The following is a 144,179-nucleotide window of genomic DNA, read 5'->3' as shown; positions in this document are numbered from 1 at the left end:
CACCTCAAGGCGCACATTCTCACTGCCATGTCCTCGTGCATCCTCCCTCTTAGCTAAACGATGTCCAAAATTTTTATTTCCTCGGATATACAATAGTGTCAACAAACATTGTAACATAACACTACTATCGAACTACACATGCAAGAAAGTCATAAAGAAATGGTTACAAACACTATCTTTTGAAGAAACCGAACAATTACTTAAAGGACCACTGAGCTGACACACATGCCTTCACTCACAAACAATGACACATACTCACACACACACACACTCACACACACACGCAAACACACACACACACTCTATCACGAACACGCGTGCTGCAAACCGCAAAATAATGTACTTTGTGTTTTTCTTTTATTTATTTTTTTATTAATTGTATTAACTTCCATTACATTAGATTATTTACCTACTTGTTAACTCTCTACTGTCCATAACATATGTATATAACGCAAGAAGCGCAACTCAGGGTCCCAAGACACAAGTATTTCACTTAGTTTGGGATCCACTGTCGTACTTAAATTGTAAAACATAAAATGGACAAATAAATTTATTTCATTTCATTTCATTTCATTAATAACGCTGAACTGAGCCAAATGGCTGCAATAAACTTGTTTAACTCTATCCTTTATATAACGTTACCTTAACAGCCTTACTTATGACCGTTTTATTATTTCTTCATGAACAACTTCGTAACTGTAATTCCTATCAAAGAACTTCTTTATGGCGTAATAATAGTTGTAACTCGTAAAAAGGAATGAGCCCGTAAAGCCAATCGGGCGAATCTATGATTTTCTACAAAAGTTCTCTATTAAATCACTATTATTTTGTTTTTGTTATATAGGAGACAAAGGAGCCGACGGGTCGCTTCATGTTAGCCGTTACTTGTCGCCAAACAGTATCCGTATTTAGTTCTGGATGTGTTACTATGTACTTCAAAGCGAGAAAGAAGAAATATAGGCCAGAAAAATAAGGGGCCGAATGTAGTTAATCTCGGCTAGTCTTCATCGTCATTCGATTTACAATAACACGAATAAAAAATAAAAAATAGATTCACGTGGATTCACTGTCCACTATGACATCAAGTCTGTCAGGATGTGGTGATTTCCCCATGCGTATGTGACCCCATTCGTCGTGAAGCATGATTGGTTCTCACATTTACTTCATGGAGTTAGTAAACGAAAGCAAGACTGGAAACATATCTCTTTTACAAATGAATTTTAAACATTTAGAAATAAAATTAATACCTAACATTAGAAAATTTAATTGTAACACATAATAACCTACACAAGAAAAATATGTGACCAGCTCTTTCTTTTATCAGAATTTAAACCTGATAAGTCTGTACTGAAACATGTAGGCGTTAAACCATTGTAGCAAGAGGCAGTCAATAGATAACAGCAGCGGACGTCAATAAACCACATTTCTTTTGTACAAGAACAAAACAATTCCACACAAAGGAAATAATATCCATTGAACATGATAAACATCATTTTATAATTGTTCTTTATTCCAAAGGTTTTTGTTAGAAATCTTGAGCAAATACAAAACCATTCGTGTGTACTTTAACATCACGATGTCTAAAATACTTAACAACTTCGTGACCACAGATTGTACCGGTTTATGTTTTTACTAAGCGATAGTCAATATTACATGGTTGTGTGACCAAAATGTATTGGCAAAATCATCGGAAAACTGTTGGATTTGTAATAATAATACAACGTTCATCAAACTCAAGGACCATTGTTCTGAAAGTACAGTAATATATTCCCAAGTTATTTATTTTAACAAACTTAACCGTGTACTACTTAGCATACGTCTTAGTTTGGTACCCAAAAATTCAATATAGTAATTCTGGTATTTGTGCACGAACTCACTCCTCTTCCTTTATTGTATAAAGATTAAATGTTCCCTAGAGGGGCATGGGAATGGATGCATTTAGCCTCTAGCTCACTCATGCATTTTCTTTAGAGACAAATATGAGACAAATACCCACAGGACCTACCTAGCTTTTATCTTTTATTTGGTACGATAAGGAACCCATCTCAAAATGTCTCCATGTCTCAGTCAGACTATGATTCTTACAGATACTTAAGTTTACCTTTCTCATGGCTGTAAACTCATTATACCAAACAAATATACACTATGCCTATATACTCGTACAAAAACTCGTAATGTTTTCGTATTTTTATTCAAGTCTAAAATAAGCTTTCTCGGCGAAACCGCAGCATTCTATAACCGCTCATAAAAACACAAAGGCCGCGCTGAAACGAGCAACAATAAATGAAAAGTAATAAAATATAGCTTAACCTGCAAACGCAACAATATTTTATGTTATTACGTATTAAAGCACATGTCATTATTTCCGCAAATTCCCATTAAAATGTCAGGCGGAGGATGGTCGTAGCGTGTGTTTAACCAGGCGGGAAATTAACAGAATTTTCGAGCAAAAATTACAACGGAGTCGATAATTTGGTTGCGGCTACCTGGCCGATATCACGGCTATTATTGCATAGTAAATAACCTGAATTATAACGTCAATTATTCAAGCTTAACTGAACTTTATTCGGTGCCTTTAATATATACCAACAAATATAAATGAAAGTATAAAATATATTGTATTCATAAATTATTCTGGTATAGCCATCAAACAATTATACAGTTTATAATAAAATAACAATGGATTTATACAACAAGAAGCAACTCGCGTTACCTATATTTCAGAACAATATATCTATTACTGGGTAATAATCTCACACAACGTGGAGGTTTCCGCCATTCTCTGATAAAAGGGGGGAGATTGTATGTTATGTGACGATTATGTCTAACCATTCAAACAGCATCCCTTTTGAATTATCTCCGTCGATCTCGTATTCGCCAGAGCTCTTAAGATCTGAACATTTATCATCACACACGATCCCTGCTGCAGGCTATTTCATAAGCGCCGTTCAATCTTTATCAACGTCCAGTCTGTGACAATGGAGTATATTACGGGTAAACTTGATAACAGTAAACTTAGGTTTGCCCGGCTTATGTTTATATATTGCGGGATATGTCATCATAAAACACGAAAAGTTATTTTATTTGCTTTTCCCCTTACCAGGTTTAATTATTGATAGTTAATACGTTAGGCAAACTTACCTATATAATGCCTATTAAAGCGTAAATAATATTATAAACCGGTAATTTTCAACAAACATATACCTATATACGCTAAATTATAGTCTCGTCATATCATTGTCTAACATAAATACTGTTTTAAAGCTATCTCCGAAAAATTATCTTCATTGCGTATAATTAAGGGAACACGGGGACAATTATATTAAATAAAATTACAAAGATTAAACTTTATTATAAGGTAGTACAGCCTAAAGTCCCTTAAAAGTTCGGAGGACGACCCCTTTACAAGTGTTTAGAAATGTTTTATGTTAATTGTAGGTGTTTAAATAAAGTGCTGCCCTAGTGTTATACGTACGTGGAATTCGAATCGTCTGAATATGAACTCTAATCCGTTGCATTAAGGTTGAGGAAAATGTAGAGTGTGTTTTCGTAACTTGAAATAGGTATCGTTAAACGTTAGGTTACAGTGTAGCTCATGTCTTTGGAAGCTCACCCTACTTGTGACGAACACAACGGTACATTTCACCACAACCTTTTATTTAGAATGTAATATGTACATAGATTTGTATATACCATATTGGACATATTGTATGTCTAACCAAACTTTACGATGGTTACATTACTCCTTCCGAACTTCTTCCATAATTGCTATCCATTCCATTTCCTTAAATATGCAAAACATCGCTAACAAATAAAACAAGCTAAAAAATAAAAATCTAAAGAATACGTTTCTTTTAACTATTAGATAACAAATAGTCCAATATATATATATATGTATAAGGTAAAAATTATCACCCATTCAGCAATTACATATAATAAAACACTTCCAAGAGATGTTCAAAGGAACGTTTCAAGAAACCAAATAACTGAGATGAAAGCTCTCAAATACAGACAAAAGGCGATGTTTTCTGAGTCTGGTGTCTGGACCGAGATATTGGATAAATCTGTAAGTGAATTTGCTGCGTCACTCACCACTTTTGAAGTGTTTACTTTGTGGGAACTGATTTAGTAAAATAGTTTTAGAAATTTACCAAAGAAGCTGTATAAATATAATCAAAAATTGTAGTTACCACTATAGGTAATATTATGGTAATCAATCTATAGAGTGGAAAGTTTAACATAATCCATATATTTTTTACAATGATAATAAAGAATCTATTGAAAAGTGAATACATAAAGGAATCGAATACAATGTGTATCTATAGGTAGGTCATGAATTATTTACTCTCCTAGAATTACATCATAAAATCACCCTTGAAACTTCATAATGTCGAATTTTGTGCAAAATAAATAAGTAGGTATTTTATTAACAAAAAAGACCCTGCGCGAAATTTTTTTGCATAACGATTGTATAAAAAAACATTGTTATTCAAAATAATAATCCGAATTCAGAGCACCCTTTGCCTTTTACTTTCGGCATTATCATAGCAGCTTTTAAAAGTTCTTTTTTTATTGCAGTACAAAGTTTCGTTTTATAAAGAGCTGAAAAGAAGTGCTTGGAAGTAATTTATGTGTACTCGAAGCTATTAATAGAAATTCTTAACGATGCCCTTTCCGGTATACTGCTTTTCAATTTAAAAATCTTTGTGGAAAAACTCAAAGCTTTTACAAAATTCTCGAACCCCATTGCAACCCAAAACCCATTATTGAACCCACAACTTTATTATGGCGAAAACAATCTCCTCGGTAGGAGATTCAATTCCTCAGAGCTTTTCCCGTAAACCTTGCTGGAGGCAATCGATCACAAATCACAATATACTAGCATTTAATTACAATTATATAGAGATATAGAGTCAGTTTAGTTTGTGTATTTTTAGCAATAACTACCTAGATAAAATATGAAATTGTTTGTTTAACGATATTATTCGTTAAGCATGACCAAAGATATTATGAAATTCCTAAAGTACTAATATTTAAATGCTATTATAGTACACATTTTATATACGCCTGTCGTAAAATAAAAGCAATTATGTAAAATGACTCGCGACTAATTATGCATTCAAAAACTATATGTAAAAAAAATCTCTAATTGGAGATTTAGATTATAGAGGTATGTTAGATTATTATTTTTGTGTCTTTGTCCTTTATACACACTATGCTTTATTACATATAGTAAGTATATACATAGAATATACATAGTTTTATTTGTCTGACATGATTTTAAAAGTAAAATTGTATTATATAACTCAGTATATTAATTAAAAGTTTATCTGCTATCCCCGTGTAGCGCGGAGGTGTAGCGGGTAGCGGGTAATAACCCCCATTACTGTAATCACACGTTATCTATATAATTAGACGGTTAAATTACTCGTACTTTTTCGTAATAACAGTCTTGTTAGCTTCAACAATATGTTACAGCAATTGAACGTTGGATTCGATAATAAAGACTCATGTTATGAGGACTGGTTGATTTATTAATATTAGAATAAAAAATGTTGTAATTGTTTTTTTTCGTATTAAACCTAAAAGCTGTTGGGCCTGTGGGAAACTAAATGTACAAAAATTATGTTTTAAAAATTTAAAGTATGTAGTAATTTTGTATAATGATATCATGAATAAACGACATTTTTCCTGTAACCTTTCCAGAAGTAGAGCAATTAATAAAATACACCAAATACCACAGGTAGAATGTTAGCTATGATTATATTTTGCCCTTTAACATTTTCAAAAAATATGGAGTATAAAGGCTAGGGGAAAGAGGACCGTGTTACGGAAACCTGATATAACAAAACTAACATTGTTACAGATATCCCTTTGCTACCTTTTCAAAGGATATAAACCTTTTTATATTATATTATTATATTATCATTTATACGAAAACAAAGTTGATACTGCTGCAATTTCTCAATGCGATATAAATAACAGGACCTTGTCTTTTAAAAACAATGCTCAAAACATTACGAATAGTATATCTATTGGTCATAAAAAACTACAAACATACTTTAATGAGATCTTAAAAGGTCGAAACTATATTTATTTTAAATTCAAGTCATGAACTCATGGATATCTAATGAATCATGTACCTAAAGGCTAAATCCATGAATATAATACCTAAATCTAAATATTAAAAAACGGTGTGTTGTGCTATTAAATTCAAAGTTATTGAGAAAAATAAATTGATGAAAAATGTCTTTGAAGTCCCAAAGCACCTTGGGGTGTTTGGTTGCAAGAAGGGCTCTCAACCAAAGGCTTCCGGTGTACGGCGTTTCGTAAATTATTGTAAATTCATCCCTTTTTGTTATTTTTTATTTTATACCTACCGTTAAACTGAATGTTGCATTGAGATTGCGTTGTAGGTATATTTTCAAAATCAATTAAGTAAACTTATCTAATTACTTTGTTAGATAGGTTAGTTATGGCATAAAATATGCCTTGAAAACATTTTAATTCATACTTTAATATTTTTAATTCATTTTAATTCATACAAATAAATTTTCATTTCATTTCATTTCATTACTTTACAACCGATATGTACATAGTACGTTGAAATGAACTCTACTATTGCAAAATAAGTTGAAATCTAATAATAATATGAAATAGGAAAATATAAATTAAAAACAGGTGTGACATCTTACTTGGAGCTTTTGTCACCACTCACCAGTGCCATATAAAATGTGAAAAAAATAAACTCCAAAGGGTCTCGGAAGTGCGATGCATTCTGCTGTAATAAGAAGTTATCTTCGACACACAGACTCCCTCCGACAAACTCTATCCAAATATTACATACCCTTCTCTCCGTTGACCCGTATTGGTAATACAAAGTTATAATTTAACATTCTTATTGTTATTGAATACATTTTGTGTTATATATCTTTTTATATTGAAAATTTTATTATAAAGCCTATGTTTCAATACATTTTAAACAGTTCAATTACAATTTACAGTTACATAACTGTATTCGTTTTTAAAGTAATCATCATTTGTGTTTTTATTACATTGAACATTTATTCCAAAAATAACATTCTCGTCATCTTCATGTAATACAATTAAAACGGCACAGAAACAACACGCTCCCGGCAATTCAATTAATTCGAAGCGAGTGTGACACTCGACGAAAATCAATAACTAATAAAAGGCTCGAGGCCTCTTAAATATATTCAACTTATAGAGAAGTGCTCGAACTTCTCTGCGTCCTTAAAAAAATAGAGGATCCCTCGAATGGAGCCATAAAAGTCGTTTAATATAATTTGGAGTGAATCCCCCGCGTCCCTCTCTCCCCGTGTTCTCGCCCCTCACCCCCGCCCACTCGCAGTGCAGCAACTGTGATATAAAATTTGAAATGCTGAAACGTGCTTCAAAATATAATTGAGTCAGTGCTTTGTCCGCTCTGTCGTTTAGGGCGTCTGCACACGAACGTTTTGCGTGTTAGATTTTTACTGACGTGTAGATTGCATTTTTAATTAGTACTCACGATAGATTTTTTTCTTCAAACATTTATTAAAAAAAATCAAATATGTACCCAAAATTATAATTACTCGTCTATTATAACATTTAATATATACATATTATTAGTATTATTAACAATAACTAAATTGGCTATAAGCAACAACTATGCATAACCACAAGTTTGTACTTTCGTTTATAGCCTATATATTTCAATGCATTACCTTAATTCTGTAACTGTACTTATTTTAAGAAATAACCAGAAACGCTTTTATGAACATCACCTTATCTACAGAGCCCCACGCCCCATGCCCCACGGTCCCAAAAGGGCCGCCAATTATCCACCAGCCGCACCCAAATGTCACAATTGTTAAAAGTGTATGAAAAAATATAAACAAGGGCTATTGTTAGAATGCGGACTTACTAGATTTAACGAGCCGTTAAAATTTTACAATCTATAATTAGATATCGGCGAAACTTTGAAGTTTTTAAGTTTTTTTTTTTTGCTTAAGTTTTTGTCGATGACTCAAAGTGGGTAATTGCTTGAAAGTTTCACATTCACTTTAAAAGATATGTTTCAACTTTCAGTAAATGCAATATCCCGTTCTGATAGATTATAAGTGGTCCTTTATCTTCTACGAAATTTCTAAAATTTATTCAAGATTTTTAAGCTATTGCATAGCTTCTATCGCGGGCCTTGAGCGCGGGGACCGAATCCAGAAATTCCGTAACGAAAAAACCTCACGCTCCCCACTCCGACGGGCACGGAGGTGTGGCTTGAACGCATGCTATGCAATAGCTTTACCGCGGCAGTCAGTCAGTTGCGTAGTTATTGAATTGAATCACACCATAATTAGAAACAATCACGCAATCAAATTTTTCCTATTCATAATACTTATTAGTTTAGATTTAGATAACAAACTTACATCAGCAAGTTCATATCTTACACCAATACGTAGTTATAAATGACATGATCGATATTAAGAGGCTTCACCTCCAGTTGGAACAAGAGCGAGCGTCTGATCATCAATAACCATAGATCCATGTTTCCGACGCGTTACCAAGTGGTTCGGATCCCGATAAGGGCACCATTTATCATCGTCAGCGTCAGCGCCGATATCGCTACACTTCCCTTCAATACCTTTTAGAATTTTAGATGCTTGGCGTTTGTATGACGTGAGTGTAGTTCGTTAAATTTGATGTATGCTCTTCAATTATGCTGTCCTATAAAAATTTTAAATACCAAAATCTTTTGCACTCTTGATAAGATTCAGTCCTAAAATCGTGTTTGTCACGTAGGTAGTAATTACAGGTAATTTTACGTCTCGGTGTGTTACGTGCTAACATTTTCTCTCATATATTTATCTACACTTATAAGGAGGACATTTACCTACCTTTTAAGAGGTACTTTAAACTCACTGGTTAATGGTTTGAAAAACTATTTCTCAGTAACACATGTAACACATCGATACAAATTGAGAGTTCACACAAACTTTGAAATGCTTTTAGTGAGCCACCTTATGATAACTTTTTTTTTATATATTGCACACATAAAAATTCTAACAGAGATGGGATCTGATTTTGACACGCATGTGTCTAAAAGTGTTTTCTGCGTTTAATTAATTATTTATGTGTTTCCTTAGTCTGCCATAACGTTATATTCCCCGAGCAATAATAAATATTCCTGGGATTTGCGAGATAGATAACATGATCCTTGCCAACAAGGATCATATTATAGGATATCATCTACTGTTATAATAGCTACACTTTTTAGGCGGGTGGTGTCTATGAGAAATTTTCTTTTTGTAATATTATTTAAAATCTGACCACTTTTAATTTGCAGAACTTGTTCGCATCCGGCTATTGAGGTTAATTAATGTATTTTTCTTGAAAGTAATTACTTACTATATAAGTAATTATTTTTTGCCGTAAATCTGAAACCTAAATTATAAATAAAAAGTGACATACTGTACCGCTTTTGGTGTTCCAGTTTATCAAAGTAGTAAGTACATCGATTTTCCGTAACATAAGGTCTTCTGGTCTTATGACATTTTTTGCCTTGAGATCTCACAAAAAGTGTAAAATAAATAAAGCAGCATGAGATTAGCGAAAATGTTGTGCTGTGGGAGCAGGAAATAGTTAGACACGGTCGTAATCCGCTCCCAAATATACAGTAACTGCCGCCAACTGGGCCTGACGCCGACGCGCGGCTCCACCAACAGCGAGTTTGATTTCTTTATGATAAACCTTTTATATGTAATTTATTACTTTATAAGTATTACAGTATTCTTGTTATGGTAGAAATAAGACTATATTTTACAGTGGAAAAGGTATTTTGATCAGTAATTTACAAAAAAATGAGTTCTTTCTCAATTCTTAATACCTACCTTTGATGAACATTTTAACCTCCTGAGACCCAGGATTTTTTTCTCTTTCTTTTGTAATAAAAATTAGCTGTATCTGTTCTAATGCAATTATAGATATTCAAAAAAATGGTAAAAAAAATCTTTCGTGGAAAACTTGGATTTTCTTTATGTCATGTATATATTACAGGGGGTCCCAGTTCCAAGTGTAATAAGTTTATGAAAATGAAGAAAAACTACATGTTTTTTTAGTTATTATATATTTTTAAACTTGAATCTAAATAGTTATTATTCTATCCATTGTTCTGTGTCTATTTTTTGTACCTTGGTTCATAGATAGTTATTTTTAAGGGTGAGAAACGACCAGTTCATGTATTTTGCACCGGCGTGGTGGTGTATTTATATTGTCACGTCCACCCCTAGGTCTTATTTCTAATCCATCCTCTCGGTCAGCCTCCCCATAAGCTTGGTCCACGTCATGTGCGTCCCCGAGATGGTCTGCCAACAACTAAAAATGACATACATAGTGACGATTCTGTTCTGAAATGACTCATACTCATTGGACGAATGGAAGAAGAATCATGTTCTGGTATTTGGGCGGCTTCATCGGTATCATTTGGGGTATTATCTTCATCTCAAACATTTATTTATTCAATTAGACTTCTTCTAAAAGCAATTTTGAATCGTCACAACAGTATTAAAATTTACCACTGATTCGGAAAGCAGTATCTATGGAGAAGAACCGGCAAGAAACTCCATAGGTCCATCATATAGGTCAATATTTGACTCATCCAGGTGTTGGTAGATCTCAGTATCTTATAATCCTTGGAAATTATAATAAAATCTGTAACATAAATTAAAGAATGTCATATAGGTAATACATGGGGCTCTAGTAACCAATACCAATTTGGCAAGAATTGAGACCAAATGTCTTACCAGTATGACATAAAAGAAAACATTAATATTTTTCACAAGTTTTAGATTTATCTTACAAAATAACTATTGCAGTTGCAGAAATAATATCTATTATCATTAGATATACAAAGATATACTGCAATATACGAATGGTTCCACTAGAAATATAAGATTACTGACCACGTGTTTGCCGTCGCACAGCCACCGTCAACTTCGAAATGAGAATACTTCAAATCACTGTCACTTATAAAACCAAAAACCGTTTAGTATAGTGGATGACATACCACTACATCGATTTGAGGTATTATTCGCGCATATACGCAAAAGATGGCGTTGAAATATTTTTTTATTGTTTATGTAATATATATATGACCGCAGGCCCCAGGAGGTTAAGTTTTATATTGATAAACTTTAATATTTGCAAAATGTTTATTTTGTGTACTATGAAAATATTAAGTATGCCCGAACGACTCATACAATTAAATATAATATGAAAATCGAGTTAGAAGCTTTTCGTTAAATAATAATATGCATAAATCGTATCAAATACGTTTGAGAATACAGAACCATTCCACAGATTAGCTACTTAATTTTCTGTACCATCCTAAATAAAACTCCCTGTAAAATAAATTAACACACAACACGCCAGCAGTGCGCCCACGCACGTCACTTAGAGCGCAGTGTCCCGCCCTCAGCCCTGAGCCCGCACCATTAATCTGCTGTCGTGCGCACGAACTGTGCTTCAGACCTACAATACTTAGGGCACCCACGCACTAGCGACTTGAAGACCAATGTATGTATTATAGCTCGTTCGTTGGGCGTGAAAATAATTGGGTTGTTAACTTAAATTATGGAATAGAACTTATAATAAAGTGACATTTATTGAATTTTCATTGTCATTGGCCTTAGTCTAGTCGATTAGAAATAGTAAAAAAATAATATACCTATTTATTTATGATTGGAATAATCTATTGCTATAGTTTATTACAAATTATTTAACTTACCTAAGTACCATTTTTAAACTCAATTTAATTAGAATTTATGCACCAATCTAACGATTTATAAAGCAAGAAAATATGGTAAAAATAAATAAAAATCCCAATAATCATCAGTCGCAATGTTGCGGGCGGCCTAACAAATTTGAGTAGAGAGCCTAATCGCTCAAGCGTCTGGTGGTCTATTGAATACACCCGTTTAGACCTTCCCCGTCTATCCTTTGTGGTTTTCATTTCACAGCGGTATCAAATTTAACGTTAACTATTCATTTTATAGACCTCATTATTTTTTCTTACTGTGTTACAAAATATCCTGCTCTTAATAACAAAGTTGATCACGCTACAATTTTTTCTTCTCTTAAAGAGGCAACTCTTTTAGGCACTTAAATAAATTTTCGGTAAAGGCGTATTCAGTCCCTGCCGAAAATAAAATGATGTAGCGGAATAAAAACGATTATAATTATTGATTGCAATGATGTAAGTATTCAGATTAATGTTTCTTCTAAATGAAATAAAAAAAATAACAACTAAACAAAAAATACTACCTATATTGCAAAAATATTCCCTTACTTTAACCGGGTTCATGTTGGTGCCCTGAGGCGGACGCAATTGAATTCAAACGTGAAAGTTACCTCTGACAGTAATAAGAGTTATGTACTTGTAGGATATCTCATTGACTACATAATAATGGGGGATTGAATTGGTATAATTTCTTTATAAAATTGGATTTCTTGATAAATAGAACAAATTATTCTGTCAGCTATTATTAGGTATCTATGATCTATCCCGTATCTAGGTCCTACGATTTCGCAGATTATCTACCTAGTACCTATTCAATACATTATATTATGATTCGCATTTATTTATATCGTTTCGTTTATGTGTTCATGATCATGTTGCAATTGTGCATCTAAACTGAGAGCATGTACCTGTTACAAATTACTACAACAATTACCTACCTAGCTTTATTTCTTTATTAAACTTTAAAAGAGTAAATGTTTCTAAAAGCCCAACAAACAACCCTTATCTATCCAACACACATTCACATCACTATTTGCATATTTAATACCTACCTCAAATCCCACTGAGTTAGCCAGCCAGCCAGCCCCTCAGAGGGTCACTCATCCAGTAACTAATAGCAACGGATAGTCGGATAACCCAATCACTTCGACCTTATCTCTGTGAAGCAGACACGTGTATCTAATGATCTGCACGTGCTGTTTTGTTAAAAAATAGATTATACAAATTATAAAATAGTTAAAAGTAATATTATGCGTACACACGTATATGGATGATGATATACTACATCAAATATATCAAATATATACAAATACTAGCTGTGCTCCGCGGTTTCACCCGCATTGCCTCTCCTGCCGCCTCATTGCCGCTCCTGTTTGTCTTAGCATGATGATATTATATTATTATAAGCCTTTCTCGATAAATGGGCTATCTAACACCAAAATATTTTTTCAAATCGGAGCTCTAGTTCCTAAGTAGCGCGTTGAAACAAACAAACAAACTCTTCAGCTTTATAATATTAGTAGGTAAAGATGTTGTTATACTAATGTATCTAGGTACGTTGTTATCCCTGCAATAATTGATATCGCACCTTCGGTAGAACAAGGGCATAATTGTCATAAATTGCCAAAATGACTTAAATATGCAGAAATGCTTTAAAAAGGCCCTTTCAACTGGAGGGACAAAGACATTCGTTTAATTCCTACAAAAAACAGCCAGATTGAAATAGTGGCATTGTCATTTTGGCGCTATTTTGTTTCTCTCTTGGCGAGACAAAGTCTCATTGGTTAGTTGTGCCATCGGCGGGGACTGAGCTAGCTGTCACTTGGAGCGCTAACGTCGTTTATGTAAATATGCCCTATAATGTTTTTGATTTCTGGAACGACAAGGCCATATCTGTCACACTTATGCCTAGTTTACGATTTAAAAATTGGGAGGACAAAGTCGTTCAGACAATTGTGCCCTTGTCTGTCCAAGATTTGTTATACTCCATGGTCTTAAAAGTAACATTTTATTCCGATAATTGCTGTAGAGAGCAAAAAAACAAGTTAGTTTTTTAGAAATTTAAACGATAGGACTGCCAATCAAAATACAACAAACATACCCTCACACCCACAAATCTATCCTCAAAAACTTTCGAGTTTACATAATAAATAATAATATTAGTAAGATATTTATTCGTAAATAATTATTTTTCTTTTTCAAATTTGTTTTTGGAATGTATTATTTTGCTGTGAACACATTGCCTATAAAATCGATCATACATAAATTAGGGGACCCAGCATAAAGCCGATGCCGTCCATTCTGGAATGTAAAACGTGCAAAGAAAGCTGGCCCAATATCAATATGCACTCCGGCAGAATACATAAGCCTTATAAAAAATGCCACGAAAAAGGAGGAATTATTTAATGTCAATGAATTGAATTATGATTCTTTCTTGTTCTGTTATCTTAATATAATATTATTCCAATTTTTAAAGCGATTCCAAAGAATTTTGCTAGGAAACATAATAGTTTCAGATTGTTGAAGATGTGTAATGGCTGATTAGTAAGTTTTGATCTCTATTTTTGTGATAAAGTACTGCGGCTTTCTAAAGTGTTTAAGAAAATAAAACATTTATACAAAAAAACACGTTATTATCATTCCAAAATTATTAACTTAAAGCTTTAGATATGGCCATATTTACAAATTAATTTTCTTGTTGGTGGAACAAGGGCACAAATGTACACCTACTTAAGAAAAAAATATTATTAAAAAAAAACTAGCAGTTTTTAATATTTGTAAACGATACACCTAAAAGAATATAGTATATAGTTTATGTCATACAAAGCAGAACAACCATAAAAAAATTATTATCATAGCTAGACCACATTAAGTACTACAAATATCTTAAAATGGCTCTCCTGTAAAATTGCAAAAACTGTAATTGTGCCCTTGTTCTACCGAAGGTGCGATATGTTTTATTAATGGTCAATTAACACGTATAATAAAATAAAATTATTGCCATTATTGGGGGAGGTACATACTTAATTTAAATGAAAAGAAAATTACTCAACATAATATTAATATGATAGTTTCATTAATCAGATGGTATTTTAATGTTAAAATCTCATTACAATAATATGTCACACTAATTATCCATTGCAATATATTAAATTATTAAGTTACAAAATGCAAAATATTCAGGGAATTGATAATTATTAAATCAGATTATTTTTATTACAGAGCCATCTATATTATTACGCATAAACGAATGTGATTACAAGTTAGCGTTGATGCACGTTGGATACACAGTTGTAAACAAAATGTAAAGATGGCGCTAATATTAAATCCACAATATAAAATAAATTTAATTAATAGAGCCTACGAAATATTTTTCTTATTTTTTAACACATTTATTAAAAATAATACGGCATCATGTATAAATCACAGCCACAATTCACACACTTAAAATTAAAATAATAACTATGCTCATTTTTTATCACATAGGAATTTTAATTTATGTAGGTATCTTATTTTAGGTGTGTTGTTGTAATCGTACCACATCTCTGGAACGTGGTCAAATAACTGTTGGTATAAAAAAAGCATTTAAATAAAATCACGTACATAGATAAATTCTTAATTGATTCAAAATTGACGCAAAGAAAAACAATTTGCTTTATATTTTATAAAATTAATTATCGCTGTTATATAATATTTAAACTTGATCAATGGTAAGTACCTACCTATATAATAATTATTATTATTTGTTCATTTTATGTAGTTTTAATTAATATCACATCTATAAAACTTTTAAATATAACATAAATCTTACAATTTAATTACAAATGTATATACCTAGGTATCTACTATCTATCTATGAAACCACGACCAAAAATCAAAAGGGCTAAAGTTCTTTAACCTTCTGCTTTCCACTTGCGACCTATAAATATACAATCCTCTATTTGCTGAATTACAATCATATCCTACATCAGCTATATCTCCGCTGCATTTACTGTTCTTCAATTCCTTCCAGTCAAGACATCTCTGGCCAATAAGGGCGGAACTGTTCGTCACAGAAGCTGAATACAGTTTCCAGGCCTGCGCGTGGTCACACTCCAGAGTTATGATCATACCTTTGCACTCCGGCTGGCTAGAAGTCAAGCCATTCGCATAGACGTCGACGTGTCCAATCGGGTCTTCCAATCCAATGACCCCAGAGCTCGTATGCAACACGTACACAAACGCAGCATCCTCCTTCCTAAGCCGGAACCTCGATGGTTCGAGAAAACATGGTCTAGCCGGATCCAAAGCTGTAATCCTCTCTATTACTTGGTTTAATTTCTTCTGCACCAACTTCCCGGTGATGCCTGCGACGTGCGCGCCTAAACTAAAACCTATCAAATGTATTTTCGAGATTGGATATCCCTGGACGTAGAGATTTCTGAAAAATCTGAATACGCGATGCGCTAAACCGTTAACTTGTACAGCTGAAGAGACGTAACCTCGACCGAAAGATGCTCGTGTGTCGAGTATGAGAACTATGGTGTTTTTTGTTAGCAGGGCTTTGACGAGGGCGTCGGAGGACTCGTCTGTCGGTGTGTTCCACCAGCCCGGGATGTAGACGATCAACTGCGAGCCCGAGAAGTCCTGCAGGTGGGCGGTTGTGAGAGGATACCGCCTCTTCCCTTCTGTTGTGTATTCGACGAACTTTAGGTCGGGAATTATTTGAGCTGACGTCAACGCTTGTAGTGGTAACGCTTCACCTGAAAAATTAAATTGCTTATGAAACAACATAAATGTATATTATCTATGAGATAAAGTCACACCTACTTGGATATACATATAAAGTACTAAACATGCAAGCAATAAATATTTTACTACAAGAAAACACCCAAATGTTGCTCTACATAGTTACATGCTTTTCCGTACAAGTGTTTTTCCTTACTATAATCTTCTTTTCTCTATTACTAAAGTATTTAACTAGTTAAGGTACAGTAAAACAAAAAATTTAAAGACCGAAGAAATTAAATTCCGAAACAATTAGAAGTTTGAAAGCAAAAATCGCTCTATATTAGGTTTAGAACCTGTAGTTTGTTAATGTTCTTCAAACTTTTTATTAAACTTATAACATGGGGCAGTTGTGGAAAACAAAATTTTTAGGTTCACAGTTTACACATTTCAGGATTGAGAAAAATTAAAACAAAACAACGTTTATTTACCAACTAGTAATTTAATATCCCACCAAAAACATAAATGTAAAAATTGGAGCCGAGTTCAATCGTTGACTTAATTTGCCAAAAAAAGAAATGAGATCTAAATGTGTGCCAAGTTCTGCAGACAGTCCAGAAATTAATTTACAAAGATGTATTAAGTTCTTAGGTTGACTGAAAACTCAATTGTTTTATTTTCCCTTAGAGAACAATGTTTATTCCAAAATATAACTTTTTTAATTTGAATAATATAATTATTTTCACAAAGCAAACAACTAATGACCTATTGAACCCCATAATTTTATGAGGCTAGTTTTTAGAACCTCACAAAATACAAACAGTATGTAAAACTAGCCTCATCAAATTATGGGGTTCAATAGGTCATTAGTTGTTTGCTTTGTGAAAATAATTATATTATTCAAATTAAAAAAGTTATATTTTGGAATAAACATTGTTCTCTAAGGGAAAATAAAACAATTGAGTTTTCAGTCAACCTAAGAACTTAATACATCTTTGTAAATAAATTTCTGGACTGTCTGCAGAACTTGGCACACATTTAGATCTCATTTCTTTTTTTGGCAAATTAAGTCAACGATTGAACTCGGCTCCAATTTTTACATTTATGTTTTTGGTGGGATATCATTACTTTTTGTACAGAAAATTACTCTGCAAATTTGATTTACTTTATAAATATAATACTTTTTATATACGATTTTTTTTTTCTTGCGGTTTCTCTGTATGGTTTGTTTCGTATTATTTTCTATATTTTCTTGTAGGTATGTTATGAATGTCAGCGCACATTGCCCCGTCATTATCTGCAATTTTTTAAACTCGTTTTCTGTTTAAAAGATTACATGATTTTCTAAACATCCAGCGTGAATTTGTACACACACTATTACCAAGATGCAAAGATCGTTGTAGAAGAATCGTCGCCTTACTCCATGACGTTACGGTATTGCCATGACGCGATCTTGAAATTTTACTCTAAACGCGCCTAAAGATGTTTCACTCATATTAAATTTACGCAAATTAAATCATTTCTGTGCTTCGACGAAGCCTTCTTCCATTACACCATTTATGGTAATTATTTTTGCATGCTTGTATTGGCTAAACATGTTTGTGCTTTATTAATATAATTGTATCACCATTGAATACCATGTTTAAAGCAAAATAAAGATTTTATTTATTTATTTATTTATTTACACTGAAATTAAAACTAAACTAAACACTCATAAATTAAGAATAAACAAATGTGAATATGTAAAATTATATATTATTTTTAACTGTATGAGCAATAAAGGCAATTATTTTTATTACAATTTTCTTTTATTTTACGTTTAATAACAGTTTTGAATAAAGAAATCATGCAATCGAAGTAATCCGCCCTAGCGATACTAGCGCGAGTGAGTGTGATGTCAGAGGCGCTTCGAATCTACAGATGTTTCGTCCTAAAATATGTAAACTTCAATAATCTATATCTCAGTCATTTATTGATGGATTTCAAAATTTTTTTCGGCCACTGATTAGTTTTGATCTATTTTTTAAGACTAGTAAGGTGAATATACTATTTTCTTTTTTTTAAAACTTTTCCATTTTTCCATACAAACAAAATTTATGTCATTGAAAAAAAAATTAAATACAAATAAATTCAGTATTTTCTGATTTTTTCCTTTGTACACTCACTATTACCTAGTTGATTACAAAATTTGAACTTTCTAGGTCATCTGGAAGTGGGTTAGGTTTTGTATATGTCTATAAGTCAGTCAGTCTTAAAAATTGCGATTTTTGGATATTAATATCTACGCAACTGTTTAATCTGTATTTATGAAATTTAAGGTTCTTGTTTATCTTGAGGTCCTCTTGATATGTACCAAATTTGGTTTATATAACTTAAATAGTTTTCGAGTTATAAGGGGGTGAAAAGTGGCTCGAAATGGTTCGTGTAAATATACACACGGCTGCTGCTCGCCAGTTCTCTTCGCTTGAACTCGGCTTGACACGCTGCCGCGTGTCTAGATAAAAAATGAAAATTACGTTAAATTAGTATTTAACACATTTATAACTGAAATCAAAAACAATATGAACACCAGTAGAAACAATGACTTCAGTTTAACTGTAGCAGTTATAGTATTCTTTTATTTTTTCAATTTTTCAGAATCCATTGTGTATCTATGTGTTGATAACATTATTATCTTAGACAATACATAAATCCAGTAACACCATTTATGCTCTATTTAAGTAATGCACTTATTCCGAAATAACTGCCTATTGTTACACTAAGAAATATTCCTTGGTCAGATTTATAAGATCTATAAGGAAGATTGCATTCTGACGTAGTTACATTTAGTTCGTCATTTTCGTGATGTTAGCAATACAGTGGAGTGTAAACCTTCAATGCTGTTGTGCATTTAGCACCAACATGTTAATGAACACTCACTATAACTGGTATGCAAATTAAATTATTTATTTATCTATTTTTAGAATAGAAAATGGTTTACTGAGTTAGATGGATTCCAGAACGAAATTAATTTAATATCCATATCATATTATACATAATTGGGTTTTATGAAAAAAAAACTGTAATAGCCTATGATATATAAAAGAGCTAGATACGTTACCCGCTCTCTATTTTGGCAAGAAAAAACTCAGGTAAGTGCCCGAGTTTCACTTAGTCACGCACCATTCAGCGTCTTGGCTGGACGTTCTTTTTATATTTTAATCGGCAGTTGTTATTACGAAGTACATGAGTGAGACATGTATTATGTCTAGTGCGTGAGAGTGAAAGAGAGAACAACTGTATTGGTGATAATGCGTTAGTCAGTAGGTATGTATTAATTACGCTGTTTTTTAGTGCAATGATGTTGGCGTATGCCGCGTCTACTAGTATAATAAGTCATTGGTAATAGCAGCAACCATCTAGTAACCAAGTTTTTAACAATAAAATATACTTGTTATCTTGTCCGTACTGCCTTAAAAAACTAATTATTTTATGGAAAGCAGTTTATTTGTTATTTGCATAGAAATCAACATTTACGATGCTTCTTCCACCTTCAAATCAAGTACATAAAATTGAATAATAATTTATCGGATGTAGCATGTAGGTACGCAACCAAATTATAATTTACACTGATAAATTAATTCCATATTTGAATGAACAAAGCCTCACCTTCTCACGTTTTATTAAAATTACTGACTATTAAAAAAACAACTGCCTATTCAAAGTCATTCTACTAAAAATATTTGGATTTAAATATGTTTATCTTAATTTATAATCTCTAACCTTTATGGTTTAATTTAAATTTTATTTTTTAGTTATACTTAGATCGTTATAGAGTACTATAGAATGAATAAAGATACTTATAATTGTTTCATATTATAATAACTGTAATTTTTATTATGATTCCTTATTCGTACGTTTCTTTGCATTACGAGTTTTGTTTCTCGGTAAAAAGTAGAATTACCATAGAATGACAATATGCTGTAGCTGCACATAATATTATGCACTATAAAAGATAAGATGGGATGATTTATTCTAATTCTAATTTAAAATAAAGTTATAAATAGGCACATTAAAAAAGTTATTTAATATCTAAAAATAACGTTAAAACGTTAGGTTTAAATTTAACGTTTACGTTAAAATTATGCAGGATTTGAACGATTATATAACAATTTATTCTCATACATATTTGATTCAAGATATATATATTCACTTCACAGTATAATTATTTGGGAACCGCTAAAACTGCCTTCAACGTTAGAATGCATCCATTGTTTATAAAAAATAAGTCAAGTGCGCTCTACTATTTGTTAAATAAGGCTAAATAGAAGTGTTTTTTCTTTAAACATTTGTTTAAGTATATAAAATGGCAATTTATCATACCTAGATACACAACAAATTAACAATATATTATAGCGGTCTGCATTAACATCATGTTACGTGCTACAACCATTCATTTTTTTATTATTTATATTTTAGACACTACCAAAGCCAAAAAATTAATCTTGTCACACGATTTTTCTTATGAACAATTTAGGAAATAATTTCAATATTTAAGAGCACTAAAAAACAAAGTTTTGTAATTTTTTATGATCCTTAAAGCACATTGAATGAATGTTATGAAGAACAGATAACACAAAAACCCACAGGATTCAGTAGCCGCTACCAGCAGGTCGTCTACTGCGGCCGGCAAGGATGCGCCGGCGCTGCCACAGATTATCATCACAAACAATAATGTCCTTCAACACGCAAACATTGTTTTTACACTTTTTCCGTATTTTTAAGGGCATCAATGCAATCGGTTACTAGATCCACTATTATTTTACAATGTTAGAACATGGTTAGAACCATTTCCTATTTTGAATAGAATAATGTAGATTTTACACTTTCAACACAAAAATTTACTAAAATACGTTAACAATTATGTTGATTAATGTAGAATTATTTAAAATTCAAATAAGAACGCACCGCAAAAAATAGAACACGAAAAAATAAACTGCTAATTCCGCGCGCACGTAAAAAGAAACAAATTAAAAAATGAAAATAACGCACACGTCTGTGATGCCGCTCGGAGCAGATAGTCCAGGGTGGTGGAGAGCGGCAGCCACGCGCCGGCCGCTCCAAGCAGCGCGACCGCTACTGCTGCCCCCAACATCGCTGACTGCACGCACGACCACACTACACACAGGCCTTGATCTTCACACGCGAGTATAAGCTATATAGTACCAAGACAACAATACCTAATGTATAATTATTTACGACCACTGAAATTAATTCGCGGTTTCTTAGAATCACGAATGCATTGATAAACAATAGAATGGTAGCAAAAAGGTCTACGAATATGAGATAAAATTAATCGATTCTTAAATGTGTCGTTTAAAATAAATTAATGACGGATGTCTGATAAAGTTTTGGTTTTGGCCACTGTTAGATATCTAGCCTTAGGACAATTATTACTATAAGGTAATTAACCATTATACAAAATGACAAAAATGTCACCAAAAATGAATTGGCTCAGACGATTTGACTACTGCGCACCATTTATCATAATTCAATATAGATTAAATTGTATCAAGTTATATACGAATAAATCTATTAAATAGTTTTAGGTCAGTAAGGAATGGAAACTAGAAGAAAAATATAGCTGGATCCGTAGCTTCACTCACATGGTACCCGAATAAAAACTATTCTGTGTGATATCCCGGACTATAATCAATCTGTAACAAATTTACACCGATCCTAGAAGTTTCTCGTGAAGCAGTAGGTACATTACATCTATGATTTAACTATATAAACTATCACATTAATTAGATGATAATAATTATTATTTATAATTAGGACTAAATCGAAGACTCTACATATTTTGGTAGAGAAAAAATTCTACATACATAGTTATATGCTTACTAAATTCAGTATTTTTTACCAAATAATTATCTACTTCGTTAAGATAATGTGTAACATTGGTGATTACGATTAACCATTGTATCGTTTACTCCATTTAAGGCAGCTCTTGAGCCCCGAGGGTTGATTGATCCACAAACAGCATCTATCCGGTTATTACAATATAGATAAACGTTGTTTTTATTATATCTGCATTTTAAATTATAATAACAGCATGCTGAAAAGAGTGTCTAGTAAAAAATATGAATTATATTCATATTTGCAGAAGCCTTATTAAAAATACTAGTACTTAATGCTATTTGTGCTAGGCGTCATGGAAAATAGTAAAAGTTAAACTGAACATATTATTACAATGCTCGTGTTTGTAACTCAATCAAGCAAAAAAGGTTAATCGTATTTTGGTAAAACTAAGTAATAAGATTAACACATAGGATACTTATAATCCCCGTAAAAGGTATTAAAAGTTCAACTTATAAATGTATTCGATAAACAGGTACAAAGCAGTAATTTAGTTTATAGTTAAATAAATATTAATCTAAAAACTACTGGAGATGACAAAATGAGGAACAAACATATAAATAATGCATGTGAAGCTTCCGCGGAGCAATTAAATGTTAATAGAATGTTACTTTGTATTAATCATGTATAAATCCAAGGATTCTAAACAGATGCACTTCCGGAAATAAAACAAGTTTTACGCTAAATATGCGGGTAACCGGTAAGGTCAGCGATTTGCAATCCTCGTCGATTCATAATCATTAATCATTATCATTTAATATGCAAAACTTGATTTATCTTTTCCAAATCCCCTGTTATAGTAAATTATACATAAGTGAATGAATAATTTGAATTAAGTCATTATAATAATTTTATGTAGCAAAAAATAAACCGTTATTATGATAGTTAACTATACAAAAGTTTTTGTTCCTTCGCTAGTGCGACGAACTCGAAAATGAAATTAACTAAATAATAATTGATATTCTATGTATCTTGAGAGACCTTCTGGAATACGTTTTACTTGATTTAGCTACTTCTAAATGGATTGCCTCCTATTTGTAATGATATGAGTAGGTATAGTATTTCAATTACATATTTAATACCGTCCATTTACCAAAAATAATATAATACCAAAATGCTACTAGTAAAATTTGCTCTTGGCCTCATTAAATACAATAGGAAGATCTTATCGCCATTTTCTTTCTATAAATACCTCATTAAGCGAACTCAAAAACAATAGTTCACAAATATTTTTTTGGTTCGATAAAATCAATAAACTATTTCGATGCTATCAAGGTATTGGCCTCAATTAGATAGTTGATTTTGTTTCACAAGACCCTCAGGGCTCAGACCTTCATGGGCATCATATAATCATCTCATAATTTATGGAGAATCCAGTAAATTACGTAAAAATAGCAGTGACGTGTCCAGAGGCAGGTGAGGTCGTTAGTTCATGTATGACACGCTCTGCATTATGACGAAATGGTGAATATGAAATGGGCATTATCATCTAATGCGTAGAATCTTTTGCTATACTATTTAGGCATGTTGATAATGTTCCTGATGGCCTAATTACCGTACACTGTTTACGTATATATTGTGTGTTTAAGTGACAGATTAGCTAAACAATCATATCATAAGTTTTGAAAAACATCATCAGAAAAAAATACAACAAAATAAAACCAAAAATGTGAATAGTTTATTATAAAATTATTATAATACCTTTGTTTTTGCACCAACTTAATACTCAACCATTATTTTATTCACAAAAACTTGAAGCTTAAGGTGTGGTAGAGTTTTTGTGCAAATTAACTAGGTAAATTACCTGGTGACCGCGCAGCGCTGATTATCAGCGACACAAGTGATAAATTACAGTATTTATTTTATTCATATTATACAAGTACAATATAATTATACGGGTTTTCAATTCTTAAAAAAAAAACTAATTACTTTCAGTCTTTCAGCCTGCAGCTTCGATACATTGTAACGTAAAGTCCATGCATTTTCCATCCCCTATTTACACGCGTCAATATTTACTTACCGTTTAGTGATTTAATAAAATACCTAATACATATTTTTGTAAGCTTAGAAACGTGATTTAAAAATAATAACCAATAACTACCCACTTACTAATAATTCACGACGTATTCGTAGTAAAAGAAAAACAACTGAAATGTTCTTGACCTTAGATAAAGATTTGCATTTACATCTAATGTTACTATTAATGCCGTGTACCGAATGATTGTATCGATTATTATTGAACATTTGAACAACTAAAATGATTGCTAAGCGTAAAGTTCAATGTCGGAGGCGTGTTTTGTGAATCGTTCATACGACGGTTAAGGCCAAATCCTTCGATCGCGCACGCAATTTTACAATACATGTACAAATATTAAATTATACATATTATTTAAAATGGAAATGTCTATAACCTTTATGATCATGAATAATATATCTATTGTTGTGTTATAATAATAAACAAAGTTTTCGTAATAAAAAATGAATTCATTTGTTTTATTATAAGGTATAATAAAGAATATTGTTTTTAGATGATGATAGAGCCAGTTCATAACATCAAGAAAAACTCGAGCGTTTGTCTGTCGTCAACTTGTCACGCATATCAATTTTACTCCACGCGCACGAAATTGCGGCCAACGACTATTTAGCAGTTTATAGTTTATACGATGTAGGTACCTCTGTGTGTTAAATGTTTATCAAGATCCCACTCGACTCGACATTGGAGTGAACTTAGAAGTAAATAACAATAACAGATGCAATCCTGGTGCTCGTGGCGAGGTCGCTCCGATTGGGCAATTTACAAGCGAGCCTTGTGCGATGGACGTACTTCCGAATATAATAAAACGATTATTCTATAATGGCCATATTATGCGGGCAATAAATCTACATATTATAGGGTTTACACAAAGAATATTACGTGTTATGATTTTGTTTGTGATCGTGATTAGCTTCCAAAAAGAGACATCTATTTTTTTACATGCTTTGGGCGCCCGAAGAATAAGTATACCTATTGTAATTTGTATTAGAACCTTTTCCTTTATAACTCTGTTTGATGATTGTAAAAATCAATTGAATATTCTCAATTCTGTTTAGAAGTTTTAAAAGATGCGGTTTTTTTAACCGGAAAATGTAGTTTGGATATTCAGTATAAATCTTAGTATAATCTCTTTAGACTCTATCATAGAGCATATTATTTAAATATGGAAAATCTATAAGTATTAATAATAACCAAAATAAAATATTGAACCAGTGTCACGGGATTTCACATGAACCCCCAATATTTATAGCATTCAGTGATTATTTATGCCAGAGATCTTTTAATAAAATAGAATCTCCGTATCTAGGATGATGAAAATAAAAATGTTATATTTAACTCATAATGTGAATAAACAGAGACGAAAATTCTTAAACTATAACACGGATTCGGAAATTCTTGAAGTGCGATCGATTATCTCGATCCTTGATAAATGTCAGCCACAGATGTCAGCGTATAAGGAAGAATCAAAGGGAGGAAGCTTTGTTTGAGTGTGTATTCTATTAGGATATATAGATTTAAGAATTCTTTATAGAAATGAATGTCAAATGAATCAGCTCCACATGAATATGCGATTACCTTTATAAAAATAAATAATTAATGAACTAATTAATGTGCCAAGGAACACAAGACGCGGTAGTTAGTCTAACTACAGTAAAAATGTATCATAATATCACAATGAATAATATTAAAAATCAAACAAAATCATCAAATTTGGTTTAGATTTTAAAATATAGCCCAAAATATAATTATTGTAGCGTTATGATATCATAAAATTAGGTTGATTTAGTTTTTAATTATTAATGATTTGTGCTATCAATCAAAACGTCTAGATTTATGTACAACTTATACGCGTGTCCCGACGTGTTCTTCGAGGCTACCTACTTAGGTATAATAAAATTGCGGAATCAAATGGATAATCATTGATAACAACAAAATTGGTATCTGCACGTCAGCTGGAGATAACCGAATGAGCTAGTAGCACGCACCGGGGTGCGCTTGATATATTATGGCTTTAGGTGCTTACCGATAACATAATATAACATAATTTGTAAAAAAAAATGAAAATAGTTAATATGTTTGACTGTCTATTATGATGAAGTTATAGCAATTATGTTCTTTTTCTCGATTGAAAAGAGAGCCGCTGTTGTAGTTTAGATCTTTGTAATACATAATTTTGTCATTTAATTCTCTAGTTATAAGATATTCATTTTTATTTTTTATTCAAAAAGAAAATGTTAGGTACCTACGTTTTATTCTTGTTAAAAATATAAGCTTTAAGACATATTTATTTTTATGTATGTAGACAAACCGATCGCATGTATTCTACTGCTGTTATAAAGGTCTTGTTGAAATATTTTTTGCCATTTCTTAGAAGAATGTTAAAGTTTTCCAAATGTTTACTTTTATTTGCATTCATTGTTACGACAGTCCAGACATTTTCTGTAAGTTGTTATGAACCTACGAGAATTTTATGTTTTTATTTTAATTTAATTTAAGGTACCTATTTTCTTAGAATAAATCCAATTTTAAATTTAATAATTTAATTTAATTTAACTTACGTGTTTCTGTTAAAGAAATCAAATTCAGTAAAAGTTGCCTGTTGAAATAACCTAAATTTTAATATAACTCACTAAACACGCATTTTGATGATAATTATATCGTCCAGAGAAACAATATTCCAAATCAGAATCCAGAATAAACCATCTGATTTCTTATTTGATATCTAATATTTACAGTCTATTCTCTAAATTATAATAATATTTTCTAATAATAATCTACTTCTCAGTTGCCCCACGAGTCTGACCGCTTTCCCGGTCTGCCCCGGGCGCATGCTCGACCAGACGCTCCAGAGCGGCTGCTGCCCACGCTGCAGGACCTGGAGGCGCTGAAGAAGGTCGCCCAGGTCCTCGTCATGATCGGAGAACAGGTAGTGGGATAGGTAAATGTTTGTTGAATGTGGAGATAGGTACTGGATGGATTGAAAGAAATAAGTCAAAGAAGATCGAAGATAATTTGTGTTCTGGGTGGTTTTAAATCCGTTTTTTTATGTAGTAGAGGGGAAGATTTTTTTGAAACTTTGTAGAGTCATAAAATTAGGAATACTTTATATTATATGACCTATTAAAATATACTTAGTACAAAAAAATTGTTTGCAACATTATAGCGTAGCATGTGTGTTATCCAAAAATCCACACCACTGCGCTCAATAGCTTGGGTCACTGCGCCATCACGCACACGCGCAATTTAATGTTTTAGATATATATAAATATGTAATACTTAATTTGACTTTACTCCAGGTAATTCCTTCTATAATCGGCGACGGTTCGAAAGGGACCACCACGACCACAACAGAAGTGCCCCAAGACCCCGTGCAGTTCAACTAATGGATAATATTTTGTAATGGGTTAATAATAAGCGACTTTCGTTACTTTGTGAATATGAATAAATAAGGATTTGATATTGTTTTTAGGTGTGATTTATTATTTTGGTACCCTAATTTTATACTTATAGAATATCCTTTTACCTGACCTATTTTAAAATTTCAACAAACATCAAAAATAATGTCACAACAGTTATTCACAGTCAAGATAAACGCTACTTATTGGCGAACTTGCATCATCAGCAATTTTTGCAATATCGTATTTTAACGTGGCCTTAGATCTGTTTAATCTTGTGACAATGGTGACAAACAAACAGCTTTATCCTTAAGAATTAATTAATTTGCTGTTCAAATATGAATTAATTTGACCATTGCATAATTGGCAAACTAAGTTCATTACTCTTGTACGTAAGTTAGATTGTAAAACTTTCTCAAAATGAAAAATATAAGTTTATTTGCAAAAAAAGTGTTATAAAAACAAAATTGGTGGAATGTTTATCGAATTATTCTTCTCGAATTCGAAGAAACTGATATCTTGTGTTATGAGGAGAAATAAAGTTTGCACGCGGAAAGAAAGTATGGGTAAGCCAAGAAAAACAACTTTTTTAGTCTGATATTTTTATTCAATTAAGTTTACAATTTTATTTTTCGATAGCATATAATATATCACAAATAAAATTGAAGATCGACCTTAGATTTTCAAGTACCTACATGTTATACAGGCCCTGACCACATTTGTAATGGTCAAAGTTCGTGATCAATTTATTTCATATAAAACTTATTATTTATTATAAGCAATCACTATGACGTTATTACATTTTATAAACCTTTTATTGGAGATAATGAGGATCATTAAGTTGTTATTTTGAAAGGCAGAAGTAATTAATCCTCTCAATGAGTATACCAAGCCAACAATGCGTTTCAAATAAGAATATACGCGTCAATAACCTTGATCTGTCAAAGTTAGATAACAAAGTATGGACAGCAGCAAAAACATTTTTTTTTTCATTTTTTTGTGAATTGTATAACATTATTAAAACTATTCATAAATATGCATTATTTTAATGAATCATTTACACGTACATAATTTTCATGACAGAAATGACGTCACAACATGGCGCGGGTCCATCATGGCATATTCTAATTTGAAACGCATTTTACAATTTCAAAATTGTGAATCATCTAATAACAGCTAGTTATTTCCGTTACAAATTTTTTTATATATTTTACAAATAATATCTTATATAAAAAGCTATATATTTGAACTGAAATTATAAATGTTTAAAAGTATCAGTCAGCTCCATGGATTCCTTGCGTCGCTGATAGTGGTGGTACCACCGGAATGTGGTGAAGTAGATCACTTCCCAGAAGTTGATTAAACCCATCCCCACTATTGTCATCCAGTGATTGCTGATGTATACTGGAAAATTAAGACACACTAGAAAAATATTTTAAGATTTATTGGTATTTATAATAGCGCTATCTAGTAAGAAGTTGAGGAAAGCTTAATACAAATCGATGAAAATATTCTTTTTAATATTAGTTAATAAAATGTTGTGTGGTTTTATGAAACCACGGTAAAAGTGAAAATTAGGCACAAAATTATCGTATTTGTACGATAATTATCGTACGGTTCGACCGTCACGCGACATGCGCTACACAGAGCAAAAAGTTTGAGACGATGTAATAAAAGTTTCACTTTAAAAATATTTTATACTTGAATTTATAAATAATCTAATTGATTGAAATTTGAAACAATACTATGTACTTATTTATAAGAATATATGAAATTAAACACTATTTTATAAAAATTGTGTGGGTGTAAGTAAGAAGTGAAACTTCTTTATGACCTTATTTTTCAAAAAAAAAAATACTATATGCAACTTTACAGAAATACGTCGAATCACGCGTGGTAAGGATAAGGGATAAAAAAAAGATGGCGCGTAACGGAAAAATGTCACGCGTAACGAAAAAATGTTACACAACATTTTTTTCCAACCCCGATAGAGAAGTTTCACTTCAATTAATCATGTCCTAAGCAATTTAAACATATTTTTGATTATACAAAAGATATTTACTTGCAAAGTCGAACCAGCGGTAAGTAACTCCAACGCTGTAGAACTCCTGTCGGTCTGACGCGAAGTAAATGTGGACCAGTGTCGAGTTGGGATAGTTTACTAGTTTCTTGCTATAAAAAAAGTACTTATATATTAATTATAAGGCATTTCAAAATAGTACATAATTATAATTTACAAATTAGAATGTTAATTTTTGTTTTCAATGAAGTCTACCTTTTGTTTTTACTTTGAATAATTCAATGGTTTTTTACATACTTACTGTATGTTTTCAAAATTGAAAAAATGTCATAATATAGAGAGCGGAGCTCTACAAATTAGTGTTTTAACCATTTTTGTCGGTACATAGTAACTAAGCACTGTTGGAAGTAATCAGATGAACAAGTTTAGGTCTAAAAAAAAAAGAGTGTGTGTACTTATGTACCTAGACGCTACGCTACACGCGTTAGAAGTTATACTTCTTTGGAGTATGGAAAAAAAAACTAGAATATACAACTTGAACATAGTTATCAATTTTCATACCACCTAGAACTAACTTCATGCTGTTAAATTTATGTGTCGGTGTGCGCGCGCATCGTAAAAATTCACTCTCATCATTTTTCTCCATCGCGCCAAAAGAAGTATAACTTCAAAAACTGTATATATGCTAACATACGTGTACTGATCCAAAAAGTATCTCTCCCCTGTGTCCACCCTCTGCCTCGTAAGCCTAGCTTCGTGGTAGGTGTGTGCGCAGTGCGGGCGGCAGTGCCGGCAGTCCACTGAGTCCGACATCTCCTCGGCCGCGCCCTGCGACTGGGAGAAGTCGGGGAAGTATTGGAGGAGTATTTCTGGGAAGGGGAATTTATATGAAATGTCATTAAATTAATTTCTCTTCCTTTAAAGAGGATTTTTTCATGCAATTTAGCAAAGCTATAGAGTATAGACTCTTTTGATATTAGATAAGAAGGCTTAACAATGATTAACATTCGATAAATAAATTTAATTAGATAAATAATTCAATTTAAGAAATGGCGATGTTTAGGGCCCATAATTGTGGGCAAATATGCATATTAACATGATCAATTTATAAATTTTGAAGGTAAGGCTTGTATTCTGTTAACGCTAGTAATACTAGTTAATTAGTTATTATTCTGTGTTTCTGTGCAGCGATATTTTTTTATTAATAATATGTTTGTATACAGTTGTACCCAGTAACAAAACCGTAATAAATTAAAAAAAAAACGACGTGTGGCACTCGGGGACTGCCGCAGTAAAGCTATTGCATGCTATGCCTTCAAGTCACACTTCCGTCCGTCGGAGTGGGGAGCGTGAGGTTTTTTCGTTACGGAATTTCTCGATTCGGTCCCCGCGCTCAAGGCCCGCGATAGAAGCTGTGTAATAGCTTAAAAAATATATCAATGTCATTTAAAGGATTAGTACAGGATTCATCATAATTTGAAACACAGCGCACCCACCTCGATGTCTAACAATGCAGTGCAAGTACTCGGGCGTACAGACCTTGTCCGTGTGTGCGGGCAGCAGCGCGGGCGGCACGCACGAGCACAGCGCAGCGGCCGCGCCGCGCCGGCACCGCGCCAGGCACAGCGGGGCGGGCGGCCCGTGCGCCAGGCAACCGCTCTAGTCGCGGGAGAATTCTGATCAATACCCGCGGCCCCATCATTAAAGCGGCTCGACGGAACACACTGGGGTTTTAGTCGGTAAGAATCCGACATAACCCACGGCTCCTTCCCCGGGGGCCGTGGGTATCTTTGCAAGATTTCCCCACTATAAAAAAAAATAAAAAAGGCACCCACTCTAAGCAAGTCTTTACATTCTACTACGCTTACGTTTACTCATTTTAAAATACTGTATCTTACTTTTATTATACACTAGGTTTCCGCCCGCGGCTTCGCCCGCGCATTCAAAGAAAAACCCTCATAGTTCCCGTAGGATTTCCGGGATTGCGTCATTTTCCCGGAATAAAAAGTAGCCTATGTCCTTTCTCAGATATCAAAATATCTACCAAATATCGTGAAAACTGGTTCAGTAGTTTAGGCGTGATTAAATAACAGACAGACAGATAAAGTTATTTTCGCATTTATAATATTAGATAGTATGGATATGATATCCTTGTTCCCTTACTAATTATAGAAATACGAAAAATGTTCATAAATTTATTTACTTCTCTAATAATCACGTCGCACGAGAATAATTTTCATTTTTAATATCGTGTAACTGTAACGATAACACACGTAAAATTATACACTTTATATAATTATGTATAATTAATAATTATGTACGAACTATTCTCCCTATAGATATTTTTTCTGAATACTTTAACAATTATTAGCCTAATCCCAGCGAAAACAAATTAAAAATAACTAACATGACTTTCACCCAGAAAAATTCTGAAGATGAAAAAGTCCAAACCGAGTGTCAAAATATAAGTTCGAAAATCCCTCAAAAACATTTGTAAGAAGAGTTTCACAAACCAAATTTTCATCAAAAATAACGCCACTTGATACTTCCTGCCTCCGCGTTTTCAGTTTGACGCTGACGAAGTAGTTCTTTGGAGCGGGGAAAGACCGCACGCCACCACTGTCTTGAATCGGGTATTGATTGCCACCAAAAATTATCACCTAATATTACAAAATAGTTATAATTGTTAGAGCAGAATATAAGAAAAAGACGGGTTGCACTCCGGGAGTGCCGGCAGAAGTGAAAACTTGATTATTAACGTTCTATGTTTCATATTTTGGAATGGTATCCGTCTTAGGGCGGCCGTACACGGACCGCTCGAGCAGTTAACAGCTGAGCGACGTACACGGACGGCTCGAGCGGTCGGCGTCAACTGCTCGAGCCGTCGGTTGTTGACCGCTCGAGCCGTCGCTACCAACCGCTCGAGCGGTTGATTTTTTTGACTAGTCAAGTCATTGATTTTCAGAGGGGAAGGGAGCCGTCGACGGCTCTAGCGCAGTCAACGGCTCGAGCAGTCAGTGTATGCCTCACGACCGCTCGCGGGCCGTCAACGGCACGGTGGAATTTCGTCATGCAGTTGACGGCTTGAAGCGGTCGCGACGGCTCGAGCCGTCACGTGTACGGCGGTGAATGAATGCCTATAGTTCACCGCGCGGTCGCGGCTTCAAGCGGTTGGTCTCAACTGCTTGAAGCGGTCCGTGTACGGCCGCCCTTACGCATGGAATGTAAGGGCTAAAAAAAATCCGTCTTACGCTTTTTCGATCAGGCCACGTGTCCTGACGCGAGTTTAAGATTTTATACCCAACGCCGCTAAAGAAGTTTTCACTTCAAAAATATTTACGTTAAGTAAATGTTGAAAAAATTATGTACAATTAATTTCAAAATTAAAAGTAAGAAAACTTATAAAACCATGAACCATGTACCTATGTTTAGTAGAATAAATAAAGATAAACAACCTTTTATTCAAAACCAACAAACAAATCTAATCATTTAACTAATCTTTAGACGAAGAGAACCTTTAAACTTCAGAAGAAGAAAAGGTTATTTTAAACTGAAATAACCTAGCTAAACTTATACCTCAGTATCGGTGCCAAGTCGACGCAGGAACATGAAGTCATCTACATCTTCCTGCACGACCACCAGCAGACCGGTGCCGTAGTTGTGCGAGTGTAAATACATTGGTTTTCTTGACGAATCTTCGGGTCTACAAAAATCAAGATGAATAACGACAGTTAGACTAAGAAACCGTCTATCTAATTAAGCTGTACCCCTGACAAAACGTTAAATAATAAAACCGCATTATACAAAAAAATATTATAGTTATCATTATAATATTTTTTTTGTATAATGCGGATTTATGTGTCTATTTTCTTTTTCTTTTGTCACTTAGCAGCCTACTCGTATTTATTTTTCCAAGATCCATCTTTGTTTTAATTTTACCAAAATTGGATCAGTAGCTTAAACAAGAAAGCGTGACCGACATTTACCTACTTATTTTTTTTAATATTCGTCATAGTATTTATGTTGGGATGAAATAAAAACTGACGCGTATCTAGAGTTCATGAGGCAGCAGAAGCCGTGCGGCGTCATGCGCGTGGCGAACATGTGCCGGCACGGGATGCTCTTGTCCTTCCACTCGCAGTACACCAGCATGTCGCCGCACTCGGGGGATAGCTGGACATGCTTTTGATTAAGAATTGATAATATCGAAAACGAGTATTAGAGAGATTAGTTTTCAGAATGTTGAGATTTATTTAGATAAATTTAAATTTAAGACAATTACGAAAAATATACATTATTATATGTATTTAACACCATCAATTATGTCTGTATTTTTTCGCCACGACCTATTGAAACGAAGTTCCTTATAATTTTTACTGAACATGGCGTGCGGCGTGTGCCTGTTTCTATGTTTGTATAGACTCTGTCTATCTCTCATAGTAAGCAAGCTAGTTATTTTAGTAACTTCATTTCATCGTCCCTTGACACCTTTCATGCTTTTTTATTCAAAGAAAGCATTAAAAAATATAACAAAAATTTCATTTTTCTTTCCTATTAAACTATATAAGGTAGGTATTCAACCTAATATAGTTAACTGTGTAATCCATAGCTCTATTTTCATCTGCGCAATTGTATGGAAAATATAGTAGGTATACCTTTAGCAGAATATTAGTAACGTTAGTCTCCTGGTCGACACTATCCAGGAACTTGATGAAGTTCATGTTGAACTTAGTTTTGGTGCGGCTCACCAGCCCGCCATACGCAAGCAAGTTACTCTCTATTTCTTCTAGTGTAAATGTTTTGTTTTTGTCTCGCCGGTTTCTGCAATATTTAAATAAATTTGTATGAAAGCAAGGAAGTTAAGGCTATTTAACTATCACTTATACGTTTATTTATTGCTTTTACTTAATTTACGTGTTTGTTAAAATTCCGACTCTCGTAGAGGTTTAGATAGTTAGGTACCTATTGTTACAAATTAATAACTATGTAGATCTATTATACAAACACTATAAATCTTATGATATTGTGTCCTGCATGGTGCAGGACATCACTTGGTAAGTTGTAGCTTTCAAATGATATTATAATTATTTAATTGGTCTCTACCAATCTTTTTAAATTAAATCGCTACAAACAATCTTTCCTTTTTATAATATTTTTTTTTAAACCTAGTCAATTCTAGACTTCTTAATATACTAACAGCGCTATGGCCGGGAACTCCAGGAGCGCTGGCTGCTGCCGCTGCTCGTGCGGACTCACTTCGATGTTCGGCGCGCCGACCATGTGACCGACGTCTGTCACGAGTGTGAATATGCCGAAGGATAGTAAAACGATATAGAGGATGGAGTAGATATAACTGAAATGTTAATTAGGCATGTGTATCATTGACGAAACTAAGTTATAATTTTTTTTTAGAATTTAGAAAATAGAAAAAATATTTATTGCAAAAGTTTTAAAATAATACAGTTTATAATATATTTGGGGAAATTAAATTTTATATAAATGTTTAGTGTTATGAGTAATAGGTTCAAAATGGTATTTTAAGTGAAAGTGTAGTCGTCAATATTAGCTATATAATTGATGAAAGTGAAAACGTAGAAAATAGTCGTTTGAAACATGAATATCCTATTTTAATGCAATTTCGCAAAAGCTAGAGCTTTTTGGTAATTTTATATAATATAGGTACCAACGCTTTTTTGCAAGTTTTTTACGATTAGATTCAGAAACATTTCCTATGCATCTCATCGTATAAAAAAATACACAAAGTAAAACAAAGTACCTTACCCGTAACGTCCTGTACTTTGTCTATACAGCAATCGTACACAAGTACTATGACCATAGAATTCCTTCAGAGCATCTATGAAACTCTTTCTAAGCCGCGTCTCTATAGCAGAGGGATGTAAACCAAAGAGGGGCAGATTGCGATGTGATCTTTGGTTTATTTTGTACCAGTTTTTGGGGTCTGTTGTTCTCATTTTTTTGGTAATAATAAACAGATAATTGAACTTTATCTACCGCTTATGTGTGCTGAAAAGTAAATGAAATAAGTCTTTATTTTTGTTTAACTATTAACATGGATGGTGCCATAATAATTTCATTTAACAGGTAAGTAATTAATGAACCTAAAAACTAATCTTTTTTTTCATAAAGGAAACCTAAAACAATGTCCTTTGTCCAAAACAAATGCATTGAATAAAGGGCGTGAGCCTGCGTGTTGAAAAATAATTGTTTTATATTTAAATTGTTTTTCTGTAGGTTAATTATTATTGTAATTATAACGAATCATGCGAGGTATATGAACTTTTCCACGTTCATAGATTTTATCTACGTACATATTATATTAATTTAGTGCCACTAGTTATGTACTGCAGATTCAACTGAAGACAAAACCTCCGCCGGACTGACGGACAGACTTATTAGTTCAATATTTCTTACTAATTTGTTTATCGATCGATTCAGTCCTTTTCTAATTGAACTAGATACTTGTAATTGATACAGTGAAACCTGGTTAAGTGAGACATCAAGGGACCTGCAATGTCGTTTCACTTATAGAGGTATTCCACTTACCCAGTGTCTCAGATATACAGGTATAAATAAATATCTGTCTCATTTACAGAGGGTTCCATTAATAGAGGTGAGAATACAGGTTCATAAACGGATATTAACTTCAGTTTTTCACGTGATGATAAACATTGTAGCTTTCGTTTTGACATTTTTCAAATAAATATCTGTATGATAGTAAAGCGGAACTAAAACTGAAGGTAATTGAAGCTCAAAATTTGTACTTACGTACTTGGAATTACGTGTGGAATTTGTGGGTAGAATAAGAATCAGTAAACAAACAATGTTATCTCAGTTACAGAGGTTTATGCATATAAAATTTACTCGCTGTCTCAGTTATAGAGGTAACTATGACGATAAATCGAAAGAACAAATCCCAGATATAGAGGTTTACCTCGTCCCACTAACAGAGGTAATTCAGTGCCAAAGTGTTGGGACCTCAGCATGAGTTACAGTTATGGAGGTTTCTCACTTATCCAGGTCCCACTTAACCAAGTTTCACTGTATATACATTGATACTAATTAAATTAAAAGGATTGTCAAGGTATATCTAAAGAAATAAAACACATTTTAGTTGGTAACTCGTTTGTCACAATTTATTTCGGAATCTATAGATAATAATGATTTTAATTGAAAGTCAAATACAATAATAGTTCATATTTACAGGAATGTTATAATTTATATTATTAGAAATATAATTCCGTAAAATTGTGCATCAATTTGAACAATTAGTACCTCAATTTGTCTCTGAATTTTCTAATTTCATTTCAGATCACGTTTCAATAAATTTATTTTTTATGCAATGAAAATAGTCCAACTGATACAAAAAAATCTATAAGTTAAATGCATTTAAGGTATCTAATTAAAAATCTTTCGCTGAATTGATGTACGATTTTCCTTTTTCATCCCTATTATTAACTAATACACCTTTGGCGTTCAAATTATAATAAATAGTCAACAAAACTACAACTAAAATAAAAATAAACCAACCTTTAACAAAAATCCCGATCTTTGGAGTTATTTTATATCCACTGCAGCTCTATTATAGATTCTAATTTCAGATATGAAATAATACTGTAGTAAAACAGCAATGGATACCTTTTTTTCGGTTAAGAAAATTACGTATCTTTAAATACATAATTACTTATTCATTCTCTTTCGTGTAAAAACTTTATTTTAAAGTAATATACAAAACTAAGATTTTTGATGACACATAGTTTCTCTTGAATTGGTAAATTATAATAATTAAAATAACTGTACAATTCATTCATATATATACTTAATACAAAAACAAACATGGTAACGTTTAAATAATAATTTGATAGGTCAATTTCTCATCATACAGCAAATAAAATACAAATAAAATTTACTTCAACCGACTACTCACGTACCTGCAGCAGAGGCAATTTTTAAATTGGACCCTTAATTGGCTTGTGATGTGTATATGCAAGCAGGGGCAATTTATAGAACGACCAAAATTGCCCCTGCGGCAGGTACGTGAGTAGCCGGCTTAAGTAATGTTATGTCAATAACAAAAGTGAGAAATGTATGTAAATAACTTAGATGTAAATAATTGTAAGTATTCCAGACATATTATAAAATATTATACACTATTTCTGTCAAATATATAATAAATAATAATGAATTTAGAAGTAAAAAGTAAATATTGCTATTTGATAGCTTTACAAAAATAATACGCATTTTGTACGCTTGTCTCCCATATCACATGAATTTATGTGGTCTTAGTATTTTAATTTTTACCATTAATAAGTAAGCTATTTTATAGAAATAATAATATCAGACTACTATAGAAATTTATATTCACTTTATTACGATGCATTTACATCAAACGAACATAGAGCTATTTAGCTTTAGCTCTATGTACAAGAACATTCTTTCCTGATCTTTCAGTATAAACGAAAACTCGTATTCAGTGTTGTTCAGTATTAGAACATTGCATAGAATGTTTTCGAACGCACTAAGAACAACTAAAGAATGCTGTTTTCACCAAAAGAATTTGACATAGTGGCCGTGGGGTTGGAACGAGCATTCGCTCGTTTGATGCAAATGCACCGTTAGTTTCATTTATTTTAATTGTGTGTATTCTTATTATTAAAAAAAATCCACTTTTCGCATATTCTTCTGATTTTTTTTTAATAAAACCTCGTAAAGTGTTTTCCAACAGGCGCAAAAAAATACATAATTTTATGCGAATTCTTTGGAAAAGCTCTTAACCTATTTACAGAAAGCTCCACTTTTACGTCTTTATACTCGAAATACTAAGATAGTGTTAGATAAATATCTAGATTCTAGAAGAAGTTCTAGGAAAAATTGTGCGGATATTCGATTTTTTTATTTATTAAAAGATTCTACTGATTTTTTACTAGATAATACATAGCAATTCTTTGGAGTTAATACAAATAATTTTTAACCTCATATAAGCTTTTTTTAAGCTATTTCGAATTTAATTGGCTGCAGACCAAGAGAAATGTATTTCTTGTACTACATTTATTCTATCTTGTAGTTTGGATTTAAATTTGAAACTATATTCCAAGATAAATACAATCGTTGTCGTCATATTCGCAAACACATAGTTCCCAAGTTTATGAAACATCATAATATTATCAACCCGAAATGTTCCATTCGTCGAACATTCATTCCTTGCTCGCGTATACAATAAAAGATATTTCGCGATTTAAAGCAGCAATGTAGTTAGATCATCAATCAACATCGAGTCTTCACAAAGTAAGCGTCGCCTTTGTCATTCACATTACTCTTTCGCTAGAATAAAAGACATCATTTAAATCAAACATTATACTGAAAATTTACCATATCAAATCAAATCTAACATTTATATCGCTTCCTTCTAAACCACAGTCCACAACTGCCAGCAATGTATCACAAACATACTCCATATAACGCACATCACATATAGATAGCGTGCATTCTTACATAACCATGCTCATTCATCACACATTGCTCTCCTACCAGCAATATTCTCAATATACATTGCTCTGTCATGTAGAATTCAACATACATTGCTTCCTTTAATACCTGCAATGTATGTGGAACAGCAACACACTCAACAAATATTGCCTTGCCACGTGCACTTCAACATACATTACTCCCTCAGTTATACTATCAGCAAAGCCTGCAATGTACATCAATATCAACGTTCAACCACAGTATTACAATGTGGTACAACACTCAGAAACATTCATCCCTCCCTCCCCGTTGTGATCAATTCCTGCATTATTCCACTACAAGAGTACAATACTCCGCTATTTACATAAATAGCAACGTATCGCAAGCACTCAAACAGCATCCATTGCTTGCTGCGTACCACACAACAGCTCTTCCCCCGTAAACGCGGCGCAACACACACTACAATACCAGCTATCTACACCAACGTACAACCATCACTCACCATCCACTGCTCGCTTTGTACCACACACCGTCCCTGCCCCCGTGCACACGCCGCAGTGTATCACACGTGCACGGGCGCGCGCGCGGGCGGCGGCGCGGGTCACAAGTACGCCACGAACAGCAACATGGACAGGAGGAGTAGGGACACCCCGCCCACGCCTACCCGGCTGGACCGCGATAGGATTGCCTTCCCTGGAATGTACGGGGTAGCGTAAAATGTTAAGAAAAGAAGAAAATGAAAAAAAAAAGCGAGCTGCACACGTGTCGGAAGTGAAACTTCCTTGGCAAGATTCAGAAAGACCAAAATCATATGACCTTGGAAATTTTACTCTCTACGAGCCTAAAGAGCTTTCACTTCAAAAAATCCTACATTTCAATCGTTTTCTGAAAATAATAAAGCCATTTCATAATTCGGAAACGGAACAATATTTAATTCGTCATCAACCTTATTATGTTTATAATATGTATTAGTTAGGTATAAACTTTACTTTCCGAGGGAACTGTATTTATTAGTTTTGATTTTTGTAGAAAATAGAAAACAGTCATTTTTCACTTATAAATTCTACGCTCCTATAAAACATTTACGAGCAAATGTTTTGAGCGTTATAAAGGTACAGTTGAACAAACAGTATGAAATATGTTGTAGAAATAGTGTCAAAGTTAATGCAGCAAGTTACTTTAGAATTTCTTAACATGCAATGTTTTCGATTTTAGTCTTGTGAATTGCACTTATCAAATTTCTTGCAAATTATAAAACTCAATTTTGTGCTGCGTATTGTCACGTGTTGTGTGCCGCGTGTTATTGCGTGTTGCGTTATGTATGCCGCGTGTTATCGAATGTTGTGTATTACGTGTGTTATGGCGTGTTGCGTGTTGTGTGCTACATGTTATGTGTTGTGTGCCGCGTGTTATCGAATGTTGTGTGTTACGTGTGTTATGGCATGTTGCGTGTTGTGTGCTACATGTTATGTGTTGTGTGCCGCGTGTTATCGAATGTTGTGTGTTGCGTGTGTTGCGTATTGTGTGCTACGTGTTATGTGTTGTGTGCCTCGCGTTATCGAATGTTATGTGTTGCGTGTGTTGCGTGTTGTGTGCTACGTGTTATGTGTTGTGTGCCGCGTGTTATCGGCTATCGCGTGTTCAGTGTTGTCTTGTATGTAACTGCGTGTTGCGTGTTGTGTGCTACGTGTTATGTGTTGTGTGCCGCGTGTTATCAAATGTTGTGTGTTGCGTGTGTTGCGTGTTGTGTGCTACGTGTTATGTGTTGAGTGCCGCGTGTTATCGGCTATCGCGTTTTCAGTGTTATGTTTTGTATGTAACTGCGTGTTGCGTGTCGTGTGCTGCGTGCAGTCTTGTTGCCGTAGAGCATGTGTGTGCAGTGCGGTCACTCACATCGGTCAGCCAGGTGCCTGTAGCAGCAGCAGTCCCGCAGCCGCACGTAGCGCACGCAGTCGTGGGCCAGCGGCTTGCAGCGGTGCGGGCCCATGTAGCAGGTGTGCGGCAGCCAGGGGAAGGGCTCGGGCAGGAAGCGCCGCTCGCAGCAGCAGTGGTCGGCCAGCACGCGCGTCTCGCAGTACTCCATCTCGCGCCGCGTGCACTCGCCGCACCCGTCCTGCGTCGCTGGGACTGGAATGGTGGAGAATAGAGATGACTCGAGACATTTAGATGTTTATGGATTTTAGTGCGCCTACAAAAGTACGCCGCGTCCTTATAGACGTACTTGAACATTAATTTACGTTAAAGTTATTTTAAAACACAAGATCCTATACCACAAGGCGAAGGCGAAGTTCCCAAACGAAACGTTTCAGTTTACCAACTTCTCAATGAATGCATTTGAAAGTTTCAATAATATTTCTTAAATAAACAGTTTCTAAAATGTAGTTTAAATGTCTGTATTTTAGCACTTCACCTTTGATTCATGCCATTCGTATTGTTATGCATTGTTCTATTTCCGTTTCCTAAAGGACGTCTAGAATAAAAATGTGATCTCATTGGAAATTCTAATTTGTTGAATTATTACGAAGAGACTACCTACATATTATAAACAAACTATACATATCAAAAACAATCATTTGAAAAATACAATCTAGCATTCTTTTCAATTTACTTTTCAACAGTTTCACAACTAAAGTTTATGCTTTAACGTGAGTACTCGTCAAGTATCAAATGCTGCGTATAAGTCGCAAAGGCGCGTTAAAAAGCCTGCAAATGAAATATTCCATGCACTATTGATTGCAATCTGTTTCGGGCACTACACGCATGTCTACAAGGACCTGCAATACCTATTGATCCTTTTTACCTGTAAACATGCATACTTTTACAAGTCACGTAATTATTAAGCTACGTGTGTCGTTTTGTTACTTCTTTTCTCTTTATTATTTTAGACTCAAATGGAATTGGGATGAAATGACGATGTAACACATGGTAGAGCTTCACATAGATCGATATAAGTGAAGTAAACAGCGCAGAAACCCTTTATTCTTTTTCAAGATTTTAACATAGGAGCTTAACTTTTTTTCAATTTGCTAAAAATTATTGATATGCTCACTGTTTAACTATAGGAAATAAAAAGTAACACGATAGATACTGCTTTCCGAATCGGTGGTAAATGTTAAAAATACTTATGTAATGACGATTCTAAAGTGCTACTAAAAGTAGTCTAATTGAATAAATAAATGTTTGAGTTTGAACAACATAATCAAATTACGTACATTTATTGTAACGATGATTTAGTTGAAATATTACAAAACGTAAGAGACGCCGCAAAAAGGTTATATTTTGAAGAAAAAATGTTAGGTTTCATTCAACCGTGACTACGAGACTACGCTTTTTAAGTCCTTGGAGAATTTTATAAAAAATAGTAACTAAACCGTGACGAATTGTACCAATAATTGATGAAGTAGTAAGTACCTACTTCTGTCTGTCTGCCTTTTTATAGTTGAACTTTGAAACATAATGGGATTTATAGATATCTGATTGATCCTCTAGGAACAAAATTTGTTATAGAAAAATTTATAACACTAAAACTACAATGTTAATAAAAATTTTAACAATATGTACAACTGTATAAATCTATACATATAATAAATCTGTAGAAGGGTCAATTCTGTACATTGCAAATATTGTAAACATAAATAGCAGGGGGTGTTCCTGGATCGATACCAAACCCAAATATTTGATTAAAAAATTTTTTGTCTGTCTGTCTGTCTGTCCGTCTGTCTGTCTATCTGTCTGTCTGTATGTGAAGGCATCACGTGAAAACTAACGGTTCGATTTCGATGAAACTTGGTATAATTATACCTTATTATCCTGGGCATAAAATAGGATACTTTTTATCCCTGAAAAATACGTAGAAAAAAAATTAATCTTAATTTTTCCGCGCGGACGGAGTCGCGGGCGGAAGCTAGTTTTAAATATAAAACATCGCTCGACAAAGTCTTTTTGTAGCAAGACACTAGAAAGCAAAGCTCCGAGGGCTCGCAAAGCTTAATTTCTAGATCTTAAAGCGCGCGTTTCAAAGCTAAGGGGCGCAAGTAACCCTCCTAAATGAAGGTTGAGGTTTAGTGTGGACCGCCCCCACTTGGGCACAGAAATAGTGCAATTACTGGAAGATCCCGAGCGTGCCTAACGGCAACTTTGTGCCAAGGTCTCCAAGTACTAACAACTAACAAGAGTGGACGTTTAGCGTGGGTACACTTGGCACACTTGCGGCTTTATAGCTACCCTTGGGAGAATAAACATTTGTCTCCAGACATACGTCTGCGTATATATTTGCGTGGGTTTATTTGACTTCTATAGTCGTTTATTGGAAATAGACTGAATCGATAGTGTGCTTGCGTTGTTTAGCATACGAAAGTTATGTAAATATGTTTGTGTCTTTACATATTCATAATTTACCACATATAATATAATATCGTATGTATCCTATATTCTTCCACGGGATACTACAAATATTTTGAGATAACTATCATAACGATCAGGCACTTATCCCCGGATTCAAAATTGATAAAACTATGTAAGTTGGTATAACACATTTGAAGTAATTTTCAAAATTAGTAATACTTATAAGTAGTTTAACGGTTTATCCATTAGCATAACATACAGTGATGAAAATTAATTAAACTTATTGAATTTATATGTTACGCAAATCAGATATTTCAATTTCTGAATAACAAGAGAAGCTTTTTATTTAATTAAATATATTGGTACGGTGTTTTTGCGAACTCGCAGTCCCACCCTCGTGCCACGGAAATAAAGTAACCAGAGCCTCAGGAAGTCACAACCAGAAAATATTATATAACCATTTTTAACTGTGTATCTGTGTACCTCCGAAACGTTTGAAAATAAACTTTTCTTGATAATAATACATTATGACTAGCTGTGCCGCGGTTTTACCCGCACTGTTCCGCTGCTGTTGGTCTTAGCGTGATGATAGCCATAAGCCTTCCTCGATATTCGATAAATGGGCTATCTAGCACCGAAATAATTTTTCAAATCGGACCAGCAGTTCATGAGATTAGCGCGTTCAAACAAACAAACAAACTCTTCAGCTTTATAATATACTAATATAGATTAAACGAAATTAATAAATGAAATTCACAGCTAATTTAAAACTCGAGATAAAACCAAAGAGCCAATTTAGATTCGATTTATTTTTTCTCAATTATTTTCTTCATTCCGTAACAAATAACAATTGCAGACCTCACTTCAGCTAATTTATCATTAGGCATTGTAAATGGTAATTTATTGAGAACATTAATTTTCCGGTCTGTCAATGATGAAATATAATTAAGTTCATCACAATTTGCACAGCCCTGGCAGTCGCACCGAAAATTATAAGGTTTCCCTCCTAATTATGGTTTCCAAGGTCGCGGAGGGCGTGTCTGTGCATTTGTCACAACGCATTGTGTCATTTAATAAGTACGTAGCAGGACAATCATTTAACAACGCATATAAGACTCAGATGAAAACATTTTTAATGCAGAAAAGCCATCGTTTTTATTAATAACAGCATAGAGTTTAATTAAATAAACATCGTATCTTACAAACGAACACAGAAAATCACACAATATGTAGGTATAACAATACATACTTCTCTGAGAAGAAATGCTACGTTTCGCAAATTTTCTTCACACAAAATGTTTTAGATTTAAATCTATCGGCGAAAATATTCAACAAATACGTGTAGGTATATTGGAAGGACTGCTTCGAACAAAAAAAAGGTTATGATATTTTCATTTAATTAGTTCTTATCTCTTGTCCGCTTTGACAAACGACGTTACATCTTGTAGATCCTCGACCTTACCACCACGCCTCCAACCTCGCCTTGTGCCTACAGGCCGCGGCCATTCAACATAATTGCTTGTGAATTCATTGAGACACGGGAAGCAGCTTTCTTTTGAAGGTTAATAGATGATAATTATGTACATTTTGTGATTAATTGCGTGATTCAACTGTAACGTTCCTTTTTTTCTTGCCTTTTATAATTATACAAATGGTGATGGAAAAAATGTCAACTGATTAAATAAATATTAAAGAGTTAAAAATATTCTTAACCTTATAATGTGCTTGGAAGTCGCACTGCATACAAAATTTAGTGACCAGCCCAGTTGTATCAACCTAATAAGTTATTGCAATATAATTTAGGTAACTGTATGTATTCCAAAAAACAACCTACGTTTCTTGATGAATAGCTAACTGAAAGAAACTTTAAAATCTGAGTCTTATTTGAATAAAAACATGCATCTGCTTTATGAATAAAGTTTCTCTTAAATCTTATCCTTGGTACGATAATTACATTTTTAGTGCACAAAAATTAACTTCTCGTCAAAGACATACATAATAATATTATGCCTTTTACTTTAGCAAAAATACTTAAATAATTTTATATTTTTTTTTAATTTGTAGTTTGCACGATAAAATAATTTGATATCTTTAAATTGATTCCCATATATGTGTCACATTATCCCTTGGCTATCGCTAGGGTGATGTCATATCATGAAATCACTACCCTCGGAAGCATACACCCTCTGACCCAGATACTTTACAATCATATTTATACATAAAGGCTTGGAACTCTACTTTCTTTTATTGTTTTCAATAAACGGAAAAATGAGACGCTTTTGTCCTATCTATAGGCCAGGCTAAAGAATAATATCAGTTCAGAAAATAATATAATAGTTTAGCCATTTCTTTTGTTTGCGTTACAATGTATGTATAAGGTATATATTTTTCAACATTAAAGTTCTTAATGTTAATCTGCATATTCTACAAGTTATGGTAACAGTTTCTATGAATAAACCATACTCTCAACGGTTTATCTTTTAAAATTCTGAACATATAGGTGTAAATTAATGAATAAAAAATTACCATAGGCTGTAGTCTATTATCATAGCTGTGGATAGTGAACACAATAACAGTGACTCTTCAAACGAGAGGCTCGGCCTTGTGCAACATTACAGGTATATTACAGGCATTATACACACAGGAGAGCTTGGGCGGCAACTAGGGCTGCCAGCTGTGCTATTTACGATAATAAAATAATCTGGGCTGCGGTATTTGTAACTAGCTGTGCTACACGGTTTTACCCGCAGTGTTCCGCTTCTGTTGGTCTTAGCGTCATAATATATAATAGCCTATAGTGTTCCTCGATAAATCGACTATCATACCGAAAGAATATTTCAAATCCGACCAGTAGTTCCCGAGATTAGCGCGTTCAAACAAACTCTTCAGCTTTATAATATTAGTATAGATTTATGTTTTTAATGTTGCCCATCTGCTACTATGAGGCGTGCTCTGAAAATTGTATTATTTAATGTAGAGAAACGTGTAACTCTACAAGTTTTAACTAATCAAATTCTATACCTACCTAAAATACGTGGCTAGGCCGTTCACGTTTTGCGAACTTCAGATAGAGTAATTTTATTTATTTTTAACAATATTTATTGAGATAAAGAACCGGCCGCTTAGCTCTACATTAAACTCAAACTCAAACATTTACCTATTTATTCAATTAGACTTTTTTTAGAAGCACTTTCGAATCATTAAATATTTTTAACATTTACCACCGATTCGGAAAGCAGTAATCTTAGATTAATTAGATCTAATAACTTTAGATTATTGGGCACGTAGTAGTAGAGAGATAATGTAAGAACTACGTGGTTGAACCATAGGGTACAATTGATATAAATTATAACTGATCTTTATTAATAATATAAACTTTTTTTCAAGTAAAAAATACATATACTGTCACAAGAATGCAATCAGAACAGATTCATCATCAATAAGTAAATGTACCCTACATTATTTTGCGTTCTTCATACTAAAAGGTAAACTTTATTATAAGTCCATAAGCTTCATATTGAACTCAAAGGTTTTCTCTTACCTTTGAGTGGTGATTGTGTGAAAATGAATCATACTCAAAGTGAGGGGGACTCGCTAATCTTAATGAAATCTCGCCCTGTAACTTTATTTTATTTTATTTTTTATTTTATTCATAAAAGGTACCTTACAGCTGTTGATAAGATAAATTATACTAATTACATATAAAAACGCCAATTACAAGGCACACCGATAATAGTAAAATTGTGTGACAAAAAACGGCAAATTACAAAGGTACTAGTTATAATTGTTTTCTTTTACTTTAACAAACTTAACTTAACTTTAACAAAAAATTCTTGATGAAACACAAAACATAAATGAATTAAATGTGACTTCTCGTGAACAAGCAATATCAACAATATAAGTATATAACATTAAAGCTGAGAAAAACAGAAATGAAATTGAGCCTGTTAAGGTAGGTGACAATGTGAGAGAATGAGTGGACGTGTAAATGAGTGTGTGTGTTAGGGTCTGCGTGTGTGTGTGTGTGTGTGTGTGTGTGTGTGTGTGTGTGTGTGTGTGTGTGTGAGTGTGTGTGTGTATTACTTATTTAAGTTATTTATAATCTGAAGAATTGCACTTTTAAATCTAGGGCGTGATAAACAAAATATATCAGCTGAGCAAAATTTATTATTATATACTTCAGGGAGTCTGAAATATGGAGAATTTTTAAGATAGTTTGTAGACGTTGACGGCACTAAGAACAAATTTTTTTGTCGAGTGCCTTGACTGGGAACCCGAAAATTTAAAGGATTCAAAATAGAGATACAGTCAAATTTGTTATTTAGAATATCAAACAAGAACATTACGTCGATTAGATCTCTTCTATCCGATAACGCGTTAATATTATAATGTAGACAAGCCTGCTCATAGCTTACAGGGAAATGTTTGGATTTAAAATTTAATTTCTTAAAAAATATTTTTTGTATCTTTTCTAGCCTATTGATATAACATTTGTAGATTGGTCGCCATATTACACATGCAAACTCAAGGATACTCCGAACATATGCAAAGTATAAGACCTTTAAACATCGTATATCGTCAAAAGGTTCAGCTGTGCGCAAAACAAAACCTAAATTAGCAAATGCCTTATTTGTGACGTATTCAATGTGGTCGTTGTACGTGAGTTTCTCGTCCAGTATTACGCCTAAATCTCTTACTGTATTAGTGGATGGAATTTTTTCGTTGCAGATTGAATATTCAAAATTTATAATATTTTTTTTATTCCTAGAGAAAGTTATTTTTTGACATTTATTTATATTAACTGATATCTTATTTATGTTATAGTAATTTGTTAATCTATTAAGGTCGTTTTGAAGTGAAAGACAATCATCTAAACTAGCTATTTGGTAAATATCTTTTTATCGTCCGCATATAAAAGGAATTTAGAACTATGAAAGCATTTATCTATATCATAAAGATAGATATTATACAGCAAAGGTCCCATGTGTGAACCCTGCGGCACACCTGACGGGATATCTACAAAGTTAGACCTATAACCACCAACTACAACGGCTTGACAACGATTTCTTATATAAGAATCTAACCATCTCAGTAGGTTTCCTTTGATATTTACATCTGAAAGCTTGCCTATTAGAACATCATAATTTACTCTGTCAAATGCCTTCTCAAAGTCTGTATAAATTACATCAACTTGTACGTTGTCATTCATATTAGTGTTAAGATAGTGGGTGAAATCCAATAAATTTGTTAAGACATTACGTGATTTTATAAAACCGTGTTGATTATATGGAATGTAATTCAGAGCATGTGTGTAAATACTTTTGTAGACGAGTTTTTCAAGCAATTTTGAGAATATGTTAAGCAATGAAATACCCCTATAGTTTGTTATTTCTAATCTAGAATTCTTTTTATGAATCGGTACAATTAAGGCTTCTTTCCAACGTTTCGGGAAAACTCCTTCGGTGACTGAACGTTTAAATAATATTTTTAAAGGTAAAAGAAGACCGGACTGACATTTCTTTACGAATATAGCTGGTATACCATCTGAACCAGCGCCTTTTTTAACATCTAAATCCTTCAGTAGTTTTTTTATTTCTCCATCATTACAAGGTATAGTGTGTAAGCAGTCAGTTACATCAGAATCATAGGCATTAGGCGTTACGCTGGAGGAGATAGTCCTTTGAAACACGCTATGAAAATATTCGTTGAAAGCATTACAAATATCACTACCGTTTGTGAGAACGCGTCCATTATAATTCATGTTGGATGGTAAATTAGAATTCTTACGTTTGCTGTTAATATACGTCCAAAATTCCTTTGGATCCTTAATGATGTTGTCTTGACAACGTGATAAATAGTTAGAATGACATTCGTCCTGTAAGTTTTTAACTCTTTTTCTTAGTAGAGAAAAGGATGCGTAGTCATTAGGGTTTTTGAAAATTTTCCATCGACTGTGAAATTTAGATTTCTCTTTAATTGCATTAATGAGAGCCGGCGTGTACCACTTAGGGTAATGGCGTCGAGAAGATATCTTTATGCATGGGACAAAATTATCGATTAGGGTATTTATCTTGCTGTAAAATATGTCCACGCATTCGTCCAAAGAACCTGTTGATAAAAGTTCATACCAATTTATTTTGTTCAATTCAGAATTTATGGCATCATAGTCTGCTCTATAAAATTTTCTCAGCTTAGGAAACACAGGCCGCAATTCTTTAAAACATATATCTTTTACACAAATAATCAATGGGCTATGAAATTTATCGATATTTACGAGTGCATCGGAACATGCCGTGCAGTCGACAGAAACATTCGAGAAGACAAGATCAAGAGTATTGCCACAGTGGTTCTGTGTGACGTTAAACTGCTGGGCCCCCAATAAATTTATAGTATCGAGCAGATCTAATGCAGATTCTAGTAAATTTGAATTACAGTATTTGTTAATTTTATACGTGTTGTTAGTCGACCATAAAATAAAAGGTAGATTAAAATCGCCCATAATAAGAAATAGGTCATTCGGATGCCGATCGTAAATATTACGTAAAGCTTGATTAAATATTTTTAAGGTATTATGTGCGTCTGAGTTAGGGGGTAGATAAAGTGCAATAACGTGCAAATTCTTTGCATCCTGTGACCTAAATTTAAAAACATTCCCTGGTATCGTTAACCAAACACTTTCAAGGTCATCAGGAACGTTATGCAAGTTATGACTCAAAAATGTTTTCTTTATACATATCATAACACCCCCGCCTTTCTTTTTGGTTATTCTGTCGCATCTAAATACATCGTAACGCCTATCACAGAGTTCCGTATCCAATATTCCGTTACATAACCAACTTTCAGTAATAATAATTATATCGTAATTATTTTTTTCAACATTTTTATAGAAGATTGGTAATTTTGTGCGTAATCCGCGTGCATTTTGGTAGTAAATATTTAAAGTATTGTATGTTGTCATTATTTAAAAAGAAAGAAATGTATATGTATATTTAACTATAGGTATTATTTAAAAATACAGGATATAATTTCGTCTGAGAAAAAATTATCGAGAAAATATTTTATAACATAATTACTCATATTATAATTGCGATTACGCATCAAATAATATATTCTATTATAGTAGAGCCATTTTAATAGGCAACATTTGACAGTTCAACAAAATTCAACAACGTAACCTAGTAACGACGACATAGAATAACATGATATTTCGTTTTGTTAGAACTGCACATTTGCTTAACTTTTTTCAATTATGATTACATATTTATAATAATAATGACCGATACAAGTAATTTTAAGATTTCATTTTACTGATAAACCATACTAAACATAATAAACAATTTCTGAATTGAAGAACTGACGTCACTACAATTTTGTGTCAATAAACCTTTTTTCTTTTTAAATACCAGAGACGTTACTCTAAAAATCGAAATCTGACATCTAGAATCGAATGCATTGATTACTTGTGAATAAAAATCATCATAAATTAATAAATTCGATTGACAAATGTTTCAAATCCGTATCGATTAATTCACTTTAATCGATGTTTTTCAGCAGGTTACCTCTCTTCGAAGATAAAATTGATAGACGTCAAACGTTGCCTATTAAATTGGCTCGACTATAATGCATGACAAACAAGTAAATTCGTTATACACAAAGAACATTCGACACAAAAAAATATTGTAACTGAGGGTATGTAGAAAAATTTTGTTCGATATCGTTACTGTGCGTTCACTTTTTAAAGAAATCAGGGGTGATAAACATATTATCACAAGAACGTTCATTGAAATTTCTAAGATAATATAAAATGATTTAAAAAGTGCATTCATCTGTAAATAAAGGGTGTATAGTGTATGTGAAAAATATGTAATGAATATGTAGAATGTATATGTAAATAAACTAATGTGATGTGGCTCATAATATAGAAGGCTCTTTAATAAAGACTCGATCCGAGCAATAAGCAAAAGAACTATTTTAAAGTCTCTAAAAAAAGGTTTAGGTCTTCTTCCGATGTTATAGATTTTGCTGGGGACTTTTCACTGGCGCGTAAGTAAATTACGCAATTTTTAACCCACACGAATTTTATATTACGCTCTTTTGCACGTTGTTTACAGGTATTTAACAAGATTTTGTTCGCGATAGTAAGATGTTCATTGATGAAAATCTTTACAGAGTTACCACCAAATCCAAGGTCGTGCGACGTTATTCCTTTGTTCTTGTTGCATTTTTTAAAATTGGCTATTAAAACATCCTTGCTCATTTTATTATTTAATTTCGCCACAATTTTTTTAGAAGCTCCGTGTTTACCCTGTAAAGGTTGAATTCTGGTAATAAAATCTAAGTCCTCTTTTTTTAGATTACAATCTAAGGCAGCTGCTAAGCGTAAAAATTCTTCGACTAGGTTTTCATTGGGTTTTTCCGGTAAGCCAACTATTTCAACATTTAAGAATCGGTTCTTTTGTTGGGTACGTCGTTGCTCGAGTTCCAATGCAGCAATAGCCTTCTGAAGGCGAGCGTAATCCTCTTTTCTGTTAGAAGCTTCGATTTCATAAGCCTTAAATTTGTTCTCCATAGTAAGCACTTGTGATTGAATTTTTTGCATATTCTCTTTAACTTTGTCAGCTATTTTTAACTTGGAATCAATGTCCTCAAGTCTTTTATAAATATCTTCAATAACACTGGTGTTGAAAGTAGAAGTTAGTTCATTTAAATCATAACGAAGCTTTTCAACTTGTTCCGGAAGTGAAGAAAGCGGCGACAACATATCTTCAATTCTCCTTAATGATAATTGATAAGAACTTAAGTCTTCCAAGTTTTTTGTGGTACATCCAGATGACAAGGTATTTTTACAATCCTGACAAAGCCAAGAGGTTTGACGCTCATTCCCAAGTCTCCGCCAACCGATTTCTGAATATCCCGCACATTGAAAGTGGTAAGTACGCCGACAGCTGGAGCAAGCGGTACCGTCAGAAACAGTCTCATTACAACGCTTACACGAGATGACTGAAAATTATTATTTTGACCTTTCTTCTGACCTTGTTTCTAAGGGGTTAATTGCTTCAGCTACTTCGCGCTACATTATAGAATTTCCTGAACAAATTTTATATTTACTAAAATGCTGAATTGTTCAGTATTACGATTCGATTGCCTTACTTTGAGCAGCTTTATTTTCAATACGTTATTTTAGAAAATTGCATGCATGATAGCGATTTTAAAAACGATAGCTAATGTTTAAAATCAAATAATTTTATCTATTGCTTTATAAAAGAGTCAGTTATAATTTTTGAAGTGATGCTTCTTTATCGGGGTTGGAAAAAAATTTAGTGTAACATTTTTTCGTTACGCGTGACATTTTTCCGTTACGCGCCATCATTTTCTTATCCCTACCACGCGTGATTCGACGTTTTCTGTAAAGTTGCATATTGTAAATTATTTTTTGAAAAATAAGGTCAAAAAGAATTTTCACTTCTTACGTGTGTACACTAGTACACGCACACATTTTTTATTTAATAGAATTGCAGATATTATTTAATCGACTTGCACTCCATAATTTTCTGTATTCCTCCTTTATATAAATTTTAGCTTTAAATTCACAATGGACTCTACGCAATACGAGCAGTAGAGATCTAGCGCAGTTGGCATTGTTATATAAATTAGTGTCATAGAAAAATTGTTCAAATGCACGTACATTATATCACAATATAAAATTGAATTAAATTGCATTTAATGACGGACAATAGTCACCAGTCATTTCCTTTGTAAATTCAGCAAAGTTTTATATACAATTTTTTGATGTGTAAAATGATAAAAGAAGATTTTTTTATATTAATTTTTTTTTCAAGTTAGTCCTATTGATAGAAAGGTACCTATTATGTCCTGTCAAATAATTTTTAAAGAAGGTGTTTTTATTTCCCATCGTTGGTATGTATGAGATATCTGGATTAATATATAGATCGGTAATGTCCATACAAAGCCAGCAACAGCAAACACCTTTGAAATTTTTGTCTTTCAATCTATAAAATATCGATATCGATACCCCTTTCTATACGAAATCGTTCAAGTTATGTTTCATCTAGAATTTTCTTAAATTCACATTATAACTCTATAAATATATCACCTTACAAACACTACTTGCGTTAACGACTCGGCTAATTGTCTCGAGCGATGTCAACGCGAATTGACCAATTAGCCGCTTGCTCATACTGTTATTAAAATTTATTTATTTTCAACAGCCCTTTGCTATTTATTTTCCCGGTTCATGGAAATTGCTTAATGGGTAGACTTTGAATTCAGCAATTTGTTCGTATTTTATTTTTATTTGCATTAAATTTTCTGAGATTCGAAGAATGCTCTACTATAGACATAGAGCATAATTTCTGTTTGAATTTTGTAAAACGTATTCGAAAATTTTGTAAAAGTTCAAATGCCTAATATGCCTAATTAAAACGTGATACAATCGATATAAATAAATTTAGATTCTTAACAGTTCTCATGCATATACACCGATATGTCAATGTGTAGAGTCATATGCAATTATCCCTCCCAGACTTACGTCATTAACATTATAATGAAAGAAACCCCCATTCAAATTCACTTTAAATCTCTAATTACAGAGAATACCAGGCAAAATCCTGAATCATCCTTGACATGTAATGAATGCGAGTGCTTGCGAGCTTTAATTAAAACTACAATTACACAACACAAACTGACTCACGCGGGAACATCGCGAAATCTAAAAGAAGTTATTCTAACTGAGTCGATACATATCAAACTCCGGTAAGTCCATTGTAACAGAAATGTGGGAATCGAGGTATTTTTAATAACTTAAAAAAACAATATGTTTGGACCTTTATAATTTATGACGGATATAATATAATACATTAGAATTATTTTTACGAAGAAAAAGAAACGTATTACTTGATGATTATGCCACAAAATTAGATTTAAATCTGGACATACAGGCGTTTGATATGTACCAGCAAGACTTACCGGGTTTTGAAAAACATCGTCTTGGACTTACAGGAATTTGAAAAATCTCTAATGGACTTACAGGGCTTTGATAGAACTTAGTTTTGGGACGTACTGAGGTGGTGGAAATAGGTAGATAGTTCGGCGCGTTGTAAGTATTGGACATTAAAATAAAATATGTAAATTAAAAGATACAAATTATTATTATTATTAACCTTTATCATCCCACTGCTGGTCAAAGAGAGGGCTCAATAAATCAAAACGGTTGAAAAATCTCAGTACGGCCCTGGGCTTTATGGCTGGGAATTTCTACTGTGCGTGTGCTGTGCGTCTAGTTTCATTTATCTTTTAGCTGTTTTCGGAGCCTTGTCTGTTTTAGCTTTTGATATTGTTTTTTTCCTTGCTTTGTCTAGAACCACCACCTCTATAGTAAAACTGTTTTCTTCCATCATTTATCAATTAAAACGATTTAAAAGCATTGGTCACACGTGTTAGCTTCAACAAAATTGAGAGAAATGGCAGCCATTTTAGTGCCATACTGCGCTGTGATTGGTCGAAATGGACTTACCTGAGTTTGATAAACCACTGTCGACGGACATACCGGAGTTTGAAAAAAAACATTTACTTTAGACCTTATTTTAATATAGATACGATTGACTTACCTAACTTTGAAAAGTACAGACTGGTTTAGTTTTACAATTCAAAATTGGCGCCATTGTTATCTCAATTTTGCCGGGGAGTGGACTTACCGGAGTTTGATATGTATCGACTCAACTATGGCAACTGAACAAGTTCATACAATACACTACTCACTTTAGTTTCATAAAAGTAATGAGGATTTTTTGAAGCTTTCATTTTTTATGTATTCATGTGAAAATAATATACGCCGAATGGAGGAGATGTTACGCGTCAGAGATATTTTTTCAATGGCTTATAAAACTGGAGTAGGACGCTTTATATTGTAACAATGAACCAAAAATATGTTGTTAAAATTTTACAAATTTATGAACATTGTTCAATTTACTGTACCCCGTCATACAAAACGGAGTGTAAAAATTCAGAAATCTCAAGCAAGCCTACTCTAGTAAGGAATGTCGTATTGTATTTTCATTTTTAACCGACTTCAAAAAAAAGGAGGATATTTTCAATTCGGCCGCATATTTATTATTTAGATGTGCTATTTACTAAATAAGTTTGAAATCGTTGCCTTGGCACTAAGCACTTAGTAATCAAAACTATTAGATACTAAAAGTTGTACAGTGGTTTGGCACCGACATTAAACCTATTTAGTAAATAGCACATCTAAATAATATGTAGTAGGTAATTAATATTTTTTATTTATTAATTTTCCCTTTTTTGAAGTCAGTTTTTTAACGCAGTTATTTTTATATATCTTGAACACCTCATCTATAACTCTAAAAACATGTTAGCTCAATGCAATAAGACCTAAATGTACTCACTATCATCCAGCCTCAGCGCCGCAGCAGCTCGCTTAGCATCTGCGGTGGACACGTCATGCTCCACGAAGTACTCCTCGTAGCTGACGTCCACCTCCGTCTCGCTCCACGCCTCGCTGTCGTTGGCTCGGCTGCCGTTCGACTCGATACCTACACGTCTGGCTACTGATATGGGATGCACCTGTGGAGCATCATCACTACATTGCACAAAACAAAGTAACCGTTGCTGTCTGTCTATCCCTATATAAATCTTTAAAACTACGTTTGTGATGAGGTTTTTTTAATAGTTATATTAAGTTTTCTGCTTCGCTTCTATGATTCCTGAGTAACGTGTTTTAAGCACTTAAATGTTTTATTTTTTTTAAATAATTCCTTAGAAAGCAAAGCAATGCCTGTAATATATTTAAGGCAGGTACTATTACTTCATGTCGAATATTTTTTGCATTTTTTGCTGCACACTAATTTGAATGCTGGGAAATATTACCACAGTCTGTCTAACATATTGTTGTACGTCAGTTGTATTTTATCTTGGATACGTACAATACAATACAATTATTTTCCTTACTTTTACTGCATAATATAAATTTTGCGACAGATACCTTACTTTCGGGATATAGAAGGATGTCGACCAAGTTAATTTGTACAAAGTAATTAAACTAATCAAGAGAAATGGCGCAAGCTAGTGCCAAGATTCTGTTTGGGAAGCAAAGCTCCAATTAAGTAGGAGTAGAGGAGGATTAATCAGGATCTGCTAGAATACCACGTTCCTTTGTTTCAAAACATTAGATAAAACTAAAACACGCATTTTAACCTATAGGTATAGTCATAAAATTTGCGTGTTGAATATTTATATCTATCTTCATTCTCTGCTTGTCTTTCTAATCAGAAAGGTTATCGAATTCTCTCGCGTAATTTAAAAATTCCTTCAATACCGGAATTCTCTATAAATGCTAGTAATAAAACCAAAACCTACCACAACGGTCGGTACTCGGAAGATGACGTCAGCGCTGGCGCCCACCAGCAGGGCCAGCACGGCCCGGAGCAGCCCCGCGCGCATCCCGCGCATACCATCGCACACCGCTGCTGACGGGCACGGCTCTGTAACAACGATCTCATAAATACACACTCGACAACATTATAAAAACTATTTGATTCTTAAGCCTTTTTTTCTACTATCAATAGTCTCATCGAAAAGTATGTTCCTAAGAAGGAAATAAGAAATGTCCACCAACGTAGTATAATAATGCCCTAGAAATGAAAATAAATGATTATGAATCTAGATCCACTGTGCATCTAATTTAGTAATTTGTCAAGCTATTAGCTTTTGAGTTTGGTAGTCAGGTCCATGTAGTCTACACAGATTATAGCAAAGCCTTTGATATAATTGGCCATAAGATTGCCAAATTATAATGTGTGAATTATAGATGAACTCTTTTAAGTTGGTTTACATCTTACATGAAAAAATAGGTCACAAGCGTGGTCGTAAGAAGCAATTATTTATCTAGTTAGATAATTCAATACCGAGTGGCGTGCCACAGGGTTCTCTTGTTGGACCACTATTGTTCCTTTATTAATTATAAATGTTATTCTGAAAACTTAAAAATTGGTAACTTGAATCGTGTGGAAGAACCTGCGATAAATAGCTTAGTTCAAGTATTCTGCCTATTATTTTTTGTGGTCCGATATCTCCAAAAGTAAGGTAAGGTCACATCGTTGTTTATTGAATAAACAGGTGTTATTTCGTATCAAATTGCATTCAACCTCGAGGAATCTATCAAGTGTAACTCAGTAAACGTAACGCGAACCCACATCGACAATCATCGCTCGTGATTTCTTTTCCAATACACTTATGTCCTTGATAACAAGTACTCTAATAAGAATTTATCTTTATAACAAGAGTATATTTCTAGCTATAAGAGGTACATTTCTGAAAAAGTATTCTGTTGCAAAAAAATGTGAATTAATATATACATTCATATAAATACGTTGAATGCGCATACGCTATAAAACAGCAAAATAAGTACGTTAATTAGACACTTATGAATTAGCAAATCTTTAAATACGCGAAAATAAATACTTTCATGTGCATTCACTCAAAATCTAAAAGGTGACACAATTTCACTAATTTTTTTAATATCCTAATTGAATTTCGAAATTAATCTACGCTTTAAAAATGCGTAAAATATACAGTCAAAATTTAGTTATGAGATCGTGCTAACTCAATCAATGAGCGAATCAATTGTATAGCGTCTAATTCAGTTATTACATTGAATGCTAATAATCTGACTCACCCATTGACCGTCTGCACATTCATTCTTAAACATTTGTGCACCTGATGCGAATCTTCATCAATAGTATTGCATCAAATGTCGTGAGTTTGTTCAATAAATTTTTTCAAAGTTCCATAAATGGAGGACGTGCTTACTCTTAGCTATTTAACTAACAATATTTTCATGTTTATTGTATTCAATTACATTATTTTCCTAAATTCAGATATGGATATTGTACTTTATTCCATTCGTTAAAGATATATTATTCACTCCCATTTCCAAATATTCCAATTAAATTATTGTTCCTGCACATTCCTACAACGTTTGCACTGCTGATCGAAAGGTCACTTTCATGAAAACGAAAGCCGTCAAATTTCAATTTAAAACGTTTTCCAGAATGTTCTTGAAGGAAATCGCATACATAATATATGACCTCTTACGAATTCCAGAGAGCAATGCAACAGTCGTTAGGTTTCCATGTGGACAGTTAAGGGGCATTAGCAATCAGATCACGGTGCACCTGCGCTGCATCGCGACACGTAGTGAATGGATCCGATATCTAAACCTTCGCTGTGTATAATGGTCCATTTTCTTAGCCAAAATAATAGCCAATAGGCAGTTTAATAAGGTACGTGAAGGAAAGCATGGTGACTGGTGAGGGACCATAATATAGAAAATGTATGTATATATCTTATTGATATACCATATAAACAAAGATAATAACAGGCTACAAAGCCTAACATATAAAAGTTATTTACAACTCTGAGGAGCTTTTATGAGGTTGTTTTTTGCGTAATGCTAGTTCTTTTTTTTATAAGGAAAGCAATATAACTTCTCATAACATCAACCTCGTATAAAAACCATCACCAGGCAAACATAGAGTTCCGACCATTTTGTGATAAACAGGGAAAAATAAATGTTTTATATTTTTGTTCCAAGGCGTAACCCATTGAGAAATTATAGCATTAAAGTATTTTACTTAGTTTTACAATTTGAAGTACTTACGAACATTTCTATAGAATTTTATAGATTCCTAGACAGCTGCTATTCTATACAAGCAGTTTCGCATCTAAATAGCTTTTGCGTCCGTTTTGTACGGAACAACAAAAACTAAAGCCATCTAAATAGTTTATTTCGATGGTGGCTATGATGTGTGAGTAATATTTTTGTGGAACCTTGGCCGATAAGTGCGGAAAGCACTTCTCTATGCAGTTAACATCTCGTAAATCTTCACAGAGCCGCTGACAGATCGTAAAAGTTTTACGAATTGAACTAGTCGATATGAGAATAATGGATTCGGGCACTTTCAACGAGGTCAAGTACTCAATATTATGTAGGGAACGTCAACAAAAATTTATGTTTGATTTTATAACGATTTATGTGTGCTTACATGTTGACGCGATTTATTCACAAATACCAAATATTTTACACACGATGTAGATAGGTAAGTAAAGTATCGTCTTTTTCTTTAGAAAGCTCTTTACATCACTGCTCTACAATTATGAATCTTATAAAAGGAATAATTGTTTGTTTTTATGATGAACTCAAAAACTGGTTACTAGGGTTTTAACTTTTAAGATTGTTTTCGCTTAAAAAATACGGTTCTAATCTAATATATAAAAATCAATGCCACTTTTCGTTGTAATTCCATAACTCGAGAACGGCTGAACCGATTTCGATAATTCTTTTTTTATTATATTCCTTGAAGTACGAGGATGGTTCTTATGTAGAGAAAACGTTAATATGTACCACGGGCGAAGCCGGGGCGGACCGCTAGTTTTTTATATTTTTCGATTTTAATTTACACGGATTAACCATATCAGAGCACCACAAACCGTACATTTAAATGTTACCAATTAACATTAGTTAATCCGCTTACCCCAAAACACGAATGCTGACCTCATCCATAAGGGTTAGCATACACTTGGCTAAGCAAAGGGTCACAGTCCCACTGACACCGGCCCTAACGTGACTTTAATTTTAATGGAATCGTTGCTCGTGTATTTATTTTAATTGCATATTTAAGCCCTGTTTTGAACGAGTTTATTCAGTTGCTTTCATAGAAATTATAGCAAAGTATTTAATAAATAAGTTACTGCGCGTCATCATAGTATAATTTGTTTTAAGTATTTCTATTTTATAATTTCAGAGAAATGGAAAAGATAGTATGTGTTTGGCGCGTGCTTGTGTAGCGCGTAATATGCCGAAGTCGGTAGACCCATAATTAATTCTTATACTTTTTTATTAACCTAGACCACGTTTGATAACGTATAGGCCATATTTGTTGGATAGAGATTAAACGGTGTATTTCAAAATCCCAATCTTACTCTGATAAATTCTTATCGCATCTAGTTCCTGTACAAATGTGAATATATTTACACAAACTTCATACCATCGCATCTGTTTTTGACGTTTATTTGTGGGTTAGATGAAAATTGAAATAAAACTATAAAAGTAGTATTTCATAGAGTTAATAAAGCAAATTACAATCAATTATTTTTATCAATCCCTAAATACCCACACACCATACTTAAGTAATAAATAACCAAATCCAGTTAGTATTATTCGCATTAACTTTTTATATTCTTTTTACGCCTTCATAATTCCTTCCACCGCACCGAACTGTTCTGAGTATGGTAGGTATGTTGAACGCATATAATATCGCAAGTATTAGGTCGCAATTTAATAAATCTAGCTCTACCAAGAGCTCTTTTAGATACATAAATAGAAACATCTAAGAGCTGCTTTACAAGCACAGGTCTTACTGCATATAGAGCGGGCTAAGTGAAACGTTTGAGTATTACGTAAAGCTCTCTACTTAATTCGAGTGCTTCGAGTGAGCCAAATGTACCTATAAAATTTGGAGCACTGAAAGAATTGTTAATACTGTGTTTTCAATTGCTCTATTTATGTTGACAAGTGGAATGTTGAATAGAGTTGAAAATATGTGTCTAAAATTTAAGTAAATACATATTTAAAGTAGCTACTATTTATATTATAACAGGATGAATTGTACGACATTAGATATTGCGTTTGATGTTCATTCATAATAGGTTTACAGCGCTGCACAAGACTAGAAATTTCATTTATTTTTGTAAAAACTAATCTTATTTTTGATTAAAAAACGTAATGCATAGCCCATTTTTAAGCCTCTTAATTTTTTATTATCGTGGAACATAATTTTCCCAACTACTTAGTTATAACTTATATCCATCCGTATCGCACGTTAAACTCAGATAAAGCATGTTTGTCAAGCGATAAGCGAACCGCTTCACATCAGCTTTATTGCTGCATTAGCTTATTGCACTTACCTAACTTGCAGCTTATTATGTGCTTAAGTGCATTTCAAACAAGCAACAACCATCTCTTTTATATGATTTTCAACCGACTTCAAAAAAAAGGAGGAGGTTATCAATTCGGCCGGTATGTTTTTTTTAATACTAGATTTTTTACTAGAATACTAGAATTTTAGTATTTGAGAGTAAATGTTTACTAAAAAGTAAAAGTACAAATCTACCACCTACTTACGATCTGAAAAATAACTTCGAGATATATAAACTAAATTAAATTTACATCAAAATATTGGTTACAAACATGAAAAAATATCTATGTAAAGGAAAACGTCATTTTGGGTAACGTTTCCGTTTATGGGCCAAACGCCTGATAGACTGAACGCTTGAAAAAGTCGCGGTACTTACTATTTTCTCACTTGGACATAACACACCCGAAAAAACTAGTGCGAAATGAATTCGCAAATTACACCAAATAATAATCGTGCTTTAATTCGAAGACATCTGTAAAATCGAAATCAAGTTCAACGACCCCTGGCACCCCAACTTTACCAGCAGCAGGGCGGCAGGTGGCACCCTCGGCTGCGAATTGAGGTCAACCGTGAATAACTTATAACTCCACAAGCTATCTTGTATTCAATATTTATTCGTTACCAATGAAAACGAAAAATCATTTGTAAATGTAAATGTTACCGCTAGATATCATTATAAAAATTTTGCTACTGCTCCAATTAATAATGCTAAAACGTTATCAGCGTACCTCCTGGAGATATAAACTTCACTATAAATTATTCTCGTGTTGACCAAGGCTTTCTTCCAAGACCACTTAACATTGTAGATACATTACCACAGACTAGATAACAGTAAACTTACAATATCACTTCTGTCGTAATATTCTATTTCTCTATTCTTTAAGCAAATTTCTCATTTCCTTGATAAAAGACGCAATTCAATTTGGCATTTCTTTGGCACCCAGCAAATTACCCTTTTATTGAGGTTACGTGTAAATCAAGGTATAAATAGTTTCCTGAAAGCACTTGACATCAAATACTTGAAGCTTGAAAAGAAATTGAAGAAATAATTTGAAGTTAACGAGAAGGAAAATTCCATTATTAATTACTGTTTTATTAAGATTAATAAATGTCTTACATAACAAGTTGACCTTATTTTGCTTACTTCTATTAAATTTAAATCATACAGAACTCTATGCGGCTCTATCATATTACGCTTTTTATAAAATTCGACGTAACTTACGACTCTTTGAATAACAAGCAAAGGAGAATTACATATTCAAAGACATTGCTATATAAGCGAGCAGTCCAAGAAGGTTATTGATTATTTCTATTATTAAGAATCCCCACGGCCTGAACAATACAAGCTGGTAGCATCCGGCTGTCCGCGCCGACAATGCTTCATTCATGCCGCACCCACGTGCTTCGCTTTCAATGTTTACACGTACTAGACCAACCCAGTTCTGACTACCTTTTAGCTTTTATCAGTTTTGACCTTTTTAAGTTAAAATAGATTACAGTGCATGTTTGGGATATTACTTTTTTCTAGAAGTGAAATACAGATTGGCGTTGAAACATATCTGATAATAATTATTCATTAATTATTATTAAACATAGCAAGGATTGGTGGCAAGTTAAAAATAATAAATTCTGACACCGATATAAATAGAGTAGTAGTTCTTTTCAGACACTTCTGTGCTCTCAAATGTTAAATGAAAATGTTCAGACACTTAAAACACTATTTCCAATTAGCAGCATATATTGAATAGCAAGAACGGCTAAACTCCAACCCACGCAGTAATTATCCAATCAAGCATCTTTCGCACTTGGGTATATTTTTGTTACAAATATACGAATACTACATAAAATGCTTGAGCTGTACACTTATATGAACAACATAGAGAGTAGAGCAAAATCATATATATTAACATGCTTAAATAATGATAATAAATAATAATTCTATAAACATAATTTATAGCTAAATTGCAGTTTGTTGTAAAATCTACATTACATCTTTCATGTAGATTCGCAAAACATATATTCACGAAGTTCACTAAAATTATAAACAATATAGATCCAGGGCTTCCTTCCCCTTTCCCATCGTATACCTACCTAGAACATAAAACGTTTCATACACCAAAATAAATATTTGCAAGAAATATAACACTTATGTCTGTTTAAGTAAGTGATAAGCGGTTCCTGTTATTAGCACAGAGTGAATTATACGCTTGTATCATTGGATGGAAGCCGGAAGGGCCATACAAAGCGGCACGTTATGCAGCCGGTGCGTCTGCGCATCGCACCGAGTTATTAAGAGTCCGGCGGAGGCCGCTGCCAACTGCAATTCGAAGTGAAGGCAAAATACGCTCGAATATTGTTGTCTCTGTTGCACAATTCCCGCCGAAGCCGCGCGTGAATTTGTGTGAATAGTGTGTAGTTGTGTGAGTGTACCATTCATTCATAATATTGACAAACGCATTTCTTTTTATTTAGGAATATAATGTTTCTTATTTACTTTATTTTTGCAGCAAACTTTGGGCAATCGTAAGTGTATGTGCAGAATAGCAATGCGTTTTAAGGAAATTTCTCTACAACACTTATATCCTACTACATAGTAATATTATAAATGCGAAAGTTTGTATGGATGTATGGATGTTTGTTACTCTTTCACGTAAAAACTACTGAACCGATTACAATGAAATTTAGCACACATATAGAGGGTAACTTAGATTAACACATAGGATTTTTATCCCGAAAATCCCACGGGAACGGGAACTATGCTGGTTTTCCTTTGCAAACGCGGGCGAAGCCGCGAGCGAAAATCTAGTCTTCAATAATATCTCAACATCTAGGCTTTGTAGAAAAAAAATGTAGCTGTAAAAATCAGGGTACATTTTTTTCGCAAATATAATCTATACTCTATACATATATAGATAATAAAAAAATCTGTAGAAGGGTCAATTCTGTACATTGAAAATATCGAAAAAGTAAATAGCAGGGGGTGTTACTGGATCGATACCAAACCCAAATATGTGATTAAAAAAATTTTTGTCTGTCCGTCTGTCTGTCTGTCTGTATGCTGACATCACGTGAAAACTAACAGTTCGATTTCGATGAAACTTGGCATAATAATTATACTTTATTATCCTGGGCATACAATAACTATATACTTTTAGATACTTTTTATCCTGGAATAACACGTGGAAAAAAATAATCTTAATTTTTCAGTTTCATTATCCATATCCATAGACGTTGTTCTGTAGAACCGCGAACACACGTTGCGTTACCCGCAGTGGATTCTTTTTTTTATAAGATGTCATTGTCAGCGTAACTCAAAATGGAGAAATAAACCATCCACGCGAAGACCGACATCCGCGCGGATGGAGACGCGGGTGGAAGCTAGTCAGAAATATTACAATACAATTGGCAAAAAATACGCACGCACAATGCACTATATGTTTTTACTTTTAGGCGCAAAAAAGTGACATCCTTTGACCCTTTTTTATCGGAAATATCTAAGGAGCTTCTCTTTACACGAGTAGAACACCCAGAGTTTTATTTTAAAAACACGATTTTTAAAAAAATATTTAAAATATTGGGATTTTCGCGGCCGACTGAGCTACCTAAATAAATTCGTAGAAAAAAAATTGATACACTAGAAAATTTATTATGTTGCTAATATATGTAGTGATTACAGGCGCAAATTATTTTAATTAAAATAATTATTAAAGTAATTATTTTAAACCAGAATTAACAATACTTGTATTTAGGTATACCTGCTTAATTATATTTAAAACGATAAATTAAATTAAACTAAAAAACACAAAATATGCAAAAATAAATTAAAATTATTATTATACGAGCATAGAACCTCCACCTTTTTGTTTTAGGATGAAAAAGAAAATAGTTCGACAGGCTTGTGCTTGACAAAGTGGTGACGTGGTTTTCACACATCGAAAATATTACCAACACATACAAACTTTTTTCTATACTATGAAGTTTACTGTATGTATCTGTATATTGTGCTTGATGCGACAGCACGACGACCGATGAAAATTTGTGATTAATTTGAACGTGTGCCGTAATACCAAAAACGATGAATGAAAACTCAATGCTTTTCCAATTTTTTTTGCATATTGTGTAACTTAACAATGTAAACCATGTTTCGAATTACATTACATTAAGAATATTGCCGTTTTTATTACAGAATGGATGAGTAGAAAACATATCATTTATACTTTAAAAATGTGAGAAATACAAATCGTTTACAATTCGTTGTATTTAAGTATTTTGCAATAAAAATAATATGGGAACCTAGATAAATACTGTCTTATTCCGAATAACAGCACAATAAAGTGGAAATATGCTCAAACTGAAAATTATTTTGGTATTACGTTTGTATGGAAAAATTGTCGTCCGCCGGCCTCTTAAATATATCTGTCACGCAATTGATTGGATGAATGTACTACGTGACACAGGTGGAGAAATCGCGATTCTTGTTTAAAGTTACTTTTTTTATTATGCATAATATGATAATCAATCATTTTATGAAGTGAGCAAATCTACGATATGGCCACGACACATACATATTGTATTTTATACAAAACCTGAGATGCTTTGGTTAAAATCAAATCATCAAATCATTTATTTATTTCTCCTCACAATTCCCAATCACATAAATTAATCTACATGCATACAAAAAATTATAAACAATTAGCTGGTTAGACCAGCGACTAATTATATGAAGCATTATTAGGGGTATGATAGTATCTTTGAGAATTCATCCTTGAGTTACTTATAACATAGATAACTTTGATAGATAAACAATTAGAATTATATTGTGACTCTACTTTCAATCCATTTACAATACATAGTTCCGACTTCCGAACTGTCAGGAACAACGTGTTCATTATAACCGTTATAGAATTTCAAGACTGATATATTGACGGGAAAAGCGTTATCTATTGTCATCTATAGTTCCTCGTTTCCAAATGGGCTTGTTCTAATAAATTGCATTCGTCACGCTAGGCATTAACATTAGCGGTAATGAGACAATTGCAAAAGCTGCAATCTTCGTGGAAACGAGGATATCCTGCTTACAGGAATCACGAGATGTGCAACACTTACGTTTTCAAACGAACCGGAATGCTTTGATAGTGTGGAAGGTCATTAATCGATTTCTTTGGCAATTTAGTGGCTGCCTATTTAACACTATTTCTATTTTATTTTAGATTTCCCCACGTTATAGGTAGAACGGGTTACCTATATATGATATTATGGCTCTTGATACCGATATTTGTTACAAAAGTGAAGGAAGAGGTTTGCAAAAAGTACTTACCTAGTAAAACAACTAATTTGTGTCATTAATATACATGTAAGAAAGATAGAGATCTACTTTTTTAAACAATTAAGGTCCGACCTTTCTCAAAACAGGATGTCAGGCGTCACTGATATAATCTTACTAATTAATTTTCCCAACCGTTATAATATAATCGGTATTACAAGATAATTTTTAACGTTCCATCCATCATAATCATAGAAGATACCTATAAAGAATCATTTGAATTTGAATTTGAAGAAACAATGACAAAAATAAACGATTCAAAATGACCGTGACACATGAATTTAAAGCCAGTGTCACTAAATACATACAATACAAGTATATGTTATTAATATTCTATGAATAACAATGTATCGGTTACGATAAATAGATGCAGTGCTTGCCAGTCGATTCACTATTGTTTTTATTAAGATAATATAATATATTTTCTAAAAGATTACAATTATTAAATCATGTGAATGTAGAGTAGAGCGCTATCTATCCTTTCCTAGTACCAATTTTTCTTTTAAAACATTTTCCTAGTCGTCTTTACCATTGGACCATCGAATCGAAGGCTATTATTTAATAATTTAGGAAACATAGAGCTCGTAAATTGTTCCAACTACAACGATCTTGGGCTTTTTGAACCAATTTTAAGGTGTAAAAATTATACAATGACGCATGTCCTCTATAATAAAGTAGCCGTAAAAAGTGTATAATAAAAAGGTTCCACGCATATTGTTAAGGCGTGACACTTCATCGTTCCTTTTTTCCTAATGAATTTTCGTCATCAAAAGCCGATTCGTCATAAGCCATGCAACAAGACAGACGTGAGAAAGCGTCCCCAGTGTTGCCGCGTTTTTCTCTATTGTGTGCAAATCAGTATTACATAGGTGTAATGTACACGTACGTAGTGTGGAGTGCAGGTGTAAAATTACCTACTTTGTAAAGGGCTTAGAAGGACTTAAGGAGTCTATACTTAATGTTTCTATGCGCCTAGACGGCTTAGTGTTTAACTGATCACAAACAGGGTAGGTAATAGAATCTTCTTATAAACGAGACTCTAAGCTCAACGAATTCAAGCCTACCTAGTAACTAAAAAATAAATCTGTGCTTTATGTACACTCATACAACGACAACAAACGCATAAGAAAACCTTCTACCAAAGATTATACCGATGAATAGTTAATGTCTTAAATCAATCGATTTAATACTATACCACAATACAAGGTTAAGCGCCATATTGAAGCAGTTAGTGTTAATGCGTGGAGTTATGACGATAATGCGTAATTAATACGCACGTTACGTCTTATCGATACAGTTTGATATCCTAATTATATTCATTTGTTTATGAAGCAATTTATACAATCGATTATCCAATAAGCGATCGTCTAATTTAAACTACGACGTTTAAGCCTGTAGTAGACAAAGGTGTACGAATTAAGAATTCCTCGACTAATATATAGCTTTACAAAATCCGTCTATATTTTGTTACCGTAAATATTATTGTAAGAGCCTACACTGATATTTTTATGAGCTTTCTCACAATGTTTTCCAACCGTTCCGAAATATTATGATCCCTACACAAACAATCGTGATTTAAAGTGCGTTTATTATTAAACAATGATTAAGTAGTTCAAGTATCCAGAAATAAGAAGCGAACAATACTGCGATTATATACTAGAGATTTTGGGATACAGAATGAACTCTGACTTATGTGGGAGTGGAATTTTTATTGGACTTCAAAAATGTAGAGGTGTAACTTAAAATTATGGAATACAAGGCATATCTCGGAGTATTGGATGAAGGAAATGGTTTGATTTATCAATTTTATTTAGACAAACTTGTAGTAAGTAGCCCAGATACTTTTTTGTGCAACTAAATAATCCTTCGTTGATACAATATTAAGTATCTCGAAATTAAAAGTTAGTGAAGTTAAAAATACATTATTATAAATAATGAATGAGTTTATAAAACTATTGCTGACGCTAGGTATTAGTTTTATTAATCACCTCAGTATTGGAACCGATGTGGCTTCGTAAAAATGAATATCACTTCATAGTATAAAACAAAGTCACTTTCTCTGTCCCTATCCCTTTGTATGCTTAAATCTTTAAAACTACGCATCGAATTTTGATGCGGTTTTTTTTAAATAAATAATCACTCTGATTCAAGAGGAAGGCTTTAATATTTAATTTATTAGTTTTTAGATAAAGCGGGCGAAGCCGCGGGCGGAAAGCTAGTATTTTATAAAGTTATTGTTTTATATTCAGCATTAAATATAAAAATAACAAATCAATAAATAATTTAATGGCGCTTGCTGATAATTATTAACTCGGGAAAGAATTGAATTACTCGCGATTAAAAGATTTATTTTTTACATATTTGTATTGTGAGACCTACATTATATAATACAATTATTGAAGCAAATTCTCAGTTTTCATGCTGTTGCCAATTTATAAATGTAGTTATGATGTTTCAATTGATTTGGTGAATTTTTTTGCTTATTTTCTTCAACATATTTTCAATAGGATCATGGAATTAATATTTATAATATGAAACTTGTGTTCTTACAGTGGAAACAAGTTTAGGCTGATGATGATGTTTCTTATTAAAACAGTCGAATATGTAGGTAATAAGGCTTTTTAAGAGTTACGTTTAATAACATTATTGCTTTATCTAAATATGAGGTAGTTAGCTGGTTTTTTATCAATCAGGTATTAGTGTCCTCAGTGACTATCAGAGCGTGACAATGGTAAGCCGAAGCACAGCTACAGTTACCTCCGTCAAACTAAGCAAAGTCTTTTTGTTTGTAAGGAAAACCAGGAAAAAATTACGTTGCATTTACTCACATTTTCTCGGCGAAAACTATGGTTTGTATTTTCCAAATAGATGATAGAGAGATATAAGTATATAACGAAAAATACGAATTTGTAATTTATTAGTAAAGAAAGACTTTAATTCCTCTAACTTTTAAAATAAACGTATCGAAAATTATACTTAGATAAAGTTTCTTCTTTCATTGTGACTTCTCCTGTCCTTCCAAAAGCCTCCGTTAAAAATATTCAAAGTCAGTCTTAATAGATTATTAAGAGCTAGAGAAAAAACGTTTACAATGTTGATTGGCCCTCGAGAAGCTCTCGAGTGGAGGCGAGTGGCTGGATGGTGTTCGGCGGAGAGTCTTTAGCCTTGTGCTAATAACTACTATAATAGTATTGTGTTATATATCTGCTAATAACTCAACTGCTGCTAAATGTGCTAAGCTAGCTGAAACATTGGCTAGAGTCTAGACAGCGACTCTTGTTTGTTCATTTGCGACATTGTCAAGGTTATATCTACTTATTTAAATTCGAAAGTTTTGCGATCTTCATAACATTGCAATGATTTTTTTTATAAGATTGATCGTAATGTTTAAATTCATAAAATTTTGTAGATTATTTCATGAGTAAAAAGCTCTACATTACCATTTTATACTTTAGATTATTTTTCTAGTTTTTATCCTAGATCTACCCGAAAGGAGTGACTTATGTTCATTAATAATGTTAATACTACCAAATGTAACTCTACCTATCTGAAACTTTATCTCGTCTAAACGGACAGCTAGTAAGTTATTTATATTGTACAGGTTAAGTTTTTCGAGTATTATTACGAGTAAATACCTACCTACCAACTAATTACCTATCGTTGAGATATAACGAAAAGCTCAAGTAGATGGGTAGTAAGAATGTGATTAACTAATTCGTAATCACATAAGAGTCACTATGAAATCTATCATGAACGACTTAGAATACTTTTTGCCTCAAAGAGTGCGTGAATGGAAAGGGGATGGAAAATGGGGAAAACTCACGTCGCTAGATAAGGACAAGTGAATTAATTCCTTGCAAAATTGCAGAATGCTACTCTTTAAACATTATAGGTTTTCTCTAACGTTAACTCTAGTTTATATTAAAGAAAATAAACTTTTTACTTAACTTTATCTTTGCAAGATTTCATTAAGAGTCCTTGCAACTTCGTAAATAAATAAATAGTATAAAGTTGCAAGGTACTTACCTACCTAGTTACCTATAAAATTTATTTTAACAAATGCTTCATAAAATTAAAATTAAATATTTTTTAAATACGTGCGACGAAAGATATTCGATCCTTTTAATAAGTCTCATTCAATAAAATCTTTTATGTCAACATCCAACAAGTCGCTCCTTTAGAAAATGTATTTATCCCTTTACTCGTGAAAAGAGAAGTTTAAATTTCAATAATACTTACAGATTTTCATCCAGCAATTCTATCTCCGACAGCAGTAGACTGTAGAACCCACAAAATATATCAATCACATTTATAAAAGCAAGTTTTATGTTATTATTGATACATGTTGTACACGCGACGAGCGAAAAGCATCGAATGTAGGTAAGGAATGTAAACAATTTTATTAGCTGTGTGGTACGCGTGCGCTGCGCCGCGCCGCTACTCGCTGACTGACAACGACTTACGACAGTTACTTGAAAATTGGCGCCAAAACAAACTTATTGGCGGCAATTTGTTAATTGGCTATGGACTTATGCCTTCCTTTTTCTGAACAATTTTTTTTTTCTTTAACAATCTTAGACGAAAACAAGACGGTTTTTTTTTTCTTTAAGTAACTACCTAATGTGTTTTATATTTTTTTAATTAAGTTTATTTTTGAGCAGAGTGCAGCGCTGTTAGGTACGTAAATAACAATGCCTCTAATAAAGGTAACTGTGCGTATTGAAGGTACTTACCTACATCAAAAATCTTTTGATTTTTGTGATCATATCATACAAAATTAATTAATTATTTTTTAATGGATTTAAAATTATTTAATGTTATTCGAAAATCGAAATATGCAGTATAAAGAATGATAATGAAAATGGTATAAATAAAACAATTTCTGGAAATCAATATTTTATTTTATCTTACAAATATTTCACAACATTAGAACAATAAAATAACTCGATACAAAACTAGTTTTTCCTTTACCTTACACTTACATTAAATCAGTCTGACTGAAAATTATCGAATGGTGAGTTTTTTACCGTTCTAGTACAAGTCTTATATTATTTTCTTAATTATTATAGTTAGTGTATGTGTAGTAACAGTTCATCTTTCTTGATAAATTGGCAACAAGTTTCTGGGAGTATACTGATTAAGTTTACAACTTATAAAATAAATGTAAGAAAGTTTGACAGCGAACTGGTTTAAAACTTTATTTTAATAGTCCAGTTACTTACTAGGTAATTTTCTTATTAACCATTTATTTACTTAGTGACATAGCAAAACTTATTCATTATTATATAAAAAAATCATACAAATGATCACCTCGAACACTGAATAATGTTTTAATATGCATTTATTAAATATCTTAAAATGTTATCTATACAGAAGTAGGCAATAAATATAACAGATCAAATCGATATAAGAGTACAAATTAGTTTAATTAAATTCTTGCCTGTTTTACTTAAGTATAATTTTTTTCACATACATGATATTTTTAAATAATTTCGTGTTGGCGTGAAATATGAATTAAAAAAAAGACGTTGCATTCCGGGAGTGCCGGCAGAAGTGAAAACTTGATTATTAACGTTCCGCATGTTTGATATTTTGGAATGGTATCCGTCTTACGCATGGAATATAGAATATAAGGGCTAAAAAAAAATCCGTCTTACGCTTTTTCGATCAGGCCACGTGTCCTGACGCGAGTTTAAGATTTTATACCCAACGCCGCTAAAGAAGTTGTCACTTCAAAAAATACATTCTGACAAACACAGAAACCCCTCATTCTGTTTTTTTGAAAATGGTTAAAAAGTTTAAATTTACGCATGAAAACTTAAAATTACACATAGATAATGAAACAACGAAATCACATTCACCATTCCACCCACTCAATCGTTCATTTAAATTTGTTAATAATTTTTCTTGTTATTCTATGCTCTATGGTCTAACAGCTGGTGGCCAACAATTATCTCCATAGACCATGACACTTCACGTCCATGGTCTACATATCCTGCTCCTGGTCCTGATCCTGGTCGTGCTGGTCGTCCGCGAGGCTCGCGTACGTGTATTTAAGCAGATAGTGCTTGCGGGGGTCGCGGGCGAAGTCCTGCAGCTCCGGGAGGGAAAGCAGCTGCTCTAGCGGTGGGAGGAGCACTTCTATGTCCGAACCTGTTGACAAATTGTTGTTTTTTATTTGGATATCAGTTAAGTATTAGTGCTTATCTGTACGTCTGTATAATTTAAAAGTATTATAAACTAAATAATTATGTCAAAATTTTTCAAAATTGCATGATACGATATCCGTTTGAAAAACATCCTATTTTGAATGTCATGCATAATTCAAGAAGAACTGGAATTCTTGATAATGAACCAATAAAAAATCCAGATGAAATTATATTTTGTGAACCAATAACAACAGTAAAAAAAACGACGTGTGGCACTCGGGGACTGCCGCGGTAAAGCTATTGCACGCTATGCCTTCAAGCCATACCTCGGCCCGTCGGAGTGGGAAGCGTGAGGTTTTTTCGTTACGGAATTTCTCGATTCGGTCCCCGCGCTCAAGGCCCGCGATAGAAGCTATGCAATAGCTCAAAAACGCATATTTTTTTCAAAATGACAAAAGTATAACAATAAACGGACCCATAAGGTTGAGCAGGTCGAGCAGGCGGTAGAACATCGTGGCCTGCACGCAGAGCTGCGGCTCCTCCCCGCCGCCGCTCCACTCCTCGCACAGGATGGACGCGCTCCAGATCTACACATTTCAATTTATTACAACATTTTTATCGCTCGTACTTATTAATTATTTTAAAAGGTTGAAAAATTGATCGTATTATGGTATTTTACTGAACGGTAAAACGCGAAAGTTACGATAATATACGATTTTTTGCAGTATACGCCTACAGCTAAAAATTACTGAAAATAAATTTAGATATCTAGTACACTACAACAATACTATAATAAGAGAGCATTTGAATAATGTTAGTAATTTTATATTTCCCACAAACTTCATTCAACATTATAATCCAAAACCCGATTGAAATCAATTATTTTTTTTTTACAAAACTCGTACCTTGAGTCGCAAATGATCTCTCACTTCAGGATCTTCCACGAAGTCGGTGAGATCGAGCGCCTTCTTGTAGTCGTACTCTGTTAACGCCTTGATGTCACTGTCCAGGTACATCTGTGAATTGTGACACGAATTAATATTGAATTTGATATTTTTGGTTTTATGACATTTAAATGACCGGAAGGAAGTTAGCGCGGAAAGTTTATTTTTTTTAATTATTAATATCTCAAAAAATTGCTCCTTTAATGCTCCATCAGAATCTGTAATTGCTCCACTTCTATAATTATTAGTTTATTTATAATTAATTTAAAAAAAATCCAAATACTGAAAACTTGATTACCCTATAGAATGAAAAATATTCACAAAAAAATTGCTCCCGATTTGCTCTATCAATTACAAAAAAAAATATTTAATTTTGATAATTTTTACAATAATTAATTGAAAAAATATGTTTGCATAATAAACTACTGCGCTGTGACGTCATCAATTATTGTCGTTGCGACGCATAAGGGCCATATTTACATGTATCAGCACTGCAGCGATATCTGTAGACCTTAATGTTTATGTTTTTTTTATTTATATTATTTACTAGATTTCCGCCCGCGGCCTCGCCCGCGTTTTCAAAGGAAAACCCGCATAGTTCCCGTTCCCGTGGGATTTCCGGGATTGCGTCATTTTCTCGAGATAGCCTATGTCCTTTCTCGGGTATCAAAATATCTCCATACCAAATTTCATGAAAATTGGTTCAGTAGTTTAGCGTGATTGAGTAACAGACAGACAGACAGAGTTACTTTCGCATTTATAATATTAGTATGGATAGTGATTGAGTCAACAATAGAATAACAAGTGTAAGTACTATTTTATTCAATTATAATGAACAATTAATAAATATTTCTACTGTCAATCATCATCAAAGTATTAAATTGGTATTAATAATTGAATTTGAATTTCTGTTTACTATAAGAAAAATTAATATGCACTTTTTATTTCAGGGTGTGAAGGGATTCAGTCAAGGAGTTTTATATTATTGAAGAGTGGTAATTATTTAGAAGTAGGGTTCGCGAAAAAAATTGAGCCCTACTTTTATATAATCACCTGAAAATTTTTCACTAGAGTATAAATGATTCTTTATAATTATACAGGGTGTCCCAGAAGTCGACGTCAAGCCGAAATTTTTATTTTTATCTTTCTGATAACTAGTGTGGTGTAGCCTGTCAGAAAATTTCGGCATGACGTCGACTTCTGGGACACCCTGTATAAAGAATTATTTTTGACAATAGGTTTTACATAAAAATTTTACTTATTACATAAATTAATTATTGAGTTTCATCTAGCAAAAGTTGAAAGAAACAGATATTATTATGTATTTAAAATCATTCTTATTATAGGTATGTTTATAAACATTTCCCTACCCATCCCTAAACTCGCATATTACGTTTATTCGTATTATTAAAACTTCAAGTAATTTTTTTAATTAATTTGTGTTTCAGTCGCTTGTTTCAACTTTCGATGTCAAGTTGCTATCGTTTGCGGGAACTATGCGGGTTTTCCTTTGAAAACGCGGGCGAAGCCGCGGGCGGAAATCTAGTAAATAATATAAATAAGAAAACATAAACATTAAGGTCTACAGATATCGCTGCAGTGCTGATACATGTAAATATGGCCCTTATGCGTCGCAACGACAATAATTGATGACGTCACAGCGCAGTAGTTTATTATGCAAACATATTTTTTCAATTAATTATTGTAAAAATTATCAAAATTAAATATTTTTTTTTTTGTAATTGATAGAGCAAATCGGGAGCAATTTTTTTGCAAAAATTTTTTTTAAGAAAAGTGTATATTTTTCATTCTATGTGGAAATCAAGTTTTCAGTATTTGGATTTTTTTTAAATTAATTATAAATAAACTAATAATTATAGAAGTGGAGCAATTACAGATTCTGATGGAGCATTAAAGGAGCAATTTTTTGAGATATTAATAATTAAAAAAAATAAACTTTCCGCGCTAACTTCCTTCCGGTATTTAAATGCTATATAAGAATTAATATTATTCTTTTACAGGGTGGCTCTGAAATACGTTGACAACTTATTTTACGATTTATTTTATTTTTATTTTACACAGTATAATTGTGACTACTAAATAATAAAAATACAGTATTATTTGAATGTAAATATCTATTTATTTTCAAAATAACCACCTTTAGCTTTAATACAAAGGCGTAAACGTTTTCTGAAGTTTTCAACGATTTTCCGTACCTCCTCTTGAGATATTTTGTCCCACTCACAAGTAAGTGTTGCCTTCAGCGCGTCTACACTTCTGTGTGAAGTTGCACAGGCCCTCGCCTCTAGAATTGATCATACGCTGAAATCCATTTGATTAAGATCTGGTGAAAAGGGAGGCCATTCCTTGGAACTTATGAACTCTGGGAAATGGTCCATACATCACTACTGCACATTTGAGGCCCTGTGAGATGGAGCAGAGTCCTGTTGAAAAGTCCACGGTTGGTCACCGAAGTGCTGCTGGCTCCAAGGAAGAACTATACTCTCCAAAATATCGCGTCGGTATATTTCTTGATTCACTTTCACACCTTTTTTTACGAAAACGAGAGGAGTTTTGCCTGTTGAGCAATTGCCACGCCAAACCATGACTGAATCCGGTTTTTGCCGAAGGGGGATAATTGCTGTGGCTCCACAGTGACTAGAAGAGTAAACTATATCATTTTGGCGGTTATGAGACTGCTCAATTTGAAAAAATTTTCATCTCTGAAAAAAATATTTTTCCACGCTTCACCAGCGGAGCGCGCTTTCAGTAAGCGACATCTTTCAAGGCGTATTTTTTATCTTTATCATCCAACCGCTGTGCTTATCGCAGCTTGTATGCTGTTAACTTGAGCTCATTTTTAACAACTCGTTGTAACGTTGAATGACTTGCAACTAAGTCTCGATCCATTTTTCTTACCTCGGCTTGTGAATTGCGGGTCAATCTTTGTTTGACGATATGTCGAAGCCTAGGCGTCCTCACAGTTATTTTTCTGCCTCTTCCCAGACGGTCACCAAGATGGCCAAGCTCATCAAAGCGTTTAATAGCAGAAGAAAATAACTGCCGACTGATACCGAGAAGTCGCACTACCTCGCACTGCCGCTTACCAGCCTCATGTAAGGATATTATTGCACCTCGTTGAGCAGACATAGTAAAAAATGACTAATTTTAAATTTATTCTCTTCACAAATAACGTTAAATTGGTGCCAAAACATGTGAAAATAATAATAAAAAAACAATAGCAACGCAGCATGTCCCATTTTTGAAATTTATTATTTTGAATTTTGTCAACTTAATATAGAACCACCCTGTAAAATCACTCAGAGCGCTTCCCTATCCTACTATAATATTATAAATGCGAAAGTTTGTGAGGATGGATGTGTACGTGTATGTCTGTTACTCTTTCACGCAAATACTACGATTAACACATAGGATAGGTCTCCCGGAAATCTCACGGGAACGGGAACTAAGTTGGGTTTTTCTTTGAAATCGCGGGCAAACCCGCGGGCGTTTAGCTATTTGTACTATAAATAAAAAAAACACACCTGCACAAGGTCCTGCGGCGCGTGTCTCCTCTCAGCCGCGTGCTGCAGCTGTGCGGGCAGCGCGCGGTGGTGTGCGGCCAGCGCCAGTAACTCGTCCGCGCGCTGCCATGCCGGCTTGCTCTCCGCCGGCTCCACCGAGTCGTCCGCGTACAGGCACAGCTTGCTGAGTGACGCCATCGTCTGCACACAAGATATTGGTAATGTAAATAGACAAACAAGTGATAACTGCGTTAAAAACAACCGCCTTCAAACTTGCACTTGCAAAAATGCCCATAAAATAAAAACTACTGGGCCTATCCGAATAAAAATTTTATGGGACCAATTCGACACCATCCCGCATCGAACAAAAAAAGAATCACGTAAATCGGTTCAGAAACCTCGGAATAATCGGTGTACATACATAAAAAAAACACATACCGGCCGAATTGATAACCTCCTCCTTTTTTTGAAGTCGGTTAATAATGTATGTTTAATTTAAAGTTAGATTTAATTTATGGATAATAGAATCTGCGTATTCTTTCAACAACAGCGAATATATTAACTAAATGGAAATTGCGTTTAATCATTTTTAAATTTTAGATAATTTAAAACAAGACCAACTAAAACATTGCAAGCGATTAATATGAATTAAATTATTTTATTACTAGCTGCATTCCGCGGTTTCAACTGCGTTGCTCCGCGTTTGCTGGTTTTAGCGTGATGATATTATATAGCCTATAGCCTTCCTCGATTAATGGGCTATCTGACATCGAAATATTTTTTCAAATCAGACCAGTAGTTCCCGAGATTAGCGCATTCAAAGAAACAAACACTCTTCAGCTTTACAATATAAGTATAGATTTTTTGCGATATACTATGCAATAGCACATGTATACAACAAGAGCACTAACCGCCATCCTATCCACGGATTCCTCGTCGTCCGCCATATCCAGCAGCACGGGCGCGGCGTCCCCGTGCGGCGCGCGAGCTAGTGCGTGCAGCGCGCACAGCTCGCGGCGGGCGGGCGCAGCTCGCAGCCAGCGGCCCAGCGAGCTGGCCCGGCGCGCGCCCAGCGAGCGCAGCAGCAGCGCCCGCCACTCGCCCGGCCCGGACGCGAGCAGACCGAACGCGCTCTCCGATATGCCCTGCGGAAACAATTACTTTTTTTTTTTTAATTTGAAAGAAGTTTTTTTCTTCTCTTTTCAAAGATTGTTTTTTCATTCATAAATGCCGTATTTTTATATAAGATTCTTATTTTTAAAGACTCAAACATTTGAAAGTACGACGTTTCACAAATTTTAGGCCCAGTTTCACCAAGCTCTGTTAGTTAGTTTAACACGTTGTTAACTCTTTTAACGGGACATCAATGTAAGAGAGTGTCCCACCATGACCTAATCGAGGTTTAGTTTCCTTAACACGGCATCATATTTAATTACTGGCATAGAGGCTCTTTAGACCCGATTTCACCAATATTTTCTAAATCAGAGATTTATTAATCGAGCTTCAAAATAAACATGTATTTTAACATCGTTGTCAACTCTTCAGGTCCCAAGAAGGAAATCTAACAGCCGTTTATCAAATCGACCTTTAACTGAGCGACTCACGAATCATTCATTCGTATTTTAAACCGCCCGAAACAAAATGTCATAGTTGACAATGCCATAGTTTCGCACATTAGGGCTATTTGTTCTAGTTGTATAATAACTGTCATGTTTGGTAATTCGACTAAATCGAGATGTTCTGATACAGTATAAAATTTAATAATCATGTAGTAACTTTTACGTTTACTGGTTTATATGTCAAACGATTTGGTCGTTACCATGGTTACAAATGTTTGATGTTATTAATTGGAGATTGTTTTGTTGTGATTTTTCTTGTGTTATTTTAATTTTATTTTGAGTTGAATAAATACAATAATGTTGAAGAAAAATCGCGGTTCAATTTCACTTGGTAGAAGGTAAACTGGATCTGATTGAAATTACGAAAAAAAATTCGGAGTCCGAAGGAAAGTGGAGAGATATCTCATACTAGAAGAGCAATTAACAAGAAAAATAAAGACAAAGATAAAAGAAAGCAGTAAATTAATAGTAAATTCTTGTTCGTAATAACCTAGTATCTAGTTGTTATAACCAATTTATTGAATGATGTTGATAGGTACAATCTAAGGGTACAATAAAAATGTTTTATAAAAACACAAGTTTTATTTATTTAGGTAACTAACATGAAAAATTACATATTTCTATAACAATGTCACATTTAAATTAAATTAGGATCATCATCATCGTCAGCCCATATACCTTCTCACTGCTGGGACATGGGATTGGTAGTGCTAACTTAAACTTAAACACGGTAAGGGATCAGGTCATTATCCACCACGCTATCTTATGATATGTCGGTTTCCTCACAATGTTTTTCACCACTGAGCCATCACTGCACTGCACTACAATAAGCAGTTGGTCTGTAGGTGAAACTGATTGATTCCTAAAACAGAATTTAAAATTAAGATAAGTAGGTAGGTACATTTCATAATCATGAGGAGGCCTGAGCCTTACCTGAGTAGTGGTGAAGTTTACATTTGAAGTACCTATATTGGTAATCAATACTAGATTTGACATGACTCACAGGATTATTATGGTTTAATTGAAAATAATACAGTATGTAGGAAGGAACCTTTTATGCACATAAATATAAATATTACCTCACGAGATAGTTTTACTTACAGATCCGACGGTTATTCGAGTTTATCTTCAATTAATTGCAATACTTCCAAAACCGATTGTTTTGATAAACGAAATCTTGTACTAAAATCAACATCATCATATTCTACGAAACAATGACGACCTCTTTATAAATTCTGGGCCGTCGCGTTCGCACTATATAATCCAAATTATACAAATCATCCAACACATATTCATTTTCAAAAATAAAATAGTATGCAGAGTCCATCTTGACAGCAAGAAAACATCAAATCATTTTTTCTAATCGCTTGTTAAAAATTTAAGGCCCAGTTTCACCAAGCTCTGTTAGTTAGTTTAACACGTTGTTAACTCTTTTAACGGGACCACAGAATACATAATAGTAGCTAAACGCTACAGAACGGACACTCTCCGCCTCCCGCCAAAATTAAACACTTACCTCACCCCGCACGATCAGCCATAAAATGGTCCGTATTTTTCGGCAAGGACGATACGCAACGAAGATTGACAACATTAATCAAATTGACTTATAGTAATTTTATTATTTTGGATTTGTGATTATCGTTTTTCGTAGAAAATGGTTAGATATTGTGCTGTTTACGGATGTATTTCATCAGAAAAACGCGAATTTTTTTACGCTAGTCACAAATGTGCCAACCATAAAGCGTTAACACACACATTTACAGTCTCTACAGTGTGACTGTCAAAACGATAATTTTGTATGGAGTGTCCGGGGTGTGACGGGACATCAATGTAAGAGAGTGTCCCACCATGACCTAATCGAGGTTTAGTTTCCTTAACACGGCATCATATTTAATTACTGGCATAGAGGCTCTTTAAATTTTTAACAAGCGATTAGAAAAAATGATTTGATGTTTTCTTGCTGTCAAGATGGACTCTGCATACTATTTTATTTTTGAAAATGAAGATGTGTTGGATGATTTGTATAATTTGGATTATATAGTGCGAACGCGACGGCCCAGAATTTATAAAGAGGTCGTCATTGTTTCGTAGAATATGATGATGTTGATTTTAGTACAAGATTTCGTTTATCAAAACAATCGGTTTTGGAAGTATTGCAATTAATTGAAGATAAACTCGAACTCGAATAACCGTTGGATCTGTAAGTAAAACTATCTCGTGAGGTAATATTTATATTTATGTGCATAAAAGGTTCCTTCCTGCATACTGTATTATTTTCAATTAAACCATAATAATCCTGTGAGTCATGTCAAATCTAGTATTGAATACCAATACCAATTTTACTTTTTACTTTTACTTTTAGGTACTTCAAATGTAAACTTCACCACTACTCAGGTAAGGCTCAGGCCTCCTCATGATTATGAAATGTACCTACCTACTTATCTTAATTTTAAATTCTGTTTTAGGAATCAATCAGTTTCACCTACAGACCAACTGCTTATTGTAGTGCAGTGCAGTGATGGCTCAGTGGTGAAAAACATTGTGAGGAAACCGACATATCATAAGATAGCGTGGTGGATAATGACCTGATCCCTTACCGTGTTTAAGTTTAAGTTAGCACTACCAATCCCATGTCCCAGCAGTGAGAAGGTATATGGGCTGACGATGATGATGATCCTAATTTAATTTAAATGTGACATTGTTATAGAAATATGTAATTTTTCATGTTAGTTACCTAAATAAATAAAACTTGTGTTTTTATAAAACATTTTTATTGTACCCTTAGATTGTACCTATCAACATCATTCAATAAATTGGTTATAACAACTAGATACTAGGTTATTACGAACAAGAATTTACTATTAATTTACTGCTTTCTTTTATCTTTGTCTTTATTTTTCTTGTTAATTGCTCTTCTAGTATGAGATATCTCTCCACTTTCCTTCGGACTCCGAATTTTTTTTCGTAATTTCAATCAGATCCAGTTTACCTTCTACCAAGTGAAATTGAACCGCGATTTTTCTTCAACATTATTGTATTTATTCAACTCAAAATAAAATTAAAATAACACAAGAAAAATCACAACAAAACAATCTCCAATTAATAACATCAAACATTTGTAACCATGGTAACGACCAAATCGTTTGACATATAAACCAGTAAACGTAAAAGTTACTACATGATTATTAAATTTTATACTGTATCAGAACATCTCGATTTAGTCGAATTACCAAACATGACAGTTATTATACAACTAGAACAAATAGCCCTAATGTGCGAAACTATGGCATTGTCAACTATGACATTTTGTTTCGGGCGGTTTAAAATACGAATGAATGATTCGTGAGTCGCTCAGTTAAAGGTCGATTTGATAAACGGCTGTTAGATTTCCTTCTTGGGACCTGAAGAGTTGACAACGATGTTAAAATACATGTTTATTTTGAAGCTCGATTAATAAATCTCTGATTTAGAAAATATTGGTGAAATCGGGTCTAAATCTACAGCACACCCCGGACACTCCATACAAAATTATAGTTTTGACAGTCACACTGTAGAGACTGCAAATGTGTGTGTAAACTCTTTATGGTTGGCACATTTGTGACTAGCGTAAAAAAAAATTCGCGTTTTTCTGATGAAATACATCCGTAAACAGCACAATATCTAACCATTTTCTACGAAAAACGATAATCACAAATCCAAAATAATAAAATTGCTTTAAGTCAATTTGATTAATGTTGTCAATCTTCGTTGCGTTTCGTCTAAAGACGTCGTTGGTATCGTCCTTGCGGGGAAATGGGTACCATAACATGTCTGATCGTGCGGGGTGAGGTAAGTGTTTAATTTTGGCGGGAGGCGGAGAGTGTCCGTTCTGTAGCGTTTAGCTACTATTATGTATTCTGTGTCTACAGTAAGAAAATAACTGCTAAATGATAATCTGCGTTTTCATCGTTACATCAGCTCGAAGGACCAAAAATAAATATCCAAATTTACCTTTAAGTTACATATTTTTTATTAATTTTTTAGTTATAAAACCCATACCTGCTGCTCGTACTTGTCGAGGTACGCGTGTAACTGATCGAGTCGTCGCGCACGCACACACATGTCCACCAATAGTTCTAACTCTAGGAATTTCTCTGCTAATGCTGCTGCTCGTTCCAACTGGCCTTCAGTAACTGGTGATAAAAATATATTTTATTTTATTTTTATCTATACTCTGTTGGGATACTCAAGAAACATTTCAGTGTTATAAATACAAAATTAATAAAATTAGACAAGAATCATAGAAACTTTATCATAAAGCGAGATAATAATTATATTGGTGTGTCACAAATATGCATATATTATTTACAGTAAAACGTTGTTTTGGTTGGCAAGTACAAAATTGCACACATCACCAAAATACATTTTTATTAATGCACACCATAAGGCTGTATGAGGTCGCGACGCAGCGTCTGATATACACGCGGCGCGTGCGCAGCGAGCGGTTCCGCAGCTGCCAGCAGCAGGTCTGCGAGTGACGCCGCGCCTTCTAGCACTTGCGCGCGTAATGTTGCGTCGCCGCAGTTGTGCGCCACTTGCCTGTTGAGATAGAGATTATTTAGAAAAAAAATTTTTTTTTTGGAAACAACATTAGATCAAAGTAAAGCAATTTTCTAAGATTTTTTCTTTAAAAACGTTCTCGTTTAAGTTATTCATCTGTTTACAAGTGAAAGCAATTACACAAGTCACTGAAAATTTATTTATTTACAGTACTCCCAAACTAATAATGCGCATAGAAAAATTCGTCACTGTTCGGCAACTGTCATATTCCTAATTGTAATATTTGTATGTATATAGAGTGCTTAAATGTATTTTCTTCATGCATAGTTTATTAGAATTATGAGTTTTATTGTGATTTTATGGTAAAAGAGATAAGTAACGAAATTTGTTTCGATAATTCAATGTAAGTTATTAGCGAGGATAAGCCACACGATTGTGAATATATATTTGATGTATTGATTTACTTGGAAAATTCTATACTTAGAACTATTAACGTGTCTTACTAACGCTGGCGTAATGATGGATGTATGGAAGGTTAAAATAAGACAAAGTTTGTATAAAAAAAAAAAACATGATTTTCAAACACTGATTTACATTTAAATTGTGAAATCTAATCATTAAAATCTCAGTCCAAAGGATTTACAGAATCAGGGATTATCTCTATTTCTGATGTCGTAGAATGATCAGAACTTTCATTATGCTCTTATTAATTTTCACTTTCTCCACTGCTATCTGCTACCTATGTAAATAATCATTATACTGGACTAAGAGGGATATGTAACAGCAGCTCTATATAATTCCATTCAGAGATAATACGTGCTGTCACCACCAATATACTATAAAGACGACTGACGGATTTTTGAATTTTTTGACTGACAGGCTACCGTTACCTATCGCCTGAATTATTGTTTTCGATTGTGTATGACTCTGAATTGACTCCAATTTCTTTCAAACAAGGTGCAAGACGCAAGTGCATTGTTTAGGGCACTTACGATTCAATGATTCGGGGTGATTCGGGTGTTTCTGGAAATACGATAATTAGCGAAGATCTGCATGCGCATTATTAATTTTGGAGTACTGTATTTAAATATTGAATGAAAGTTCACTCTATCATATTATAAAAGTGAAATGAGGTAATATTACTATTTTTTCATATCATGTACAGAACTCACGTGACGACGTGCGTGTGGTACTTGGCGAGCGCGGGCAGGTCTGAGCGCGCGCTGAGCAGCAGGCACGGCTCGCCCGACCCCGGCCCCGCACCCCCCGCACCCGAACCCGCGCCCCCCGCACCCCCCGCACCCTCCGCCATCTCCGCCTCGCTCCACGACATCCATTGGGACACGCTCTTCTGCATATCGTTGAGGATCGTCTGCGGAGTGTACGTTGTGTAAATTTTTGGATTTGTTATTAATTTTTCAACATGAAGTTATAATTTTCGTCAAATCGATTTTGATGAAAATTATAACTTCATGTTGAAAATCCTCATGACTTATTGAAGAGATATTCCATATTCTTTATAATTTAGAGTTTTGTTTGTCACGTTTAATTAAAAAATCCACTTTGCCACGGCATCACGTGTCTGTGTGTGTCTGTGTGTGTGTGTGTGTGTGTGTGTGTGTGTGTGTGTGTGTGTCTGTGTGTGTGTGTGTGTGTGTGTGTGTGTGTGTGTGCGTGTGTGTGTGTGCGTGTGTGTGCACGTACGGTGAGCGCGTGCAGCGCGTGGTGCGCGTGTTGCGCGGCGGCGCGCGCGTCGTGCGGCGCGGGCAGCGCGGGCAGCGCGCGGCACACGCGCAGCACGCGCGTCACGCGGCGCAGCACCACGTGTGTGTGTGTGTGTGCACGTACGGTGAGCGCGTGCAGCGCGTGGTGCGCGTGTTGCGCGGCGGCGCGCGCGTCGTGCGGCGCGGGCAGCGCGGGCAGCGCGCGGCACACGCGCAGCACGCGCGTCACGCGGCGCAGCACCACGTCCGCGGCGCTCAGCGAGCCCGCCGCCAGCGCCTCCGACACCTCCGGCTCCTCCTCCTCCGAACGCGTCACCACCTGCGCACATACATACTTCATACTTATTAAAAATATCATTTATCATAATTCAATTTTTAATTCCAAAATTTTTGAATATTAAAACACAAAAACGTACAATCACAAACGATTTCAAACTCACATGCTGCATGGCGGCGTCCACGAGCGGCGCGCCGGCCTGGTGCAGGCGCTGCAGCGCGCGCGCCGCCGCCAGCCGCGCCGCCAGCGAGCCCAGCGCCTGCGCGGTGCTCACGCAGCCCGACCCGCTCTCTGCACACGCATACACATACATTTTACACATGTTTTACTTTTAAGATGTGTTTGCAAATCAAATACAATAAATAATTAAAATATGGTTGTTTTATTATCATGGAAATTGTGATTTATAATCCTACTAATATTATGAGGATGGATGTATGTATGTTTGTTACTCTTTCACGCAAACAATACTGAACCGATTACAATTAAAATTTGGTATGCTGACCTAAAAAAAAGACAAGCTACTTTTATCCCGGAAATCCTACAGGAACGGAAACTATTTTCTTGGGAAACATGAGCGAAGCCGCAAGCGAAAATCTAGTCTATCTATATAATCTGCGCGCACACATACCCTTGCTGACTTGTGCGAGGCGCCGGAAGAGGCCGGCGGCGCGCAGGAAGTGCACGAAGAGCGTGAAGGCGCGCTGCTTGTCGCGCAGCTGCCCCGCCGCGTGCAGCGCGCCCGAGCTGCCCAGCGCCACGCGGCTGCTGCCCGACCGGATGCGCCATCTAACCAAACAAACATAATACTTAACAAAAAAATCACAATAAATCATTTTGAATTTGAATTTTTACTCAAACTATTTTTCATCATTTTGAAGTAAAACTTCTTAAGGCGCGTTGAGGGTAAAATTTCAAGGTCGCGTCATGGCAATACCATCATGTCATGGAGTAAGGCGACGATTTTTGTATCTTTAAAACTTGCCAAAAAAGTTTCACATCTGACCCACACACTTTATATTTAGGTACGTAAGATGCGTGCGCGTATGCACGCAGCCGCACCTGGGATCGCCCGCGGGCACGTCGTCCAGCATCTCCGTGGCCAGCGCCAGCACGGTGCGGTCGAGCGGCGCGTCCACATCCCCGGCGGCTCGGTGCGGGAACAGCTCGGCCAGCACGCGCGCCGCGCCCCCGCCCCCGCCCCCGCCCCCGCCCCCGCGCCGCACGTGCAGTAGGAACGCTAGCTTCAGCTTGCCCACCGCGTCTGTTGTTATGTCGCTTAGCTGGAATTATAGTACACTCTGTGCTATAGTTCTCTGTATTGGCCTTACTCTGTACACTCCTTTGACTGCAGTTATTAAAATTAACGGGTAAACTTTGATATAATAACGTGTTGTTATGTCGCTTAAAAGACCGTTACAAATACCTTGTTCTTTTTGACAGATGTAAATATTTGTGATCAACATATTTTTGTAACATTATTTTTAAGAATTGTTAAAATGAAAAAAATATTATTCTTATTTAAAATTCAAAATAAATATAAACACCTACCTCATTTGGATCTATCTCGTAGAATGTGAGGTTTCCTTCGTACATATCCGAGGGACATGGTGACCCCATCGGACTGCCGCTGAATGATCTGTTGGAATATAAGTTATATTAATTACTAGGTACATAATGTTTTCTGAAATTTAATATTTTACATAACTAAAGTGTATTAGTTTTTAAATTAATATGTTAAATGATCTGACAGGTGCAATCTTAGATACCAATCGGCGCATGAATACGGACAACGATTCTACCTCAATTTTTTTATACGATCCTTTTCAAATGGTCCTATTGATGATATAAATGCATGATATAAAAGCCTTATTTTTTAAACCTTAAATTTTTTTTACAATTGCAAGAATTGTTATTTCCCAACTGGACAATTTTTTATATTCTTTATAAAGTTCTAAATCCGTATCTCGTGTGTAGATGTACATATTGTGTTGAAATAATAGAATGTCGCCCTCACTGCGGCGGGTGGGCGTGGTGCGGCGCGCGCAGGCGCAGCAGGCCGTGCTTGCGCGTGAACAGCGCGGCGCCGCACGCGCCCAGCACGCGGTCGCCCTCCGCGCCCAGCTCCACGTGCTCCACCGCCTCCGCCGACACCGACGCTGCACAAATTAATAAAAAATAAATAAAATAAGCCTTTATTACTGCAAAAACATTACAAACTACTACAAAAATCTTATACTACTATATGCCGTAGACAATATTCCTTATTTATTTCTATATTATATTGTATATTATTTTAAACGTTTCTAAACTATTTTTCTCTGCACAAATTAATAATAAATATTTCAGGACAATTTTCACACACGGCACGATCTGATCCCATAGTAAGCTTTTCGCTTGTGTTATGGAAATCAGATGGCTGATAAACATACATAATACATATATATATTATATATTACTTTAAATAAATACAGTCAGGAAAAAATCCATAAGTCGGGAAAAATACGATAAGTCAGGAAAAATTTATATAAGTCAGGAAAATTTCCATAAGTCAGGAAAATTTCTATACGCCAGGAAAAATTATCTTTGCCGCAAAAATTTCTATAAGTCAGGAAAAATCCATAAGTCGGGAAAATAAATAACTAATAAGTCAGGAAAAATTTATTTACGTCTGGAAAATTTCCATAAGTCGGGAAAATTTCTATAAGCTTGAAAATTTCCATAAGTCCGGAAAATTACCATAAGAAAGGAAAATTTCTATGAACAAGGAAAATTTCTATATGTCAGGAAAATTTCTATACTTTAGGAAAATTTGCATAGATAAAGAAAATTTGTATAAGTCAGGAAAATTTCTATACGCCAGAAAAATTTAAGACAGGAAACATTCCATAAGTCCGGAAAATTTGTATACGTCCGGAAAATTTATATACGTCAGGAAAATTTTTATACGACAGGAAAAATTTTATACGTGAGGAAAATTTCTCTTTGCCGCAAAAATTTATACAAGTCAGGAAAAATCCATAAGTCGGGAAAATTTCTATACGTCAGGAAAAATTCTATAAGCCAGGGAAATTTCTATACGCAAGGAAAATTTCTATACGTCAGGAAAATTTCTATAAGACAGGAAAATTTCCATAAGTCCGGAAAATTTCTATACGCCAGGAAAATTTCTATAAACAAGGAAAATTTCTATAAGTCAGGAAAATTTCTATACATTAGGAAAATGTATATAGTAGATAAGGAAAATTTGTATAAATCAGGAAAATGTTTATAAGCCAGGAAAATTTCTATACGCCAGGAAAAGTACCATAAGAAAGGAAAATTTAAGACAGGAAACTTTCCATAAGTCCGGAAAATTTCTATACGTCAGGAAAATTTCTATGCATCGGGAAAATTTCTATAAGCCAGCAAAATTTCTATAAGCCAGGAAAATTTCTATACGTCAGGAAAATTTGTATAAGTCAGGAAAAATTATATACGCCAGGAAAATTTCTTTACGTCATGAAAAATTCTATAAGCCAGTAAAATTTCTATACGTGAGGAAAATTTAGCACACATACAGAAGGTAACTTGGATTAACTCCTTTCAAAACACGGTCGAAGCCGCGGGCGGAAATCTAGTGTTGTATATAAAATAAGTGAGTCGTTATAGAGTCATTGTGAAGATATTATAAAGTGAAGTCCCATGTCCCCGTAGTGGGGTAAGGGGCAGATGCATTATGCATACATCTGTTTCACTGATCGATTTTTCTTTAGGGACAAGTAGGTGATCAGCCTTCTGTGTCCTACCAGACCGAGACATTTTTTTTTCTTCGTCTCCACCGGGAATCGAACCCAGGACCCCTCGGTTCTACGCTCACGCGTCAACCACTGTACCAAGGAGGCGGTCAGATATTATAGAACACTATAACACCTTGACTCGCTACTTTATTGCCATAACACAATTTCTGGCAATTTGGTGACCCCAACAGAAGAATACTAGCAAAATGGCAATGGCAAACACAGCACAGCAAACGCAATACAGCTTGACAATTTAGAGTTTTCACTTGACATAATATATCTAAATATATGTTTCCATATTTTTTATTGACTGACCGTTGGCTTGGTTGGTAGTGGCCCTGCCTTCCAAGCCAGAGGTCGTAGGTTCGATTCCCACCCGAGGCAAATATTTGTGTGATGAACATTTGCTCTGTGTCTGGGTGTTAATAATCTATATAAGTACCTATTCATATAACATTATATATGTATGTTTATCAGCTATTTAGTTTCTATAACACAAGCGAAAGCTTAGTATTGAATCAGATTGTGCCGTGTGTGAAAATTGTTCTGGAATATATTATATTATATTTCAGTAAGCGCAGGCCCCACTCACGGTCGGCGGGCACGAGCGCCAGCGCGCTGGGCCAGTACAGCAGCGCGCGGGCGGGCGGCAGCGGCGCCAGCGGCACGCAGCGCGGCGGTTCGTCGCCCGCCCGCACCGCCACGCCGCACAGCGCCACCACGCGCGGGCTCTCCGGCTGCTCCACGCTCACTTGGGCTGCAGGGGGAAATGGACTTTATTGTGTGCGACATAAGGCATATTGTGTGATAAACATATTTTTTTTTGTTCACAACTTGAAATTGCCACAAACAGGCTTAAAAACTATTTACTAAACATTTGTGGTATAATTCCTAAATTAGTGAGCACATTGTGCATAGTGAAACTACTTATATTAACAGATAATAAACAAAATACATAATTAACAAATTATTATATTAGGTATGTTAATAAATTAAATAGCATAAAAAACCGAATTTGATAAATTAAAATAGTGAATTTTTCAAAAAAAACTTCTTAAAATATTCATTGAAAAGTGCAATATCTCACCTAATGCATAGCGCATGTCACTGGGTCGACTCTGGTTGAAGGCAGCCACCAGCACCACCAATAGCAACAACATCCGATCGCCGATCGGATGCACATCCAATGCCATAATCTCCATTGTGCTTGGCTCTCCTAGAATTGACAAATACAATTGTGAGTAATAATTATAATTAAGGAGATTAAAAGTTGTTTTTTTTTTTTATGAAATAAATCAATAGTATAGAATTTATTTATTACGATTTTTTAATATATTTATCAGTTGATATGTAAGTATTAGAATTTAATATTCTTTTTCTCACAAAAATGACAACTTATTTTCTTATTCTTGTCTTAAACAACTATGGTTGCCATGGATACCAGTTAGCATGGTCGCCATAGTAACCGCGGTTGTCATGGTTACCCACCGTGCGGCGCGAGGTGCGCGCGCGCGAACGCGTCCACGAGCGGTCTGCGCAGGTGGTGCTCGTGCAGGCCGGCGCCGCCCCACAGCTGCAGCAGCGGCCCGCCAGCCACCATGCACACTAGCTCCGAGTTATCCTCCTCGCTGCTGCCGAGCGGCGGCAGGATCACAACACCTACAAGCTTCTGTGAAGTTTATCACAGATTCAAATCTAGATTACAGAAAATAACCATTAAATGTACTTATTCAAGAAACATTAATGAAAATAATATCATTATTTATTTATTAATTATTGGTAATAATCATATGCACACAGGTTATTTGTCCAATGCAACAGTGATTTAAAATTATTTACTAAAATTTAAAGAAAAAGCAACGGTTTAACAAATTTTATGTCAGTCAATTAACAAAATCTTGCAAACTTACAGTATCAGCATGAGCAGGCATGGAACCAAAGAAAAGCAGTGATACTCGTCGTCCAATACCACCGAGCCAGCCACTTGGTGGCCGTAGCATTTGGCATGTCACTGTGGGTCTGCCCTCTGTGAAAATTATAATATAATTAAGTACACATGATAAAAGCAACATTTTTCAATGGCTGTAATACACTGATTATTTTATTATTGTGATGTAAAAAAAAATTAATGAGTACCTTAATATGAAGAAACATTAATATTATTTTATTATCATAGTTTACATTATTTGATCAATGTCCAGTACTTATTTTTGTTCAACATTCTCAAATAAGATAAAAAATGTAATAAAACAAACATACCTCGGCTAGTATGAATCCTCACAAGCGTACATGTAGTTGTTGCCAGCAACAGAGACCCCACAGTAGCACCACTCTCATCTGTCCTTGCGACCAGTCGATCACACTCCTGCCCCGCCAGCTCACAGGTGATCTCACTGTACGCACCCTCCTGGCCGACAGAGGCCCAGTATCGTACCACACCCTCTGGTGATACTCCGACACATGATGGCATTGCCTGGAAGAAATTATTTTTTGAAAACATTGAATTTTTTAATATTTTTTTGTATAATTTCATAAGATGGTGAATTATTGTGATCAATAAACATCTGAGTGTATGATGTTCATCAAATTATTATTCATGTATATTCAAGATCAGAAAAAAATTAACACAAGTCAGTACTTTTATTACTGTTACATACTGTTAAGAAAATATATAACACACAGCAAGCACCAATAAAAAAAATGGTTCAAATATAATACGAACATGCACTCAGTTTTATCATAAAACAATAATTTTAATTGCATAAATATACAGATATTTGAGCCACTGAGTAATTATAAATATTATGATCTAAAATAACTAAACGTTATACCTGTTCATTATCTTCATAAAATATCATAACAAGATCAGCTTTATGTGCCAGGTCAGTCTGTGGTAAGGTTAATTCCCTTGCTGCAGTGGGACCTGATGATGATCCAGTAGCCTCTTGAGGCCAGGCAAGCACTCTCCGTCCCGTCACCACCCAGCACCAGCCACATGGTGACATCCGAACACTCACATCACCACTCGCTAAACAGAAATATAAAAAGTAGTAAATATTTAGAAGTTTACATTGTATATTTTGTGTATCTACCGCAAATAGTACATAATCATAATTATACTAAAAAATAAAAATACAAAAGTTACCAAATGTGAGCGCCTCTGTGACCATCACGGGTAAAGGCATGCCATACGTTTCAATGGTACTGTGACCAATCTTGTAAATGACATCACCCGATTCCTGCTGCGGAGACTGGGCATATTTGCTAAGATCAGACAGAACCATATTTTAAATAGGTTAACATTTTAAATCTTGCTATGCAACAACAATTTTAAAATATAAATAAGTATGTAATAGAAACCCAAAAGGTTAAGGTACCTTTGATTCTTCTTTGATGATGATAGTCCTATAGGCCTTCTGCCAGAAATAGATTGTCTTACTCTGGGAGAGAAGGGACTTTTCATTCCACCCGTGCTACTATAATCCATATTGTATTTTTAATAAAAACTCTGTATTTATCAAAATTTAATTAACCGCCACCCGCCTTTAAATCGATGATCACTTAATTTGACAGTTGACATTCGGACTCTGACAGCAAAATTGGCGTTTGTTTTTTTTTTTTCACTAAAGCAGCCGTGCAGCAGAGCATTCAGGTTTCCGAACAAGATTTAAAAAAAATTAAAATAAAAAAAGGTTTAATTTTTAAAAAGTTTGAAGTTTCAACATTTAAGGCTAAAAAATAGTATGAATAAATGATTAATAATTTTAAAATAATATCTGTTTATTGTTTGATAATTATTTCCTTCAATAATAAATTATTGCTATGCAGAAAAGGAGAAAAATTACTGCAGTAATATAAAATTATTTATAGCTGAACTTTTATTCTCATAATTCGGATTTGTCTATTCATTTGTGGTAAATAAAAACAACATCTATAATATACTAGCGGTCCGCCCCGGCTTCGCCCGTGGTACATATTAACGTTTTCTCTACATAAGAACCATCCTCGTACTTCAAGGAATATAATAAAAAAAGAATTATCGAAATCGGTTCAGCCGTTCTCGAGTTATGGAATTACAACGAAAAGTGGCATTGATTTTTATATATTAGATTATTTATTAAGCTTAAAACTCCTTTAATTTACAATCATTTACTATAGGCATCAAATAGGCATACGAGAAGTACCTTTTTTTTTACAAATATTTTCTAATGTTTAATATCACTGACTACGGCCGCGGCGCACTGTGTTTCATTACATCAAAAAAATTTCCCTGTGCTGTTTATTGTATTTATCGATCAAGGGATGTATTTAAAATGTAAGAGTAGAACATCCACGTGTTAATTTCTTAAACTTTTTTTTTGAAAAAATGGCAAACTTTAGGTGAATTTTTCATGAAAAATATTGAAATGTATTCTGAAATCGTAACGGTCTTAGATATTTATTTTAAATAAATATAGACTTATAAAGCATCTTTGGGCGCATATAATCCAGTTTTTATTTTTGGAAAACTACTTCCGAATACCGAGAAATATATTTTTTTCAGATTTTCGTTTTTATTTTTTTTCTCCCTAAAAACGCAAAAGTGCGGCTTGTCACTAGCATAGAATTATTGCTCGTAATAAGGCCTATCACTCATAAAAAAACCACGCCGCACTATTGCGGTTTTTAGAAGGAATCCAATTTCTAAACATAGTATAAGGGTTGTCAATAAATTTGACCATCATTCTTTTTATTTTGTTTTATACTATATTTTTTACCATATTACAATAAATGATATATTTAGGCATGAAATCTAATGACCTGCTTGGGAACCCTTTTTTTAATTTTTTAAAAAAATTTTAAATTTAAATAAATAAATAAGTAATATAATATTATATTTATAATTAATATATAAATTCGGGCTTGCGATGTGATAAGTATGTAAGTTATATCTCTTTTTATTCCTTATATATCCACACTTAGAAAAAAAAACTTGTTTGACCTTTTTGCGACAACCCTATGTTGTGTTTTTTGACCTTTTTGAAAATTGCGTATTATTCCCAAAAACCGCAATAGTGTGGCGTAGTTTTTTTATGAGTGATAGGCCTTATTACGAGCAATAATTCTATGCTAGTGACAAGCCGCACTTTTGCGTTTTTAGGGAGAAAAAAAATAAAAACGAAAATCTGAAAAAAATATATTTCTCGGTATTCGGAGGTAGTTTTCCAAAAATAAAAACTGGATAATATGCGCCCAAAGATGCTTTATAAGTCTATATTTATTTAAAATAAATATCTAAGACCGTTACGATTTCAGAATACATTTCAATATTTTTCATGAAAAATTCACCTAAAGTTTGCCATTTTTAAAAAAAAAAAAGTTTAAGAAATTGACACGTGGGTGTTCTACTCTTACATTTTAAATACATCCCTTGATCGATAAATACAATAAACAGCACAGGGAAATTTTTTTGATCTAATGAAACACAGTGCGGCGGTACTTTTTAGGGTTGGGAAAATCTGAAATAAAAAAAATTCAGTACCTATTGTTAGCTAAATCTGTGAACGTAAATGGGCTATCTAACACCGAAATAATTTTTCAAATCGGACCAGTAGTTCCCGAGATTAGCGAGTTCAAACAAACAAACAAACAATCAAACAAACAAACAAACTCTTCAGCTTTATAATATTAGTATAGATTTATCTACATAAAAAAGAAGAGAAGAAAGTTTTATAAGAAAGTTTTATAATAAAGCCCATATTCTTATTATTTATAAACTTTACGTACCCTCTCCAGAAGCTTTTGCCTTGCTTTTGCTAACTTGTGGCTTTTTATTAATAAACTAGCGGTCCGCCCCGGCTTCGCCCGTGGTACATATTAACGTTTTCTCTACTTATGAACCATCCTCGTACTTCAAGGAATATAATAAAAAAAGAATTATCGAAATCGGTTCAGCCGTTCTCGAGTTATGGAATTACAACGAAAAGTGGCATTGATTTTTATATATTACTAGCGGTCCGCCCCGGCTTCGCCCGTGGTACATATTAACGTTTTCTCTACATAAGAACCATCCTCGTACTTCAAGGAATATAATAAAAAAAGAATTATCGAAATCGGTTCAGCCGTTCTCGAGTTATGGAATTACAACGAAAAGTGGCATTGATTTTTATATATTAGACTAGCGGTCCGCCCCGGCTTCGCCCGTGGTACATGTTTACGTTTTCTCTACATAAGAACCATCCTCGTACTTCAAGGAATATAATAAAAAAAGAATTATCGAAATCGGTTCAGCCGTTCTCGAGTTATGGAATTACAACGAAAAGTGGCATTGATTTTTATATATTAGAAGACTAGCGGTCCGCCCCGGCTTCGCCCGTGGTACATATTAACGTTTTCTCTACATAAGAACCATCCTCGTACTTCAAGGAATATAATAAAAAAAGAATTATCGAAATCGGTTCAGCCGTTCTCGAGTTATGGAATTACAACGAAAAGTGGCATTGATTTTTATATATTAGAGAAGATTAATTACTTTTGTTTTAAAATAATGTGCATGTTACTTTTAGAATTTTTATCTGTATTCATAAGTAGCAAAAAATGTAATAAGTTGTCTGTACAATTTGTCAATGTCAAAACTCTGACAAACGCCAAACTTTGAAAACTAACGGATACAAATAAATAATAGTGGGAAATTATTCGGATAAAGTAGTATTCCTATATTACTTGCTCTGTGGTAGTATTATATTTACAAATTTTACACTTTGCATTTTGCGGAATTCAATGTTTTACTGTTATTACATTTGAGTTAAAGGAAAACAACAAAATGCACATCAAAACTATAGTTTTAGATGGTTTTAAGTCCTATGGAAATCGTGTGGAAGTTACCGGCTTTGATCCAGAATTTAATGCTATTACTGGATTAAATGGGACAGGAAAATCAAATATTCTAGATTCTATATGTTTCGTATTGGGTATTACAAATCTATCCAATGTAAGTTAGTCCAAACATTTGAATTTGATTTCCATGTTTAGTATCTTATTCAAAGTTTGCTAAGTTGATTACATGTTTTTTACTTTTCTTACTGCATTCCGAATAGTTTTTGGTTTATTGAGTTATCAAATTGTGTTGATTCCTTTGTAGGTGCGTGCAGGAAGCCTTCAAGAGCTGATTTATAAACATGGGCAAGCCGGTATTACAAAAGCCACTGTGAGCATCACATTTGACAACAGGAATAAGAGGCAAAGTCCTATTGGGTATGAGAACCATGATGAGATCACTGTTACCAGACAGGTAAATGATATTATAGTTTTTAAGACTATTACTCTACCATTACTCTACCATGTTAAAAGCTTAGAAAGGTCTCTTTTTTATGGATAAGTGATGAAAAAATATACTTTTAAGAAATACAATTAGCACTTCTCTGATATAATTTTAGTGTATCAAAATAATAGTAATAAGTTAATTTAAATGCTTTCTTATTTTAGGTTGTAATGGGTGGTAAGAACAAATACTTGATAAATGGCATCAATGTCCAAAACAAGCGAGTGACGGACTTGTTCTGTTCTGTTCAGCTGAATGTGAACAATCCCCATTTCCTCATCATGCAGGGCAGGATCACTAAAGTGCTGAATATGAAACCACCTGAGGTATACTTTATTATTATATCAAAAATTTAAAAGCAGATGTTTATTTAAATCAAAAATAATTCCTGTGTGCTTTTATGTACAAAATTGTAATGGGAATTCCTACTAATGAAAGAAACAAGTAATGTAGTATAATTTAATTTTTTTATTGTTGATTCATTCCAAAGCAAGGTGTCATGTTTCTATTGAGAAGTAGATGCATTGCACTTGTCAATCAATTTTCTATTCTTTTTTTGCCTATTTGCAAAATGTAATGATATTTCAAGGTCCTGCTCAATATTAACTGTTTTATTTGTATTGATTATTTTTAAAACTAAGATATCTTTGTAGTCATTCTCATGTGCCATACTATCCTAAGGTCATGATCACATTAATATAAATTTCTAGCCAAAAATGTTGTTTCCTTTTTAGATATTGTCAATGGTGGAAGAAGCGGCAGGCACGAGGATGTACGAAGCTAAGAAGCAAGCTGCTCAGAAAACTATTGAGAAGAAAGATGCCAAGCTGAGGGAGCTCAATGATGTTTGTATTTTTTATTTTATTTAAGCAAAAGCTTGAGTTATATTTATTCGCGCGGGTACACCCCGGGGCTCCACTCCTGTTGGTTGTAGCGTGATAAAATATAGCCTATAACCTTCCTCACTAAATGGGCCATCTAACACAGAAAGAATTTTTAGAATCGGTCCAATAGTTCCCGAGATTAGCACGTTCAAACAACAACTCTTCAGCTTTATAATATAAGTATAGATAGATGATGGCTATTAATTCTAAATCTCGTTCTTGTGTTTTATTTAGTTTGTAGTTGTGTATGAGTTGTCTTATATTTTTAATTTTTTTTCTTAGCAACTAAACAAACATATATACAAATTGAATTTGAAAGAATTACAATAAAACAAACAATTTTTAATGTTTCAGATAATAAGGGAGGACATAGCTCCAAAACTGCAGAAGCTACAGGATGAGCGAGCCCAGTTCCAAGAGTATCAGAAGGTGGTTAGGGAGTTAGAAAATCTTACAAGACTGCATGTGGCTTGGAAGTAAGAAGACCTATTTTTTTTATCTAAGATACCTCTCTAGATCTTAAATTCTATATGAAACAAGGATTACTTTATATACATTGTTTGTAGTTGAAGTATAGCAATACAAATTCTTTTAAATTTGATTTCAAATAAACAAAATAATAAAATATACCTACCTAAATTACGTAATAATATGAAATAAACTCATGAAGGTGTCATTCCTGACTGATAAATTTGCCTTATTATTTTTGTTGTGATTTTGTCATAAAGGTAGAAAAAAACTGAATATCTTATACTGGAACAAAGTGTAACCCACCATCAATAATACATTAATGTTACAGATATGTAACAGCAGAAAAGAGCGTCGGTGAAGCGAACAGCAAAGTGACGGAAGTGACAAATGAAATCCAAGAGAAGAAAGACAAGATTCAGAGCAACATTCAGGAAGCGCAGGAGCTTGATACACAGGCCACTGACTTGAATAGACGACTGGATGAGGTGTGTGCTGATAGATTTTATTAAGAATAGTGATTTGAATATTAGTATATTTTTTTGAAGATTTGTCATCTACACTAATATTAAACTTGGCTTGGTAGATAAAGCTGAAAAGTTTGTTTTATTTGTTGGAATGCGCTAATCTCAGGAACTACAGGTCCGATTTGAAAAATTCTTTCGGTTTTATATAGAAGGCTAGGTTATATTATATCATCACGCTAAGACCAAGAGGAGCTTGTAGGGTCAATCTTTTCATTGTCTTTCAAGAGGTTTTTGTAAAGGAGTGCGCTTTGTATAAATAAAAGCATTAAAAATATTGTAAAATATGTCTTTATTGCTATTTAATGTGCAAATTAAATGAATAAATAAACATTTCAGAACAATTTTCAGACACGGCACAATTATACTAAGCTTTCGCTTGTGTTGTGGAAACCAGATGGCTGATAAACATACATATACAATTTTAAATAAATACTTGTATAGATAATTAACAATATTATCTTATAAAATGCACAGGAGAGCGGCAGCGTGCTAGCGACACTAGAAAGCGAAGCGGCGAACGCGGAGCGGCGCGAAGCGAGCGCGGGCGCGGCGCAGCGGGCGGCGAAGGACGCGTTAACTGCGCACGAGGCAAAGGCGAGGCTACTGCAGCGGGCGCTCAATGATGATAGAACTGCCTTGGCTGATAAGCAGGCTGTGCTGCAGCAGGTGGGTGATATTTCATAAGAATAACTGATATATTTGCAGGATGTAAATCGGTAAAAACTTGAAATTTTGCAATTTATTTCTTTCGATACAATTCAATTTAGAGTTCCATTTCTTTAAATAAGTAAATGAGAACTAAAAAGCGAATATTAATTCAATTTTTTGTTAAAATTTTATTAAAGTTGAAAAAAAAACCATTAAGGCTTTCACATGTTTTAGTCTCATAATACAGTTAAAACCCTCCAGGCGTCATCAACATTCGATACCCTCCGTACAGCAAGCGCAGACAGCGAACAGCAGCTGGCGGCAGCGCAAGCCAAGTTCCTCGCAGTTAGCTCCGGCAGGGAAGACGCTGCTTCCTCGTTGCAGGATCAGCTTATGGGTAAACCATTCACTCTGTTTAAATCTTTAATTTTTTCTCGTCTTTAAAATCAGTACTGTACATTGGGTACCATGACAGATATAAAATTGGTCTATAATTTTAATAATAATATATTTAATATTATGTTGGTTGAAGAAATATACATTCAGTGTCATCGTACAATATAATACTAATTCAAAATGCAAAAATTAGTATATTCAATTAGTCAGGTGGTAAGAAAGTGATGTAGTCTACTTTTTACTGGGATTTGAGAATTTCCTGTGAAAAACCATTGCTTTCTAAATAATTTTAAAATTTAATGTGATAAAAACTTCCAGAGGCGAAACAGCAAGCTTCCGAAGCTTCCACACGGATATCACAAAGCATGATGGAGAAGCGTCATGCAGAGGAACGGCTCAAGGGCCTGGAACGGGAGTTTAACTCCAGCAGTGCGCAGTACCAACAAGACTTGAATGTTATACAGAAGAACGAGGCGGAGGTGGAGAGGCTACAGGTTTGTATTAGTGAATATTAGTGATAAAAATGGATTTATGTTGCTTGTTTCTCAACATTGAACCGCAAAAAACAGTATCAGGAATAATACACATTAATGAAATCAGAAGATCAAATTTGTGGAATTTATTACTTGTGTTGTGTCAGTAACATGTGCATTAAGAAGAAAGAAAGAAAGAAAGAAAATACGTTTAATTAGTGTCCGGCGGGTCTTATTTTATTTTTTATTTTTCTTTATTGGAAAACATACAGAGACATACATATATATAAAACAAAACAGATCTTATTAACTATACAGATACATGAAGATGTCTCCTTGTGGTGTTTCCACTGTGAACATATATTATTTTTGCCAACACCTAGCAATAAGAGAGACAAGGAAAACATACCTAGTTGATAATAATTAATATTTAACGTGAGTAGTTACATAAAGACGGAGGTAGGTATCATTAACATTCTTATGTGTTCAATAGCAGTTTTTTCACATTTGCTTTGTAAGACGAAGAGGAACAAGAAAACATATCAAGATCATTCATATAAGTATTATAAAAACTAGACATTCTGTGAAGAGGCACACGAAGACCCATATTGGTTCTGGCGGTCGGTATATGAAATAAATCTTTTGAGCGCGTTGATCTGGATGGGATGCGATAATTTATTAAACTAAGAAGTTCTGAGCAGGCTATTTCTCCTACGCATATTTTTCTTAACGTGAGAGAATCGATTAAATTTCGGCGCCGACTTAACGAAAGAAGATTGTAACGACGCAAAAGATCCTCGTAATGTTGCCGACCGCCACTTAGGCGGAAATTTAAAATGCGTAGAAATTTCTTTTGAACCATCTCCAATTTATTTATATAAATATTGTAAAACGGATTCCAGATGGGACAGGCATACTCTAATAGAGATTGCACTAGAGTTTTGTAGAGACATATAAAGGCGTCTCCGTCCTTGAAATCCTTAGTAACGCGTGTAATAAAGCCCAACATGCGGTAAGACTTACTGAGTATGTGGTCTATATGTTGATCAAGTATTAAACATTCGTCAAAGTATACACCGAGATCACGGATGTAGGAAACCGAATCCAGTTGGTGACCTCCCAGATTAAATACTGCTGGAATTTTGTTGTTCTTTTTAGAGAAAGTAATATGTTTACATTTATTATAAGCCAGAAATAATTTATTGCGTTTACAATAATCATCCAATCTATTTAGGTCATCCTGAATATGAAGTATATCCTTAGTATCAACAACATCAGAGTACAACTTTAGGTCGTCTGCATACAGCAAAAATTTACATTTTTCAAAACACTGTGAAATATCATTAATAAATAAGTCAAAAAGCAGGGGTCCGAGGACCGAGCCCTGCGGGACGCCCGAGGAAACAGTAACTTGAGTAGAAGTGTAACCATTAATAACAACTGATTGTACTCGATTGCTTAAATAAGCAGCAAACCAGCGTAGCAGATTTCCCTTGATTCCGTTAAATGATAATTTTTGTAGTAAGAGTAAGTGATCTACCTTGTCGAATGCCTTTTTAAAGTCCGTGTATATCGTTTCTATTTGTTGTTTATGATCCAGTGCATTAAATAAGTAATTGGAAAAGACAAGAAGATTCGATACGGTTGACCTACCAGCGACAAATCCATGCTGTTGGTCTAAGATGAGATGTTTTAAGCTCGAGTAGATGTGTCGGTGTATTAAAGTTTCAAATACTTTAGGAATGGCCGAAAGTATCGAAATGGGGCGGTAATTCTCAACGTCATTTCTCTCACCAGATTTGAAGATAGGTGTTATGTATGCTTGTTTCCATATATTTGGGAAGGAACCAGAACTCAAGCATTTATTAAAGATAATCTCCAAAGGGGTACAGAGTGTTTTACTGGTTTGTTTAAGAAAAACTGGGTTTATTTTATCCGGTCCAGGACCCTTGTTATGATCGATGTTTTGCAAGGCAGTGCGTATATCGGATTTAGTAAAACGAAAGCAATTTATATTTATGTGCGTGTTATCATAATGATCGTCTGTGAGAATATTATCCACATTGTATGCCGCAGTAGATGTTGGCTCGAAAACTGACTTTAAATATTTTGAAAACATCTCAACTATAACATTAGGATCGTCAGATTTAGAATTCACCAGCTTCATGACACGTGGGTACCCCGAGTTAGAATTTTTTTGAGAAGACGTGTATTTCCAGAAGTACTTAATATTTTCTTTAAGAGACTTTTCAATGTTAGCCGTGTAATTATTGTAGCATGTTGTAAGAAGCTGTTTCACTCGCGTTCGTAACAGGGAAAACTCTTGATAATCTCTTAGAGAACCGTAAGTCTTCCATCGCGTCCATACTTTATGCTTACGCCTTAAGGCTTGAATTAGATATTTAGAAAACCAGACTGGGTATTTTGTGGACTTTACTTTAACCAGAGGAATGTGTGAGTTAATAATGTTATAAATATTTGCGTAGAAAATATCAATTGCTTTGTCCGATGGAAGAGGTGTCAGTAGAGAGAACCAGTCTATATTATTTATTTCATAGTTAATTTGGTCATAATTACCTTTAAAAAAGTTCCTTTTAGCTAATGAATTCACAGGCATCACGTTAGAAATAGATATCGAGCATACTATGTCTAAGGCCGGGTGATGAGGGACAATATTCAATAAGGGATCAGCAGAAGATTGAACACAATTGGGTATATTAGATAGTACTAAATCAAGCAGTTTCGCATTTTCGTTATAAATACTATTTGTTTGCTTTAGGTTCATAAATGACATGGTATACATCAGAGATTTTGATGTTTCAGTGTGTACGGTTCCAAGAAAGGCGTCTGAGTTATCAAAAGACCATTTTATATATGGCAGGTTGAAATCACCGATGATTAGAAAATTACTAAAACGTGAACTAGAATATACGTCACAGAGTTTTCGAAAATATGCATCATATGAGATGTTACTTGAAGCCGGTGGAATATAACATACGTTTAATAACAGCCCCGAATTAGACGGAAAGTGTAAAAATACTTCTTCTATTTCAAGTGTTTCGAGTTCAGAAGTTCTCACAGCCTTTAATTCTTTTTTGACAAATACTAAGACTCCCCCTCCCCCTTTCTTACCTGAAATTGTGAGATTTCTATCGCGGCGAAAAATAACATACCCATCTGTTAGAAGCTCCGCGTCCAGAATAGATGATGTCAACCAGGTTTCTACCAATATTATTAAATCGTAATTACTTGAAAGAATATTTAATTTTAGTTCAGTTAGTTTAGTTTTTATGCCTCCACAGTTCTGATAAAATATATTAAAAGTTTTAGAATTCATTGTAAATAAGTATAGGTAAGATAGAAATAAAATATAATTATTATTTTAAAAAATATAACTACTGTAGAGTAAATAGTGTTCGTGTTCCTCTCCGCATCAAATACAAAATTAAAATAAGACAATGAATAGTTAATAATATAATGAAATAAGGAATAAACGTGTTTAAACGACGACAATTTTACATGCTTTATAAAAAAGTTTTTTATAAGTGTAAAGTTAAGAGCTAGTCATATGATTTTATTCAAATCATCAGCACATCGCACATGAATGACCTTGGAATCATCTGTTTTACGCCACAAAATACAGCTATTTTTCACCCAAGTGTATTTATAATTTTTTTCTTTGGCTAGAATACGAGATTTACTAAAAAGAATTTTATTTTTAAGTGTAAGGTGTTCGTTTATAAAGAAGCGCGTGTTTTTTGCTGCATCCGCGGCGTTTGTAGGCGCACCAAAAAGTTGAGCAGTGGTTAGGGAGCGCCGCGCGCGTGCGCCGGCGATCAGGTCGTCGCGTTGCCGCCGAGTTGTGAGTTGCAATATAATATTTTTTGGGCGGTCTGAGGGGATGCCTGGTGCAACACGGTGTACATTCCTGATATCGCTGTCTTTCAAATTGACGCCCACCAGTTTGCAAATCTCCAAGCTAAGATGTATTAAATTTTCCCCCTTGCGTTCGGGTATATTTTGTATTTCGACGTTGCAACTTCGGGAAGCTTGTTCGAGGTCTTCAAACTTAGAGCTTAGCGTTTGCAAGTCCGCGCGGAGTGCATTATTTTCGTGTAACAACGTATTGTCTGACACAGATTGCAAATGATTCCCGTAGCCCTTCTCTAATTGCGTTAACCGCTCCTCCCAACAGTTCATACGTTTCACTAGGTTATTAATATCGTTTTCAAATTTTTTGGAGACTTCTAAGATGGCAGAGTTTAAATCTTCGCGCCATTGCTGCCGTAAACTATCGAGTTTTGTGTCCATATAGCGAGTTAGCGCATCGGTGTCTACATTCAATATCGATGCTGGCGCCAAAGTCGCTTTAGGTGAAGACGAAACTGGAGCAGCTGTATGCTTCTTAGCTTTGCACGTAGGACACTTCCATTTCAATTTATTCATAGGCAAAATTTTTTTAAAGTCTGATTCGGTCATGTCCACGCAATAGAAATGCAAAACCAAATTGCATGACGTACATTTAATGCCTTCCTTATCAGAAACAATCTTCGAGCATAATTTGCAGCAATCCATGTCCATTAATAAAGTTGACTATTATGAATAAAAACTATGTAGTAACACGCCAGCTGATTCCTTAGTTAGTTTGTTTGATTATAGTTGGGTGCATAGAAAAATACACAAGCGGGTAATATTATTTTATTATTGTTCACGATGTATCGCAGTGTAAAAGTGTCCGAGAAGAATGTCGTAAGCGCCGTGCAACGTAAACTGCACTGTTTGTAGATAGTTTTGAAAGAATTAATGTTTTTTAATGTTTATAAAGACTTACGGTGAATGTTTATACACTGAATTTATTCACTGATGTGCCAGTAACGAGAACACACAGATTTTAAGCACTTATATAGACTGTATACCACTCAAACTAATTTAAATTGTCGGATACTAATTCTTGCACTACTACGTGAAGGCGAGTTCGATTACGAATCCGGGTACGAAATACGGGTCATTGATATTATGTGTGTCAGCGTCACTTGTGTTAGTATTCGGCGTGTCGGTGTCATCTGTGTCAGCGTACCTGTCCGTTTCCGGCTCGAGTGTCACATGTGTGACACGTGTGTAAGTGACACGTCGTGTGTAAGTGACACGCGTGCTAGTTACACGTTTGTTAGTGACACGTGTTTAAGTGACACGTGTAAGTGACACGTCTCAGTGACACATGTGTAAGTGACACGTGTTATTTACATATGTTTAAGTGACAGGTCGAAGTGACACGTCTCAGTGATACGTGTGTAATTGACACGTCATGTTTAAGTGACACGTCCAAGTTACACGTCCAACTAACACATGTGTAAATGACACGTCCAAGTTACACGTCCAAGTGACACGTCCAAGCGACACATCAAAGTGACACGTCAAAGTTTCACGTCCAAGTGACACGTGTGTAAACGACACGTCCAATTGAAGTGACACGTCCAATTGACACGTGTAAATGACACGTCCAAATTACACGTGAAAGTGACACGTTCAAGCGACACGTCAAAGTGACACGTCAAAGTGACACGTCAAAGTTACACGTCCAAGTGACACGTGTGTAAACGACACGTCCAATTGATACGTCTAAGTGACACGTCCAATTGACACGTCAATGACACGTCTAAATTACACGTGAAACTGCAGGGTTGCAAAAAAACAGTAAATTATGAGAAAAAACATGTTTTTTTTGTTTTTTTGGTTTTGTTCAATGTTTTATGTTTAATTCAATGTTTTTTTCTTTGTACTTTTACTGTGTTTTATTCATGTTTAAAACATTGATTAATATGTTTTAATCACCCATAGGCTTTATGTTTTCTGGACGCGATTACAGTCAGCGATGACCGCGATTGCAATCACTCATGTCCGTAGGAACGCGCCCAATATTATCGCGCGTGCGATATTATCAAATACAGAGCATATTCTTTCTCGTTTAATGAGTATCTTTTTACGAAGTATGCATTGGAAGTGCACCCACTAACATGGTGGCAATGCTCGGACATGAATTATCTTGCATGCCAACTGCATGCTGCAGTTGCTTCTTCTGCAAGAGTACCTAGAAAGACTTTTTTCTACATTTGGGTTGTTACAGCCCAGATTAAGAAATCGTTTACAAAATGAAAAAACCGCGAAACTTCTTTCAGTTTTTAAAAATATGAATTAAAAAAATACAATCTCCCAGAGTGGCCAAAATTTAGAGCATTTGGAGGAATCCTTATTAGTTGACTAAGTATTAAGTTAAATAATTATAATAATGTTAAAATTAAAGTTTCTTTATTTGAAATGTTTTATTTATCTTATTAGCTGACTGACTAGTTTTATATAATTTATTTAAGTTAATTAAATTAACATTTCGCAATAATAAAATATCGCAATAATAATATAATTTCCCATTTGAAATTGTTTTATTTATCGATCCCACTTGTAAGTTTAAAACCTGTTTAAAACAATGTATAAAACATTGATTTAAAACAGGTGGAAAAAAACATGTTTTTTTTACAATTTGTTTTAAACTTGTTTTAAACATGATGTTTTAAACAACGATGTTTTTTTGTAACAACCCTGCGTGAAAGTGACACGTCTAAGTGACACGTCCAAGTTACACGTCAACTGAAACGTTAAAATAACACGTCCAAGTGACACGTGTGTAAATGACACGTCTAAATGTGTAAATGACACGTCTAAATGACACGTGCAAGTTACAGTCCAACTGACACGTCCAAGTTACGCGTCCTATTGACACGTCTTAGTGACACGTCCAACTGGCACGTGTAAATGACACGTCATAGTTACACGTGAAAGTGACACGTCCAAGTTACACGTCCTATTGACACGTGGAAATGACATGTCCAAGTTACACGTCTAAGTGACACGTCCAAGCGATACGTTTAAGTGACACGTCCAAGTTACACGTCCTATTGAGTATTGACACGTCTAAATGACACGCACAAGTGACACGTCTTAGTTACACGTCCAACTGACACGTGTACATGACACGTCAAAGTGACATGTGTGTAAACGACTCGTCCAATTGACACATGTTTAAGTGACACGTCCAAGTGACTCGTGTGTAAACAACACGTCCAAGTTACACGTGAAAGTGACACGTCCAAGCAACACGTCTCAGTGACACGTCCAAGTGACACGTGTTATTTACACATTTCTAAGGTCTAAGTGACACGTCCAAGTTACACGTCCTAGTGACGATGTGTAAACGACACGTCCAAGTTTCACGTCCAATTGACACGTGTAAATGACACGTCCAAGTTAAACGTCCTAGTGACACGTCTTAGTGATACGTGTGTAATTGACACATGTTTAAGTGACACGTCCACGTGACACGTCCTAGTGACACGTTTAAGTGACACGTCCAAGTTACACGTCAAATGGACACGTCCAAGTGACACGTTCAAGTTACACGTCCAATTGACACGTCCAAGTTACACGTCCAAGTTACACGTCCAATTGACACGTCCAAGTTACTCGTCTTAGTGATACTTGTGTAATTGACACGTCTCAGTGACACATGTGTATGTGACACGTGAGTTATTGACACATGTTTAAGTGACAGGTCCAAGCAACACGTCTAAGTGACACCTCCATGTTACACGTCCAAGTGACACATCTCAGTGACACGTGTGTAAGTGACACGTCTCAGTGACACATGTGTTAGTTACACGTCTGTAAGTGACACGTGTGTAATTGACATGTTTAAGTGACACGTCCAAGTGACACGTCCAAGTGACACGTCCAAGTGACACGTCCAACTGACGTGTAAATGATACGTCCAAGTTAGTCTTAGTGATACGTGTGTAATTGACACATGTTTTAGTGACACGTCCAAGTTAAACGTCAAAGTGACACGTGTGTAAATGACACGTCTAAGTGACACGTCCAAGTGACACATGCGTAAGTGGCACGTGCAATTAACACTTCTAAGTGACACGTGAGTTAGTTACACGTCTTATTGACACGTGTCCACCACCCTTTGATTAATTAGTAAATAATCAAAACCACCACCATTGTCAATACACCAATACACAGACGGCTAAGCTACAGGCCCGCCTCGACCGATCCGCTGACTTCCAAACTCCGCTGTGAGAAATTCACGAACCGCAGCATTATTCGCAGTTTCGCACTACGTCGAGGATCCTCTTCAAAATACGCTAGTATATCGTCGTAAACATTTTGTGACAACGCTGGTCTTTCTCGTCCTGTACTGTGGGACGGTGCGTGAAATGAATCGTAAATCAAGTAAAGGTAAAGCTGGTGAGCATTTACCACGGTTCGTACATTTGGCGAACGAGCGTTCGTGTACTCATATCTGAACATACGTCCTGCTGCACTCGCATTTTCCCCACTTAAAAAGTACGCACGAAGCATATTATATAGGTACACATAATCCTCCATGATGTAAATTGATATGACATCGTACCGGGAAAAATGTAAACAAACGGGACAAAAAAGGAAAGTTTTCACTCCCGCTAATAATTTTGCACGGTTTGTCGCGTTGGTTGGTGTGTGGCGCGGGCGCAGAGGGAAAGGGGCGGGGTGAAGAATAGCGAGCTTCGACGCGAGTTTGCCGGAATTTATCAATGGATCTGTGCCGCGTAGAGTGTAGACCTACCTTCTCGAAATCGTACGCTAGAAAATTACAACACAGTACCTAGTGTGGGTGTGGGTCATTGATTGAATTATACGGTTAACATTTTTTACATATTTATGTGGACAATTTTGGGACATTTCTGTTTGTTAGTGTATTTCATTATTACTTACACAAATATGATTGGTTGAAGATACTTAACGCCCTGTAATTTTTTTTATACTAATTAAAAAATCGTGGTGTATATTGTATGCTCATGTGGCTGCGACCCGCAGGCTCAACTGTCGAGCATGTCGTTCAGCCCGGCGCGCAGCACGCAGCTGCAGCAGCAGCAGCGCACTGCAGCAGCAGAAGTGCGGCGCGCTAGGGACCGCGCCGAGCAGCTCGCGGCGCGGCTGCAGCGCTGCGAGTTCCGCTACGAGCCGCCGGAGCCGCACTTTGATGCGAGGCGCGTTGCGGGTGAGTGTCGTGTGTCAAGTGGTGTGCGGTGGTAAACACTAAACATATCGTGGAAATAATAGTAAAGCAAATATAAACTAAGAACAAAAATAGACCTACAATAGATCCTTGGGGAACACCAATGTTAATACAAGTGCTGCAAGAAATTATTTCCATTGACAACTACGTATTGTATCTTATTTTGAAGGTATGGAGGTAAGGATTTCGTAGCCAAACCTTAAATTCCAGAATAATTGCGTTTCGGCAGTAGAGTGTGAGTTCTACAAAGTCAAATGCTTTGGTGAAGTTGCAAAATATCGCTTAGTCTTTCTAGGGGTGGGATTTCCCTCTTATTTTTATTGTATGTATGTATGTCCAAAGTGTTAACCTCCGCATTCGTGTTCGAGGGCCCTTTTCTGAAATATTTTTTTCAATTTCAGGTACCGTATGCAGGCTGATAGATGTTGTCGATCCTAAATATTGTACGGCGCTAGAGACGGCAGCTGGAGGAAGAGTTAGTTATTTTTATTTTCTAGTTTAAGAGTAGTAGTGGTTTATTGAATAATTTTGTCTTTTCTGTAAATTTTTAACTCGAAGGACTAAAAATGAAAAAATATTTTTATCACATTTAATTTTATTTATTATAGCTGTACAACGTGGTGGTGGACACGGACGTGACGAGCAAGCTGCTGCTGCAGCGCGGGCGGCTGCAGACGCGCACGACCATCATCCCGCTCAACAGGATCGCGCCGCACGCGCTCGACCCGCGCACCGTGCGCACCGCGCAGGACATCGTGAGTGTGCACTGTGTGTGCAGCGTGCTGGCCGCTGGGGGACAGCGAGCTGCTGCTGCAGCGCGGGCGGCTGCAGACGCGCACGACCATCATCCCGCTCAACAGGATCAGTTTCACTTTAAGCGCATTTACTTCGGATCAGTTTCACTTTAAGCAACTTTACTTTAGGTCTTCTCCGTGGTTTATTTTTATTTCGGTCTCCAAAACGTCAATAAATCATCTATTGTGAATAATTTACATCGATACCTAAAATGTTTGCAACATAATATGTCGACAGGGAGGTGGTCCGGACAAAGTGCAGTTAGCACTGGACCTCATTACCTTTGAGCCGCGTGTCCGGGCAGCCATGAGCTGGGTGTTCGGCAACACGCTGGTGTGCTCGGACCTGGACACGGCCAAGCGCGTGACGTTCGACCCGCGCGTGCGGACTCGCTGCGTCACGCTCGACGGGGACGTGTTCGACCCGTCCGGGACACTGTCTGGTGGGGCGCGGGCTAAGGTACGTGCAATTGTCGGCGATGATTAAGTGAAATAAACTGTTTGGCAATAAAAATCTCCTTCTTTCTTTCAAATGGTACTCGAAGGACCGAATTACTATTATTGCTTAAATAAATACGGCTCCCGTATCATTATATTTTTATTTATTTAAGTAGTATTATTTCCAGTGTGTAAAAATAATAGCGTTATATAAGTGGTCTAGCGCCATCATTTTATAATAACCCCCTAGTTCTTTAGTTCTTCACGAATATAGATTTCCAAAAGTTAACCTGTGAGCAAAGAATGTAAAAATTATTCATGTTGCTTTTTTTTGTGTTAAATATATTTTTACTATATTTATACAGGGTGGGTCACTATTGGTGCAACTTGCGGAGTTGAAAGAACTTGAGAAGCAACTAGAGCAGTTGGAGGCCCAATACGCGCAGTGCACGGCTGAGCTCAACTCGATGCAGAGCGCTGGCGAGAAATACGCGGCTATGAAACAGAAGTGAGTTATTAGTTGTAGGTAGAAAAATAATTCAATATATTTCAGAGACCTTAGATCCTGCTTTAGTTTGCCAAGAAATTAAAAAATATGACACAATCTGACAAAAAAACGCTATCTACGCCTACCACCAGGTGTGGTCGCGGTCAAATGCCTGCTCTGTTTAAAAAAAAAACTGTTGTTGACTATAAAATTTTCTGTTCATTGTCTACCATTATTTTCCAGAAATGATTTTCAATATTTTTATAAGCCCAAAAGAGACTAGATCAGTAATTAATCTTTCCTGCCCATACGTTGTGAAAAAATTGAATAGTCATACCATATCTGGTAATCTAGTCCGGAATTAACTTGATGCATTATTTATCTGGTACCATGTTCGAAAATGTGGAATAAATACATCCATGGTTATGTAGGCTGGAGATGTCCGAGCACGCGCTGGGCGTGTCCCGCGCCCGCGTGGCGGCCACCGCGCACGCGCAGCTGCACCAAGAGATACAGACGCTTAGGGAACAGGTGCGTAAATGACTGACTCCTATCTTGTCTTCTGTTCTCTTACCTACTTACTCAAATTTACATTTTATTTCTTCTTATTTCTTTCTTTCTACTTAAAGTTTACTAATGATAAAAAGTTGCTTAAGTAGAAAAAATTGGAAAGTTTAGAAAGGGCATTGAAACTTTCTGGCATATCAAACCCGCCGCCATTTTGATTTTTTTTCAAAATCGCGGCGCACTATTAAAGTGGTATGTATGGATAGAGGATACATAGACAAACAAAAAATGTCTAATAACATAGTACCCTAAAGCGTCACATTACCGAGATATTTGGAGGTAAATAACAGTTTATTGGAAGAAAGTAGGTAGATTCATTACATAAAAACATACATACATTACATAAAAATGTAAGTAATGTAATGAATACCTACTTTCTTCCTGTAATAATAATAATCTACCTGGGAGTGATTAGTTGGAGATAATATTATGCATATAGACACGTAATAAGTCTATTTTTAGTGTTTGTCGTACTCATAAGTGAATATTTACCTCCAAATATCTCGGTAATGTGGCGCTTTAGGGTACTATGTTATTAGACATTTTTTGTTCGTCTATGTGTCCTCTATCCATACATACCACTTTAATCGTGCGCCGCGATTTTGAAAAAAAATCAAAATGGCGGCGGGTCGATATGCCAGCGTCCATACAAAAAGTTTCAAACCCCTTTTTTTGATAAATGAAAATTTTATTAAGTAATAAATCATCACCATTACATGATGGATTATTTAATTTTATAATTACGTTAATACAGGTAACACAGCTAAGTAGTGCGTTGGAAGAAGACAAGAAAACGCAAACTGAAGCCGCGGCACGCGCTAAGGAATTAGAGGCTAAAGTGAAAGATATTAAGGGACATAGAGAGAGGTAAGCTATATTATAAGACCATTTTAAACTTCGTGCTAAATTTTAAACTGCCCTACAGTTAAGAACCATTTTTAGGTAATTTATTACTGGTTAAATTCATAAATGTGTAATAATTTTTGTTTATTTGTATTTTTTTATCTCATTCATTTTGCAATTTGTACTTTATTGCCCTATATTTCAAGTGCCATATCAGTTTTATGTTTTCAAATCTCCAGAGAGTTTAAAAAAGCGGAACTAGCGCTAAAGAAAGCGAAAGAAGAAGCAGAACATCACAGCAGCACCTGGAAGCAGCGGGAGCAGGAGTTCGAGACGCTCCGCCTGGAGGTGCAGGAGCTGGAGGCGGCTGTGACCGGCTCGGAGAGACAGCTGCAGGACACTGAGGAGGCGGCTGGTGGACTGGCTGCTGCTTTGGAGACGGCGCAGATGGAGCACAAGGAAGCTCTCGTGAGTTCAGGGGGAATTTATAGGGGGAAACTATTTTATATTGTGTCATTGGAGTTGCAGAAGTTAGCACTTGATGAGATGAAGTACATATATTATGTGAAAGTAAGGCCCATATCCAAAATTTTTATTTTATTCTTCCCCATTCTTAATTCTTATAAACCTAGCATTTCTCACTTTCATTGTTAAGAAGTGTTCAATAAATTATTGTCTTTAGATTTAACAACTATTCAAAAAACCATTTAATTTCAAAACCCAGCATCACACAATTTTATATAAACACTATTTAATTTTGGTAAAATGTCATTTTTCGGACAACAATTCACTTTGTTCCCCTCCCAGGATGCAGTCAAAGAACTGCAAAGCCGCATAAAGAAGCAGAAAGCAGCAATCGCCAGCCGAAACACGGAGGTGGCTAAGCTGCTGCAGAAGAAGGACAAGCTGCTGAAGAGCAATAACGAGCTGGAGCTGAAGATAAAGGAACTGGAGTATAAGATAAAGGAACTGCAGACGGAGGCTACGGACTGCGAGAAACGGGTAAGATAACTAGAACAATAATGATTGTATTTAAAGATATTATGTCAATGAAAAGTTTGTGGCCATTAAAATTGTTTGCCATTAAATCTCAAAAAAAAAAAAAAAAAAAATAATAATTATAAAGTTAAAAGTTAATACAGTTGTTTAAGGCATGTTCACGTATTAAAACTATAAACATCAGCATAAATATCACCATTAATCGTCAACAAATAAAATTATTTTATCAACTAAACCATTAATGGTCAAATCAACTAAATCATTAATATACATTTTAAACAATAGTGGCTCCAGTACACTGCCTTGAGGTACACTGAATATGTTAACTATAATAATATTGTTAGACTGCTGCGATTGGTTTTCATGAAATCTGTTTTTTGTGATAGTGTTTTGAAGATACGTACGAAACCAATGTAATAGAATGGCACCTACGCCAATATTTTCTAATTTATATGCAAGAGATTCGTGAGTAACATAGTCAAATGCTTTAGATAAGGCAAAAAAATTTTTTTGGGTTTTATTGTTTGTTTTCTATTCTGTGTTTTTGTATTGTGTGTTTTCGATGTTTTTAAATTATTTTAACTTAATTTTCAATTTGGCCAGTTGATTTTAAGGCAGTTAATTTTTTTCTGGCACTAGATTAAAGCGTTAGAGAACGAGCACCCGTGGATAGCGTCGGAGCGGCAGTACTTCGGAGCAGCGGGCGGGCTGTACGACTGGGGCGCGCGGCCGCATGACGTCACCGCGCAGCGCGTGGCGCAGCTGCGCGAGCGCCGCGACCGCCTCGCGCGCGGCCTCAACGCGCGCGCGCACACGCTGCTCGGCAGCGAGGAGCAGCAGGTACTGTTCGACTGTACGACTGAGTGGAACCAGAAAACTGCAAAAATAGGGATTTAATAAGGAAAGCGTGAATATTTAAATTTGCGTGGATTGCTTGCATTAAGTTTTCAGTTCATCCGTTTCCATCTGCGCAGCACCTCAACACTGTTTTCCACTATCACCACTAAAATAAATAAATAATAAAATCGTTTTTATTTGGTTCTCACAACAAAGGTTACAAAAACTTAGTGATACTACACAATCAGTATTCTGCTAGTGACTTTACAAATAGTAAAAACTAGTTTTGTTGTCGTGTGCGCAGTACCAGGACGTGCTGCGCAAGAAGCAGATCGTGGAGGCGGACCGCGCCAAGCTGGTGGAGGTGATGGGCGAGCTGGACGAGAAGAAGCGGCGCACGCTGGTGGCGGCGTGCGCGCAGGTCAACCGCGACTTCGCCTCCATCTTCAGCACGCTGCTGCCCGGCGCGCAGGCGCAGCTGCGGCCCCCGCCCGGCCTCTCCGTGCTCGACGGGCTTGAGGTGATGCGGTGGTCCTTCGAGCCGGATCTTTTCAGTCGATATTATTTTTAACGTTTTTCACGAACGTACGAAGCTTTAATTCATTTGTTTAACTCAATATGTGTGTATGTAGGTACGCGTGGGGTTCAACGGCACGTGGAAGGAGTCGCTGAGCGAGCTGAGCGGCGGGCAGCGCTCGCTGGTGGCGCTGTCGCTGGTGCTGGCCATGCTGCTGTTCCACCCGGCGCCGCTCTACATCCTGGACGAGGTGGACGCGGCGCTGGACCTGTCGCACACGCAGAACATCGGCGCCATGCTCAAGGACCACTTCCGACACTCGCAGGTGCTGTGAACACCACTGTTTACGACCTACCGCCATTTTATGTTATTTTTTTGTTCACCCGAATTGTAGTATGCTTTGTGATTGTGTCATCTTAGCGTTTGAGTATTGGACACATCTAATACGATCTAAATTTTAAGTTGTAATTATTACAAACCTGTGTTATTGCTGCTGCATGCTGATATTCTGCTGTAACAGTGTAACAGTGCCCACTGTACTGCGTCCAATTTTTACTGAATTATAGCACGGAGAAAACGGATAAACAACAATGTTTCATCCAATTATTACCCAGCATCTTTAAACGTTAAAAGATTATTCAGTAATCTTCAACGTATTCCCAAAAAACCATTAACATCCGACTCGAAGGACCATTTCATACAACTATTCTACACTTACGTACACTTTTTATACTCCTTCCTAGGAAATACGTATACGAAAATCTCCTACAAATTGTATTTATAACAACAATCACATAATTTATTTCCTAGAATTCACATAATTCCCCAAAATTAAACGTGTCCTTCGAGCCGGATTCTCAAACTACCCGCACTTATTTTACATTTTCTTTTCAGTTCATCATAGTATCACTAAAGGACGGCATGTTCAACAACGCCAACGTGCTGTTCCGCACGCGCTTCGTGGACGGCATGTCGGCTGTACAACGTACTGTTAATACCAGAAGATAAATAATTACAAATTTGAATTAACTTACAAAATATATAAAATGTTTTGAAGTGTTAATGAACTTAAATGAGAAAATGTGCTTAAATTAAGGTTACAAACGTGTAAATATAGTTGTTATGTTAAGGTATTATATAAGTCTCGTTTTAAAGCTTACGTAAAGCTTATGGAAACTTTTTGCCTAAAAAAATTATTCTTTCAAACTGTAATAGATATTGTATTGTTATGTTAATTTCTAACTCTAATTGGAGCTATGTTTAGAATTATGAATTTAAGTTTTTGTCATAAAAGTGATGTGATTTGTGTTGAATAAAAGGTTATTAAATTATGTTTTTGGTTTTATTTCTCTTTTGACTCCTGCTTTAAGAACTCCTGGGTTATGATTTACTTGATCTATAACTTAAATATGAAATCATCTAAGTTTTAACGTAATCAATTTTCCTTATAAAGAAAAGAGCTATATTTCTTCCCTACCAGTTTTTTTAACAAATCTGAAAGTTAAATATAATATATAGATAAGATTTCTGAATTGACTGAACAAGATGGAGTTTTCCAAGAAGTGAAATTTGCAATTCAATTTTTTATTCAATTTAAAGCAATATCATATGCATTGCATTTATAAATCTCATGCATTCAATAAACTCGCGACATGAAAAGCGCATATTATATCGGTTGGCTCGTAGCATTCATCGCCGTTAAAAATTCTATTACGCCCGCAGTAAACAGGGCTGTAAGTCGCTCACCTTGCCTTGGGAAATAAAACTTTTATTGGAAACTTTAATATCTAGCTATGTTTTATTGGCACTAGTAAAACGGGGTTTCATAATCGTGCTTTTAAGTTCTATGCGAATGGCTGCCAATCTAGAACTTCATAGTCGCTTCGAGTTATTGTTACGAATTACGAGATATTACTCTCTTGGTTATGACTTCATTGTGTGGAAAAGTTATACATAAAAGATGTATAAGGTGTTGTTATTTCTTGATGGAAGTTCATTTGACTGTAAGAAATTATAAAAATACACTCCATTTTCCTCTCCACACATCCTCCACACATCCTTTTAGTTATAATGATAGGCATACTTCATCGAAACTGCTAAGTCCGATTTCATAATTTATGATCGTAAACTGAAAAAGTTCCAAACAAAATTTGGCATGTTGGAATGAAAAAGTTGTTGTCGTGCTGTAGCTTTTTATTATTTAACTAGCTTCCGCCCGCGACTCCGTTCGCGCGGATGTCCGTCTTCGCGTGGATGGTTTATTTCTCCATTTTGAGTAACTCTGACAATGACATATTATAAATATCTATTGGACCCAAATACGGCTAGGTATAATAATACGCAACGTGTTTTCGCGGTTCTACAGAACAACGTCTATGGATACAACTGAAAAATTAAGATTAATTTTTTTTCTACGTATTTTTCCAGGATAAAAAGTATCCTATTTTACGCCCAGGATAATAAGGTATAATTATACCAAGTTTCATCGAAATCGAACCGTTAGTTTTCACGTGATGTCTTCACATACAGACAGACAGACAGACAGACAGACAGACAGACAGACAGACAGACAAAAATTTTTTTAATCACATATTTGGGTTTGGTATCGATCCAGTAACACCCCCTGCTATTTATTTTTTCAATATTTTCAATGTACAGAATTGACCCTTCTACAGATTTATTATATGTATAGATACTCGCAGTGAGAACTATAATATAAAATACGTCACAAAACGAAGCAACTATTACTCTATTTCACTATCCTAGCAAACGTTTCTAATTTAAGAACGCTCATTTTTATGCGAGCTAGAGGTTTATAGCATAATTTGTCTAGCAAGAGGCAACAAAAGCAAGGATGGCAAGGAAATGGAGGAATTATTCACACACCCGTAATACGTCCAGTGATGATATTCTGCGGGATTTTTTAAGTTATGAGCGCATAAACTTGCGTGCTATGGACTTGAACGATGTATGTGTCTGGGGTTCTTTGCCAAATATGATGGCCACTGGGAATAAGTGGCTGGTGACTATTTCGGACATTGGACAATTTTGAACAGCGGTCCTACAGCCCATTTTTAATATCATTAACTGTAGCATTGTATATCATTATTAACCGACTTCAAAAAAAAGGAGGAGGTTATCAATTCGGCCGGTATATTTTTTTTTTTTTTTTTATGTATGTACACCGATTACTCCGAAGTTTCTGAACCGATTTACGTGATTCTTTTTTTGTTCGATGCGGGATAAGAAATAATAAATAAGAAATAAAAACATTTATTTGACAACACAGCGTGACACATCAAAAAGTAGACAATAAAGAAAAGAATACATACAAATAACACAAAAAATTTAACAAGAAAAGAGAAAAAAAAAATATTAAAACAAATTGTGCCCGCAGTACCGCCAAAAAGGACCTAGTTCAGCTTGTGCCAGGCATGAGCCTAGCGCTGGTTTTCAACTAGAACCTAGTTTCGACTCACGGATATGAAACGACGCAATAATAATAATAAATTAAAAATAATGTGATAAACATAATATTACATACACATATATTATATCGTGAAAAACGTACCCACATAAATATAAAAATAAAAAGTTCTATAAAATAAATATAGATAGGATTGACCCATACTAAAAGATAAAATAAATAGTAAGAAAAAACAAAAACGAAAAAATAAGCATTGGACATTAATCTAACCTTCGCTGTTCATCGATTAAGTAGTTCTTAAGATGTTTTTTGAATGTATTAATGTTTAACAATAACCTAATCGGTGGCGGCAAGTCATTCCATATTTTCGATGCTGCATAGCGGAAGCTGCCTCTAAAAGTGGAAGTACTATGTTGAGGAATGATAAGTGGCTGAGCACAGCTTCTGCATGCAACATCTCGACTACTCGTTGTCCAGCTGAGCCTTTCGTACAGATATATGGGCATACGGGTCTTGGCAATTCCAAACATGAGACAGGCCAGATGTAGTTGGCGTCTTGCTTTAAGCTTAAGAACTCCCTGCTTATTTAAGAACGGTGTGACATGACTACGTGGTGGAATAGTGTAGCAGTAGCGTGCACACGCATTCTGTACTCTTTGTATCAGCCGATCTGTTCTGGCCAGGGATGGTGTCGAATTGGTCCCATAAAAATTTTATTCGGCTAGGCCTAGTAGTTTTTATTTTATGAGCATTTTTGTCTGTACTCGATGACTTAATTTCAATGTAGCAAGTAACTTTGATTCACTTCCCGGTAACCGATTGAGCTGAAATTTTGTATACGAATGTAAATTGGATAGCGATGAAACATTATCATGACATGGAGCTGATCTGATGATGGAATCGGAAGGTGGCCATAGGAACTCAGTAATATATTGACTCAACTTTATCGAGTTTGGGCTCGTTTGATTCGTGTTGAAAAATACACTAAAAAGTATTAAATAAAAATAACTGCGTTAAAAACAACCGACTTCAAAAACGGAAAAGTAAGAAATAAAAAAGATTTGATATTATTAATTACTACATATTATTTTTATGTGCTATTTATTAAATAGGTTTGAAGTCGGTGCCAAACACTAAGCACTTAGTATTAAGCCCATGCACCGACATCAAACCTTTTTAGTAAATAGCACATAAAAATAATATGTAGTAATTAATAATATCAAATCTTTTTTATTTCTTACTTTTCCGTTTTTGAAGTCGGTTGTTTTTATTAATTATTATATCCGTTAAAATCTGAACTTAAAAATTATGGGACCGATTCAAAAAATATTTCATAAGTAGAAAGCTATTATATTTATTGTGAGCTAGGATGAGTTTGCTAGATGTTTGTGAAATAATTTTTTTTTGCTTTGAAGTCACTATGCACCGTTTTACTTTAAATTTTTCTTTTGATATTTAATGTTTAAAATCTAATATTTATTATAGAATTTCATTTAAATAAAATCCTAAAATAGGTATGTAATCTTATAACTGTTAAGATACGAGATAGAGAAAATTACTTGAGGCTTGTTGAGGTGCACTTGAAGAAAATATACCAAGCCCAAATGCCATCATTTCTATAACTACGGTTGAATTCAATTTCATTGAGTCACGAATAAATTAGACTTGAAGCAAACTTGACTGAAACTCGATCCACTTGAGTTAAAAGGCCGAACTGCAGATAAAGCTAAATCAGAACAAATAGTGGAACTCCACGACTAAAGCGGACGCATACTGACAAGTTTAATACAATTTCGCAAGTTACAACTAACTAGCCAGCTGCCAGGTGATGGCGACACCTGATCTCCGACCCTTACAACTTGCGACTCCTCTATTTGCGCTAACGGATTATGGCTGAGGCACACGCAATTGGACTTTACACTGTTGCAATAAAGTTGGTTTTGTGGTGAGGCCTGCGCGTGCAGGGTGAAATCGTTTTGTTCGCAGATCTGAGGGCTTAGAGCCTGAGTTGTGGATGTTCGATGTAATTGTGTATAACACCGATATGTGAACTGGCCGCGCTTTTGTTGGGTTATTGTAATTTGCTTTTGAATTGTAGGCTTTCAAATAATGCACTAGCTCTGTTATTGAGCTTCTGTGTTTGCATTTGTCAATGAATCGCTGATTACTAGAGAACAGTAATTAGTATTATATGATTTTTCATTATAATATGAAAAATGGATCGAGAGAATGATTTTGAGTTTGATTTTTTTATTTCTTTTGATACTATGTAGATACCTATTCCTTCCTACAATTTATTATAGCTCAAAGTGATACCTATAAAATGAACTTAATTATTAAATAATCTTCCAAGTACTATAACACAAGAAAAGAAGAAATTTCTACTAAAAATGCATTTCAGAAGGAATTTTCCTTATACCTACATCCTATACGTTTTATGCACGGAGCCAACGATGTGTAGTGTCAAGTGGTCACGCTATAAATAGCGAGGGAGAGGCTAGACAAATGGCAGGCGAGGGCGGTCAGCGGTGATAAGCGCTAATGCCTCAACTCACTTATAAAGGTTATAATTATTACTGTCTTTGTTGTACTGCATAGTGTACACTTACCTTTATATAAAGCGGAGAGTTTTCTTTGACAAATTGTCCTGTGTATGTTCAAATATTTTTATTGGACTAGGTGTGGTCTACCGTCTATGATATTTTTAAGAATGTTGAAAAATTAAATGTAGAGTCATGGTAGAGCCTAATATTTTCGCTTTTTCGGAAGAAAAGTTCAGTCGTGTATTAGATACTAATAAAAAAAGACATATTAACGACTGATTGACAGGGTGAGGAACTGAGGAACTTGCGTAAACCCTTATCGACAGGGAATTCGAAATTTACCTTAGAGCACCTATAAAGTTTTTATCAGTAACAATATGAATGTGAAATTCCTATATACATTTACTATCTCTTTCATTTTCATAATAAACCTTCAATCTGGCTCATGAAATTTAAATTTATCTCGAGAATCTAACGAACAGTCCACAGTTTCAAAGGTATTGAAACTTACAATTAATTGACCTTTATCATTCGGTTAGTGACATCTAGCGTATATTATTTTATTTATCTCTAATCACCTCTCCTTTCATTGTTCCTTTTCTAACAAAATGGCAATGAGAAATGTTCCCACATGATACCTATACTTATTCCGCAGAGGAAAGTGACGTCACTGGCCATCACGCTGACGTCCACACGTCTGTTCTGATGCACAGTGATATATGTTCAGTCTAACCGAGGAGCTTAGCAATTTTAGCTTAACATTTTTTACGCTTTTACAAGTAGTAATGCTTAAAACTTTAAAACTACGCATAGGATTTTGATCCGTTTTTTTGAATAGAGTGATTCTCGAGGAAGGTTTTAGGTGGTTTTAGTATATAATTTATTAAGTTTTAGACAAAGCGGGCGAAGTTGCGGACAGAAAAGCTAGTGGTGTTTAAACTAATAATATTAAAATAAAATAAAATAATATGTAACTGTAGATACTCAGTTATCATTATGCTTATACGATTAATAAAAATATTTAATATGTAGTACTTATGATTAATAAGTACGTATGTTCACATGCCGGGTGACGATACTAGTAGATACTTTCAAATTTCAACATATTGTTATGCATCACAGCGTTCCGTAGGTACCTATCCAAAGGTCTCGAATGTTCGATTGGATTTTTGCGAGAAATAGGATCCTTTTTCTTATCTTCCCAAAGCTCCAAATAACTACAAGCTTACTTGTAAATGTGTAGTTAACGCTGCTATTTTATCCGTAATGTTAATCCGATTCTATAAGTGGCAATACTGTAGTTTGCTACGTGGCGCGTACACGGCTTGCACATGCTACGCTGTATAAATTATACCTACATTTTATATACAATTAAATTAGTTTTACTAATTATTTTACAGGACAGTTCTAGTCTAAGATCCGGCTGCAGGATTAGTGCGCTCATCGGTTTTTTGCTGAAAACCGAATTTTTATGTATACTTATAATTAGGAGAATATATATCGACTAGGTTGCCAGTCAAAATTTGGCCGCAAGCATGTTTAATTAAAATTTTTCTAATCGATTTTTGGGAAAAAAATTCGTTCACTTGTTTTTTTGAATAAAATGTAGTCTTCATCACGGCAAATGATATAAAGATTCAAAAAAATCACGGTTGCCGCTTTTCACCTGGCCGCAACATCTTGGCAGCCTGGTGCAGACAGGTATGATTTCGATTCATTTTTACGTTCATAACGTACATTTATGAATCATATATCAAATTAAAGCTAATTTTTTTCTATTTATTATCATATATGGTTGCCTAATTAAATCCGGCCGCAAATAAGGGTTGCCGGCTGTTAAAAATTATATATATTTACGCCTATTAGTACACCGACGCATTCTTTTTATGTATATTTATAATTAGGAGAATATATATCGACTAGGTTGCCAGTCAAAATTTGGCCGCAAGCATGTTTAATTAAAATTTTTCTAATCGATTTTTGGGAAAAAAATTCGTTCACTTGTTTTTTGAATAAAATGTAGTCTACATCACGGCAAATGATATAAAGATTCAAAAAAATCACGGTTGCCGCTTTTCACCTGGCCGCAACATCTTGGCAGCCTGGTGCAAACAGGTATAATTTCGATTCATTTTTACGTTCATAACGTACATTTATGAATCATATATCAAATTAAAGCTAATTTTTTTCTATTTATTATCATATATGGTTGCCTAATTAAATCCGGCCGCAAATAAGGGTTGCCGGCTGTTAAAGATGTTGAATATTTAAGGTTGAGTGAAAGAAAATATGTCGTCCTTTTCAAAATGACAAATTTAAAAAGTAATATTGATTTAATATAATTAACAGCCGATCCTCTCTTTTTCTCGTTATTTCGCTGCCGCACGCGAATGCGTCGGTGTACTAATAGGCGTAAATATTTATAATTTTTAACAGCCGGCAACCCTTATTTGCGGCCGGATTTAATTAGGCAACCATATATGATAATAAATAGAAAAAAATTAGCTTTAATTTGATATATGATTCATAAATGTACGTTATGAACGTAAAAATGAATCGAAATCATACCTGTTTGCACCAGGCTGCCAAGATGTTGCGGCCAGGTGAAAAGCGGCAACCGTGATTTTTTTGAATCTTTATATCATTTGCCGTGATGTAGACTACATTTTATTCAAAAAACATGTGAACGAATTTTTTTCCCAAAAATCGATTAGAAAAATTTTAATTAAACATGCTTGCGGCCAAATTTTGACTGGCAACCTAGTCGATATATATTCTCCTAATTATAAATATACATAAAAATTCGGTTTTCAGCAAAAAACCGATGAACGCACTAATCCTGCAGCCGGATCTCGTACTATTCGGTATTTTGTAGGCACTTTCGAAAGAAACAATAGAATTTATTGCCGGATTTTATCGGTTTATTCAGTTTTTTTTTATAAAATATTTTACAAAGTACAACCTTTAGGTGTTATGACTATTCATAAAAATCTTAAAAATTACAAGAGAATAAATAAATAGAGTTTCCACGAAATTAAAATTCCCTATTATCAAATTATACTGTGGACTCAAAATGAAGGTCAATTTATCATCAATAAATTATTCTAATAATCAAGAGATTGCAAACTCATTGCGGCCACAATGGGCTGAAATGCCGTCTATATCCCCCCCCCCCCCCCCTCTCTCCCCAGCGGGCTGCGGGCTAATTATCGGCTCTCTGACACTTGACTACCTACGTTATAATAATAATTTATCACTTCGATTCTTTAGCCACTTTATTTTCTATAAATTTCAAAGCCAATAAAGATGTGCTCTAGAGATGCCCTGGTAAGTATGAAATGTATGTTTTTTATGGTATATTGGCAATGATAAAAATTAAAAAACTTTATTATAATATACTTATATATTTATTATTCAGTGTATTAAATGAATATGTCATTTTGGCATTCAGTTTTCAGGTATTCCATGAATTATTCATCATGCTTTCAATGATGATCACTACCACCCAGCTGGTACTACCATCGTAGAAGATGTAATAACAATTAACTGACTGATTTTGCTTATACATATTTATAAATTTTTATGTCTACATAATAAACCATGTATTATATTTGTTTATTTGTTAAAAATGTATTGTTGGTATTTTTTATTAATTTATGTAACATGTAAAACTCGTAGGCACTGACTGAATTTCTGCGATTGCTAACTATTTTATTTAGAAACTCAACCTTCACGTGTATTTATTTTATTTGAAGAACATGTAGAGTTATGTTTATTAATTTTTTTATATTATAATAACAAAATATTGTCGAGTAAATGAATTGCGCATTTTTTATGAATCACTTTTGGTATGAAGCGATATTATTTGTTTGTCAAACTTTCTTTTCTGCCAATTAATATCTGAAAAGACTGGATCGATTTTGACGGAATTTCTTTCACGGTTCATTCATTATTAATATTAATATGAAAGTAAATAACAATAGAAAACGAATCATTCAATGTATTAAAATTAATACATTGAATGATTCGTTTGTTATAGTTATTGTGATGTAGGTACCTTAGTGATGTACACATGCAGTTGGTTTATCACAATGCAATGATTTATTCATGGCGCAACCTTCTGAGACAATAGCAAACTTATATTACCTATAATCGCATATAATAATACTTGAAGAGTTGTATAATACTCTTGTTTACAAAGTATTATATTATATATTATGTTGTTAAAAAATTAATAAATGTGACAATCTGTCTGTCACGCTCTCGCGGCTAAATCATAGCACTGAATCGGATGAAGTGATGCCTTAAAAAGCCTCGTTCCCGTCGTCTTATCTCTTATCAATGCAAAATTAAGTAGCTATGCAGGTACTAGTCACTTTCTAGAACACATAAACCAAATATGAAACTTTAAAATTGAATTTAAATTCCTATTTACATTTATATAATAATAATATGTGAAAGTCAATAAGTAAAGTCATGACGTTTGAGTGTAGAAACGCTTTCAAAGCGAGCAAATATTTAAATACCAGTGCATTAGAGTTAGGTTAATGGAATAAAGTTTTAGAAAAAATATTTTATAGGTCGCCTATAACATAAAGACTCCAAGTCTTTATGTTATAAAGTCTTTAATGAAATGGGCACACGTACTTCTTACTTTGATTTTTTTAATTATTCATATAAAATATAAAAGTTAAAATTAATCCACCTTGACCTGTTTTATTGTAAATTATTTTATAATGTGTAAGTATAAAATAATTTATTTCACACATTTCCGTGCGATTTTAGGAATTAGATACATACATTTACTAGGAATTGTATACAATGACGGATTACATACATTTCCGCTAACCTATACATAATTCAGAGCAAGGGCATGAAAATATAATTTCTTTATTTAAATATGAATTCCAAAATAATTGAGTTACATAAGTATTACATGGATTAATGAAGACATAACTGAATTAGGAATGTTATATTGAAAAATGTAACATTTAATTGCACAGCTATTAAGTTTCACGAAATGGTTTTATAGCTGAAGAAAGAGCTCGAAGAGTAGCCTTTTGCTTTCAAAGTGAGATTATTAAATTTTAATACGTTTCATAGTTTTAACTTTCTCGTCATACAATTTGCAACCCAAGACTTGCAATTGAAAGTAGTAGGTACTGCGGATAAATTTGAAGAAATCGTTAAGGTTCTAGTACTTATAATTGCAAAATTTCATTTTAGACTTTGGTTATGGTTATGCTATTTCCATTTAGTTTTTATGATTCTTGCGTAGTTTTTAGAATATTATAATACACGGAGAGCATATCTTATATAGTACACGGAGGATTTACATGATTTGAAGAAAATATTTTATAAATAACTAAATGATAATGGAGGTTAACTCTAACTATGATCAATATACATAATGATACAAATTTTAAGACCTTGTTATGGATGGTTTTAGTGATTACAATTTATTTGATAAGTAAGTTATATAATAAGTTATCTTAATGGCTCTTACTAAAAAGTAATAACAATGTGTTTATACTTTCGGTTAATAATACAGATTATAATAAAGTTACTAGGTATGTAGGTATTTTTTTAGAAGGAAGCTTAAGGGGTAGTATGTATAACTACGTAAAATAATTCATTATTAATTTAGAGATTTAAACCAATACATAGAATTCTAAGTTATATGGGTGTGATTATTCATAAATTCAAATAACTCTTTAAAAGTTTCAATTACAGTAACTAGAAATAAAAATATCAAGAACAACGTTTAACAAAACATTATTCTTTAAAACAGCATCAAAAGTTGAATGGATGGTAATGAATTTCCGATAACTTGAAATTTACATTCATATACTGGCACTTGAGCGAGCAATAAATAATATTTGTCCGATTTAAAATATATCTTTGTAGCGTATGATCGTAGCAACAAAGTGGAAATTAAAAATTTAAATTCATCCGCAGTGCAGTGCTCGCTGGGTTCGGGAAGATTTGTGAAAGCTTGCGTTTTTGATGCGAACAGGTTTAGATGGTACCCCATAGCTGTGTATAGACGGAATCATGAGTAAGTAGGAGTTTTATTAGTTATACACATAATACACACATTCATTCACAATCAGATATACACACGAGCTCAGTAGCATCACTCCCACACATAAAAAGCTCCATTAATTAAGTATAACTCAATTTATTAAGCTCTTAATAAGCTTATCATTGTCTGTTGCATAGTTAATTATAGTAGGTTTGGGTTTTATACCCCCTGATAATATGTCAGACGAATTTTATAAATTCAAACTATAATTTCAAAGAAAATCTTTCTCAGAATCAAAACTTCAAAATCTTATATTACACATACGTATTGTAGCATTGATGTTGACATAATTAAAACTGTTCCATCATAGATTATATTTTGTTAATTAATTCAATGAATGAGGAATGGAATGAGGTAGAGCAGAAGATATGGTAATTATCGTATTATAATTAGACTCCGTTGTTGTCACTTCAATAGTTCGCAAAGCAAATCCGAAGAGCGTAAACGATTGTAATTTGTGTGATCATATGAGGTCAGAGATTACAAAAATATTAGAAATAGATCTAGTGAACAATCCTTTAAAAGATTTTTGCTTTTCAGTACATACGGATTTAGTAGTAATATAGATAATTATATAGTTTTTGGTTGTTAACGTAAAGTTTAACGAAAGATAAAGTTGATTGAGATAGGTTCCTCAAAAGCATACACATTCCAATTTCAACGAAAAACATTTTATACACGTAATACACTTCATAAAGTTGTAACATACTAATCTTGACAGTTCAAGTAAGTAGTAGACTACGTATACACAAACGATTAAAGAAATGTTGAACTTTCAACCTCTATTATATAAATTGTTTCAGTTTAACCTTCCTCCAAGAGAAAAGCAAAGAGAAGTACAACCCCAACTATGGGTACGAGCCGTACTGGGCGGACGGCGACTGGGTGCTCACGCAGACGCCCTCGGGCTCCACGGAGCCGGGGCTCGCGTGTGGAGAGGAGTGCCATGATATGTTCTACAAGTTAGTCATTAGAATAAGTTTTTATGTGGTTTAAGTGTGGCGAATCTATTATAGCTTCGTTCGATGGATCGAAAGTATTTGGTGTCGAAATTTTATACGACTTGTTTCTAAAAGTGGTCAAGTTTTGACACATAAGATTAAGAATCAGCACAAACAGGCCACCGAACACAGAAACCGGTGGCCAGCGACAGCCACTGAACACATTTTTTCATATATTTTGTATAGACTCACCGCACACGTGAAGCCGGTGGCGACCACTTGCTCCAGAAGTGTCCACATCAAAGCTAATATCCTGGTTTTTATCAGGTTTGGGCAAATTTGCGGTAGAGGGAAGAACTACACACACAAAACTTTTGAGAACTACTGCGAGTTACTGAATCAAGATTGTACGGGGCGTGAGAGTAAGTATTTTCAAATATTTTTTGGTACATTTGATTTTATTACAAGATAATAATAATTGTAAGCACAGTTTCGAAGAATGGCTAGAAATCCTAACTTCAATAAAAAGGTAATATTGCAAAGGAAAAATAAAACATCCGATTGCAAAACCTAGATCCCTGAACATTAAGAGGATTTTACAGTCTCGAATCCTACGAAGCGAATATTTAATTAAATTTCAGGGACATCATTACGTGAACCTAATGTATATTTGGCGGAAGTTTTTAGAATACTGTAATTTTTGGTACTATGTCTCCTTAAACATATATTACTTGTGTTATTATCCTCTTCTTGTTTGTTAGGAACCTCTTAATACATAATAACTGAGAAACAATAGATTTTTAAATCACACAATTATATATGCCACCTTAAAATAGAAGACTGCAATCATACTTTCTTTCAGAATGGATGATAGCCTACCGAGGACCCTGTCAGGAGGAACTGAAGACCAGACCCACGAGACAAAAGGATCTCATTCCAAGAGCAGAGAAATATATAAAAGACTTTGAAATAAATAATCCTTCCACTGTGAAATTAAAGTTTAAGACGCACCACAGCAGAACCAAAGCTCATGCGTAATCCATAAATACATGTTGGAAGTTATATACTCATTTGTATTGTTCAAATTACAGTTCACGGAAGTATTTTATACAAATTTTGTTAATAATAAGTATTTATTTTAATTTATTATTGAAAAGGAAAGGAATAAAAAAATACATATATCCGCAGTCAACGTATAAATTGAAAAACTTTATTTATTAATTTTTATAATAAAATCGCGCAATAAAAGTTTTCATTTAATGTAACATGTTTATGAGAGCGTTCTTGATGCGAAAAATTCGCTCGTTAATTGTTAATTACAGGCCGCTTACAACGAGTAAACGATTATTTGTAAAACTGTATTTTACTGAAAAACATAATTACCCTGATAATATTTTTAAATACGCTTCTTAATAAAAACATTTGAAATGTCTCAAGATTTACATTTATCGTCGTTGATGTCGTCTAGTCCCCGAACTATCAATAACAATTAAAATTTTATTAAATTTTGTCTGGAGATCACGAATAATATAAAAATGTATTCCGAACAATTCCCTTAAAAGCACAACAAACACAATCTATAGTTTGCAGCTGCACAGCGGAATGCGAATAACAATTAAATTTATGAAACAATAATATTGTTTCAAGAATATTGGTTAGTTTCAAACGGAAAATTATAGCGCGTACTTGCAGCTAGTTACCAGATAATTTTAATTAGTTTTCCAATAATGTCTTGGGACTTTATTTTTATGGTTATTCAAAGTTAGTCATTTTTATTTTCACGTAATCTCGTTGATATAGGCGGCTTTTTGGCAAGTCAATCGCAGTATTTCTAACGACCATAAGTTGCAGAACTTATATTATGCTATCGCACAGGCTATTCCTATCTAGTAAAAGTGATTAGTGAGAAATATTGCGCTAGAGAGAATTATTTCCATTTCCACTATAGCATAATATTACTTGAAGAACTTATTGGTTTTATAGTATAAATTATCAATAATATTTTTTGGATGATACCTACGTCGTATTTGATCAACTACTTATTAAAAAAAAATGTCTCACAAGCCTGAAAGTATATCAATTACTAATTAATTATTATTAGCAGATGTTTATTGCATGGTACTTATGCAATTATGCATGTTTGTAAACATTTTAATTTTGTTTATAAACATCAGTTCAGATGGTTTAAAAGCACACTTGGTTTAAAGTCTTATATATTTTAATAAATACTTCGGAATTCTATACAGTAATTTGTTTTTGTAGTATGGTATTTGTACGTCCCGGTGGCGAATCAACGGATACCTCCAGGTCAAAGGTCAGTAAATTTGTTTAAACTAAATTACTAAGACGATTTTGGTGAAATTTTCAGGGAAATTTAAAAAATTGTAAGGAACTTTGTTTTTGTTGTAATTTGTATTAATTGATAGTTTTATTAGTATTTAAATTAGAAAACACTATACTTTGGACCCAACGATAAAATTATTCTGATTTGTAAATAAATATGCTGTATTTGAAATGAATGTGCCAATAAATCACAAAGAAGGGACATTTTAATTGAAACTCTATTAGGAGAACTTTAATTTCTTAGTTGTGAGAGCAACAACTTATTCGACTTTCGTATAACAACTCCTAGCCAAGGGTGTTGTTTTTGACAGTTGCGTAGTTGGAATCGATACAGTGACGGTCTAAAGCGGTATTTAATATTCATTTTATATACTGTAGCGTAACGTTATTGAGATTTTCAAAAACGTTTCAAATAAATTAGGAATATTCTGTAAGAAGTGAGCAGGAAGGTAAAATAAAAGATTAAATAAAATTAAAAAACTAACTAACTCTACGCTTACCTACCATGGAGGTTGACAAATTATAATACATATTTTCCTAAAGTTAATAATCTCAAGGTAGTATACTTCTGAATACATTCACACACTAATCAAAGATACTTGAGTAATATTGATCAAATAAATATCACAAACATATAAAGACTCATATAGAATCTAAAATAATGAAATATTTTATACTAATAATCTTAAACTGAAAGATGAAATGAAACAGCTCAATAATATTGAGAAATGTATTACGACTATCAATATTGCCGATCTGGGAATTCATTCGATGTTAAAGTTATTTTCGTATAAAAATGAAAGGAATAAATACACAATATATTGATAGAAATATCAAGAATGTTCCTCATTAACAGCATGTTGCAGTGTTTACAAGAAAATATACCAAGTTCCGATTCTTAGAATACAGATTCCGTATTAAATATGTTCGGGGGAAAATCTTTTTAACTTTCAACTGGTTTCTATTAATTAGCGTCTATTGTACCATTTAATAATATATTGCAATGAAGTAGAAAATTATTGGACAGTTCTTAATAAATATTTTACTTAATTAATGTTAAACTCGACACATTTATTCTCTTTTCGAGATTCATTAAATGTTAATTTATGGTTTTATAACGAAGACTTAATAAAAGTTAACATAATATAATTACTAATAAGAATAAATACATCGATGTATCGATGAAATTTAACGTTTTACTTTTTCGTACCCACATACTAGAGAGAACGTCAGACACACAGACGGTCCGCTATCTCCTGACCGATCACTACCCTCATCTATTGCACAGTTGACAGATATATACTATGTTGTGTGAACGCCTGTCTAGAATATTCTTAATCGCACAATTTTTTGATATTATGCATCTCGTATTTAAAGCTTTGTAAGATTGAGCTTTAAGTCCTTTTTTACTACGATAATATTACTGCTGCAATATTTGCCGATATTCTGCTGCTATCATTCAAAGACTAGGTATATCTTATCAAGCCCTTGTATAATTAAGCAGATTGATTTGCACAATAAATGCATAATAGATGTTCAAGTTGCAGTCTGTAGCAAATACCTTAGATATTTCGGCTTCACTTGTAAAATATACGTATATATATGTTACGTTGTTAAGTTACTATTAACTGCAACTATATTGATTATTTTACTATTTCGTTGCAGTATCATGGAATACATAAAGGAACAGTTACCAGATTTGAACAAGAATTACAACCCGAATCACGGCTATGAGCCTTACTGGCCCGGGGGTGACTGGGTGTTCAAGGACCCCGAGTTGGGGCCCAATGAGACCACCACGAAGGTGCCCCTCGTTTGTGGAGAAGAGTGCAACTATCTTTATACGAGGTGCAGTGAATTATGATCTTAGTAATACTTTATATTATGGCCTAAATTTAAGGGATAGTCCTATTAAAATTGGTCCAGTCGTTTCGAAGATTAATCCCAATAGTCAGAAACGATTGGGTTTGTCGTAGATGTGAATGGAGATACGCCAGCATCTAGGATCTCTTTTACAAATAGATATGTATTATAAAATATATTTCAATTTGTATCGGGATATTTCTTCGAAGAAGCTATGTTTAAACGCTGTAAGTACCTATTTTACTATTTCATATCTACATTTCTTCTTCAATAGATGAAACAATATGATATGAATTTTAATATCCTCTTTGTGGGAGAGACATCATACACATACACAATATCTGCAAAAATTGATATTATTAATATTTGCGGCCTTGACCCGACTGCCTGTTTCGATGTTGTTACAGAAAATATCTATGTTATGTGATAAATAAATATTGTATTAGTATGTAGTATCGCAAAGCTTCGGAATAATGTGTTTCCCAAAAGCTTGTACGACGGCACTTAATTAAAAATTGATTTTGTCATCGAAGTTTTAGACAAAATAAGATAAAATTAAACAAACTTTTCAGATTCTTAAAAATATTATAGAACGTATAAATTCTCATTTTCGACGGTTTTATAAATAGTAACAGGTATTTAAATTTCATGTTTTATAGTATTGAAATGTAGGCATTAATCGCGATCATATGGTAATATTAAATGTTAAAAATATGTAATGACGATTCGAAATTGCTTCTAAAAGAAGTAAGTGAATAAATAAATGTTTGAAAATGTTTTGAGAACCGGTTGAGCGAGTAATGAAAATAGGCGGGTTCGAATCCCGCCTAATAACATATTATTTAATATCCTTAAAAATATTGTTTTGATTTGTTTACAGGATAGGTGCAGTGTGCGCTCGGCAAGCTAACAACGTGGACTACGAGCGATGCAGTGGCATATGGATCGGGTTCTGCCTGGGCTACCGCTACGACGAATTCCACCGCGGGTTCTACACCTTCGACACCTACTGCAAGTTCCTGGATGCGCAGTGCCGGACTGGCTTTAAGGATCGTGGGTTATTTCTCATTTTATGGATTTAACCTATTTAACTACTGCATCAACATATCAACTGCGATTTATATACCTACATATATATTTATATATTAAATATATATCTAAATTTTTAAGCTATTGCATAGCTTCTATCGCGGGCCTTGAGCGCGGGGACCGAATCGAGAAATTCCGTAACGAAAAAACCCCTACTCCGACGGGCTCGGAGGTGTGGCTTGAAGGCATGCTATGCAATAGCTTTACCGCGGCAGTCCCCGAGTGCCACACGTCTTTTATTTATCTATGTATAGATACTTAATCGTTGTATAATCACTTAGTATTAATACATTATTTATAAAAATATAGGTACTGCTTTAAAATATTTTATAAAAAGTTGTTAGCGTCTATGCTATCCTATATCTATTTGGTGTAAAAAATGTTGAAAAGAGTCTAATATTTACATACAGGTTGGCTTCTAGTTCACAAGGGGAATTGTTCGCACAACTTAGACAAATACTTCAAGCCGGTGTATACCCCAGGAGTCCTGTTCACAAGGCTGTCTACTTACTTCCCCACGCTGATCCAAGCCTTCGAAGGTGCGTCCCTTCCACCCCCACTGCGGAAGGGTACTGAAGATATCGTCCCTAATTCGAACATACCGAAACCAGTTAGACTGCATATAAATAACGTGCTGCAAAATGCTTTGAGTGGGAGACTTAGTGATGAATAAATGCGTTTTTTTAGTTCTCTTATTTCTTTCCTCCCTCCTTGCCATGGACTTACCAAATTCTTGATGAGAATTCACGCGATGTTTTCTCTTTATCATTTATACGAGTATGTTTGAGATTGCTAATTTAAAAATGTAGCGTACAGTGTGCGATCCTTTTTCAAAATGGAAAGTCATAAGAAAACAGGAAAGGGTTTAACGGAACGTACAATAAAATGAAATATAAAGTTCACTATATATTATAAAGAAGAAGTGTAATGAAGCCGATTCTTTTTTGGTCAAATTAACATTGCAATAATGTTTTTCACTTGACCGTACTAACCCTCTTTGCCGACTGTACCAGATCTGTCATTAACTGAGCGGCCAAATGTGAGATATTTTCCACATATGCCCATACAATGACCCACATTACCGCTTCAATGCATCATAATACACGCAAAACGATGCCCTAATGTGCTCGCTTAAAATAATTCCTCCTTCTTTGTGAAGCCAGTAATGGCCGACATTTTGCGTTCTTATCGCTGTAGGACTTATGTGGAACGATTTATTATTAGAAGAAGTATGATTGGAAATAATTATGAAGGTCTATGATTGTTTTAGATGTTATTGTTCTGAATGGCACGGTTATGGGTCTAAATTGACCTCACATGTGAACAATTAATTTTAAGATACTCAGTTCTGTTACTCAGTGAAAGTTTTATTTATTATGCTATATATTTAAAAAGTATTTTTATATTTAATCTTTTGTTATCTGTCTCATTATTTTGCCATGAATCTTTATCCCATAAAATCAAGGCAAAGCTGTATAAGATACGTTTACATTTTTTAAGACTCTTAATGGAAAAAATTTGTGTGAGAAAACAAAACTAATCCGTTGTAAAGTAATAAATAAATGCTTTTTGTTCTATGTTTTGATAACTTCACAGTTCACACAATTAAATAACACGCAAAAATGTAAACAAACAATTATATTACAATTAGATTAATGAAGTTTACATTACGAAATGTAAACAATATCTTACGCATGAATGCGCACAGTTTTTTAGAGCCGAAAATATATTTTTACTAGGTTTTCACCCGCGGCTTCGCCCGCGCAGTCAAAGAAAAACCCGCATAGTTACCGTTCCCGTGGGATTTCCGGGATTGCGTCATTTTCCCGGGATAAAAAGTAGCCAATGTCCTTTCTCGGGTATCAAAATATCTCCATACCAAATTTCATGAAAATTGGTTCAGTAGTTTAGGCGTGATTGAGTAACAGACAGACAGACAGAGTTACTTTCGCATTTATAATATTAGTATGGATATGATGTATTTTTGTATATTTTTTATAATATGCTTCTTTTATACTCTTCCTTTAATTGGGAAGTAATATTTGTGATAAATATATAAGGGATTTTAAATAAAAAAAATATTATGTATTTATCCTCTGAAAAAGATGAGACTTTATTAATATTTGCACATTTATCTTACATAAATTTTACATTAACTATGTTTTACTAAAATGAAAAATTTACTAACCTGAAAAAGAAGCGACATTTATAGTTTATTTTACTAACTTTAGTACACACTTTAAACTGTTTAAGTATTCCCTTATTAATTTTAATTACTTAAGACATCACTTTTTTATTTTGCGAAGTTCGACATTATTAGCTCTCTCGTGACCGTCGTATGTCGGACTAAATGTTAAACTTTGTTATATTATCTAAGACGAGCGGAAAAATTCAAATCCTCTAGAGAAATGAAGTTTCTTATATATATTTTTATGATGGCATGATGGAAATTGGGAAAGCTGTTATTACATGTAGGTATTTAACAGTTCTATAAAAAGAAAGTGCCTGAGGGAAGTGTCGAAGCATTTTTATATCATATTTTATTTTAAACCATTTCCAGTTATTTTATAAATATAACAGTATCATTTTAGCCAATGTATCTCTAATAATGTAAAATGTAAAATTTCTTTAATGTAAAATTTTAGGATACATCCCGTTTTATTTTTAAAAAGTCATGTGTCATTTTACTCATTAGGTTAGTGCTTTCGATATCAGTTTAAAGTTTTTTGATATCTGCAATAGCAATATCAATGCAATATCTTGCAATATAATTACAACCGGTATAATTTGTTTGTTTAACTTTTCATCATAAAAGTGTATAAAATCTCGGAAAATTCTACGACTTTCATTTGTATCCCTTGAGTGAGACAAATTTCATTATCAAATTGCAAATTAAAACGGTTTTAACTTGAAAATAGTTATTAATTGGGTCTGAGAAGCGTTTCTAAATTGAGGCGAGAAATCTTGAAAATATTTCAATATACTTTTTTAAACACTCAAATTGATTAAATTTTCATATTCAACAATAAGATTTAAGTACAATGAACATTAAGATTTACAAGACATTTTTCAATTTAATTTTAATTTTGTTTGTCGCAGGGTAAAGGTTCGTATCTTAACATTGAATTAGATTCAAAATCTTTTTACGTATAATTTGTTAAAGTGAAAGTGCCACGTACATACAAATGAACAGATTTTCTTTATATATAAGTAAGATAGAGCCACGTTGTTCTTTCATTAAAATATTTCCATAAAATTTCACGAACGCTGATGAAATAAAATACACATCTGTGGCACATCTAACGCACTACGATGTACTACTATCACTCCTCACAAACTACATCTTATAGCCTCTGAAAGGGGAAGCTTTACACATAGCACAGAGGAACCTATATCCAACATATTATATCACTGTAATTTCGATTCTATTAAAAGGCAATAGGGTTCTGTTTACAATGTCCCAATTGTGAATATATGGTAAAATTTGTGGATCGAATATACCGACCATAAATGCATCGCCGATACAAAGTAAGGACTGAGGTCTCGAACGCTCAGGTTTCAAGCAATATTTCTAAACCAATGCATTCCTCGATATTTTATTCACTACTTTAGTATTTCAATCTTCATTATTACATTCTTTCGCTTTACTTACTTATATTGTTTGTATTTTGGTGATTCATACTGTATAATACAAATAAATAACAATTTTAAGGCTCTTAACAGATATATTGACAGATCGGAGGTAACTTCGTTTCAAGGTTAAAATTTATCTGTCCAATAAAGTATTACACGAACATTTTAAAATGTCACCTGTAAACTGTCATATACGAATATTAGAATACATTTTTGAAATGGTAGTTTAACACGTTATTCGATGAATAAGTTTGAACCAAGGATTGAAAAATCAGCCCTAAATGCACATTAAATAATATTAGAAATGTATAACTTGATAAATTTTCTGTCCTTTAAAACTTAATTAATCTTTAGTTATAACACAATATCAATTAGTTTTTACTCATTAGATTAGTACCTATAGTTAAATATACGCTCATGATAAACAAGTAATCAATGGCATATAACCAGTTTCTTACCATAAATTATCGATAAATTTCGACCTTTCACCTTGAACCTTTTACCTTTACATGATGTGTAAATAATTATCTCATGTGTTTTAGATTGTGAAGCAAATTAACTATGGTTTGTTTATAATTGGGTCGATGAATCAAACATATAAGCCAACTCAATCAAAAGATACAGCCGTTTATGCTACAAATTATTGAAAATTTCGACATTCGCAAGGAAATCAAACCTACAAGGTACTTCCCGTGAACACAGAGTCTAGAAATTTGGCTACAAGCAATATTTAGAAATTAAAGACTTTTTAACGGATTTTAAACGCGATTTATTCATTATATTATTTTCCCGACGTTTCTAACACTTTACAGCGAGCGTGGTCATGGGGAGACCTTCTAAGGTCATAATATAATGAATAAATCGCGTTTAAAATCCGTTAAAAAGTCTTTAATTTCTAAATATTATCCCACCAAAAACATAAATGTAAAATTTGGAGCCGAGTTCATACGTTGACTTAATTTGCCAAAAAAAGAAATGAGAAGTTGGCACACATTTAGATCTCATTTCTTTTTTTGGCAAATTAAGTCAACGTATGAACTCGGCTCCAAATTTTACATTTATGTTTTTGGTGGGATATCATTACTTTTTGTACAGAAAATTACTCTGCAAGATTTACTTTATGAATATAATACTTTTTATATACGATTTTTTTATTTTTTCTTGCGGTTTCTCTGTATGGTTTGTTTAGTATTATTTTCTATATTTTCTTATATGTTATGAATGTCAGCACACATTGCCCCGTCATTATCTGCAATTTTTTAAACTCGTTTTCACTCTGGTTTCCCTTCAAAACGTATAACGTATAAACTCGTTTTCTGTTTAAAAGATTACATGATTTTCTAAACATCCAGCGTGAATTTGTACACACACTATTACCAAGATGCAAAGATCGTTGTAGAAGAATCGTCGCCTTACTCCATGACGTTACGGTATTGCCATGACGCGATCTTGAAATTTTACTCTAAACGCGCCTAAATATGTTTCACTCATATTAATATTACGCAAATTAAATCATTTCGACCTTCGACGAAGCCTTCTTCCATTACACCATTTATGGTAATTATTTTTGCATGCTTGTATTGGCTGAACATGTTTGTGCTTTATTAATATAATTGTATCACCATTGAATACCATGTTTAAAGCAAAATAAAGATTTTATTTATTTATTTATTTACACTGAAATTAAAACTAAACTAAACACTCATAATAAATGTAAAATTATATATTATTTTTAACTGTATGAGCAATATTTTTATTACAATTTTCTTTTATTTTACGTTTAATATCAGTTTTGAATAAAGAAATCATGCAATCGAAGTAATCCGCCCTAGCGATACTAGCGCGAGTGAGTGTGATGTCAGAGGCGCATCGAATCGACAGATGTTTCGTCCTAAAATATGTAAACTTCAATAATCTATATCTCAGTCATTTATTGATGGATTTCAAAAATTTTTTCGGCCACTGATTAGTTTTGATCTATTTTTTAAGACTAGTAAGGTGAATATACTATTTTCTATTTTTTTAAACTTTTCCATTTTTCCATACAAACAAAATTAATGTCATTGAAAAAAAAATTAAATACAAATAAATTCAGTATTTTCTGATTTTTTCCTTTGTACACTCACTATTACCTAGCTGATTACAAAATTTGAACTTTCTAGGTCATCTGGAAGTGGGTTAGGTTTTGTATATGTCTATAAGTCAGTCAGTCTTAAAAATTGCGATTTTTGGATATTAATATCTACGCAACTGTTTAATCTATATTTATGAAATTTAAGGTTCTTGTTTATCTTGAGGTCCTCTTGATATGTACCAAATTTGGTTTATTTTACTCAAATAGTTTTCGAGATAAAAGGGGGTGAAAAGTGGCTCGAAATGGTTCGTGTAAATATACACACGGCTGCTGCTCGCCAGTTCTCTTCACTTGAACTCGGCTTGACACGCTGCCGCGTGTCTAGATACATTTAGAAATTAAAGACTCGCGTAAAATTAAACCCTAGAAAATACTACAAGCAATATCTTATAGAGCAGATAAAGGAAAATTTGCCAAAAACATAAATTTGAAAGGTACAACATAATAAAAAATAGGATTGTTCGGAGACCTCGGTGCGCGAGTCCGACTTGCACTTGGCCGGCTTTATTTAGGGAATAACAAGTTATCTCATGCTTTGTATCTTTATTTGTAATATAATTCACGGGTTTGATCACCATTATCAGTTCTGACCTCCTTGACGTCACACAATTACTCCATATATATACCTGTTCCTACATACAATATAGTTTTATATTGATATACAAGCTGTGAAGATGGGAAGGCTTACAAATGAACAAAAACAGTTTTATGAGGACAATGGGTATATAGTGTTGAAGAAGCTGATTAAAGGAAAGGAATTGGAGCGGTTATCAGAGGAATACGATAAATTGTTTAAGAGGAAAAATGATGGAAAATTGGAAAGTTCCTGGGTTGGAAGTGAGGAGAACCACAGAGCCAGTGACAGCCCATACACGGTATGTAACCTTTTTATTTGGTCGTGTAATATTTCATCTATGATTTCCATATGTCAGATTAATTAACTACTATATAGGTATATATAAAAGCTTGTTAAAAAAAATGATATTTTAATACGTTATTAACTGATAGATCAGTTAAATGGAATCCCACCAAAAAACCATAAATGTAAAAATGGGAGCCAAGTTCAATCGAATCAACTTTACCGAAAAAAGAATGTATGGCATCTAAATGTGTGCCAAGTTCTGTAGACAGTCCAGAAATTTATTTACAAAGATGTATAAAATTCCTAGGTGAACTGAAAACTCAATTGTTTTATTTTCCCTTTTAAAACAATGTTTTTTCAAAATATGACTTTAATTTTGAAAAATAAAATTATTTCTTGCCAAAAGTGCTTCTAAAATAAGTTTGAGTTTGACCACCGCCTCTTGGTACTGTGGTCGACGTATGAGCAGAGAAACGATAGGTCCTGGGTTCGATTTCCGGTGGGAAAAATATATCGGTCTGTTGGGACATAAAATAACCTGTTTGTCGTAAATAACAATAAGCGGACACATGATTTTGAACAAACTCATTTGGAATAAAACCGAATTAAACCGCTGCTAACCTTATATTTCAATAAAAAATGTTTATTTGCTCTTATAACAGAACTTACGTAAAATAACAACACTGTCATGAGAAAATGGCAATGTTTACAAATTATAATAATCGGACAGATAATATTTTATGGATCGTTAATTTTTATCTATTGCCAGGGCGTAGTAATTACGGTATTGTGTAAAATATTCCGTAAGATACTTAAATTATGAGCTGATAGAAAACAGGAAAATAACAATATTTTGAAGTCATATATAAAATAAAGCTGAAGAGTTTGTTTGTTTGTTTGAATGCGCTAATCTCAAGTACCATTAGAAAAATTCTTTAGGTGTTAGATCCCATTTATCGAGGCTATAGGCTATATATCATCACGCAAAGACCAACAGGAGCGGAGCAATGCGGATGAAACCGCGGGGCTCAGCTTTCAGTTTCATGTGCAATAATGAGGTAAATGGAAAACTTTGGGAAGAAAGGATAAATAATATTATTAAGAATTATTAATCATCATTTGTAAATTCTGGACTTCAGAATATCTTAGACAAGCTACCAAAGATAATAAAACTATATACAATACGAATACAAAGGTATTGTTATAAATAATTATTAATTAAGTTAAAATATAACAAAACTACTGATACGGGGAAGTTCTTTTCATTAGCAGATATTGCATTACCCCATATAAGCTTTGTTTTATTTGTCTGATTATGAGTTTTGCACCAAACAAAAGTCCAAATTATACAATAATTATCATCTCTATAACATTGCTATCAATATTATTAATGATAGCGACCTAAACGAATCATTATGTAAATATTTGTTTTAATCTGATATCAAAACAAAACAGTTCTATACTTACTAGACGTAATCATCTACTTTTTTATTGGCATTCCAAGCTTTCTCTACAGTTTTTTGTCAAATAATTTTAAACGTCTAAGAGGTCAATAATAAATGATTTCAGGTAAAAGGTATCCACAATCTGCAAATGCACCACGCTGTGTTCGGCAAGTATCTATACAACGACGATCTGCTTGATGCTATAGAGGACATAATCGGGACCGAGAACATCGCCCTGCACCACACCAAGGCGCACTATAAGCCGCCGGAAAAGGGAGCCGCGTATCCAATGCATCAGGTATTTTTATTTTTATAATAATATATCAGTAGGTTAATTGTTGTTGCAGTTTTGATAGTTTTTGTTTCTATTTTCATTTGAATAGTTTTTTAAATAAGAGCTAGCGCGCATGAGCAACTTTTGTTTCCGCAACTATTTTGTCGCTAAGTTGCGTCGCTACGTGCGCGCACTTCCTTACTAGCCCATAAGTTGATGGGAGAGACAAAATAGTTGCGGATACAATAGTTGCTCTTGCGCGCTAGCTCTAAAACTTTTTGACTATTGGCGGAAAAAAAAGGCTAACAACGGAACGGAAAATAACAATAACCTTCTTCATTTATTTTCCATTTAATATTATACTTGTTAATTGTCGCTACTGTAATTAATTGGGCATGTATAAGTAATCGTGAATTGTTTTACACTCTGACTTAAAATTTTATTCTTCTTTTTTAATTTCTGCAGGATTATCCTTACTTCCCATATGCGAAGGACTCCATGACAGCAGCTCTGTTATTCCTTGATGATGCTGATGTGGAAAACGGGACGCTCTTCGTGTATCCTGGCTCTCACAAATTGGGACCGCTAGAAGATATGGGGCCTAAGGAAGGCAGTAACTTTCATTATGTTGATCAGGTAACTGTCGCTTATTGAAGTGTAGCAGATTACCCAGTGATTGAAATCTGCAAAGTAGTATTGTGTTAATTGTATTTGACGTTATGCATTATTTTTGTTATTTGATTCTTATGTTGTTTAATATTTTATGTAATTTGTTTTTTATAAGAATACCGCTTTGGTTTATAATTTTTTTATATCAATTTAGTAAGATGATTCATGACTACTGACTAATACTGACGAGCAGACAAATACATTTAAATCTTCAATTCCCAACAATTTAAGTAACTCATTATTCATAGAAAAAGTTCCCCATCGAGAAGGCACTACCCGTGATCGTAGAAGCAGGTGATGTGGTCATCTTCAGCTACCTGATGGTCCACGGCAGCTCTCCCAACCTGTCTCGGCGTCCCCGCCGCATGCTGCTCGCACAAGTGTACGATGCCCACGACAAGCCGGTCGGGGGGGAACCGGGGCAGCCGGGCAAGGGCTGGTTACTCCGGGGGGTGAACCTGGATAGAGATGCCACTGTTACAAATAGAGCGAAGGATTGATGTATTAAATATAAGCTGTACATAATGCTACTTGTGTTTTATTTCATTGGAGTGTTAGAGAAATAAGATAATATGTCTCATTTCTTTGAATTACAATATGTTGTATGTACATTAAAAATGTATATCTCTCAGTGCAAATGGTTTTAAAAATGAATTTATAAATACTACCGGATATTCCAAGTTTGAGATATATTCCAAATAAGATGTAAATCATAAAACCATTCTTCAATTTACATTTCTTTCAAGATTTTTACTGAAAAATAAAATAAAAAGATAGATTATTAACTGACATATTATCTATACTATAAAAGACAAACAATATTTTCCTATTCATTATTTATTATTAAAACAAATCCCTTAAAGTAAGACATGTTTAACACTAATTATATTAACAGGATCATATGAAAGTCGTTTGACTACGTTATTGTAACGTAAATTCGCTGGCTCAAGCGGTCGTGTTTTAATCAAATTTCATCTACTTTCATTAAAATTTCGTAAACATAATTAATACGAAAAGGGATTATCCTCTGAATATGTGAAAACTTTCGTGAGCAAGCTTTGTTGATTAATTGTTACCGACATTTGTAATCTAATTAACACACAAACTTACAAACAAACAGTAGCTAGGTATACCTACGTTATGGTTAATTTTCCTATTGGTGTGAACAAATAGAATGATTTAATATAGCATACTTAATACTTATATTTACTTATAGCTGCTGACATTTTATAATAAAGGCTAATTTAAAATTCATGAATTAAAAAAAATAAAAGGACTTACTGTAAATATTTGAATTTGATTTTGAGTTATTAATAAGCAACTATTATAATTAAATTTATTTATGTAGAACATAGATTTTTGAAATGTGTGCGAATAAAATCACGTATTCACTAGTAGATATAATATACAAAATACTTATCTAAATATTTGCAGACAGCTAAAACATGTTTTAATACTCTACCCAGCTTAGCTTAGATAAAACGAATAAACCCATGAATAATACATTAGGTTTTCTTTTACAAGTACCTAAATGGACTTCATGGAAGTAATATAGCTGCTGTTTAAGTATTAATAAAATATTTATATTCTAAATAAATTGACTAATTCTACTAACTATAGTACATAATTATTGCTTTAAAAGAAGCTATTATTAGTCAAAAACACTTAGAAATCATCCATTCTATGCTTAAAATAAACAAACACATGTTAAACTTATAATATTCCGGCTAATAGTTTTAGAACGCAAATATTATGCATCTTTTATTAAACATTGACCACCAATAAAGCTACTCCCTAAATCCGCAGCCAACAAATCACAATTGCATTCACGACGCAAATTACAGACGAATTTGAAAAACTTCATTGTTTATGCATTAAATTGGGAAGCTTTTAAATGCGTCCATTATTCATTGATAAACAATGGATGGAGTTTCGCAAAATGGCGAATGATTTCAGAAAGAAATTCTCGGTTCATTTGCGCGGGACGTTAATCCCGGATTATACACGAGT

The 144,179-nt window shown here is 34.2% G+C and overlaps 8 protein-coding genes and 1 long non-coding RNA gene across 11 annotated transcripts; 4 read left to right on the top strand and 5 right to left on the bottom strand.

The window, feature by feature from the left end:
* Window positions 1-9,909: 9,909 nt before the first annotated feature.
* On the bottom strand, window positions 9,910-11,167 carry LOC123699671. Its single transcript, XR_006752548.1, has 3 exons — window positions 10,962-11,167; window positions 10,575-10,710; window positions 9,910-10,374 (listed from the first exon to the last, which is right to left on the bottom strand). It is a non-coding gene; the product is annotated as an uncharacterized LOC123699671 (long non-coding RNA).
* Window positions 11,168-15,536: 4,369 nt separating this feature from the next.
* On the bottom strand, window positions 15,537-21,664 carry LOC123699810 (lipase member H-B-like). 2 transcript variants are annotated; one of them, XM_045646839.1, is made up of 2 exons: window positions 21,536-21,664; window positions 15,537-16,539 (listed from the first exon to the last, which is right to left on the bottom strand). In XM_045646839.1, exons 1-2 carry the CDS (start codon window positions 21,636-21,638, stop codon window positions 15,647-15,649), a joined length of 996 nt encoding a protein of 331 aa, XP_045502795.1. In that variant the 5' UTR covers window positions 21,639-21,664; the 3' UTR covers window positions 15,537-15,646. The 2 variants fall into 2 exon arrangements, with proteins under 2 accessions (XP_045502795.1, XP_045502796.1); XM_045646840.1 differs by lacking the exon at window positions 21,536-21,664 and adding an exon at window positions 21,131-21,390.
* Window positions 21,665-28,417: 6,753 nt separating this feature from the next.
* On the bottom strand, window positions 28,418-35,824 carry LOC123699932. Its single transcript, XM_045646981.1, has 10 exons — window positions 35,634-35,824; window positions 35,050-35,205; window positions 34,508-34,673; window positions 33,898-34,025; window positions 33,429-33,555; window positions 32,366-32,512; window positions 31,349-31,511; window positions 30,547-30,721; window positions 29,895-30,004; window positions 28,418-29,236 (listed from the first exon to the last, which is right to left on the bottom strand). Exons 1-10 carry the CDS (start codon window positions 35,822-35,824, stop codon window positions 29,088-29,090), a joined length of 1,512 nt encoding a protein of 503 aa, XP_045502937.1. The 3' UTR covers window positions 28,418-29,087.
* A 1,866-nt stretch (window positions 35,825-37,690) lies between these two features.
* Window positions 37,691-71,451, bottom strand: LOC123699638. The gene is made up of 6 exons (XM_045646632.1): window positions 71,256-71,451; window positions 57,075-57,199; window positions 56,105-56,282; window positions 41,229-41,462; window positions 39,838-40,028; window positions 37,691-39,191 (listed from the first exon to the last, which is right to left on the bottom strand). Exons 2-5 carry the CDS (start codon window positions 57,165-57,167, stop codon window positions 39,937-39,939), a joined length of 597 nt encoding a protein of 198 aa, XP_045502588.1. The 5' UTR covers window positions 57,168-57,199; window positions 71,256-71,451; the 3' UTR covers window positions 37,691-39,191; window positions 39,838-39,936.
* A 1,210-nt stretch (window positions 71,452-72,661) lies between these two features.
* Window positions 72,662-93,120, bottom strand: LOC123699931 (nuclear pore complex protein Nup133). Its single transcript, XM_045646980.1, has 22 exons — window positions 92,949-93,120; window positions 92,717-92,835; window positions 92,403-92,599; window positions 91,831-92,044; window positions 91,482-91,597; window positions 91,060-91,240; window positions 90,659-90,787; window positions 90,164-90,328; window positions 87,810-87,951; window positions 87,344-87,431; window positions 86,855-87,075; window positions 86,424-86,581; window positions 85,956-86,083; window positions 85,496-85,834; window positions 84,964-85,163; window positions 83,673-83,830; window positions 83,291-83,424; window positions 78,545-78,778; window positions 77,655-77,834; window positions 74,071-74,181; window positions 73,641-73,752; window positions 72,662-73,169 (listed from the first exon to the last, which is right to left on the bottom strand). Exons 1-22 carry the CDS (start codon window positions 93,056-93,058, stop codon window positions 73,003-73,005), a joined length of 3,603 nt encoding a protein of 1,200 aa, XP_045502936.1. The 5' UTR covers window positions 93,059-93,120; the 3' UTR covers window positions 72,662-73,002.
* A 3,161-nt stretch (window positions 93,121-96,281) lies between these two features.
* LOC123699451 (structural maintenance of chromosomes protein 2) lies at window positions 96,282-116,192 on the top strand. The gene is made up of 22 exons (XM_045646382.1): window positions 96,282-96,541; window positions 96,692-96,841; window positions 97,036-97,197; window positions 97,606-97,716; window positions 98,110-98,231; window positions 98,555-98,711; window positions 99,225-99,416; window positions 99,660-99,795; window positions 100,113-100,288; window positions 109,178-109,361; window positions 109,781-109,854; window positions 109,988-110,134; window positions 110,412-110,633; window positions 110,977-111,119; window positions 111,530-111,629; window positions 112,420-112,532; window positions 112,748-112,976; window positions 113,316-113,510; window positions 114,147-114,347; window positions 114,649-114,864; window positions 114,977-115,186; window positions 115,756-116,192. The coding sequence occupies exons 1-22, from the start codon at window positions 96,374-96,376 to the stop codon at window positions 115,867-115,869; spliced, it is 3,522 nt and encodes a 1,173-aa protein (XP_045502338.1). The 5' UTR covers window positions 96,282-96,373; the 3' UTR covers window positions 115,870-116,192.
* Window positions 116,193-126,635: 10,443 nt separating this feature from the next.
* Window positions 126,636-129,207, top strand: LOC123699930. Its single transcript, XM_045646979.1, has 5 exons — window positions 126,636-126,642; window positions 126,739-126,889; window positions 127,720-127,878; window positions 128,185-128,279; window positions 128,720-129,207. Exons 1-5 carry the CDS (start codon window positions 126,636-126,638, stop codon window positions 128,893-128,895), a joined length of 588 nt encoding a protein of 195 aa, XP_045502935.1. The 3' UTR covers window positions 128,896-129,207.
* Window positions 129,208-130,069: 862 nt separating this feature from the next.
* Window positions 130,070-133,840, top strand: LOC123699812. 2 transcript variants are annotated; one of them, XM_045646841.1, is made up of 4 exons: window positions 130,070-130,171; window positions 131,866-132,048; window positions 132,944-133,116; window positions 133,563-133,840. In XM_045646841.1, the coding sequence occupies exons 2-4, from the start codon at window positions 131,870-131,872 to the stop codon at window positions 133,823-133,825; spliced, it is 615 nt and encodes a 204-aa protein (XP_045502797.1). In that variant the 5' UTR covers window positions 130,070-130,171; window positions 131,866-131,869; the 3' UTR covers window positions 133,826-133,840. The 2 variants fall into 2 exon arrangements, with proteins under 2 accessions (XP_045502797.1, XP_045502798.1); XM_045646842.1 differs by having other exon boundaries at window positions 132,944-133,120.
* A 5,723-nt stretch (window positions 133,841-139,563) lies between these two features.
* On the top strand, window positions 139,564-142,696 carry LOC123699649 (phytanoyl-CoA dioxygenase, peroxisomal-like). Its single transcript, XM_045646647.1, has 4 exons — window positions 139,564-139,794; window positions 141,351-141,524; window positions 141,966-142,136; window positions 142,418-142,696. Exons 1-4 carry the CDS (start codon window positions 139,594-139,596, stop codon window positions 142,667-142,669), a joined length of 798 nt encoding a protein of 265 aa, XP_045502603.1. The 5' UTR covers window positions 139,564-139,593; the 3' UTR covers window positions 142,670-142,696.
* Window positions 142,697-144,179: the final 1,483 nt, after the last annotated feature.

Source organism: Colias croceus, chromosome 18 (genome assembly GCF_905220415.1).
Source record: "Colias croceus chromosome 18, ilColCroc2.1".
NCBI lineage: Eukaryota > Metazoa > Arthropoda > Insecta > Lepidoptera > Pieridae > Colias > Colias croceus.
This window is presented reverse-complemented; position numbering and strand designations above follow the sequence as displayed.

Excerpts from the sequence above, each read along its gene's own strand:
- LOC123699810 (XM_045646839.1), bottom strand. The coding sequence starts at position 21,638 with ATGTTGGGGGCAGCAGTAGCGGTCGCGCTGCTTGGAGCGGCCGGCGCG. Across the intron at positions 16,540-21,535 it reads CCGAGCGGCATCACAGACGT|GTGAAGCGTTACCACTACAA; the intron begins GTGCGTTATTTT and ends TTAATTTTTCAG.
- LOC123699932 (XM_045646981.1), bottom strand. The coding sequence starts at position 35,824 with ATGAGAACAACAGACCCCAAAAACTGGTACAAAATAAACCAAAGATCA. Across the intron at positions 34,026-34,507 it reads TTACTAATATTCTGCTAAAG|CTATCCCCCGAGTGCGGCGA; the intron begins GTATACCTACTA and ends AAGCATGTCCAG. Across the intron at positions 30,005-30,546 it reads TACTTTTTGGATCAGTACAC|CAAGAAACTAGTAAACTATC; the intron begins GTATGTTAGCAT and ends CTTTTTTTATAG.
- LOC123699451 (XM_045646382.1), top strand. The coding sequence starts at position 96,374 with ATGCACATCAAAACTATAGTTTTAGATGGTTTTAAGTCCTATGGAAAT. Across the intron at positions 112,533-112,747 it reads ATTAAGGGACATAGAGAGAG|AGAGTTTAAAAAAGCGGAAC; the intron begins GTAAGCTATATT and ends TCAAATCTCCAG. Across the intron at positions 114,865-114,976 it reads CCGTGCTCGACGGGCTTGAG|GTACGCGTGGGGTTCAACGG; the intron begins GTGATGCGGTGG and ends GTGTGTATGTAG.
- LOC123699812 (XM_045646841.1), top strand. The coding sequence starts at position 131,870 with ATGGAATACATAAAGGAACAGTTACCAGATTTGAACAAGAATTACAAC. Across the intron at positions 132,049-132,943 it reads TGCAACTATCTTTATACGAG|GATAGGTGCAGTGTGCGCTC; the intron begins GTGCAGTGAATT and ends ATTTGTTTACAG. Across the intron at positions 133,117-133,562 it reads CCGGACTGGCTTTAAGGATC|GTTGGCTTCTAGTTCACAAG; the intron begins GTGGGTTATTTC and ends ATTTACATACAG.
- LOC123699931 (XM_045646980.1), bottom strand. The coding sequence starts at position 93,058 with ATGGATTATAGTAGCACGGGTGGAATGAAAAGTCCCTTCTCTCCCAGA. Across the intron at positions 83,425-83,672 it reads CGACCTCATACAGCCTTATG|TTACTGAAGGCCAGTTGGAA; the intron begins GTGTGCATTAAT and ends TTTTATCACCAG. Across the intron at positions 74,182-77,654 it reads CGCCGCAGGACCTTGTGCAG|ATGTACCTGGACAGTGACAT; the intron begins GTGTGTTTTTTT and ends CACAATTCACAG.
- LOC123699638 (XM_045646632.1), bottom strand. The coding sequence starts at position 57,167 with ATGCGCGGGATGCGCGCGGGGCTGCTCCGGGCCGTGCTGGCCCTGCTG. Across the intron at positions 56,283-57,074 it reads TCCGAGTACCGACCGTTGTG|GTGCATCCCATATCAGTAGC; the intron begins GTAGGTTTTGGT and ends GATGCTCCACAG. Across the intron at positions 40,029-41,228 it reads CAGGCACCTGGCTGACCGAT|GGAAGGCAATCCTATCGCGG; the intron begins GTGAGTGACCGC and ends CGTACATTCCAG.
- LOC123699649 (XM_045646647.1), top strand. The coding sequence starts at position 139,594 with ATGGGAAGGCTTACAAATGAACAAAAACAGTTTTATGAGGACAATGGG. Across the intron at positions 141,525-141,965 it reads CCGCGTATCCAATGCATCAG|GATTATCCTTACTTCCCATA; the intron begins GTATTTTTATTT and ends TAATTTCTGCAG. Across the intron at positions 142,137-142,417 it reads ACTTTCATTATGTTGATCAG|AAAAAGTTCCCCATCGAGAA; the intron begins GTAACTGTCGCT and ends CATTATTCATAG.
- LOC123699930 (XM_045646979.1), top strand. Across the intron at positions 126,890-127,719 it reads GTGTATAGACGGAATCATGA|TTTAACCTTCCTCCAAGAGA; the intron begins GTAAGTAGGAGT and ends AAATTGTTTCAG. Across the intron at positions 127,879-128,184 it reads TGCCATGATATGTTCTACAA|GTTTGGGCAAATTTGCGGTA; the intron begins GTTAGTCATTAG and ends GGTTTTTATCAG.